Source organism: Uloborus diversus, chromosome 3 (genome assembly GCF_026930045.1).
Source record: "Uloborus diversus isolate 005 chromosome 3, Udiv.v.3.1, whole genome shotgun sequence".
NCBI lineage: Eukaryota > Metazoa > Arthropoda > Arachnida > Araneae > Uloboridae > Uloborus > Uloborus diversus.
In genome coordinates this window covers 18,652,338-18,791,614 of record NC_072733.1, presented here as the reverse complement: position 1 = coordinate 18,791,614, position 139,277 = coordinate 18,652,338, and the positions used below count along the sequence as shown (strand labels likewise).

Here is a 139,277-nt window from a genome sequence, read left to right as displayed (position 1 = left end):
TTCAATTGGGAGATTCAATAAGTTATATCTCCGGAGTACCTACTACGATCTGCATCAAATTTTTTTTTGTAGCATATTTAAATCATTCTCTTGCTATGTAGAAAAAAGTAGAAGGGTGTTTTTTGTTGTTTTGAAATTAAAAAATAAAGTTTGTTTTGCAGAAAATACAAGTTTTCTATTACTTTAAATCCCTTTTAAGTCTAAAAAAGGCCAAAAAACTTTTCAGAGCGATTAATACTGGACTCTCAAAGGATTTGCATCAATAGTTAATCGCTAAAAAGTTGTTTACTTTTGAAAAGTATTGTGCACAAAAATCTCCGTTTCAGACTTCGCAAAAATAAATAAATAAATAACACTTTTGATTGAAAGTGTACTAAATATTTAAAATAATAATTTGAAGAATAGTATAAAAATATTTTTAATGGAATTATTTTGATTTTTTTTTTTTTTTACATTAAAGGATGGAAAAACAAAATTACTGTTGAAAATTTATCTTAGCATAATCTTGTGTTTCGATTACTTTACACCTGACAATGAACTTCCACACTTACAGTAAGTACTCCACAACTCTAGATTTCTCTGAAGAAGATTATTTTTGCTGATTGAAGTATATTTTAAAACCTCTTTGAAACTTGATAGAAATTCTGACTTTTTCATCTTCTGATACAAAGGAAATAGTAAATTTAAAAAAAAGCCGTCCGCACAAGCATGCCTTTCATTTCACATTTTATAATCGACGAAAGCTATGTGTCTATTAACTTTCAAAGCGAAAGAAGAATGATGCATATTGCATGAGTATTGTAAGAGCGGAAGATCATTGTCAGGTGTTCGACAATCCAAACAAATTTGAGCTATGAAAACTTTTCAATAGTAATTATTCTTTTTTTTTCCCATCTATCATTGTCAAAAAAAAAAAAAAAAAGCTAAATAATGCCATTAGAAATTTTTTTATACTATTCTTCGAATTATTATTTTAAATATTTAGTACACTTTCAATCAAAAGTGTTTTTTTATTTATTTATTTATTTTTGCAAAGTCTGAAACGTAGGTTTTTGCACACTTCTTTTCAAAAGTAAACAACTTTTTAGCGATTAACTGTCGATATAAATCCTTTGAGAGTCCAATATTAATTGTTCTGAAAAGGTTTTGGCCTTTTTTAAGCTTAAAAGGGATTTAAAGTAATAGAAAACTTGTATTTTCTGCAAAACAAACTTTTTTTTTTATTTCAAAACAACAAAAAACACCCTTCTACTTTTTTCTACATAACAAGAGAATGATTTAAATATGCTACAAAAAAAAAACTTGATGCATACCGTAGTAGGTACTCCGGAGATATAACTTATTAAACTTATTTAAAAAAACATAAAAACTGACTTTAGATAAAGAGGGGCAACACCCAACTGTTCATAGAATACTTTCTGTCGTTTACTGAAAGAGAAAAATATTAGCTTGAAATTGATACCAAATTCAGATTAATTGGTTGAAAAATCAAGAAATTAGAGATTTTCTGAATTCATGCCAAAATGGCAACTAAAAAAAATGATCAAAAATTGAATTTTTGAAAAAATTCTTCAAAGCGTAATTTTCATTCAAAAAATCTAAAAAAAATAATTTGGCCTTTTCTCATATCTGTTCGTAAATAAATAATGGACAAAATCTGGGACATGACATTAGGCGATTTGACGTGAAATGACCCTGTGACGACTACTAACGACTATTTTGCGATGACACGACACAGTTACAGCAGCCACCAGTACGTATTTTTGAACTTTATGTGACGTTGCTGCAAAATCCAATAGTTATACAGTCACTTGAATGGTGATGAATTTGCGACTTTCAACGCAGTCACAGTGGCTTTCATGGGACCTTTCAATGACGTTGAGGTATTGTGACTTACAAGGGTTGCCACAACGTTGTGAATGCGACTAACTTGGGTGACTGACTTCCGCGTCAGGAAGTTCAACTATCTTGTAACATTTCTACTAGAGATCCTATATACAGAGAGATTGGACAACGGCACGCCGCTATCCGCCATGTTTAGTCCAAGTGTTGTCAGCTCGAAATGCTGCGCTGTGTGATTTTTTAGCTTACCCACTGAATATAGGACGTTAAATCTTTTAAGTAGAGACTTATATTTTTTCTCCTCGTATTTTCATTTAACTAAGTGAGTTCAAAGTCTCGAAATCCGTCGCCAATCGTTTCATATCGCCATAGCGCTTACAAAGAAAAAAATTTTTCTAAAAAATTTGTTCATAAAGATAGAAAACAAAGATATATTTGCGATCTGCACATTTCATTTCATAATATCAAAACTAGCCTCTAATTTTTTCGATACAATGTACAGTGATATTTGGGGCAGAAGATGCATTACGGTCTACGGGCAGTGAGCATCTTTGGACAGAAGATGGCCGCCGCTCTGAAGTCTTCCGATCTCACCGTATTTAGGATCTCTAATTTTTACGACATTGCAGTAAAGCTGCATTGTGACTTACAAGGGCGGTCACCAGTACGTAGATGCGACTAACTTGTGTGACCATCGGGTGAAAGACAGCACATCATTTCTTGTTCCTCGTTTTTTTTTAATCATTACAGCGATAGAACATGTAACAAGAAAGTAGAAACCGAATTCACTTTGATAAGTTTTGGGAGATTCTCCAAAAACCTGACATTTTTCAGTCAAATTTTTTACAAATAAAAATGCTGAAAAATATTATACTTACTCTTTATTAGGAACTTATAAAGGGGAAAATAGAGGGAACTCACTTCAACTATGCTACACCCTCAAAACAGGGGGTTAAATTTTCGCATAGCAAAAGACTGACAAGCAGCACCAGAACAGTTACAAAATGAATCTCTTCATGGGTTATTCAAAATGTAACTATAGTAATAAAGAAATAACTGAAGCCTAAATCAAAAAGTATGGTTATTAAATGATAAAACAAAATTTATGTAAAACCTCCCTTAACCTGCATTCCAATTTCTTCGAGTATAAGTCCCACACAAGTTTTTCCATATTATTCACTCTGAATAGCTTACACTCGGAATAACGGACATTCATTTCAATGCAAAAAAATCGATTGCTACATTAAAACTTTCTTTAAGTTAGCCATGCACAGTATGATAAAATTTACAAAAAGAAAAGTTACCTTCTCATTACCTGCGAATTGTTTTATAGTTCAGGAAATACAAACATAAAAAACAAAAAGGGAATCAGCAATATTAATAACATATATTTTACTTTTAATTTAAAGCAACTGCGAAATTTATAGCAACTTCACTTACCTACTCGAGCAACATTTAGATAAACAAATGTCTAACCAATAAATCTCTTTTGGAACTTTTCATCTGAACAACAACAAAAAAAAAATATTAAATTAATAGAATTATTCCACTGATACACTTTTTATTTATCATTTGCAAAATTTAAATTTCTTTTTTTCAATCAATCTTATTTTCGAACTAATGTAATGGAAATAAATCCTTCCATTCTACGGGAAATACCAATGCTTGAGAAATAATGCTAGGAGAGTGATTGTTTTAGGCCAGGAGTATGATACTTTTTTTAGGACAGGAGTATGACACGTTCCTTAAAATTTGCCTGTTATATAGGCCCAGGATTATATTTAAGGTAAATAAGGTTTTTTTCTATTCTAACCTCTTAATTCAAAAATTTTTCATTTATTTAAAACAGAAATATTGTCCAGGAGAATGACAGCGAAAATGTTTCATATCCTATTCTTGAACTTCAAAATTTTAATGAGAACAGCAGACAAATCATATTAACAAAATAATTAAGGAATCCAACAAAATGGTGATAATAAACAGTTTTATAGAATAGCAGATTAAAAATTCCTTTTTTTATCTACAATAATTGAACTCATTCTTAGGTCAGGAGAATGACATGAAAACCTGGGGACAAAGTTTAAAATGATGTACCTTGATGATTTAAATAATTGAATTTGTTTAAAGAATGTTATTTTACACCTTTAAGTATGCTTAATTTTGCACTACAAATTGAATTTATGGAATGTTGGTATAAAATTTTAAAATAATTTAAGTCCATTTGAAGAATGCATGGGGACATGCCTGAAGTGTGACTTTCTGGTTATTCAAAAATTTTCGTAGAGAAAACTAAATGAGTTATTGTTGTAATAAGAGTAGAATAACATCAGATAAGTTATTTCTAACTATTAAAAAAATGAAAACATTTTCTGGGTTAAACAATTTTTGTGTTATGCTACAGGGACAAAATATTGTTAGGATTTTGGAGAATCAGACTTTTATTTTTGCGACTTTGAGTAGATGGAACGAGGCGTTCTGTATCATTTCGGTTTCACACAAGATCACGGCAGTTGAAGTTGTCTTTCGGCGCGTAGAAATGCCCTGCCATCGGTTCCCATTGTTCATTCTTGCATATTGCAAGAATCTTACAAAAATATGAAAATATTGCTTCATAAAATTGACTACTCACATCAGAATTAGACATATGGGCAGCATTTAAAAGTAATTGCCATTCTCATTGGTATGAAACTTGATTATACAAAACAGTGGGACAGCAGGGCAAAACATGAACATTATATCAAAAGAAATTGCCAGAGCGCAAACAAGTATTGCAGGTGAAAAAAAATATCCAAAATGTTTCTCTAATCAATTTTTTTAAAAAAATTGTCCCACCTTTACACATAAAGTTGGAATTGATGAAGAATTTCGTTAAAGCAATGGATAAAAAAGGGGGTATATTTCAATACTTTCAGAAACAGTTCCCATCACTCACTTACGCAAAAAATTAAGGAGAGTGTTTTTATTGACCCACAAATAAGAAAGCTTATGAAGGAACAAAATTTTGAAGCTAGTTTAAGTTATTTAGGAAAAACAGCATGGATTGATTTTTAAAAATGTGGTAGTCCTAATTATATAAAAAAAGTCCTAATTATAAAAAATTAAAGATGTTCAATGTCATTGAATTTTTTTTTTTTTTTTTTGGCTTGTCACTTAAGTTTTTCAAAATCAAAGATCATTTAAACTTGCATTTTTGAAATTTTAATTTAGGAAACTTTTCGAGGGAAAATTTTCAGGTCTTTTTTTTTCTCTAACGTCATTAAAAATGGCCTACAACACAATTGCGATTTTAGAACTTCCAATTTCGAAATGTTCGAGAAAAGAGCTCCCAAGCCCCTCTTTACCCATCCCTTAACATCACTAAGGATCGTTTAAAGCTGCAATTTTTTAGGTTCAGTTCTGAAAAATACCAATAGAATGTCTTTCAACAACAGTCCATCCTCTAACGAATGTTACCAAAGATGGCTTAATGTAACGCTTATAAGACTTATTTCGATAAACATCTAGGAGAAGAACACAGAACCTCTCCTCTCTCACATAACAAAAAAAGTCTAAAATTGTGGTTTTGGAACTTCTAATATCGAAATGATGGTGAAAATTCTGAAATTTGTGTCTTATTTTAATGTCATAAAAGATAGTTGACAAATAAATTTTTACACCTTAAATTCCCTTCATCTATTTGCACTTTACTCCAGGAATTTTAAACTTTGGCTTTTAATCTTGTGTATATTTTAATATATGGAACCATTATATATCTTAATATGGAGTATCAATATTCTAAAAAAATGATTATACTTGATAAATGGTTGTAGGCATGACTGTAAGGTCAAGCTCGTGACACGTACAAATCATTACTTTAAATAAAAAAACTTTTTTAAAAAATGTTACTTCATGTTATGATATGTAATGGTTTCTCATACTTCAATATAAGGAAATTAAAAGCCAAAGTTTAAATTTCCAGGAACGCAATGCAAATATAAGCATAAAAATGTCTCATTTGTGCAAATGGATAGAGCATTTTAAAACTGTAATTTATGATTGTCATATGAATTTTAAGGACACTCAAAATATAGTGAGAAAACAGTAAAAATTTATTACAACAGACGTTTTTATATTTACATTGTAAACATTTTATTAAAATCAATTTTCTGCACTTAAAAGTTTTTGACAAAATAACAATAAATACATTCCTTATGTAAAAAAACTCATTCACAAAATTTGGAACAAAAACATTTTTGAGAAAATATCCCTATTTTTTTATAGCACATTTTTGATATACACTCTGAAACTTCAAGCCAAATACATTTTTAATGTAAGCCTCTATCACAGCAATGAAGTACAATAATAAATACTTAAAGTAAGACATAATAACAACTAAATAACGACATAGCAAGTTTTGATTCATGAAAAAATATTTTTTTCTAATGACAAAAAGTCCAAAAAAATAAGACAAAAATCACAACTTTCCCATTCTATAGAATAACATTGGTAAGGTTGAAGATGAAATTTAGAAGAAGATTCCATTACATATTACTTAAGAATGATACATAAAAACTTTAATCCTCAAGAGATGTAAATTCATAATAACTTATTGAAATTTAAGTGTAAAATAATAGTGACATTTTAAATTAATTTATTGAATTTGAATAATATCTGCAATAGTTCATATTCTATATAGAACAATCTACCAACACAAATCTTAAAAATTCGAATCCAAATTCAACAAGAATATTATGCTCAATATAAACCTTAATCATAAAAAAAAACTTTAGGCAAAAATCAGTCTGAGATGTGAAATTGGTAAAAAAAAAATCATTAACCATTTTTACGACTCCCAAATAGCGATTTAAAAGCTATGAGGATACAAAATTTTGTTTATAATATTAGAAGTTATGTCACTCATGAAAAAGAAATTCTTGAGACGGAACAGGTCAACTTATTTGTGTTAAAATAAATTTATGTTAAGATTGTTTACATTAGCATATTTAGTAAATGTATCATACAGTATAACCCCGATTTCACAATTGTCATATCAAGGGACTGTAAAAAGTCATCCTTAAATCAAAGATAAACCGAGGAGGATATACATTTAGTGTAGTTAAATCTGGACCAGTGTAATTACTCTTAAAAAAATATATTTTTCTAAAAGTAACCATATTTATCTAGTTCCTGTCATCACATACAATGTACAAACACATTTCAGATTTATATTTAATGCTATTTTAAATCTGCAGGGACAATTTCTTTCTCACAAATGCTTGTCTGTAACAATGGAATTGCCTATATATATTGCTGATGCTTAATGTAAGCATGAGTTAAGTGCATAAATGCAAAAGAAAATAATTATTTTAAAAAATATTAAACATTAGTTGAAAATAAAGCTATCATGTACTTATCATCTTTCCAGGTTTAAAAGGGAAAAAAAGGCTTTTCTACCTTATTTCATTGGTTACTTTTAACATTTGTTATTCAAAAATGGTTCAAGAAAAATAAATGTTTAAGATTAGGCACTTCAAGGGAAATGATTAAGGCAAATGAAAAATACTTTGTTAAAATTCATAGAAGATTCAAAAGCAGTGAATCTATTATAGCAAAAATATGAGATACAATTTTACTTCATGAATTTTCCAGATATCAAAATTTCTTAGAAACAGTATTGCATTCTTAGTTATTCTTTTTGATTCTTCTTTAGAAGTTCTCTCTATTGAGGTAACAGAAAGTCTTAAATTATTCAAAAATCAATTATCTTTATGGGTGACTCATTTTATAAACTATAAATGTAGCTATGTTTTCTTAGTAACTGCTGAATTATCAGTAAATATTTTAATAGCAAAAAGGTTTTGTCATCAATTATAAATAATGAATATAAACATAATTTTCAGAAATTATAATTGAAATTAAAAAAGCATAAAAATATCAGAGTTTTGATCTATTTTTATGAAAGTATCACCTCTAAAGTAAAAATTTATAGAACATTGCATCTCAATCAACTAAATATAATTTATTTATATTCATTAAAAATAAGGCCTTGGGATTTTTACAACTCTTAAAACAAGTATAAAATATACTTCCACAGAATAAAATAGCTTCACAAAACGGAAGACATTTAAGCACATCATTTAGAAAGATTTTCTACAAATCACAGAATTTATAAGGCAGAATATATTATGTACATGTATCATAGTAAAATTATAGCTAAATTTTGACTTTTGATAAATATGGTATGCATACATTTAATTTTCAGGTGCATACATGAGTAAAAGAACATCAAATAATAATGTATATAGTAGATTCCCATTATTTTCAACTGTTTGAGAGCTATTCATTTTTAAAGAAGCATACCTTTATAACAAACACTCATTCGTTTACGAAAAAACAATTTTGTATATAACACTATATAAAATGGCAGAATTCAAATTCTCTACGATCAATTTAATTATTAACTCACACAAATGCACAATAGCTTACAAAACTGAAACACAGACATACAATGTAATGTACAAATTAATCATTATATCAAAAAGAAAAATAAAATATTGGAAATTTTTTACTTCTTTCATAGAAACTAAAATCATGAATTGTAACTTTCAACATTCAAGCTCTCACACACAATTTTAAGTAAAAATAAAAATGATCCACATTCTGGGCTTTTTGGATGCATAAAATATTAAGTATTTATAATAAAGATGTTATTTTTTGAAAAAATAAGTATTATGTTTTAAACTAAACTAAGAGAAATGAAATAAAAAATAATTAAACAAAGTGATTCAGTTTTATGAAATGATGCAAATGGAGGAGAACTTATGCTTATTATGCTGAACAGATAGATGGAAAGAATTGAGTTACCAGGTAACAACTAAATGTAAGTAATTAGAGACAGAAGCGTAATCAACAATATTAGCAGTAAATAGTATTCAAGTATAGATAAAAGCAAAAACTCAACAAAGACAAAAGAAAGGACACTTAAACAGATTTGCACAGCATTAGGCTACATATGCCATGTAAACTACTTTGTAAAGAAGGGGGGGGGGGAATGAGATCATACAAACATAACAACATACCTAACCTTTCTCAAAATATAACTACAAACAAAGAACAATTTCTTAACAAAGAATATCAAGAATTATAAAAATAAATATATGTACAAGAAAGATTAAGCCATATTTTAATGACCAGTAAACAGCATTTCATTCCTTTAAGATATTTATCAATGAAGTTCATGAAATCAATTTTAATACACACCACAAGTAAAATAACAAACAAATGTTAAATTTCTAGCCTAAATTAATCTAAAGGTGCATCACACTGTGCAGTTAAGAGACTTAAGTAATTGTATGATTGAAAAAAGAAATCACAGAATATTCATTGCAATTTTATGTACTAAAATATTTTGAGATATTTTCAAGCGTGAAATGCTATTTCATAGAAAATTGTAAACAAGACATATGTATTGAAATATGAAATATATTGCACATTACAGTGTCTATTCTGATGATAAATACTCAAATCAATAAAAAGAAACTTTTTTTTTCATTCATACTTTGAATAAACACAGTCAAAACTTATAACAAATACCATTTTATGAAAGCAACTGGAATGCTGAGAATATGAAATAGCCTTAAAAACGAAAATTATATGCTATGTAGATATTTATGAATAAAAAAACGTTCAACTTTCTTCCAAACTTTGGAAATATTCTCTAACTAATCAATTGTAAAATGATCCCTAAAATAAACTGATTTCTGAAAAATGTAATCTCTTAATACAAGACATTTATACTACATTTACAGTTCACAGAAAAGTAGCAATATGAATGAAGCAACCAACTTAATTCTGAATTACTTTGGCGATGCTCTAAAAATATATGATCCCTTATGTTATATCAAAGAAATTGGAACACAAAACCTCTTATCAAACTTTCAATTAAAAAAACTAACAGATGTGAAAAACTCGTCTTTCATTTGGAATGTCATCTACATGTAGTCTTCATATTGGAATCTAACAGCCTGCATTCAATAGAAGTGCTTAAAAATGAAAAAAAATTATTATTATTATTATTTCTTGTTAAAGTAACTAATTTTTCTTTTTTTTTTCGACTTAAAAAGAAAAGAGCCATCAAATAAGTTCTATCCCAATAAACTTTTCCTCATTTGTCCAAGTTACCTAACCATTTGAGTTGGAGATGTAGTGAAGTAATTCAACAGATTTATCAACACTTCAATACATGTTTGACAATTAATATCGAACAGATATAGAACAAGTATTATTGGCTAAATTTATGAATCAACAAATCTCTTTCATGAAAAACCATGTACCACTTTTAAAAAAAATGTGGAATGCAGAAAATGTATGTATTAACTTGACAACAGAAGGAGAGAAACTAATAATAATTCAAATACATCTAAGACAAAAAAATTCATTGTAGCTTCATTTTTAAAGTTAAATTTCCTAATCAAAAAGTAAAAATTTTATTAAATTACTATTATAATGCATCCTCAATTTGAAATATTTAAGTAATATTTATGATAATAATATTTGAGATAACTTAAATTACAGTTGAAACACAGTAGCCTTTGATTGTGGTTAGAGACATTTTAGTTTAATGTTACAGACATTTTTCAGTCAGAAAATCAGATTTAACATTAAATTTATTGCTTTTTGTGATCACTGCTTTTTGTAGCAATATAACTTTTTAAGTCACCTCATTCATATCTTGATTGAAAAAGAAGTTTTGTATCGGTTACCAGAGTTAAAGTTACCAGGATTTTTCTGTAGAAAAAGTTCTTGAATTAATTATATGCCAGTATAACCAATTTAATTTTACAAGATTAATGATTACAATAAATGGAAGCAGTTTGTGAGAGCTAGCTGTATAACTAATAGAATGCAAAATCAACATGAAACTTCAGGAAAAAACCCAAATCTTATAAGCAAAAAGTTTATCTTATATATATATATATATATATATATATATATATATATATATATATATATATATGTTCCCTATACAAAAATCACATTTTTTATCAGATTTCAGCCAAATTTGGCAGGGAGGTATTTCTGCACCCAAGGATAATACAGGGCTTTTCAAATGCCGAAAAAATGCTGAGCTGTTTGAATTGGTGAATACCTGAAATAATGTAAAATGGCTCTTTCTATCCAAAATAATGATCCTATCATCAACTTTAGTGTCATTGGTAAGCCTGTAAACAATTACCCTTTTGGAAATTTTCCTCCCTCGGTTTGAAAACTCCAAGGGCAAAAATAAACCAGAAAAAAAGTTACAAACATTTTTATGCAATTTTTAACAGAATATTTATCATCTGCGCAAGCTCAGTATTAATAAGTGTGAAGAAACCACTGAAAAAAAAAAAAAAAACAGTTGAATAAATTATGTGTAGATATTTCTTTCTTGAGTGTGAACTAGTAAAATTTTTGTGATTAAGGGGAAACACCAACATAAGTAAAGCAAATTCTCAAGAAAATATACATAGGCTATTTCAAGGCTACAAGGGAGCCTCTTCATCAGTACAAAAAAATCACAATACAATAAGAAAGTTGTGAGATTTTGTTGTTGTATTGTGCCTTGAGAACTTGTGCTTTATTCAAGTAAGTTTTTCACTTTTATCATATTGTAGCACAAAGCTTATTTGATATTTTTTCATTTAATAAAATTCTTGCTTTTACATTAAGGCTTTTCCTGTAATTGGGGGGGGGGGGGGGGGGATCGCCATCAGAAGAAAAATCGAGGATTTTAGTGGTAATAATGGGGACTTTTACTATTGACTTTACTCTAATCGGGACTCTTAGATATGCCACTAACTTTTTTAAGGATAGTTCAGCTTGATGGACTTAAGTCGTTATTCTAATAGTAATGTTTAGAGTGACTACTGAACTGATTCAAAAGGGAATTTCTTGAAGCTATTGTTCCAATTCTGATGTAGTTGAAAAGAGAAAATGTTGATGTTATTTTTAAAAATATTTTCTCATACTGAAAGGGTTTTGGGAACTTTTTTCCTTATCTTCCAGATAAATGGTTTTAGAGGGATTGTTAATGTAATATGAAAACTAATACTTACTTTAAAATGAATTTTTAGAAACTGATTTTCTTACCATAATGATGAACTTTAGGGAATGTTCTTTTCTTTTTCTGATGGAGAGTGTCAAGGACTATTGTCTGCCTCCTAATGAGGATTTGTAAGGACTATGGTTCTGACTCAAGTAAGAACTTTCTGGGGGACTAATGTCAAGATTGTGGTTCGGGGGGGGGGGGGAGGGGTATTGTTGTTCTGATTCTAATGGTGAGTGATACATTCTGTTGGCAATACTCTGAGATTGTTTCCTTTATTTCATGACCATAAAAGCCTAGTCTTTATTTATTCAGGAGAAAAAGGCATGCCACATGTACTCTCAGTTCATTTTCTTGACAGGGATCGCTGCAACACTAAATATAGCTCATGCAGTGCCGGATGCAATTTGGCAGAATTAGGGTTTTAAGTGAGAAGTTTCTTTATCAGAATAGGAGTTTCGAGAGACTAATGAAGAAATTTAAATAGGCATTTTAAGGGACTTTTGTCATTATTCTAACTGGAAATGCTACACTATTTTTTGCCCTCTATATATCTAATTAGCTATAGCTGATGCCTCTGAAATAGATTAAGGTGTCTAAAAACATGGCATTGTGATTTTAAAAATAAATGCATTAGTTATAAAATCAAGTTTCAGCCTCATTATGAAAGCATCTCAATTGATATAATAATTTAATATACATCTTTTAATTATTATTAAGTTCAAAATTTAACAGAAATAAATGATAATTGCTTATTATTGAAAGAGAAATAGTTATGAATTCATTTAGCTCAACTTTATCAGTTTATTTGATTTGTTTACTCTTGTCAACTGCCAAGTCTTGTCAGATTATCAAAATGTTAAATCCTGATGGCACCACAATAAGGCTACTGTAATAGCAACTTTTAAAGCATTCAAGTTTTCCTTTCAAATAAGAGTAAAGCATAAGATAATAAAAAGTGAAATGTATGAACAGAATACAGTTTAGCTGTGTATACGCATAATTCATCAGCAAAGAACAAATTGGTTCTGACTGCAGAAGTTTATAAATCTCATATCCAGAGTGATTCTTAAATTTAAGTCACAAAAATTATAAATAATATAAATAAATATAAATAAACTCTAAAATGCAATGAAACAAAGAAATAAAAAAGTAAAACAGTATGAAACAAGCTAACTTCTCTCTTATTTTCACAGAAACAAGCAACATTGATGAAACTAAATACAAATATAATTTGAAACACCAATTATAATACATATTGCTAAATTATATTGTGCACATATTTATGCAAATATATTTTAAGTATATTGAATTAACAACACATTTTTAACGAAAACATATCCAAACATACTTCAAAAATGAACTTTGAAATGGGAATCTACTATAAAACACAGATGAATAATTAGCATATTAACAATGAGAATTTCTGTCATTCTATCAGTCAGAAACATTTTAAAAAGAATAATAAATAAATGTGTATGAGCACCAGTTTGTACCAATGCATGCTTGTTTTTGTACTTAGAATGTGACATTAAATGTAGGTTTTCATTTCAAAATACCAGAAACACCATTGTTAAAAGCAATATTTTACTTGCACAGTTACAAATAGTCATCCTTTTCAACTACCAGTATGCCAAAAAAAAAAAAAAACCTGCGAACATAAACCCCACAAAGGTATGAATTCTAAAGGAATAAGAAAAAAACAAACACAGAAATACAAATTGAATGTACCTAAATTATCATTACAGTAACACATTTATTTGTGACAGATGCATTACACATATACATCAATGCACAGACAAAGGAGAGCTAATGAAATTACTTCCTTTTTTTAAAAATCACAAACCGAATCAGTAATGCAAACCTTAAAAAAATCTTTTTGACTGTCACAAATGAATGACTGTCATAAATAATAAAAATAAAATGAAACAAAGAAGGAAAAGACATAAAACAGACATACTGAACGCTTTTAAATTGAAAATTAATGTATGTACGAGAAATATTTCACTTATTAGTAAAAAATACTCATCATTTTAAGACTGCAGTCTACAAGTAGAATCACGCTATCACAGCTAATGCATTTTTTCTTTTATTTTAATGTTTCAATGAATATAATGCACAAGTAATCCATAATTCTGAGAAAAATACTTACAGCTCAAAAAAAAAAGGACATAAAACATTTGTAAAGGATACTGAATGATAATTAGTGCTACCATTTTAGACCAAACTACACAAAATAATTGAAGTGTTGTACCTCTTTAAGAGGTTAAGATAAGACACAACACTCATTTCTTTAAGAAAAAGCATTGATTATTCCATTTAATTCAAGGCCTAAATAGTTCAGTCCTAAGATCCATAAATGTGGTTATAACTTCTGTGCCTAAACATTATCTAAAGTTTATGTCTTTGGGATTCTGATCCTTGCTTCTAGAAAGCTGAAAAACGTAGCTTTAAAAATATACTAATAGGCAGAGAATGAACCTTATTTATTTATTAACTGATTAATTGTGTTAAATGTTTTTTCAAGATGGCTTAAGCTCTCAGAAGCAATATAAGAAAAAGTTTTCATTTATCATAAATCTTAATGTGACACATTTCAACAACAAAATTTGTAGCATTGTATGCTACTAACACACTCAACGAAATCAAATTTTCAATTATTTGAAACCAAAGAGCTGCATATTGACTTACAGGAATTTGAGGTAGCAAATTAAATTTCTCGATACTAAATTACACGCTTTAATATCAACTTCTTAAAAATGTTATTTCCTGTGGCATATGATGCCACATGTATACAAAAGTCATAAAAGGGTATTTAAATTGCTTTTGAACTTCTAGGTCAGAAGAGGGTTACAACTTAAGAAGTGCATTATTTAATCAGGGAGTCACTTTTGTTTCAAAAAAAGGGCATGGGAGTCGGAGGATCTTTTCTAGGGAGGGGCTGTTGCCCGTCCCTGCCACCCTCTGGATACACTCAAGCATCTTTATTTGAGCAATGAACAACCAAAATACAGTGCAATTCAGAGATGAGAGCAGCCAGAGATCAAAAAGGGGGAAAACCAAAAAAAATTCATAAAATAATGTGAAAAAGCGAATACTATCTAAAATTGCATCAAAACAGCCCTGGAAGCCATGATAGTCAAAAATTCAAAACTCGATTTTTCATATTTTTTAGAGAAAATATCTTTTATAGTGAAAAACATTGGAATTTATTGTGTTGAAAATGGGAACGTAAATTTTAAAATAAAATTTGTTTGGAAAGTAAGAAATTACAAAGTGAAAAACCTAAGTTTTCCTTGTGTGGTAGAACATAATTTCCATAGCGAGAATTGAAAACAAAGGAATCACTATTTATATAAATAATTGGTTAATTTTTTTTCTTTCATTGGAACTCAAAGTTTGGTTTTAAAAACTTCCTAATACTATTTCAGGATCATAAGAACAACTTGCAGTTGCTCATTTAATCATGAATTCCAGAAAAATTTGGACAGGCTGTAATGCCTATGACATTTGTGATTCACCATAAGTATTTTGTATGTTTTCTTAAATACATAAAAAAAGGAACCCTGCCAAGTTCCATTAAATTCTGAGACAGGGAGTCTGATCACACTTTTTGATTGACTTCTGCATTTTTTCGAAAATATATTCAAGAAATAAAAATATTTAAATAATGAATAAAATAAGAATATATAAGGTAGCATATGGTAAAAAACCTTCCAACATTAAAAATGATTGGAATATTTGCAGGATGCAAAAAGATTGAAATGTCAAGAAGGATATACAATTTTCCACAATGCGCGCGTTTAAGGTTGTTGGCATATTTTCCAAACATATGTTTTTTGCAGATATTGTGGAGAATGAAGATTCGAGGGGAAAAATAGAAAGAATAAGAAAACCTGGACTGAAAATTTAGAAAAATTGGAATATTAAAAAGAAAGAGAAAAAGAAGATTCAAGAATTTCTTCTCAAAAAGGAAAATAAAAAAGAAGATTCTTCTTAAAAAGAAGATTCAATTCTTTTAAAGAATTGAATCTTCTTTTTAAGAAAAATTGGAGAGTAATGAGGCCTGAAAATGGCAAAAAGAGGAGGAAAGATTTTAAAAGCCAACAGAAAAAGTGGAAATTCTGGCAAAATCTCATCCCTGGCAATTTGATCCAGCAATAAATCTGGTTGTAATCTGAAAAGCAGAAAAAAAGTCATTTTATGATGACTAAAACTGATTTTATATTAAAAACATAAACAAAAAGCTGCAAATATAGCTCCACTTGAGAATCAAATTAAGGTTTCTATTAACACCTTGCCTTTCAATTAGTTGGCTCTCTATTTAACACCTTTTTATTTAAAGATTACTTTTCACGGTCCTGGACACTCCACTATAGTTTCAGAAAAATTCTATTTTTAAAAGCATTTTACTTTAGGAATTTTTTTGTGATCCCTAAAAAGCAGTTTTTTTTTTGAGAATCATCTGTACTTCCTACTGTCTGATTTTGCAGGATACCATATTATTTTTTTATAATCCTACCAAGTATTTAGCTGATGTAGCAAATATTGTTTGATTTTCTGCAATTCTGAGTTTCCTTTTTTTTTTTGCATTTCCTACGCAGAACTACAGAGAGTACTTAGCATTCAGCATCTCTGCACAGGCATTGCACATTTACAGATTGAACACTACACAGTGCTGAAACATTGTACAACATTCAAAAAGGCTAACGCTTGATACAATCAGTTCACACTCAATTTACTTTCAATAAAAACTAATACTGCACTTGCAATGACAGCTTACCCTAAAACTTTCTCTTGCCTAATTGTTTTAGTGCTCAAATAATTCAAAATTAAGTGTATGAAAACTGATTCATTCCTGCACACCAATCAGTACGGTTTTTTCTTTTCTTTCAAGGTGCACAAAAATACTCCTTAATTCCTCAGGGAAGTGAAATTTTATTTGTAAGTGTGAAATATAAAAGAACAATGACGATCGGTTTTATGATCAATTCAAATGAAATAGCAAGGAAGAAAGAAATGTGCACTATTTTCATTTTCAACATTTAGAATTGTTGACTTTTTTTAGGAATAAATAAATTTATAAAAATAGTACAATTGAATTTTTTTTAACTTCAATTTACACCTAAAGCATGAAAATATATCTGACTAAGTTCTTAACGGATATTTCTGATTTTCAATGCATGAATATCCTTACAGAGAAGTTAAAATTGTCTCAGCTGCACATTACACTGTGATAAATAGGAAAAAAAGGAACTAATACAAAAAAGATTCATCTGTCAACAGGTAACAAATGGTACAAGTTAGAAAATTAAACATGTCATTGCTTCTTTTAATAACCTTAGAGAAGATGTTTTCTTAGAAAGTAGCTAGTAGCACAAGAATGAATGAATTGCATTCATATTATATAGGTTAAACATGTAATAACAGACAATGAAAATTGAAAATCGTTTATACTATTTCAAACAAAAAAAACTTTGATCTAAATCAATTGAATAAAAATTTTTAACTTATTTACTCCCTTTACAATTTTTTTAACTTTTCTTTGATCACTTTTAAGCCAAACAAAGTGTGCTTTCTCTCAAACTTCAGTGCAAACTATCAATGAGAGTATTGAAAGCAAACACAAGCTAAAATTTTAAATTAGATATGAAGGCTCAGTTTTTGTTTAAAATCTATAAAATTAAAAGGAGTTTAAAAAATATATATTTTTTACTTTTGAGATGCATCAATTTTAAAGACAAACTAGCAAGTTTAAAAGTCAGACACTATGGCACATTTCTACCGAAGTTTTTCTCCTTTTTTTATTACAATATAACTACAGTGTAGAGCAAGTCGATTCATTCAATATATCAAATCATTCAGTCTACAAAATGATAAATGTGCATAATTCACTACACAAAGGGCAGTTATACATAAAAAAAAAAGGATAGAGGGGGGAAGGGCAAGACTCTGTCATAGATACACGTACAAATACACAAACCTCAGGAAAAAAAGAGTGGGAAAAGTTTCAGAAACAACTATATCGGAACTTTTTCCAGGATATATGTACAAATCCAATATTGCATTGTGACATTAGTGGAAAAAATTTTATTTAAAATTTGAAAACAAGGCTTGATACATTTTAACAACTTGTAGATAAACTGCATGGATTCCATAACAACTGTAATTCATTTCAATAAATGAACAATAAAAAACAATGCTGTTATAAAAACATTCAATTACAAAATATGACAATCAAAATATAATTTAACAGATTGTTTAAGGCACATAAAGTATATGACTCAAAATCTACACCAAAATGAAGATATAAAAACATGATATACAAATGAGTTTGCAATGCATTAATTTGAACAAAAAGCTCTGTTAGTGAACATTTTTTTTTAATGGAAATTTAAAATATTTCATTAATAAATGCATCACCTTGCAACCATACAAGATCTTACAACTTCATTTTCTGAAGAACGTTTTTTATGAACTGAAGATGTAGAGTGTGGTGCCAATTTTGCTCTCAATTTTACTCAGGCAGCAGGGAACACATACTTGGTGACAAGTTTCAGGATGAATGTCAGAGGTCTAGGACTTTACTACCTGGAGTGGAAACATTAGTCAGTCCCCAAGGACTGACATCACACTCACTATATCAAAATTTTTATTTACTATTTTTTTAATTTCCGGCTCACTTTTAGCTCCCTACTTATTTTTCATCAAAATAGAAAAAAAATGTACAGAACTAAGGCCAATTTAAAAAAATTGAACATACTTTAAATAGGATATATGTTCATTAATTTTTGTAGTCAAATTTAGTTTTACATCCATTTGCTCAATGTGTAGGTAATGTAAAAACAAAGTTAACTTTTGATTTCATTTTCAAATTTTTTTTCTAAGTATTAAAATTTTTAAATGCAGTTGAACATTTACTACAGATACATCATACTATGAAAAGCAAACCCATTGGGATTTTTGATTATCAAGTGCTTCTATACATTTCCATCAAACCTAAATGAAACAAATATGAATATATAACACTTGAGGTAACTCATTTTGGCATAGATAAAATAACCTGATTCAGGATCAACCGGAGTGAACTGCATGAAATTCTTTACCATGGATAATCAAGAAGCCAGCATTACACTAACACAAATGAACATGTATAACTGAATGAAAAACAAGAAGTATTGTCTACTACAGTTGGCACTCAAAATTCATGACTTCATGAATAAATGAAATAAAAAATAATGAATGCATTAAAAACAAGTTTTCCTTTGAATGAGTTCTAGAGTTTAAAAAGGCACTTGTAAAAAGGCAACCACTTATTAACCAGAGCAATGCACAAGAATACTGTATTCTACTTCAAACTTGAACACCTAATTCAGGATCCACAGTATATTCAAACCTTTTTTGCACATTTTCTTGATTGCTACTTTTTGCTAAAGGCCTTAAATGAGTATTCTCTTTCCTGGCTTGAAATACATCTTTCGTAGGGTCCGTCGGTAAGTAAGGAACACTCATGTTGACACGCGTGAAGAAGGCCATTTTTTCCCTGTAAAATATTAATGATAATCATAAAATTGTTGTAATTCGCTTAATTAAAGATTTAAATCAGAAATTAGATACCACAATATTTTTATTTTTACTTTTATTTATAATTTCGTAAGGAAACAAATCTTATCTAACCTGAAAGAAGTAATGTCAGGTTGTTTTTTCCGGCTTTTTCGAAGTTTGTAAATTTCTCGAGATGTTTTCTTCAAAAGTTTATCAATTTTCTTTTCTTCAGGGTTAGATTTTACTGCCTAAAATTGAGAAAATATAAGTCAAGGCACACATGTTTTTATTTCTAAATTTTAATTGGAAAATAGTATATACCCTTTCACAAAATCTTGATTCAAACAAAATTATCTTTATTGCTAACAAGGAACTGCTAAACATAGACCTTAAACTCACATACAAACAAAGGAATAAAAAGCACACAGTGCAAATTACGTTTTGAATGCTGTGGAGGTATATTATGAAATGATATATTTTACAATTAAAGTCAACTCTTGATAACTCGAAGTTCCAAGGGACTGGTTAAAACCTTCAAGTTATTGGTAGTTTGAGTTATGGGAAGTTCCCACAGTTTTATCAAGAGTTTGGGACCAAATGAAAACTTTGAGACAAAAGAATATTCAAGTTGCAAGGCTTTGAGTTATCAAAATAAACTATATTTTCCTTGGTTTTTTCTTAGAAAGATTTTTCAAACACCTTGAAAAGAAATGTGTAAATGTAGGATGGAAAATAGTTTTTTCTTAATATTCTTTACATTGCACATTGATTTATTTGAAAAATTTATAATTTTTCTGGTAAAATGTTTTTGTTCTTGAGTTATAGCATTGAGCCATTTGGGTGGGTATTTTAGACTAGAATTTTAGCAAATGACTGAGGTCGAGAGAAATTTTCAGATACTTGCAAAGTAACTCCTTCATTTCGAGTTTTTAAATCCATGGCTTTCCCCAACTTTCCATGATTTCTGCTCGTAACTTTCCATGACTCATGGGATGTAATGTTTCCAGAAAAAAAACATTAATTTTTCACAAGAATATATGAATCAGTATTTTTTGAAAATTCAATTGCAACTATCTGATCAATGCTTTGGACATATGTTTCTAAAAATTCAAACTAAAGTGAAATGCAACTAGCTCAGCTACCATTATAACAAAAAAAAAAGAGAAAGAAAGAAAGAAATGCAACAATGACTATTGATACACAAGAAATAATTACTGTGTTTTAACTTAACTATTTTGCAACTAAGGTCATACAAAATAATAAATCTAAATTTTTTAAAAATATTTCTTGGATTCCAATGAATCATTCAAAACTTTTATGATAGGTAAGAATTTACATGTTTATGATTTTACCTCCAAAAAAATCTGATATGATACACAATAATTTTTTAACCACTGAAAATACTGAAAAATTTTTTAATTGCAAAGTGAATTTTCAAAATGAAAGAAACTTCAAAGATGCAGCAATGATGGGTGAAGAGTAAAACATCTAAACTTGATTTTTCTTTTTTTTTTTTCTTTTGAATTTTTGCAACCAAATATTTTATTTTAAAAATAAATGATGAATCTAAAACTTTTTTTTAAAGCTAGTATTTTTCTAAAAAATCTGTGACAAGCAATAATTTAGTAATTAATAAAATTGAGTTTACAACTGATAAATTAAAAAAAAAAGAAAAAAATATATATACATTAAATTAAAGTGGAGGAATGTGGGGAAAAGTAAAATGGTGAAATATTTATTCTTGCTTTTACCGCCATCTATCAGGTATTTTAACTATGTAGTGACACATGCAGTCAAATTCAGTCACGAAAAAGTTACCTCTGAAAATCAATCAATATGATAATAAAAGTAATTTACAAAAATTGTAAGATTTTGTTCAAAGTCAAAAATTATTTTTGTTATTATTAAATGATTAAGGTCTTGTTATTAATACTTTCAAGTTTCATTGAGATCTACTAATATTCGGTGCAGTATTTATTTGATTAATATTAAGCTTATTTGTGTTTTAAATAATTGATGCAGTTATTCAAGTACATGCGAGACTTACTGGACGGGGCAAAGTGTAATAGCTCATTTTGTTTACTCATTCAGTCCTTTATTAAATCACTTGCATATTTATCTAATAATTTCGTCATTTACATTCCTTCATTTAATATTCCTATATAGTTATTCATTCATTCACTTATTTTCTTTTTCATTCACTTTTTTATTCACTCATTTTCATTCAGTGCCAAACAAACTGGTAGCTAACATAGAATTAGCAATGACCAGACGAGTGACCGAAACAATGGTTCGGTTCAACTTGGTTCGTCAATATTGCAGGCAAGGCAGGTATATTCAGTAAGTTACCGCCCCTCTGTTTGGCACTCTTGGCTTCCTTAAGAGGTTTTCCGCCTCCAGCACAGTTAGTCCTATGCTGGGCTGATGAGTGCTAATAAGCACGAAATTGCAGTCCTCGGCTGGAATTGACTGAGCTGGCGGTGTTTTTCATGTATTTCTGCCTTAGTCCTGGCTATAGGGCGGTAACTTACTGAATATACCTGCCTTGCGTGCAATATTCGAGTTGAACCGAACCATTGCTTCGGTCACTCGTCTGGTCATTGCTAATTCTATGTTAGCAACCAGTTTGTTTGGCACTCTTGGCTTCCTTAAGAGGTTTTCCGCCTCCAGCACAGTTAGTCCTATGCCGGGCTGATGAGTGCTAATAAGCACGAAACTGCAGTCCTCGGCTGGAATTGACTGAGCTGGCGGTGTATTTCATGTAAAAACATTTTATTCAAAAAATTTTCATTTTTCACTTTGCCTCATGAGAAAAAAGTGAACATTTTTCACCTTTTTTGGAGGTACTAAGTTACTGCCAAAAAAAAAAATAATGTTTCAGTGATAGTTTTATTTTAAATATATTGTTCTTTTGTTATGAGCTGTAAATTTTAAAACAAAATTATAATTTGTTCATATTGAAAAAAGTTAGTGATCTTAACCATTTTTCACTTTGCCCTACATTCCTCAACTGAATAATTAATTAACCAGACATTACCAGATAAATTACCACCAAAGCTTGGATAGGCTACAAATATTGTATAAATCCTGAATTTGTGTATTTTGCAACATTTTTGGACTTATAAAAAACTTAACCCTTGAAAATACATAATTTCTGTATATTATTGATATCCTAAATTAATTCTTTAGACTAATTTTATTTTTTAAAATCTTCATTAACATAAGACACTACAAAAAAATTAATGATAATTTTTATGAGTCTCTTGAATCAACACGGATGACTTAAAATTTTTGAGTCGAATGAGAGTGGCAAAATTAGAAGTCTAAAAGTCCTCAGCTACACAATTAGATAAATAAAGAGAGTTAAAAATAATGTTGAACACATAATTCTTCATGTCCAAACAATAGAATCACAAAGTAAAGAAAAACGAACGAGTATTATAGAAACAGATGCAAACGTATTTTGAAATATAAAAAATCGGGACTGACACATAAAAAAGTAAGAAACGGCTAAAAATGCATAAAATTTGCACCTAATCTGTAGAATTTGATAAATAGGCATGTTCTTGAACTAAAAATCCATGACCAGTTTTCAGTTTCCACGATTTTTTGGCATTTTTGGTGAAAATCATGATTTTCCATGATCATTTTTGATCATACAGTAAAACCTGTAAAGTTGACCACTTTTGTAAGTTGACCACCTGTCTATGTTGACCGCTTTTGTCAGAAACGGAATTAGTCCTATCTTGTATAATGAAGGAAAACCTCTATAACTTGACCACCTTTCTAACTTGACCACCTTTCTATCTTGACCACCTGTCTATCTTGACCACTAATGTACCACAAATTTAATTTGGAGTATTGTAAAAAACCCTTTGTAAGTTGACCATTTGGTTTATTTTTTGAAACTTAATTTAGCAAATTATTTTATTTTATTATTATTTTTTACAGTTTTCCAAGAATACCGACCAACCAATTTTACCAACTAAATAAAACAGCAGCATAACTAAACCTCCTTGTAATTGTAAGTTTAACCATAATGAAAAACTACTAAGAACCCTTTCATTCTCTAAACTTGTTTTTCTTTTCTTGTTCTATTTGAGATTACCTTTTGTACTCTCTGTTCAATGAAAACATGTGTCATTAGAAAAATACAAAGTATATTTTTAAAGTTGCAATATTTTGTGGCAACACTGGAATTGTGCTATAGTAAAAGTTACTTGCATTGCAGTGCTTTTGGTGCAAGGGATTAAGAAATAGGACATTTTCATTTTCAACTGCCTTTTGGAACTATGCGAGTCCAGCTTGTTGCTCTTTGTGTTATAGTTTTACATAAAATGGCTTCAAAAAGAAAGTTAGTTGAACTAGAGATTGATAAAAAGTATGAAATATTAAAATTGAAAAGGGAGATATCCAGAGAAAATTAGCTGCCACATATGGAATTTCCAAAACTAGTGTCTAATAAGTGCGCCAAACTTCAATAAGGAGTTATTTTGTTGAAAAGTAGATCATCATGGTTATAAATGTATTAAATGTATGTGAGAAAAAAAAAGCGAAAAATTTGTTATTTTTGATTAGCTAAAAATTTTTAGGAACTATTTATATCAAATAACTTTTTATAAACAATGATTTTTTTTTTCTTTGATTAATTTACTGAACTTTTAAATTTACATGACACATTATTCGTCATTCTGAGAAAATAACCTCTAAAAATACTTGAATAACATTTTAAATTATTGTTTCAAAGAATTGTTAAACAATGAAAGTAAGTTGAACAGAAAGAGTAAGTGTCAATTAGTCAAAAAATGAATACACGGTGCAAGAAATGACAAAAAAAAAAATCATTACCCCCTTTATAAGTTGACCACCTGTCTAAGTTGACCACCAAAGTACTGCACCGCAAGGGGTCAACTTACACAGGTTTCACTGTAGTCGAAATCCATGACTTTCCCCGACTTTCCAGGTACACAGTACCCCTGTACATGGTAGCATGTGCCAATAGAGGCAGGGAGTTGACCACTGCCTTTTGGAGAGACCATAAAGTCCCAACAGCTCATTCAACCTTCAACACACAAGCCAAGAAATATTTTAAATTTTAATTTTATTTAAAAAGCAGCACTTAAAGAGTACTCCTGACATAATTCTCATTTCATAGATGATGGCACGATAAAGATTATAAACAACAAATGATTGTTGAATTCAGTTTAAGAAAAAGAAAATAATATTAAGATATATTATCACTTTGGTGACATTTAATGATCGCTTTGGAAGAATAATTTTCGATTCTTATTAGGGACGCAAAAAAAAAAAAATCACATTTTAACATAGATGCTGTAGATGAAATAGAAGAAAAATGGAAAAAAATATTTTTCACATGTTAAAATGGACAATTTTTTTTTTTTTATTTCTAAAATTATGCTTGACTAATAAAAATAACATTTGCTCATTATTAGATATCCGTTACAATTATCAGCAGTGGGATCCAAAACTGTGTTGGGCAGGTTAGATGGGTGGTGCTCCAGAAATAGACTTAAAAAAAAAGTTTAACTTTATTTTTGTAAAATTCTATAAAAAATTCGGGACATGGCCACAAAAATTGGGGCAGAAACCTAAAATCAACTCCCTCCTACGAATTCACTGCTCCATTTTAATTTTAATGAAATAAATAACAGGAGATAAATATTAAACACACACTTAATAAGTCAATTCTTCTTTCTTTTAACACAGGAATCAATTTTGTCCTATTCAACGAATCGTTAACTCTGAATTAGGAAAAGTGAGGGGCAATTGCCAACCTTGCCCTTCACACAAGTTTGAACTAATAAAAAGTTATATTTCATTTTCAAGCATCATAAAAAATATTTTTCTAAGACATTACCCAAACTTTATAGTAAGTGGACCCCTTTCACAAGCCAATTTTCTGTGTGAGTCCCAGTCAATAGAATGTGTTGATACTTGGAGTTTCTAGTTAATTGAACTTATTAAAGTAACCAGTACTAATAAGAGGGGAACATATTTTTAAAAAGCTCTAGGCAGGAATTTCACAATGCTCAATTTTACTTACAAATTCTGCAGTAAAAAATCAAACTGATCACACAGAAATCAATCGGTAAAACAGGGGTTAAAATTTTAAATTGAACTTTGAATAAATAGGAAGAGAGGTTTTTTTAGCTGGCTCAATTTTACTCTATTAGGTTTAACTTTTGATAGCTGGAGTCGAATATAAGGTTCAGAATCTAATTAAGTTGGTTATGGCAAATGGAAGAAATGCTTTGCTTTTGCAATGAGTGGATGGTGTGCTTTTCTTCTTTTTTTTCAGACAAAGCTAAAATGGGGGTAAGTGTCCTTGACGATAGTTTACAAGATGCAGTCTGAAGTTAATCTATCACATATTCACATTTACATGATGGCAGACTGGGTAGTTTTGCCGAAACGGAAAGCATCTCGATCAACCATACATGTTCTTGCAGCATTGTATCTTGATATGACCGGATGTCGTGCTCAAAGGACAACTCCATAGTTCAAAGGTGAAAATTATGGTTTTCAAATGCAAAAGCAGTATTTAAATACTGGGGCCGTGGTGGCCTGGTTGGTAAGGCATCCGACTCACGACCGGTGGGTCCCGGGTTCGATCCCAGCCGGATCGAAGATCCACCGTTGTGATTAATGGTGACTGGGGGACATTAAATACGCTCGTGGTCACAAAGTCCTCCAAGTGAAACGATACCTCTGGGGGGGCTGGAGCAGGGATTTCTTGGCTTCTGGTCCGGATCAAAAAATCACAGCTGTCTTCGGGGTCCCATCCGACCGATTAAACCACAAACAGTGGTAGGTACGGGTGACCCTGGAGTGTGGAGTATTTAAATACTATTTAATGTCTTTCAGACACTTTTTTTTTAAATGTTTGCTGCAGACCACAGTTTGGGAAGCTATGCTCCAAGGTTTTTTTTGTACGAATGCCATAATTTCCTCAATAATTCAACAAACTTTAAAAGTAATGCAGAATTTTAAAGACTATTTTTACTGCTTTTGTCAAGAAATAAACAGACAACTCACATTGGCATTTTTTTCAAAATAATAGATTTATTATGTTTTTACTTAAATCAAGTATTAGTTTAATGTATAGCCCCTGGTAATGGAGATTTTATAAGTTCAGTTGGTGAGAGCTTTGTGCGAGTCACACAAAAGCCATAGGTTCGATTCCGATGAGCAAAGAAATACCGGTTTTCAATGACATAGATTCCTCCGTAGAATTATGATCCACATTCTCATCAAAACACAGTTTTAACTCCTTAAAAGGTTCTGAACAACATTTAAGTTGTTGTATTAAAATCAGAAACAAAAACAATTATTTTAACATAGTAAATCACAATATCACTCTTTAATTTTTTTTTTTAAATGAAGGCATGTAGCTTAATTTATATTGTTATTTTATCCCCTGTGCAATGTATTAATGTATAGCTTCTCAAGATGGAGGCCCAACAGGAGTTGATGAGAGTATTGTGCTAATAATGCAAAGATCGCTCGTTCAATCACCTCATGGATAGAAAATCATTTTTTAAATACTTTTTTTGCCTTGGATGAATTTTGATCCCAAATTTACAAGAATTTATATTTTAAACTCATAACAGGATTCTGAACCACAATAGCAAAATTGCATTAAATTCAGAAAAGAAAAGGCTTATTTGAGGAGTTACTTTCAAAATGGATTATATCCAGTTTTATATATTTTTGGCAAAACAAAAAAAAACTTTTTACATACAAACACTAACTGTTAGAATTTCGAATTTTTCAATGCTTTGGTAGAATAACAAGTGACTATTGGCATAAGTCTAGGAATTTTTCCACAATTTTATCAGACCTAAGTTGCCAATTTTATTTTGGATATATTCTTTTTTGATGTAAAAAAATGGATATCATCACTTATGCAAAGAAAAAAAAATGCATTTTCTTCAGAAATAAACTTTAAATTTGAAACAAAATTTTCAATATTTTGTAGTACAGTTGGCTCTGTTTAACGACTTTCAAGGGACCACAAAAAATCGTCCTTAAATAGAATGCTTTTAACACTGTAGTGGACCATCTGGGACCGTGAAAAGCTGTCGTTATATAGAGAAAGTCGTTAAACAAAGAGCTAACTGCATGCAGTCGTCCCTCGTTACTTCACGCTTCAATTTTTGCGGCTTCACTACATCGCGGTTTTTTCTGGGTTTCTTTATTTTTTCAAATATAGTAATTAACCTTTTTTATGCTCTTGTGTAATCTTTTTACTTCGAAGAATAACAAAGTATGTCTTTTAAGTAGGGTGAACTCTTTTGAAGGGTTGTGTTATACTAGTTGATGGAGTGGAGGTATAAAATCTCCAAAGAAAGAGAAGGGAATCGCTATCTCATTTTAAGCGTTAAGCACTAACTGAAAAGTATAAATCACTGTATTATTACTAAGGGATAAATATATCTGTAGTGTAGATGGTGTTCAACAATGTACTAGTTTTTTAAGTTGTATACGTAACACCTTTAATGAAGAAAAACGGGTGCACATGTTGTCACTAACTGGCAATTAATTCATCATCAAACAAGTTGAGCTATTTTCATAGATTAATAGTAGTGTGTAAGAGTTACAAGTGGGTGTGCAGTTTATTTCCCAATAATTAACGATGTGATATCTTTAGTGTAGTTAGTGTATTATTTTGTGCAATATATTGAATACTACAAATCTAATGGTGGCTAAGGGTGCTGTTACGTCTAGGGTGCTGTGCTCTATCAAAAACCTATTTAAATAGTCACAAGTAAGTTTTATGTGCTCTAATAAGGAAAATATTCGGTTTATAAATACAGAATCCTACTTTGCGGAAATTCAGTTATCGCGGTAAAGTCTGAAACGAATTAACCGCGATAAACGAGGGTTGACTGTATATATATTTTGTACTCTACTTTATTCCTTCCTACTCACTTTATTCTTTTCATTGAACATTTCAAAAAAAAGGACCTTCGGTGAAATTAAGTAGGAACAATGAAACCACCCAAGCCGATTCAAACAACAATGTTGTAGGTATTAGCAGATCAAAATTTCTCAATTAATCACAATTTAACCATTAATTAATCACAATTTAATAATATCAGTCATTTAATACTAATTTAGTAATCACAATTTGAGGTTGCGCTTGCCAAACTGATAATAGACTTGCACAAGGTGATGCGATTTCTTAATATGGACAGGTATCATGCTTGATTGGAAATGCTCAGCCAGTGCCTCGCTCCACTATTTTACTTGTGAACTACTTTTGAATTAGAAGTGGCAAATTCAAATTTGGATATGTGTCCTTTTGATATGAAAAAGAATGAGTGGATACCAGAAAACAAGGGATAGGTTCCACTTTGCTTTAAAAGACCTGGCGATAAATAAGGGGATAGATATACACTGTTCAAGGTGTACCAATATTTATGCATTTTTTAACAGTAGATATAAAACACCTCGAGCAGAAAGAAATTCATGGGTCGATAGGGTTTATATTAGAGATTCTGAAAACGAAAAAAAAATACGTATTTTTAAAAAGTGGATATAACTCCTCATTTCAGGGTGGTGAATCGCAGTATCATAAATCATCTTTCTTAAGGGTGTTTTTTTTTTTTTTTTGTGGGTAGTTGTTTTCTTAATACTTCATAAAACTACAAAAGTAAGGCATTATGTTTTTTTTATTGCCATCAGCAAAAAATATACAAACAATTCACATTTTGGCTTTTTTTTATTAAAAAATTATAAAAAATCATATTTTCAAATATCTGCCATTGAGCACAAATGCGTTGTGCTGGTCAGCTAGTTTTATTTCAAAACTATTAGTATTGGAACAAATAACTTCAAAAATAAAATATACCATACATCATAGCCGCTCAATTATCTATCCTGGATGGATAGACATCTTCATGATACTTCAAAACTTTCGAAAAACATTACCATGGGATTGGAATGTTATACAAGAATTGAGTCCTATTTTTATTTCTAAAAAAATCATTACTAAACCTTAGAATAGTTTGCCTTAACCTAACCTTAAAACCTTATAGTTTGCTATCTTCCAAGAGAAAGCTTCATGAAAACTTAATCAACACAGCATCAAAATTAAGCACAACGTCAAAATAGATACTTCTTTAGAAGCAGGAAATTGCTTACTTTGGGTTAACTAGAAGGGACAAGTTTACAGCAATCAGCTATGCAGTATGATGCAGTTTATCAGAATGTGATTTGAAATTTTTTTAACAAGGTGCTTTTGAACTATGAAGGCACAATAATTAATTGTATAGGTTAATCTATACAACACTCACTCACTAAAAATCTTATGAATTGCTTTGAAATTCGATAAAGTTGAGACAGGTAAAATAAAAATAGATTTCTGCATTTTTATAGAAACCTTCCATGCTTTTTTTGATTGATAATACTAATGTTCTTTTGTTTGCATTATTTCTTCTAAAATTAGCGAAGTATTCATGGATGGGAATAAAATCAAAGTCAAATCAGTCAGAGGAAGTCAAGTTAGTAACAGAAATTGGGGAAAAAAGATGATTTTGACATTTGGTAAGAATGTTAAAAGATGGGTGAAAAGAAAAGAATCTTCCACCATAAATAGGAGTTCCATTGTGTGCAAAAAGGGAATTTTGATTTAAAAAAAAAAATTCTGTTCACAGAACTACATGAGGACACTATTTAAGACTCAAGAAAACTTACTTCTTTGCTTACTCCTGCCAAAACTTGTTGCAGATTGGCATTTTCAGCAGCCCATTCAGAAATGTCTGTGTCTCCTGTGAATTGAATAGTAGCTATGAAAAATGTGTTTATGCCGTTACAAAGCTAATAATCATTCACAAGAAGTATAACAAAAGCAATAAGCCGATAAAAGATATAACATTGAACAGTGTTAAATATTCAATCAACCTTAAACAAAAACAGGCATTAAAATAATTTGAATTTTTTAAAGGTAAATAAATAAAACAATAATAATAAAGGCATTTTACCTTTCTGTTTTGATTCTTCTAAACGTCTTTTCAATTCTTTAAGTCGATTAATTTCTTCTTGTTGCTGATTTAATCTGCGATGAAACGCTTGCAAATCTAAAGCCAAATCTAAAGATGTTCTTACTGCTCCTGATTTTATGAAGTTATGAATTCTATGCTTTGAACAAGCTACAGGTGGCTAAAATTAAAATATATGAATACAATTAGCAAAGGGTAACCATAGCAACAGAGGGAAAGAAACAACATTAAAGCTTTAAAATTAGAAATAAATTACCTCTTTCCATCTTAAACTTCTTCTTTCCATTGAGTTTCGCTGAAAGGGTCCACCCCTTCGATAAAGAGGCATTGAACTGTCACTATCACTACGGTTGAGCTAAAGAAAAAATCATGAACTATAAATATATTATATACACTAAAATGCAAGGGATATATAACTTGAGAGAATAAGTAACTAGTGTTCCTGATGGCTTACTTCACAAACTAAATAAAAATTGTTAATTATACACTTCTTAAAATCAAGTATGATTGTAAATCTTATGTTTTCACACTCGTGTTTGCCTTCAAACTAGCATGCAGAAACTATGGACACTTTTAGTTGCTGAACTTAAAGACATGTTCTTGTAGGTACATTAGTATCTTAGACCAGCAACCAAAAGTGAACAAAGCTATTTAAAGAAGGAAATTTCTCAGATGAACAAAATCCACTTGAAAAAAGGATTTCTCTTCATTGTATTTTAACAAATTGCTCTGTGAAATGGTTCAAGACTACAAAAAAGGTAGAGAGAGGATGAGTATCTTAAGCTTCAGTTGCATTTGTTAATCAAACAAAAGCAATTTTATACTAAATTAACATTCTCAAGCAGCTCTATTTTTAACGAATTTTATGTATTCCAAAATTTTATTTTAAGAAATAATAAAAGTATTTTATAACATAAAAAAAGTAGTTAGTTTATCCTGCAAAACTTCAGATACAACTGGATTGAAATTCTTGGCAGATGCACTTGGTCAAAACACACACTGAAAAAATAATCAATGAAATTTTACAACTGCATTTAAATCATTTTCTCTTAGCCACAACAGAGTAAAGATATTAATACTGCTTTTATTAGTACATTTCAAGACTTATTTACACTAATAATAACACATGTTGGATGTACCACATCACCTACCCTTAAGTGACAGTAGATATGTTCATGGTGTTAAGGTTCATATCATAGCTTTAAAAAGGGGAAAGAAAATCACATCAGTTAAAGACAAATTTGTGGAAAATGAATGAAAAGTTAACTCAAAATCAGTTTAACTTGCAGATTTACTTTCATATGTTTAAACTTCTGAATATTTTTGACTAGTTAAAACATAAAACTTACTCTGCATATATACTGGTGTTTATTAACAGCTGCACTAGGAGAAAATGTTTGTGATCTTTTAATTGCTGCACTTTTAGAAGTTTCCTCAGGCCTTTTCTTCAATGCTTTTTCAGGTAGGAACACACACTCAGTATTAGTTTCCTTGTCACATAGCTCCACAGTAGCTGCATTTTCTTGTAAAAAACATTCTGTGCCACATTCAATGCAAGTCTAAAATACAGGGTTCATTGATTTAAATCATGATTAAAATCATGATTTAAATCAAGTGATTTTTTTAAAAAAGACCATTGATTTAAATCAATTGATTTGTATCAAATAATATTTTTTTAAAAAAATCATTGATTAAAAGTAGTTGATTTTATTTTTATAAATTAATTTGGCATTTCTAGAAGGTATTGCGCTAAACTTAACTATACTACATTAAACAATCTTAACTTCAAATGGCTAAACTACATAGAACTCTTTTTCCATGTGTGTGTAACAGATTTTCAGACTCTTGCAATTTTGCTTTTACTCCAAAATTACAGTTCAGAAAAAAATAAAAATCTGCAGTTTTTCTTATACACCATGATTAATGTAGGTAAGAAAAGTAATTGTTCAACATACTATTTTATGCTAAAAATGTACATCATGATGGAAACCTTATTTTTAAGGAAAGCATAAAACAAATCACATCTTATGTAAACATTATCATGAATTTATAAATCTTAAAAATTAATTGAAAATTTAGAGAACTTATTCTAATTTTAAAAGTAAGATGAATGGCTTCATTAGTTCAGATTGCTTTATCATCAAGTTTTAACAATTGTCTTCTTCACCACAATTGAATCTATTTCAGGATTTTTGTCAAATCTAAGCTGATAAACACAGAAAACTGCCAAATTTTAAGTTCTTTTTTTTTTAAGGTATGAAATTTATAATTCTAGGAAATAGTGGTACCACTGTTTCCTAGAAGTCTAGTTGAAGGATTGGCAGTTGTAGCTGGGGGGGGGGGAGCACAGCAGTTAGAGTTGAAACTTAGTTGTTGATAATTAAAATTTGTACTCAAGCATTTCTAATTGTCATTGAAAAACTTCTAATTGAAAATTTAGAAAAAAGGGAGAGGGGACTGTGGGGAAAAATTGTAAATAAATAAATTACTATACACAATGCATACACTTTTATGATAAAAATAAACTTTGAGCTATCCCTTTGGAATTTCACTAGAAGAAAATGTTCTTAGAATAAATTCTAAGAACATTTTTTTTTCCAATCTTAAACCTTAAATTTAATTTGAATCATGCATTTGTATTAAAACTCTGGTTAACTTATACTTATTATTAAAAACAGTTAAAGCCATGAAATAAAAATAGCTAAAACAGTTACTTTTTATCCATTGTCTGAAATATATTATGTTTATAAATGTAAAGTAATAATATCTAGAAATTTTTGAAGATTTAAAAGAAGTCCGACTTAAATTTAAGAAAATCAGATTTAAATTTTAAAAATGTGACTTTAAAAAAAATCATAAACTCTGATTAAAATACAAAAATTATAAATGGTCCGAAAATATACTTATAGCAAAAACAAAACACACAAGGAAAGAAACCAAGATCAATTCCAAACTGGACCATACAAATTTACACTTCAGTATCTGTGGCTAAACATAGAATTTCAAAGCACTTAGGTTGCACGCCCTATATGTATAGATTCAAATGCATATCGCTTTTCTTCATGATAATAAAATTGCATAACATCTTTAATAAGCCAAGAAATTGAAGGGAAAAAAAAGCAAAAATACTTTAGGGCTTTGCTAACAAGACTGAAAAAGAGAACATTTATACTAGAACTGCATATTGAAGAGGAAAGATCTGTAAGCTACAAAAAGAAACTAAAAACTTGCCTCAATGAATAAAATGAAAGCAGAGAAAAGAAGTGAGCAACAAATGCATTTTAAAACGCTTCATAACTAATTTCAATTTTGATAGAAGCAATTGTTATGCATGTTGTATGTTGGTGGGGGTGTCTAAAGAAGGGTTTTTGTGTTCACTTATACATTGAAGATCTGAGCTGCTTTAGTATGCCATGAATGAACAAGAGGTGCACACGTTTGTTGTGCAACGCATCATGATTAAATGTCGCACAAAAGGTGGCACCAAACCCTCTGAAATTTTGAGACTGCTTGACGCACGGAACTAAATGTTTGTGAAAGAAACACTGAGCACCCTCAAGTGTATGAGTGGGCAAAATATTTATGGCAGTAAGAAAAGCTGTATAAAATGAACTTGCAGAAAGGAGACTGTGTATAAGCATCACTGTAGAAAACATTGTTGCTACTTGTGACCTTATTAAAGAACAACTAATGCAGGTTATTACTGTCACCTTATCTATGAAGCACAAGCTGCATATTGCAAAAGCAGGTAAACGATACATAACGTCATTTTTGATGAAACTGCAAGGTCCCATACTGCCGCTTTAAAGCAGGAAAACTTGAGAAATTTCATTGGACACCTCTAGAAACCGACCCCTCTGTACAGTCCAGATTTATCGTCCTGTAACTAACAGTTGCTTTAACCACTCAACACAGACCTAGGAGGACAACGATTTGATGATGATGTAAGTGTAGAGGAGTTGTGCCCAAATGCTGCACATATCTCTCTGTTTTCAATCATGACGGCATCAAAAATACAGCAATCTGATATAGAAAATATGTATCAGAGGAAGGATACAATGTAGACAAAAGGATGACTTATGTATATTGTTTTTGGCTGATACAAACAAGTTTTTTTTTAATTCTGGTTTATATTTGATCTACCCTAGTAGTGGTTGGATACGTATTTGAGTTTTTGAAAATGTATATTTGTGCCGATATTTTTATGGATTTAAAGCACCCTGCTTTAATTCCCAAATTAGAAGCCAGTGTGTAATCTTATCTGTATTACTTTAAAAGATCAATTTTTCATGTCTTCAAGGGCAAAATATCTGGATTTTAGTTACAAGGGATTTAAATTCATTGTGTTGAGGATGAAAACATTGTTCATATTATTTTTGTTTCTCAAAAAAAAAAAAAAAAATGTTACCTAAAAGAGGAAAAACTAGCAATTTCATTATTTTATGTGATTGTATGTATCTGTCAGAGCAGTAATAATTATAATGATAACAGAAAATAAGCTTGGGTATCTTTGTTCATTCTTTGTCATATTTTACTTGGCTAGGAGCTATAAATTTTGTTTTAAATTTTCTCAATCAAGTGAAGGTATTTAATGATTCAAATTATCTTTTTTTCTTGATTGCTAGAACATCAAATTAGTCATAAAAACTATATCAATGCTGGTTAATAATCAATGAATCTTCTATAACTAATTTTCGATTACACAGCAAATTGCAGTTCCCTCATCTAATCAAGAAAAATCGTGACATAACCAAAAACTTAACAGGTTGAAAAGATAAAACTTTTTGAGATTCATAAAACATTTTCTGCATGCTTTTTCAAATACATAAGGAGAACTAACAAGCTAGGTTTCATCAAAATCCAAGACTATGAGTGTTAAATCATATTTTCATGAATGATTTGGCCCAACAACTAAAATCGAGTTAATAAATGAATAAATTATTAAAATGAAGAACAAAAGAAGTCAGCTTAAGGCAGCTACATTGCTACACTAACTAACTTCAAAAATAATTGAAACCTTTACAGGATGCAAAAGGATTGAAATCTCAAATGTGGCACGCAATTTTCGGAGAAGCATGCGTTTGGTACTGGAACTTTTCTAAAAAATAGGTTTTTCAGCAGAAATCATGGTGCTTGAAAATCGAGGGGGGGGGGGATAGGAAGTGCAAGTTTTGTGATGTATTCAAGACGTAAAATATTTACAGTTCCCCCCCCCCTCCCCACATCATCTGTGCTTAAGGAAAAATTTATGTGTATAAATGTTGGACATTTTAACTATGCCAGTTTGGAATCTGTTTGATTTTAACTTAAAGCTTTTGACATTTGTAACAACATGAACTTAGTTTAAATTGTAATATTTAAGCGTTTTGATATCGTAACTCCAAAAACCTAAAAACCGTCAATAACGGGGGGGTCTGGAGGTTCTCCCCCAGATTTTTTTAAAAATTGAAGTCCAAAAAAAAAAAAAAACGCAATGGTAGGCCATTTTGGTATAGTTCAGGGAAAAGAGGGGTTCAAAGACTCTCTTAGATCAATTTTTTCAAACTGATAGTCCCAAAATCACAATATTGGGCGACCTCCAAAAATATTAGAGAAAGAGGTGGGGGGGGGGGGCGCTCTGGACTCTCCTCGAAATTGAAGCTTTAAAAACGAAATTGTATTCCATCTTCCATAACGTTTATACGCTTTTTGACTGCATTATCGAAGAGATGGAGTTCAGGAACTCTCCTTCGGCAATATTCCGAAACTGAAGTTCTAAACACGCAAGTTTAGACGATGTTGGATAATGTTAGTTGTAAAAGCGTTCGGGGTTCCTCGCCATTCGGTTTTTACCGATCGTAAACATATTTATTGCAGCAATAAAATCGCTTGGGACATAAGATTTTCACTTTTGCAACATAAATCAGTTATGATCGGAAAGTCTACCCAAGGTAGCCCCAACAAACCAGAAAAGAAGGAAAGGGGGGGGGGGGGGTATGGGCGACTAATTACAATAAACTGGCACCATTCCCGCACACAGTCTTCATTTGAAAAATAATTCTTTATAAGATGGCAGGTGATGAAAATAGCCATAAAAAAACCACTTCAGTGAAGTAGATATATTTTTTAAACCAAGTACACTTCCCAATATTCATTAATTAAAAAAAAGCAATAGGTTAACTGAATGTTCACCCTAGGGAGGACCCCGAATCACATCCCTCTTAAGGTACTCAAATGTAGCCTAAAGTGGCGTTTCAAATATTTCAGCATCGAAAAATTATCGGAAGAGAACTCCCGAACCCCTTCTTATGAATTCACCACAAATACCCTAAATTTGAGTTTTAAAAGGCATCAGTTACTAAATTTTTTTCTAGGAACAGTAAACCCCTTACCTGACTTATGACCGCCTAAAAGTTTTAATACTTTAATTTCGGAAACTTTTGAAAGAACCTTCCTACTCCCTTCGCCCTTAAGTCATCCAAAGAGAGCTCTAAAAATTTCAGAAACGGAAATATTTCGGGCTGGGTGACGGAAGACCCTCCCTCCTCTTTGTGTTTATTAAAGGCACTGTAAGTTTGTGCTTAAGATTTATTTTTCTATTGAAAGAGCAACTCCCTTCCCCACATCGCCAAAGCCAAAGTTTTAAGACTTCAATTTCGGAAATATTCCGAGAAAGACTCCCGATTTCCCTAACTCTTAACTCACTCAAAAATAGCCAAAACAGCCTTTCAATACTTCAGCATGGAGAAATTTTCGGGCGGGAGAGCCCCCCCCCCCCACCCACCCCCGAACTCCTTCCATTAAGTTCACTAAATTTGACTTAAATTTACGGTTCCCTCTTTTCATCACCGAAATTTTAAGAATTTAAGTTCTAAAATTTATTGAGAGAAAGTCTTTGAATTCCTTCTTAAGTCTCTCAAAGATTACTCAAAGCTGAGTTCTGAATGCTTCAGCTTTAAATTTTTTTCAGGGAAGGGGGATCCCAAACACCAAGATGGTCTAAAGTCTAAAGGTTCGCTTTTACAACTCCAGTTTCGGAATTTCGCCAAAAGAGAGCCCCCCCCCCCCCTTGCTAACGACAGCCTAAAAGTTTTAAGACTTCAATTACAAACACTTTTCGGGAGAGGGTCTCAAATTCCCTTTCTCTTAAGAAATTTAAGTGTAGCCTCAAATAGTTTTTAATACATCAGCTACAAAGCATTTTCAGGTTAGAACACCAAAACCATCTCTCATCAATTCACCAAATACTGCCTAAATTAGTGTTTTTAAGATCTCCCCCTCCCCACTTTTACATCATTAAGGATAGTCTAAACATTTTTGACTTTTAAATTTTTAAGAGTTTGCAGAGGAAGAATCCCAAACCACTCCTAGCTTCAGAAATGACTTTGAATTCAGTTTTTCGATATTTTACTATGGAGCCCTTGAGTAGCCCCCCCCCCCCCCCTTAGATTGTCCAAGATACGAACGTTTTAGGACCTCAGTATCGTGGGTTAACTTTTGGACCTTCCCTCTTTGCAAGAGCAGCGTTTTTTTTTCGCAATTTCGTGCTGCTGTTATTTTTTCTCGTTTCCTTTTCTCTCCCCAACCTCCTTCCATATTTCCATTCTAGCGAGTGTTAAATTGAAAGACATTGGAATTTAGTAATTCCTCAAGTCTTTAGAATATTTTACCAGAAACATGTCAAAAATTCAGGAACAGTTGCCCATCGGTGTTTCAAACCAGCTTGAAATTTTCCCCCGATTCCTTCCAGAATTCTCATTTTTATTAAAATCTTTAAAGTCCCTGATAGTTCCCGTTTTGCCTGGTATGTAGACGCCCTTTGCTGTGGTGCAAGCATTTCATCCCGTCAGAAATCACTCTCAATCGGTGATTCAGATTCAACTCTAAGACATTTTTTGCAAAAAAAAAAAACAAAACGAAAGGATGATCACTCCTTCCAAAAGCACGTTGCAAACAAAACAAAAACAAGCCAATGGCGGAAAATCGAGAGAATGTCGATGTAAATTCGTGGTTATGGAACGGTACAGTAATGAAAGCATATTTTTCAAATACTCAATTTTTCTTTTTCAAGTAAAAACTGAAGGAAAGTCATTGAAGTTCTTTCCGTCCCGACCTCTGTCTCGGAAATTTTGTCCAAGACGGAAATCCGTCCTGAGACGGAAGGTCTTGCACCCATGGACTACAGGGACTAAAAAAAAGGAAAATATAGGAATTATAGAAAAGTAGAAATGTTTTTCAGATTTATGGGAAAATATAAGAATGCTACGAGGCCTGTTTGCAAAAGAGCTAAATGATTATTTTCAAATATGAGACACTTTGGATAAAGAGCAAAGCTGTAAAACATTTTATCACATTTATAAAAACGTCACGCCTAACTTTTTGACCATATAACTGAACTGTTATTATATGAAAGGCTCAATAAAAATTTCACAACAGACAATTTTTATAAAGAAAAGTATTTCTGGAAAAATATTTTCCAAACTTTCTAAATAAATAAATAAATAAATAAAATACACGGAATCACATTTGAAATAATTTATTTTTTTATAGCACTGAATGTTACAAAATGCACACAATGTTTCATTGAAACTTACCAGATCTTTTAATGCAGCTCCAATGTCACGAAGATCATACACCTCGTCATCCTCATCATCATCTGCTTCACTATCCAGATCATCACCAACTGCCCCACATTCACCTATTTCTGGGCCTAAGATTTAAAACATTTTGACAGGGCTTAATTTGTAACAAAAAACAAAAGTACCAAAGTTCTATACTCTTCACGACACATAATTTTGGTGTACATAACATGAATTCTCACAAACAAAAAGTACATGAGCTGGTTTTTTGTGAGTTCCCATAGAAATTTTAAAACACAGTGGACAAAATTATAAGACAAAAACCGTTTTCCCCACATACAGTGGTCATCATAATTAGCAGACACTAATGTTCTAAAAGAAAATCATCTAACATGATTATTTGATATTTGCTGAAGTCGCCATTGTTTTTATTGCATGAAAGATACGATTCAACATCGAGTCTATCAATTGTAACAAAATATCGCTAGACAGTTCTTCCTAAGAACATTTTAAAAACATTTTTTAGGTCTTCGACACATATAATATGCCTCCCATATCAGTAAACCGCATGAGCTAAGACCCCCCAAAAAGTTTTTGATGGGATTTAAATTTGGGGAGCGAGAAGGCCAAAGGAGAACATTGGTACTTTGCTCTGAAAGCCACCTTTTCGTTTTGTGAGACGGATGAATCGGACATTAACTTGAAGCGTTTTGGCTGGTTATCGTGCTGGAAAGTGTAGTTTTCACCAGTGAAGATTCTTACACTTTTCGGAAATTATTCTTAAATGCACAAAAACAATATCCTTTTTCCCTTGAGCCAAAAAACCAGCTCAAACCATTACTGAGCCACCACCCATTTGGCGACTCATTAGTACATGAAGAGACTTCCATAAATCATGCCAGTAATATTGAAACCCATCAAGACCATCCAGGTTAAACTTTTTTCATGAGAAAATAACAGAGTACCATTTAGAGGTCCAGGCCATACTTTGTGTAGCGAAGTTAAACAGTCCATTTTGTGCCAGTTTAGAAGCGGTAATTTTTTCTTCAATTTTTTTATATTTTACATAGAAAGCATTATGCAACACCCTGCAAATTGTTCTCCTTGAACAATTTAGTTTCAAAGTATTTTTAATGCCTGTAGTGGTCATCTTATTTAGTGAAGCGAGCGAAAGCATACGGCATCTGTTTCTTGAGGAAAAGCAAGGATTACGTCCAGATCTTTTAATCATTGATCCATTAATTAATCTTTTCAAAACATTTCTAGAAGCACATCTAGAGCTTTTAATATTTTTTGAAACATTACTAATTGAAAAAAGCACCCGTTCCATTTCATCTCTAAATTTTGCGAATTTCACTTTCTTTTAATTCTGTATCTCGTGGCATGTTTGTAAATGCGTGAAGTTGCGTATCGTCACAGCTTTAGTTAACTGCTGACGTCATAACAGCATGCAGAAAATTTGCATATTGTACATTATATTTGAAAAAAGCAGGTATTTTAATTAAAATATTAGGATTTCTTAAATTTTGTCCATATTTTTTTTATTTTTTTATTAAGCTCTATAAAAGTATCATTTCTCTCTATAAAAGTATCATTTCTGTGAAATAATTACGCGTGAAAAAAGAATAAATTTCTGTTTCTGATATATTTGAAAAACATTTTTAGGCTCTGACTCTTTTCTTTCACTCTTTGTCAAATTAGATAGGAGTCTTATGATTATATTTCCACCACTGTACATATATATATATATATTATATGATTAAATGTCTAATGCATAAAACAAATTTTAAACTGCGTTTAGTTATTCTTTTTGTGTGTGTGTTTCCATGTGTTAATATAGCTGCATAATACTGAAAATTAATAGCTCAGTTGCGTTAGATTAGAGTCGTTGTTTTTGTTTTATTGATTTATTATGCAGAGTTTTTAGTTGGATAACTTCATTCAAACTATTAAACTTTTGTTGTGCATAACAATTGGCTTTTAAGGAATTATTTTATTGAAAACCATTTAAAAAAAAAAAAGAAATGCACTTTTTTAAAAATAGCTCTTTAAAAATGGGTTCTATCTTATATTTTAGGAATATAATTTTAAAATACTTTTTTCTGAAATAAGTTCATGCATTTTTATAGTGGTGGTATTTATTAATTCATACACTTTTACTTATATTGCATCAAACAAACTCACTATCAAGTTATGAAAATGCATTTCTGTTGCCTATAATCCATCAAATAAAAACAGAATTTAAATTTTTTTAATCGTGGGTTTTTCCAGCCATGATTGACATGATACTGCAAACGCACTTGTTTTTGCAAGGCAATCATTACCATGAAAAATTAAGTCTAGCAATCTTTTTCAACTTAATAAAGATTAAAAACTTCCGGTACCGTTCACATAAAATTCACAAAATCACAGATATGTTCATTTTCTCGAAACTTGCGATTCGGAAAAATGAGTGCTTTTACAGTACTAAAGTTCTCTTCAATGCTTTTAAACATTTATAGCTTTATATATTAAAATAACATACAGAAATACAATATTACACAATGATTTTTTTAAATCATATATATTTGTAACGTGTTGTTTTAAAATAGTTTTTTTTTAAGTATTTTTATATGCAGCTCGAAATTTAGTTTTTGACGAAAGAGTAGAACGAGCACTGAAAGCGATAAGTGCGACAATATAACATCTTGCTCATTTTGGTCTCACCCATAACATCAAAATGGCAGACGATAGGTTGGCCTGTCTTCTATAGAGGCTTTAGTCTGGCTTAACAACAATGTTCTGAGGTTTTACTTACAGGAAACTTTCAAACAAACAATATTAGAAGCATAATAAGCAAACACATACTTTCACTTTTCCAAAAACATGTAGGAAATGTAATTTTTTATAGCTCTTCATGTAAAATATGTTGATGAAGAATGTTCATCATATAACCACTCATCAAGAAAAAAAGTGCAAAATTGCAAAACAAGAATTGAAGACACTTAATTTAAGTGTTACAAGGAGTCCCTTTTTAGATGCAAGAAGATGAGAGCTTGTAAATGGTATACATAACTTTGCTTCCATAATATAACATCTTTTTACACTGAAAACACAGGCTCAATGTAATCCCAAAACACGTCTGCAATATTTATTGCTTGCTATCTTGTGCCTTTGACACTTGTTCTTTTTATTTTTTGATGATTTCTTGGCTGGTGCTAGAATTTGTTTGAAACTGTCTGGTAAAATATATATTTTGTAACACTTAAACTAGCAAGTTTAAACAAAGCATAAAAAAAATAATTAAAAAAAACACCATCATATCGTGATGTATCGCAACATCGAGATGCAAGGTTGGCGTTGCATCACAATGCAGAAATTCCTACATCACCCAGCCCTAATTCATTGCTAGGTTCTCACTCAGAGGGGAAAACACTAGGTGTATAACTTTCAGTCATAAAAAGAAGCTGTCAGTTGTGCTCTAAGTTACGCCACATGTGTGAACATTTTTGTACAGAAAGAAAAGGAAGGATTATGCTAGAAGAAAATGACCACAAATCAGTTTTTGGATTAATGTACAGGTGAAAACAATGTAGGAGTTGAGCTCTTGTGAGCTCCCATGCAAATTAAGCTGTGTTAAGTAGACATTGGGAGTTAGTAAGTTTTGTATGGAACAATTATACAGGTGACAGCTTTTTTAATGATATGGAGGTTGAAAAGACAGAAATAGAAAATTCTAACAAAAAGGAGGAAAAAGAATAAAATGGGACTAATATTAGCAATTGTAAGGTTACAAAAATAACAACATGGGTATAAACATTGGTTAGCAGGGAAGAAAGATAATCAAATTTCTCTCCCAAAGCAACAAAAATAATTTTTAAAAAATGTAGTAGAAAATTTGTTAAGATGGAGTAAAAAAATGTGTGAAAGAAAATTATTAAGTCATGATAAAACCACTAATTGTGCCAACAACATTTTACAGATGTCTTTAAAACTCTTCAAAGGTATTGTTACAATTTGATGATTAAATGTGTATGTGTACAAAAGGACATTACGGGTTACGAAAATAGTTGGCTCTCTGTTTAACCGTTTAACCGCCGAACTATTGACGGATGATCAAATTTGAGTAATTTTTTGCAATTATGTCTATTTATGTCTAGTAAATACAGAAATAAAATAAAATTTCCAGAAACAAAATTTTTACTATGATTTTCAGTGTGTTCCATTTTTGGAACATTGGCGTTTTGCATGAAGTTTTTTTTTTCAGAGAATTTTTAAACTAAGAGATTTTGAATGCGGTTTTTATCTTAGCATACTTTATTGCGGAAAAAATAATATTTTAAATTGCATTTGTGTACATATCAGAATTCAGAAAATCCAATACTGAAATATCTAATGCCCATCATATGAAAGGAAGCGTTGCTGGTGAAGTCGTTTGTCGCAATGGAAACATTTCTTAGTCGTATTTTTTTGCACACCGCGCAACGTCCTTGGGATGCAGATACAATATAATGTCCGTCAGACATTCTTGACCGTTTATGTAAATGACAACGAGGCCCTGGAGGACTTTCCACTCGTACTTTTTTTCTAAGGAGGTGAGTTATTTCTCTTCGGAACTCTAAATGCTTCATCTTGACTTCGTGTAAATCATAATGAAGTAACCAACTAGCTACAACTGAAATATTCAGCGCATTACTAAAAAGATTCCACCACCACTTTTTACTCCTCAAATGAGGTCTGTAGCTCCCTAAATGTTTATCCAAGACGTCCACACCCCCCATTCCTTCATTGTATCTCTTGATAAGATGAGGTTGTGGCACATCTATCTTGCATTTCTGCGCATTTGAGTAACATTTTACAGATGCAAGTGGCTCATGTGTATAACAATTAGATGCTACTGTAACCACTGCATTATCTTTCCAGCTGCACATGTACACTGATCCATCAGATCGATAGTCAAAATTTCCGCGATCTTCTTTAGAAAGGGCTTTTTTGGATTTCCGTGGACAATGGCCAGTTCGGTTTTCACGAATTGTTCCTGTTGCTCGTACACTTTTTTTTTTTGATAGCTGAGAAATTAAGTCATATGATGTAAAAAAGTTATCAAAGTATACTTCATGCTTAGACGTGTCAGTCAAAACTGATAATAGATCATTTACAACTCTGGATCCTAATTGCACATCAGGGGATCCTTCTTTTTTGCCTGAATAAATCTCCATGGAATATGGGTATCCACTTGAAGAGCACAGCATCCAAATTTTGAAGCCGAATCTTATTGGTTTTCATCTAATAAACATTTTACATGAATGCCGACCGTAGTAGGGAACCATAGATTCATCTATGCTTAATTTTTCATGAAATACACCAAATTGTTGAGGGTTTTTACACAATTCTTCGTAAATAAGGAAAACTTTTCTTAGTTTGTCATTTTGTTTTAATTCATGGTTGTCCATCAAATGAAAGTTGTTTTTTATTTTTCGAAAACAATTTTGAGGCATAACTGTTAGTACAATTGGCACAGATGTATCTTCTGCACTGCTCCAATACATATCTTCAGAAGGAACAGAATGGTACCCACTCAATAGCAACAAACCAAAAAATTGTAGGATTTCATCTCTGTCAACATCTATTCTTCCTCAGTGATATTGCCTAGTTCATCAGGGGGTAATTCGCATATATCTACATCTGACAAATCCGAATCTGACAATGTCTCTAAATAAGCCACAGCTTGTTCTACAGTAAGAAATCTTGTAGACATTTTTTAACATTTATGAACAGTTGGTATACGTCAAACAGAATTTCGTTTCGCCCGAAAACAAAGCTAGCGAATTATTGAACTGCATTTAAAATATGAAGAATAAAACTCTCACTAATATTATTTTTTATTATTACGTGACAATGCAGCTGTCCGAGCAGGTGTGGATTCGGAGCCATATAGTCCGTCAAACAGAAGACTGTTATTATTTTCTTTGCTAACGAAACGAAACGTCATATCCTTTCAAAATATAAACTTACTTGGTTTTGCCAACATCTACATCAGAGTACATTCAAAATGAGAAAAAAAAGAAACATATATTACGAAAAATGAAATTTCCCCTTGGAAATCGAACGATTTACTTCTTGGAAATTTGACTCCCTAAAAGCGCCAATGTTCCAAAATTGGAACATGCTATTTTGAAGGGGTACACCTTTCGGAAATATAATTGTACATATCTACAAGCATTTTAAAATCATACATTGAAGTATTTTTCACAACTATAATAAATATCATCACATTTTCTGAAAAAACCAATTTTTGGTAAATTTTATAAGAAAAAGTTGCAAAAAGCTAAAAAAACACTCATCTTTGAAAAATCGCAATAAATAATTGAAAACATATAAACAATCAAGCAGGAAATCAAAAAATACTTTGAAATAAGACTAAACTGTGTTAAAAAAAAACTTGTTTATTTTAACGTTATTTCTTGGGAAAATTTTCACTTAAATATGATGTTCCATTTTTGGAACATTGGCGGGTAAACGGTTAACGATTTTCTCTGTCTAAAGATGGCTTTTCGTGGTCTCGAATGCTTTACTGTAGCTTTAGAAGCAGTCTATTTAAGGACGCATTCTACTTAAGGACGATTTTCTGTGGTCCCTTGAAAGTTGTTAAATAGAGTCAACGGTATTTAAAATGAAAGTTTGAATCGGTGATTTTGTGCAAAATTGGGGATATCTATATATATATATATACAGTAGGCTCTCTGTTTAACGACTTTCAAGGGACCACAAAAAATCGTCCTTAAGTAGAAAGCGTCCTTAAATACAATGCTTTCAACACTATAGGGGACCATCTGGAACCGTGAAAAGCCATCAATAAATAGAGAAAGTCGTTAAATAGAGCATCGTTAAACAGAGAGCCAACTGTATATATATATATAGGGAGGAAGGGATAGATTGAAGAATTCAAGGTTGACTGGTGATCGTTATTTAGTTGACTGTATTTAAATTTATGCCCTGAAATGAAAAGGAGTTTACACTACTACCAGGCTATTTCTAATCAGAGTTTCATTTAATTATTTATTTTCTAAAAGTTGAATACACACAAACTCACCTTGATTTCTGGTCAAAGTAGAAGTCTGTGATGATATAATGGTAGATTCATCACTACTTTCTTCTTTGAATACAAAAGCTTTGTTTAGATGCTCAGCTATTTCACTTCTATCATCATTTTCCTTTCTCTGAATGAAAAACAATATTTTTTTTAACTGGAAATAATACTTTTATTCATATAATTTATCATCACAACTCATTTTAAATGACTCAAAAAATTTATGTTTAAATGAACTTAAAACTTTTTATAGCAGATATAAAATACATACATTTTGAAACACATTGGAATACATGGAGAAACACAGCAAATGCCATAACCTGCTATTTAAATAATTTATTCATATGTTATTTTTTTCTCCAAAATTTAGTTCTCAAGAAAATCTAAACTTTACTGAGCATGTTTGAGACATTTAAATGCTTAGAAATATTTAAAATAATTGAACTTCAAAAGATTTATGATTGAACAAATGAACTAATTTCACCAGTGAAGCATTCAAGTAAATGGAAACACCTTTTGTTAAAAATTTTAAACTAAAGAATAAAACAAATTTGGCAAGTACTGAGTTATTTATACTTAATATAATTAAAACTCTTTGTACAGCCTCTCATTACGAATTTTAACAGAAAGGTGATATTTATCTAAAAAAAATTCATCAACAACAAGAAACATTTTAATGCCCATAAAAAGTTAACTAAAAAAAACTACTATTTCAGCAGATGTGAATATTATGCAATACATTTAAATCCACATTTTGTTTGTCAGTTAGCAAATTTTAGTTGCCTAAATTGAAGTTTAGAATCTAAATCTGAAAAGGAATATGATTTTCTTTAAAAAAGGCATTTAAAAAAGCATTTGTCTTTAAAGCTTTTATTGCAATCAACCTTCATAGTAAAATATTAAAGGAAGACAATTTCCTATTTAAATATACAATTTATTACCAATGAATACAAATTATGAGTTTGAATGTTATTCATAAAAAGGGATAAATATTATATACTTGAAACTAAGCTACTTTAAATGAACTTTTCCTCTAATAAATATTTACCATTTGTCAACTGATATTTACAATCTTGGTTTGAAATGAAATAAAGATCAACATTTTAAACAATTTAAAATCAATTTGTAGATGTAACAAATTGCAACTTTTGGCCTGCATTGAATTTAAATATGAGAGAAGTTCAAGCCATGGTAAAACTTTTAGAGACAATTTTAGGAGAAATGGGCTATAGATGTTAAGAGAGCTGGTCATTCTAACAAATGTCCATACTGGCATCATTGAAAAACTTAGTCAGGATTTAAATAACTAGTATTAGTAAAAGCAGCTAAAAATTATTGTGCAATTCATTAAATACTGTTTGTAGGAATGACTACATATTTTAGGAAGCTTAATAATTAAACCTTTTTAAACTATCAAGATACAGTTGGCTCACTGTTTAACGACTTTCAAGGGACCACAAGAAATCTCCCTTAAGTAGAAACCATCCTTAAATAGACACACTATAGATTATTACTATAAATAGATTAACAGTATATAGTGGACCATCTGGGACCGTGAAAAGCCGTCATTAAATAGAGAAAGTTGTTAAGTAGAGCGTCGTTAAACAGAGAGCTAACTGTATTTTGGATTCTTTCTTGTCTCTCCAAAATATTTTTTTTTTTTTTTGAAAAGCTCCATTTTTATAATTACTTTTATTTCTGGAAAAAAGAGCACTTATGTTAATGTGGATAATGCTTGCAAAATTTGATATAATCAAGTCTAATGATTTCAAAGTATGCATGTTATTATCGTAGGTTCTATCTACTGAACAGATGCAGACTCCTTTCCTGTCTTGACTTTGCATTCATTATAAAACCTCTAAACCAAAAACGTAGTTTAAGTCCCTCACTCAAACAGGAGTAAAAGAAAACAATTTTCTGATAAGAGAAAAAAGTGGTCACTAGAGAATTTTCTCACCACTCCTACTGTTTTTTTAAAATTACATATATAGCAGAAATTCGTGCAATGAAAAAAGGGGCTTTAACAGAAACAGTTGTTACACAGGTGACCACTTATAGAAGTTTTACTGTATTAGCATGTTTGAGAGTTTGATCACTTCAGTATACCAAAACAGAGTAATAAAATAACTGATTAACAGTTTAACACAACTATCTAATTAATAAATATTTTTAATAGAATTTCAAGAATTTGTATATCATTATCCTAACATACTATACAAAGTATTTCCAAAGTAGTTGCAAATAGTTTATGAAAACATCATGCCTTAATTATGTACAACTATGCTTAAAAATATGAAACTAAAATAATTAAAAACAAAAAGTATAAATACTTGTTTCAAGCCTCATGAATGCATGAAAAAAGTTTAACACTAATTCCTGTCATTAATAAAGAGGAAAAAAGTACTAAGAGTATAAAGAGAACAATTTGAGCCTAGCATTGATTTAGGATGCAGGCAACATCAGAGCAGAAAATATATATACAAGCAATGAAGAAACAAACAGAAAACTTCAGAATTGGAAACTATATGATAATTGATTTCACTGATTCTTATTATACATCACTACCAAAAAATACATTATGCAAAGAGATATTCATTGAGAAATACAATATTCAACTTTTATTACAAAACAAAATTGAAAAAAAAAAAAAAACTATGGTAAAATTTGATCTAAATTTGTTGGAAGATATCCAAGACAACAAATTTTGAAATAATGCATGACATTGCTTTATGCAAAATTTGCAGAATTTTCAGGGTTTTTATTTTTTTATTTTTTTTTATTTTTCCATTTTTGAAAAACATGCATGGATGACAATGGTATATCACGGAAGTTTTTCAAATACTCCGGTTAATAGGACCACATTGGTACGGGACCATTTTGGTCCTAGTAACCGGCTGATCTGATTAACAGAACCTGTGTAGCTTGACAGAACATTCTATACAAAAAAACACTTAAACGCCATTTTTGATTATTGTTAGCCCACATGTATGGCGTGCATACAAAGAAGAAAAATTGCAATTTACATATTTTTTTCAGTTAAAAATAAATTAAAATAAAGTGAAGAATCTCTTTACACTCGTTCAACAATGTGTTTAACCGATATGGTATTTGTTACGTTTGTACTTTGTATGGCAGGCATGCAAAGAAGAAAAATTACTGTTTACGAAATTTTTTCAGTTCAAAATGAATTGAAGTAAGGGGACAAATTTCTTTACTCGTTCAACAATGTGTTTAAACCGATAGGGTTTCAGTTACATTCCTACCAGTCAGTACGATTCAATTCAACTCAAAGTACCTAAAAAGATGAAAGTGAAAAAAATAAATGCTAAAAAATATTAATCAGCCATTAAAACCTCCAATGAAATGAAAATTACTTATTTACCAACTATTTTTTTCTTTCTTTTTTTTGAAAAAAATTACACATTATTGCTTGTGCTAACTGAACTGAAGAAATCCGAAATTGCAGATTTCTTTAGTCCCTGCTAGAACAGTGCTGCCATGCAATGGGAGTTTTGTTAACCTTTTTTTTTCCTATTGATATTGCTGGGTTTAATTGAAAATTACATGGAACCAATATTAATTTTTACTACACTATGAAATTCTTCGACCCACTAGAAACTCACTTCAAGAGGACGATTTCTAGATTTTTTCACTATTTGTTTTCATGTTCCTTGGTCCGATTAAGCAGATTTTTGGTCTCTATAAGTGAATAATATTAGGCTTGTGTAAGGGGGAATTTGTTCGTTAAGATTTGGTCCGAAGAAGCAACTGGTCCTATTAACAGGTGGTCCAATGAGGCTGATTCCACTGTTCAATTATTTTAGTTTTCATTAGAATAGCTACACTTAGCAACTGAAGCTTTAAAAAAATAAATATAGATACCTCATTTTAAAAATGATTTGTGCTTTGCTGTACATCGTCTCCTCAGAGCAACACTAAGACACCTAATCCCAGACATAACACTAAGATATCCTACTGTTGCTCTGATGCGTTGACATGTTTTAAGAAAGCTATTAAGGAAAAAACACCCAAAAGCCATTCTGAGATAAGTATCTGAAGCATGTTTGATGATTCAATTATTTCTGCAACTGGGCGATTTTGCATAGAATATTAAGATTATGAAAATAGCTAGTTTTGTTTGTCAGTATCAGTCCAGAAATCATAAAAAATAGTTTTCAACAAAAGAAAACTTGCAAAGGGATGTGGAGCTAAAACAAATAGTTAAAATAAATTATTTTTCAAAATGAGAAAACAAATTTTTTTTTCATATAATCAAAAAATTTACCTTGTAAAAAAAAAATGAAAAAAACATAACTTATTTAAAAACAGAACTTGTAATGAAATGTTGTTTTTTATTTTTGGCAGTAAATTTGTACCTTCAAGTATAAGTGGAGAAATTATCATTCTTATTCCACTATGGGGCAAAGTAATAGGGAAAACATATGTCAAATAGAATTAAAAGAAAACCTCTTAGCTTAGAGAAAACCTAATAATTTTTGAATGAACTAAAAAAAGATTAATGAACAAGAAAATTAATTAGAGGATGAATAACTAATGAATGATTAAGTCCATAAATTTATGAATGAAATACACTTTCTCTTTGCCTTCTACATACTTGGAAAAATTATACTACACACTTAACAGCAAAACATCTGCCTAACATTGAATAAGTAAGTACTGTACTAAAATCAGTAGATCTCAAATAGTACTTAAAATGTTAATATTAAGAACATTGTTTTGTAGAACAAAAGTTTTTTTTTTTTTTTTTTTGACTTACCTCAAAATATTGAAATAATAGCATCAAATTTTGAAAATGGCTTGAATGGTAATTTACTTTGCTTCTGAGGTAAAAGCTTACCAACTAGAATCAACTACATGTTTAATTGTACTTATAATATAGCCAGATAAGTGACGACGTGAACAGTGAAATATTTCCCATTTTCAATTTGCCTCTACATTCACATGCTTCACGGAAAGACAAAAATGAAAACAAAGTGAACGAGCGATAAACAAAAATACCAAAAAAAACTCAAATTGTTTCTCAGCAGAAAATCTGAAATGAGAAAAAAAAAAACAATTTCCCGAAATAGATCTTTAAACATCTCTCATATGCAACAGTTGAGCTAGAAGGAAACTTGGTAACATTTTCGCCTGTATGCCAAGTACAGGTGTCTGTCCAGAATTTTTCACAGGGTCCGTTTTTTGTGAAAAATCAAATAATTTTGTGAAAAATCAAATAATTTTGTGAAAAATCAAATACTTTTGTGAAAAATCAAATAATGTTGCCAAAAAAAAAATTTTTTTTTTTTTTTTTTTTTTTTGCAAAAACGAAAGTTTCGACTCTTGAGATGGTGGAAACTGCATCATTGACACTTAAAGTTGAGTGTTTTCCCTCTTTTCTGTTGAGAATATCATTCTTTAGTACTTTTCTAGTATTTGGGGTGGGGGAGGCATCGCTCACTGGGAGATGGGCACCCCTCAAGTATCAATATTTATCTACCATTCTACATCATGTTAAATTATACTAGAAATGTTATTTGTATAGTATTTAAAACAACTGTAAGGAAAAAAAATTCAGTCAGGGGTTCAGCATTTAAATTTTTAACGCAAGACACTGTTTAAGAGCACAGAGTTTCGTTTAAAACTTATAAATTCCGTGATTTTTACAAAAATAAAAAAAAAATATTTTATTTGTTTACTTCTTAACTAAGCGTACTAAACATCGAAAATGCGAAAAATCAGATTCCCATAGCGGATGCAAAGAGATTGCAATCCTCAAAGTGAAGGCATCAAAAGTATAAAAACGGCTTGTAAAATAAGTATTTTGGATAAAATTATTTTAGAATTGCATTTTAGAGCCCTATGATAAACATATCATTAATATCTGGACACAGTTGAAGCAAAAATAATAATAATAAATAATTAAAATAAAAAATAAACGATCGATTCAGCATTTTAATTATCGACTCATAAAAGAAAATGGAATTCCGCTTTAAAAACCTGAAATAAGCTTTGTTACAAAAATAAAGAACCCCTTTCATTTATTTGCATCCAAATAAAGCGAAGTTAGCTAGAAAAAAGAATGAAATATGATTTTCATATCGAATGTAAAAAGATTTCGTTTTTCAAAATGTAGGCATCTATAGAAAAAAAACGGTAGATAAAAGAGTTTATTTTCAGTTAATTATCCTTTTTAGAAATGAAAAATCAAACCCATATAACTTTCTCCCAAAATAACAGTTTAACATCGCACCACCAGACGCTAAGTGGCGATAAACAGTTAAACATCGCACCGCTAGACGCTGATGCTAAGTGGTGATTAGTTTGAATTTGGTAACCCTATGTGAAGCGATCACATCCCCCCCCCTACTACCCTTTGCAGTTCTAAGTTCATTTCGCTGTATATTATTGATTATTAAATCTGAGTGGGGAGAAAAGTGCTTACTACGCCTATTCGGAGAATGTTGACGCTTTTTCAAAGAAGTTTACAACAACACCGCTGCATAAAACAAACAAGCAAAATTATAAACCAAACTGACTTTCAGCTGTTAATTTCTTTCAAAGAAACCAAAAGGCATTATATTTATTTGGCCGTAGTAATTATTTATGGCTTGCAGGAGCATCACAAGAGTGCCGATTTTTTTTTTTTTTCTTTTGCGAAATTAGCTGATTTTGTATAAGTTTATTCCTCTAATTTAACTTTAAAAGAGGTTCCAACCATTATCGTTTTTATACAGGAAATATGCTGTATTATTTTAATTTGAGATTTGCTCTTTCAATAAACAATTTGTGAAAGATCTGTTTTTGTTTATCAGAATTTTGTGAAGGGTCCGTTTTGGTTGATCGGGATTTTGTGAAAGGTCCGTTTTGGTTGATTGGATTTTTGTGAAAGGTCCGTTTTGGTTGATCGGATTTTTGTGAAGGGTCCGTTAACGGACCCAAATTTGCTCTGGCCAGACCCCTGAAGTACCACCATTTACTTAAATTTATTTATTCTTTTTTTAGTTTATTTAGTTACAAAGAAATGAATAAACATGTTTCTCATGGTATAGTGACCAGATAATTGAAAATTCTATACTAAGAAGTGCTTCCAGAGTGGGACAAATTAAATATATGGAATTTAGCAAAACTCTTATATTTATAAAAATTTTAAGAACACATGAAACAAAATATTCTTTTAAAACTGACAAAGTAACTTTCTGTGTATATCACCATATTTAATGCATTCTAATATCATTGATAATTAGAAAAATAGTAAATAGATGGAGATACTTTTGAGGATAGGCAAAATATCTAACTCTCTAGATCTTAAATTCAGAAAATCAATAAAGTAACTTTTTAAAAATTATTACACAAATTTAATACATTAAACACGATCCAAGGTGAATTTTAAAAGGCTAGTTTAGGTGACCTTTAGGAGGTTTTTAAGACCTCAAACACAAATCAATGCCAAATATTTTCTTTATTTAATTGAAGTAATATTAAGTAACGTCCATAATTTATGTATAATTTAATTTGAATCAGCAACTACTCTCCTCCCCTCTCATCTCCATATGATTCCACTAGGTGTAAATATAAAGATTTGATAAAATAGCAATTTATTGAAAAGAATATTTTACTACATATTGTATAAAGAAATAGATGGAAGAGAAATGAAAGTGAATCTACTTCAGGCAGTGGTTGGAAAAACTACATTTCTTTTGTAGCGAACTACAACTACAACTACTTTGGCACAAATGTAGTTAACTACAACTACAACTACTTTTTTCAAAATGTAGCAACTACAAACTACTTTTGAAATGTAGTCGCTACTTCGCTACTTTTAAAAAAATAAATAATAACATACACACCATTTGAGGATTGAATGAAAAATTTAAAAAAATGTTCAGAATATATATTGGCTCATTTGAACATGGAATGTTGCAATAAGTTTTTTATTCTTTCTTTCCTTTACTGAAACGATTCGTCAATCCAAACATTTTTTACCATTTGCATGAATATTCCCTACAAGAAAGGATTAAGAAGTGGAAGGAATTCAACCTTCAAAATTTTTAATCCTTTCCTGACAGTAAGTAGCATTTGACGCCCGCCTGCGGCAGGCGCGCCATCTGAATGAAGTCATTCAAGAACTGTAACTCGGCTACTTGAAATTGAGATAAATCCAGTCATAATTTGATTTAAATTTTACATAGACATACATATACATGAAAGTGATTTAGATGATGAAAAGCATCTTTTAAACAAAATAGGAACTTTAATTTTCATTATATGAGTTAATTTTAAAGGAACTTATATTTCGTAGGGATTAACTGCTTTTGAGCTTCAAGCTAGGGTTCCGGACCTGGACACCATCTCATTGAGTTTTAATATGTTAATATATCAATGCTCGATCAGTGAAAAAGAAAAAAAAAGGAAAAATATCCCAAACGGTGCTACTAATTACCTGAAACATGAAACATAACTAAAAATACTTACTTTACTTCAATGTGCAATTTTTAACAACAGTGGACTCTGGCTACAACGCAATTCGACTAACGCGAAATGTCTATATAGCGAGTTTTACTCGAGAAACGCATTTTGCAGCTGACGCGAATTCCTCACCCGCAACACGAAAATTTTCGGAGCGGAAGCGCAGGGCTTATATCACCTTGTTTCTCGGGTACTAAATATTAGTTTCGTGAATGGAATTTCCCTTTAGCATCACTGAAAGCCAAAATTTCCCGCACCGTACTTGTCGAAACATCAGATTGTTAACATACAAATCGCCGCTCAGCATTTTTTTCTTTCTAAATATGAAGTTGGTGAAATATAATTTCGCATACGCGAGCTGTTTATCTAAAGTTTGAAACGCATCCCTCGCGTAAGTTGAGGTTCGACTGCATGTCAGACTTGCCAACCTTATGAAAAGAAAAAACGGTAGATCCAGTCAAAGCTTTAAGGGAGAAAAAGGGAGATTTTAAACGATGCTATAATAAGTAAAAAACACTGTTATAACAAGTATTTATTTAATTTTTTCATGAAAGAGAATTCACTCGTATAATCACTTTTTTTGTTTGTAGATATTTCTTTTTTTCAGACATCGCTAAAGATAAATGTTAAACTGCAACGCACGCTGTAGATCAAGATGACAACACGCGGCGCAGTTAGCATGCATTTGAAAACTGAACGATACCGCGAAAACGGCAACGGCGCATGCGTGAGATAGAAGTGGAAGTGCGAACCTAGAGTTAAACCAAAATACCATCTCCGGAAGCATTTCGGTCGACACTCCGAACGCACCCATCGGATGTTTGCCGCTCACCTTGCGTTCGATGAACCTCACCGGTCGATCGGTAAGTAACCGGTTACTAACCGCAGCGTTCTATGGTCAACCGGTTAACGCATCCGTTACCATTCTAAGCAGTTGATTGGAGCACGTGATCATTAGCTGTCACGTGATTAACTAACCGGTCGTGCTCGTCGAACGTGAGCTTACTGAGCCGTGCGGGTTTGCTCTGCTAGCCACGCCATCTATTAGGGCTGTGAGTAACTATTTTAAGGAAGAAAATTAAGTTAAATTTAAAAAAAAAAACCCGAAAAAATAAAAAAACGGGAGAAATGGATACTCAAACGTACAACCGGGAGAATGGAGTAAAAAATGGAACTCTAACGTGAAAAACGGGAGAGTTGGCAGGTCTGGCATGTGCAAATGACATTGATACCGAAAGCTTTTTGCTTAACGGGTAAAGTTTTCATGAAACGAAAAAAATTCGTTTCTTTCTTTCTAAGCCATGCTCTATCCAAGGCGAATATTGGGAAAATGAGAAAGTTTCTATGCCAAACAAATTAATGGCGTCAAACAGATACAACGTATGGCGTCAAAATAATATGTCAGAGGTCAGCTCGTATTTTTCAGTCTTACGAATCTGATAGGTGCTAGTTTTACTTGCGTAACACTTGCACTAGTCAGATTCGTTTACAAATGCGTTTTTTTTTTTTTTTTGAAACTTTATTCGAAAGTAGTTTCCAGAAATCGCTACAAACTGCTTTTTTTTGTAGCGAACTACTCGCTACTCCACTTTTTTTTAAAAAGTAGTGCGCTACACTACAAACTACTAAAAAATGTAGCTACTGCAGTAGCGTCGCTACTTGTAGCGCGCTACTTCCAACCACTGACTTCAGGTTAAAAGCTCACACATAAAGCAAAAACTGAAAAAATAATGAACTAGAAGGTGAAACAGGAAGACGTGTTATGCAATGATACATACCTTCTTTTTACCAGGAAGCTAAATCGATTCAGTGAAATCCAGTTACAACGTTGCAACAAATGCCAATACAACAAAGTATACATTCCAGCGAAATACATTTTGAGTCCCAACTTAATTGACATTACATTGACTGAATTCTATTACAACAAAATTATCGTTAAAAGGAATCAAATTTGTAGTCCTTGAAATTTGTTGTAACGGGATTTCTCTGTTTTGCAAAAAATGATGATAAAAAACTTATATTTAATCAAAACACAGATATTTGAACCTATTTTTAAAGATTGAACTTACTTTGAGTGTTTTTTCTTGTGCTTGATCTAATTGCATAAAGCGAAAACTTAGCACATTATACCACTTAGTAATTGTGCTATCTGGAGAAAAATCTGCTAAGCTAACCTGAGAACTTCCCTAAAAATTGAAAGAAAAAATTATTATTTAATCAGCCTTAACTTATTATTGTTGGAAGAGATTTATCGAAAAACCAAGTGCAAGTAAAATAAAGTAATAAACTTTGACAAAAGTAACAAGTAAAAAAATCAAAAAATAAGCTAAGTAAAGTAGTCTATTTAACGAAGACCCAAACAAGCAATCAAATCCATTTAATAGAGAGCATTGTTAAAAAGAGATTTACATTTTATGACATTTTAAAAACATAAAAGCACTATAGATCATGTAAGCATGATAAAGTTACTTTTATAAATGCATTATATCAATTTAGAATAACTTTTAAATAAAAACAAATAGAAAAAGAAATAATCTTTTTAATATTTAGTTTAAAAAGTTAAATTTATTTCTACTTTTCAAATAAATTTTGGCATTTAATTTAAAACACAGTGTATATGAAAGTATTTATTACTTTTCACAGCTATGCACATCTTAAAAACTTTTTCCGGCATCTTTTTTTGGTACTGCAATTTCCTTTGAAATGTTTCAGAGGATTTTAACGTATCTTCACCAGAAGGTTTGTTGACTTAAGCAAAATTATTGTTTAAATCTTCCTTAGTACCACAGTCCATTTGGGAACTGTTTTTTATATTGCATACTCTACATTTCCAATTTATTTGGGGTTTCTATTATTTTGCACACTGTCGCGATTTTCCCCTTTCCCCTCAAATATATCCATATTCCTTTAATTTTATTCAGAACAGGATCATTCTCCTCATAGTTCTATATACTTGCAAAGTTTTTACTACTTAGAATGAATCCACCCTTGGCAAAACTGTAACAAAGGGCATCTGCTATCTGTCCCACAAAAATATGTTGTTTTTGAAATTTTGGATATGCTATATCATAAGTTTATTTTTCACCTCTTGATGCAACATACATAGCAATTTTGATGTACATTTAGGTGACAAATTGCAAACACTCATGTTTTTGTTTTTTTAGATTTTTGTTGATTTCTTTCAGATCATGGATGAGAGCTGTCAGAGAGCAAAAAGGAGGAAATAAAAAAAAGGTATAATCATGGGCATAAGATGATATTCAAAACTGCATCAAAATAGCTCCTGGAAGCAATGATATTCAAAAATTCAGCAAAAAAGGGCTGACTTATTAGTTTTAAGGAAATACATTTTTTTTCCATATTAATTATGTTTGAAATAATTGGGTAGCAATTAATACATGGCATATATTGTTCTTAAAGCTTTGCATTCATTTCTCAAATTTCAGTTATGAAAAAAGATCAGAAAAATGGGAGTAGCTGTATTTAGAAAATTTTAAAGAATTCTGTTATAAATTTTTTAGCATGCATTATTGGAGTGGGAGGCAAATTGAATGAAAGGACTTAGATCTCTTTTCGTCAAGATGTTTAATTATGGTTTTGTTATTGTTGCTTTTCATTTGATACTAACATTCCATTTTGAACAAATTTGCTGCATTGAACTATTTTTTGCAAGTTTGTTTATTTTTATATAAATTTAAACAAATTTGCTGCATTGCACCATTTCTTGCAATTTTTTTTTCTTTTTAAAATTTAAATTTTGAAAGAGAGGAGGCAATTTCTAATCCCTGAGTCCTCAAATAAAGGGTTGAGGGAGCTTAATCTTGGCTGCATCACTCAATAATATCAATTTTCCATATTTCCTAGTTTCTAATTAAAAATATCTGGATTTATAGTGCTAAAAATGAGAACGTCAATTTTAAAATTAGGTTTGTTTGTAAAGAAAAAAAATTACAGCGGAGTTAAAAAAAGGTTTTCTTATGTGGTAAAACATACCTTTCATAGCAAGAATTAAAAATAAATACATACATACATACATAAATATGTGTAACTTAAGAATGACTAAAATCAAACTCACAAAATTTAATGAATTTACATAAAAACAAAAAAATTAATTTATTTATTCAGGCCTAGGAGTGACATTTGACAAAAACAATGTAAGAAATTAAATTAATTTTTCGAAAAAATATAGGAATTTCTCAAAAGAAAGTTAGGATTATTTTTAAAAAATATTAAAAACTCCCCAAACTAAAAAGCACAGAAAATACAGGGCAGAGTCCAAAATTGATAGTCCTAGGTATGTTCCAATCTAGGATTTTTTCCAACACTTGAAACTTTACATTTTTACTTCATTCCCTTTTTAATTTCTACAAGGTGAAAAGAGACTGCCGAGACATATAGGTGTGAGCCATAGATCGAGATGACTTCTCACATCACTCAAAAAATATATGCAATACATGGCTCAGAAGCATCAGTGAATTAAAGCACTCTGCTATAATTCTCAAATAAGGACTCAGTGTGTAATCTTGGCTATATTACTTTGAAAAAAATAGCAATTTGATTTTTTTATGTGGTAGAACATATGTTAGTGCAACAATAAAGATAAAAGTAAGAGTAATAAGCTTCAGTACTTTTTTTCATTCTTAGTGATATTTTACAAAGTTGATAGCTCTAAATTTAGTTTAAAATTTTCTTCACCAAGTGAATGTATTTAATGGTTTAATCTATTTTTTCTTGATTCCTAACACATCAAATTACATTTACGAAAACTACATTAATGCTCTTCCCTATAGCCAGGGCTAAGGCAGAAATCCACCGCCAGCACTGTCAATTCCAGCCGAGGACTGCAGTTTCGTGCTTATTAGCACTCATCAGCCAAACCATTGCTTTGGTCACTCGTTTGGTCAGTACTAATTCTGTATTAGCTACCAGTTTGTTTGGCACTCTTGGCTTCCTTAAGAGGTTTTCCGCCTCCAGCTCAGTCGCTTTCCTATGCCAGCTGATTAGTGCTAATAAGCAGGAAACTGCAGTCCTCGGCTTTAATTGACTGAGCTGGAGGTGTATTTCATGTATCAATGCTAGCTTGTAATTAATGAATTTTTTGTAATTAGTTTTTCATAACAGAACAAATTGCAATCCCCCCATCCAATCATGAGAAACCTTGACATCCCAAAAACTTTAACTAATTGATTAAACTGAAGCTAATTGAAAAGCCTAAACTATTTGAGATTCATCAAAAATCTTCTGCTTGCTTTCTTAAGTGCATAAGAGGAACAAACAAAATAAGTTTCGTCAAAATCCAAGACTATGAGCGTTAAATCCTATTTTCTTGGATGAGTAAACCTAACAACTAAAATCATTATTGAAATAAAGAACAAAATAAGTAAACTTAAAGTAGCTACGTTACTATACCAATCAACTTCAAAAATAACTGAAAACATATCAGGATACAAAAGGATTGAAATCTCAAACAATATGTGCAATTTTTGGCAAAGCACGTCTTAGGAGCTGGCATGTTCTCAAAAATTCATTTTTCAGCGGAAATCACAGTGTTTGAAAATCGAGGTTGGAAAAATAGGCAATGCAAAAAAAGGAGAGAATACAAAGGAAAATATACAGGACTAAAAGGAAAACAGGAATGTTTTTCAGATTCACACAAAAATATATGAACACTGCGAGGCCTGTTCACTTATTTTGCGATTTAAAAAAAAAACTTATCTATGAAGTATGAAGTGAAAAGGGGGGGGGGGCGCTTGAAACCAGCGCGAGCACCGAGACCACAGGTCTATTGTACTATCCCCGCTTAGACTACTAAAGGAGCCCAGTAACAGAAATAAATCTCAGCAGTTGCCTAACCGAAATTCTAGGCAGTTCCCAGGGATCTACATAGTGATATCCCAAGTGCTCAAATCTTTGTGTAGAGTAGAAGTCACATTCACATAGCACATCAATTGAGCTTTCATCAGCCATATGACATCCTCTACACGAAGGGTTGTCGGTAACACCCATCAGATTAAGGTGCCTATTAAGAGAGCAGTGTCCAGTTAGTAACCCAACAGACTTCTTGATCTCATTCCTGCTCAAGTTAAGCAGTTCCTTGGACCTGTGCCAGGGAGGCTGCTGGTTCAGAGTCTTGGCCTGTCTTTGAGACTCGGACTGAAGTCACAGGCCATATGATTCATTCATAAGAAGGTTCTTTGCAGTAGTCCTTACTGCATTGTAGGGCAGGCAGAGGACAGGCTCGGGTCCCATAAACGGTACATTGGAGTCCTGCTTAGCTAACTGATCTGCCAATTCGTTACCTACAATGTCACGGTGACCAGGAACCCAGTAAAGGGAAACCCTATTACTGCCAGCTAGTCTTACCAGTGCATTATGGCACTCCCAAAAGCTTATCTAACGTGGCATACATTGAAATAACATCCAACTGTCAAAAATATTGAACACATATACTCAAAAGCATGAAATCTCAAACCTGCATAGTAATTTTGTGCGAAATAAGTATTTCAATTATGGCATACTTCCAAAAAGTAAAATGTTCCATCAACTGTCAAAATATAGAATTAAAAAAAAATTAATCTGATGTAGTATAATCTCAAAATTACTTCCAACTAACCAAAATGTTTAATAAGATGCAAAAGGAATGAAATTCCACACCATATGCTTTCAATGTTGGCACGTTTACAGAAAAGTAGGTGAGTTATTAATTATTATAATGAAAGTATTCCAAAGTTTACAATGTGAATGGAAATGATTGAGAAGGTAACATTCAGGACTGTGAAAATCGAAATTGGGCAATCAGGATGGGAAAAAAGGAAATGAAACAAAAACAAAGGAAGAAAATAAGTACTTGAAAAACAAGGAAAACAAGGAGAATTGCCACCTCTGAAAGTCGGAAGTAAAATTTATTTGATTGGAAAAGTGAGAATACGATATGTCTTGAATGACTCATAGATGAAGATTATGTAAACATTACACTTTAAAAAGCAGGAGTTTTGAAGGAGTTAACACCAAAATGTCGGAATGGGAAGGGCCCTTCAAACTCCCCGATTGCCCAATTTCAATTTTCACTGTTCTGAATGTTACCTTCTCAACCATTTCCATTCACAATGTAAACTTTGAAATCCTTTCATTAAAATAATAACTCACCTACTTTTCCTGTAAATGTGCCAACATTGAAAGCATATGCTGCAGAATTTCATTCCATTCCTAAATTAATATTGGAGTAGTTTTGAAGGAGCATACGAATCCTGTATCACTGTATATGCAAGTTCCCAGCATTCAGGAGATTCAACTTGATTCTTGTTCAGAAGCTTTCTTGTTACACAGATATTTTGTTAATTACCTTCTATTGTATTAAAAATGTTTGTAACGAGAATACTGAAGCAGGTTTGTAATTTGCTGTTATGTTAAAAAATATATATATATATATAAAAAATATATAAACGTTTGAAAAAACTGTAAGCATATTTAGCGCCATAATTTTTTATCAGGCAGATGCAGAACATAACATGTTTGATACCCAGTATCTGGCAAAAGGACTATATGATGCAACACTAATTTTTATTTAAATTAGAAAAATAATATACTCAAGAAATTTTTGTAGTGTTAATCGAAAATAAATTATAATTAAATTATGAAACTAAAGACACTTACCAAACATTCTTCCTCTGCATTATTGTTAACAGACCAAATATTAACTTGAAGCGTTTTGGTACACAGTTTCACAATTGGCACAGAGAAACGGAAATTTTCACCAATTGCAGGTTTGTTTAAATTTTCAAATATGCTAGTTGTGAAGGTGTTTAGATCATCACAAGATATAGGGAGAAGGGCAACTTTAATGCATCTAAAAAAAAAAAAAAAAAAAAAAAAAAAAACACAGATTAAGAAAACTTAGAAATTTAGCAGATTCATAAACCATCAATATTTTCCTTAAAACCTTCTGTAGTTTTTAATTTTAGAATTCATTAATACATATTTAAGGTGGCTAAAATTCTTTCTAGAAATTCCCCGAGCTAACCAGCTTTTTTCCTCAGAAAAAAAACTTTCACAATGCTTTCTCAACAGGATCAAATGCTTTACAAAAATTCATTAAAATAAGTCATGTCTCATTTTTATGAGGCAGTAAAAAAAGAATTGCAGGACTTAAAATTGGATTCTTGGCATGATCGTGTCTCCTTCAAAATTTTAACTTTTATTTTTGCACTTTTAAAACTGAAAATTCAAAAAATAAACATTGAAATTAAGAACTAAATTTATAGTATGTTCTAAGTTCAGTGGTACTAAAATGGAAAGTTAATTTTCATAATATGCTTGGTGATACGGATGCCTGACCGTAAAGAGGAACAAAAAATTAAAAACTACATTAAAAACAGTAAAAGTACTACTCTAGAGTCTATAGCTAAATGCTTCAAAAGAGAAAATTACAAACTCTGTTTAGAAAGCAAGATAATTGCACATTTCAGAACATACAAATGCTTCTAATAAAAAAGGCAGAGCAACACAAGGAAAAATTATTTAATGCAAATAATTTAATTTTCAAAAAAAAAAATCAATGATTGATAACACAACCTTAATTCATGTTTATAATGTTTGCAAAAATATCTGAAACTTCAAACACCATTGTATTTCTGCATTTTTGTGGAAGAAGTTCTGAGATTTTGATGATTTTCATATGAATTATTATCATCAACAATAACAAATAGCCAGACTTCTACGTTGTTGATTATCCTCCAGCTTAGGGTTTTCCAATCCCATGCCAAACCCAATCGCACAGGATTTGGGATTGTGAAGAGCCATCTCGGATAAAAGAAAGCCTCAGATTGACTTCATCCTTCTAAAAGTTAAATTATAATGTCAAATAGAAAAGTTGTGCTTTTTCAGAAAGACTTCTTTCGTTACTTGAATTAGTAGTTTTCTGAAATTTTGTACACCCGTTGATAGAGAACTGCTAAGTCACATACCAATAAGCAACTATCGTTTAGTATGCAGAAGTTTGCCATAAAAAAGTTCTATTTGTCTGATAGTTCAGTAAAAATAGGAGTCGGACCCAAATATCCAAAAAAAAAAGTTGAAACTAGACGCAAATTGTTAATCACCCTCCCAATAAGAACAAGTAAAAAGTCCCACCCCATTCATTGTGCATTGGGTTTCGGAATGGGGGGGCATCTAAAAATTGCTATTTTGAGTATTTTTTCGGAATTTTTAAAGTGCATTTCAAGTGGGAATATCGTGTCATACTAGATTTAAAAGCATTAAATTAAAGGTGTTTCCATCCCCCCCCCCAAGAAGGATGACACAACCCACCAATGCTACAGAGCCCCCCCCCCCTCTCCCTATAAAACGAAACAGTACCCACGAACCACCCCTCCCTACATTTCAAGTGGAAATACTATTTTGTGCTAAGTTAAAGTGAGAAATCAAGTGTGTGCATCCTCCAAGAGCAATGGCGCACCTCCTCCCAAAGCTTTAGCATCCCCTCACCTCCATTTCAAAAAGAAGTATTATTTCATGAAAAATTTAAAATGCATTAAATCTGGATTATTCACTCCACAAGAACAGTGGCTCAGCTCCCAAAACAAAATAATGCACTTAAAGATTACCCCCCCCCTGGTGGCACATTTGATTAAATGGTCAGAAAAATTACGCTGAACTGTTTTTCCCCCCTTATACTATATTGTTTTCTGCAGTATTTAAAATCAAAATTTTTAGCTTATGGTGTATATATATACAAGCATGCCTCAAATACGTCATCAGATTGAGATTAACTCTCGTCGGAACAGGAGTTTTCAAATGATATCTCCTTAACAAAAAGTCTTCGTTATCACAATCTTTTTTGGTATCTAGATCATCGGCAAAATCGTTATTGCTGCAGCTATGTCAAACACAGTTTGTGCATATAATTGAGCACTTCAGTCCACTTTCAGACTTTTCAAACATTCACTATATCCAATTAACACTTAGCAAGCACACGACATGAGGCACAGAAAGTCTTTTAGAGCAGAAAGCTTGGCTGTTGTAATAGGACGCAGATGATATTTCTGTGGTGCTTTCTCCTTCTTTGTACCCATCAAAAATGACACTAGCTTTCCCATACTTACAAGTGAAATAAACACTGCATTGCTGGAATATTTCCTTGTAGCTTGTAGATCATTACCGAAAAAAAAAACATGATGTAGAAGGTATCTTTGATCTATAACATATATGACACCAGCGGTTTGTTTTGAGAAGGCATTTTTTTTATGTGTAAAATAACTGGAACTTAGCTTTGCCATTGTTTATGGTTACTTCTAGTAGGTAACACTTTCATGTAAGAATCAAAAAAAAAAAAAAAAAAAAATTCGAAATCAAAAAAGTATTGCGCTCAAAAGTTATTTTCCGGAGAATGACCCATATGCATAAAGATACTTACAATTTTTCTTTTTTTCTTATGTTTTTTTTTTTTCCAATTATTCCTTATACTTTATAGACATCCTGTGGACTAGAAGGGCGAGTTTTAAAATTTTGCATAAATTTGAATTCAAAATCAATTGTCAAGCTTACGTTATTTTGAAGGTAAAGACAATATCCTCATATATATAATAGCCAATGATCGAGTAACGCTCCTGACGTCATCAGCAATGAAACTCACACCATGGCATGATAATTTGATAATATGTTTTGGTAATGCTTAAAATGCAAGGACAGGCTTTATTGTGACAAGACTGACCTGGAGTCGGTAACTTAACTGTTTTACTGGTAAAACTCATTTTAGGAGAATGTCAACAATGAAAGCTATCTATCGGAGGTTAGGGTTAATCCACTGGAGTTAGGGTCAAAATTTCAACTATCAAAATATCACCAAACAGGCAATTGCTTTGTTCAAATGCAGAAGCAATTTTCACCCGTCATATCTTGACGGGCGATTTTCTAGTTTAATAATAAATACAACAGTTAGAAATCAATCAAAATATTTTAATTATTTCACATGAGAAATTGAATGATTACTACATATGAAAACATCTATTATAAAATTGCATAATGAAAAACAAAAAAGATAAGAAAAAATACATACACTTTGTATTGATTAGGTACAGATAATGCAGCTAAATTGCGAGCTCTTTCAATCCCAACATGAAGCAACCCATCCTCTAATGAATACCTATACATTTTGTGTTAAAAACTAGTTAGATCATAAATATAACTAATGAATCACAGAATTGAAACATTATATAAAAAAAGGATACTAAATTTTATTCATTTGATAGACTTTTACTGTCTCACCACCTAAACTTTTCATGGTTGTCAAGAAACTTTTAAATGGAAAAAAAATGAATTTTAAATGATGCAAGATTCCTGCCTTTATGGACAAATCTCATGTTTTCCCTCCACAAAACAATCATTTTTACAATTACACATAAGTAACATTGCATGGCAAAAAAAAAAAAAAAAAACCTTCAAATTGCTTACCTGATATAATTCCTGCTGATTTTTATGTGAAATGACCCCCTGAATCCAGACCCTACCCCAGGCTTGGGCGGGAAGTGCCCAACTTGCCCTTTTACAGTAAAACGACTCCCTGATTGCCTTTTTGTTAATGAACTGGCAGCCTTTTGAGTTAAGATTCTGACAAGGAAAAGGAAGGGAGCCAGTGTCCCTTCCCCTTGTTTTCCTATGACGTCTTTCTTCTAAGTAAAAATAATGGATAGCCTTCCTCCTCCCAACATGGATTGCCATTGAGCTGACTATGAGAAATGCATGCCTTCCATTATTAGTTATTACAAGGGATAAAAAGTGGCCTGGGCATTGGGGAGAATAAACAATGCTCTTCCATGGATCTTTCACTTAGGGAACAATAATGAATGAACACCTGGTTTTGTTCTGATAAGCCACTGATAAATCCCCAGAATCACTTTTTAACTCCTTGCCTCAGGGTTTGCATCCCCTTTTATTCAATAATGGGGGGCTGTTTACATTAGTTTCTAGCATTGATACTGCCAAAGAATACTGGCTCTCATCTTTCCTCCTTATTACTTCATGACAAGGGAAGTGTTTCTTTGTACACTCAAAATGTGTTTTAGGATAATTTTAACTCTTCTCTTTCAGCAGGATAAACCTTAAGTTTGTCCTTTGCATTTTATAACCTTTAATACTGCTTTTACATTTTGCGTTAGAATTAAGCAGGTAAAGTGGAGCATCACAAATCCGCCAACATCTAAAATCTCCTTCGATTTTTTTCCCGATTTATTTATTTATTTTTGTCGAAGCAATTTTTTTTTTTTTTTTAATTTTATTTCAGTCTACAATAATAAAAATTGTAATTATTTGCGGTCATTCATTAATTATATAAGGATGATTTTAGCAATTTTTACCCCCCCCCAACACAATGTAAGGGTACATAGAATTTTTCAACCCCCCCCCCCTCCATTGTCTTATGTAATATTCAATTTTGATTTTCAAATAATTAAATGTTATTTAAAAAGTATCAGTTACACTAAAACTACTAGTTTGACGTAAAAAAAAAAAAAAAAAATTCAAATATATCATATAATGGGATACTAATTTAAAATAAAACATGCCACACATAGTGTTTCTTTTATTATATTTTTCACTATTCATTCTCTGTAAAACAAGTAAAAAAAAGCTCATCCTAATGCGTTTTTTACCTTCCAGATGCAAATGAAATATGAGCCCTGCCAAACCACTTGACTGCGTGATTTCTGATATGAAATATTGACTTGGAAAATATTACATAAGAATCGGTTTGACTTACTCCCCCCAAAAGTAAGGGTACGTATGGATTTTTAAAAACCCCCTTCCCTCGGGATCCTTACAAAATTAATGAATGGTCCCTTTGCCAACACAGTAGTATTTGCACATAATTTGTGAATTATAAGTTTTATTATTATGCATTATACATATGCCGAACTTTTTTTTGTTCCAAATATACTACATTTGTATTTTTGCTGAATATACTTAACATTGTGTACTACTGAAGAAATATAAAGAAATTGCAAAAACAGAAAGCAGGTGATAAAGATAGCTGCAGATTTACAGCAAATTGCTAATATTTTGCATGACACGTGCCAACACAGAAACACAAAAATAAGCCGAAAACACAAAGAATTTAGCATGTAAAAGCCAAATGTGGTTAATTTTGGACATTTCAATTGAAAAGATATGACTTAATAATAAATGCCAAAAAGTTTCAAATTGGAGCTGTTTATTGGGTTTTTTTCTTTATGTTGGTGGTTAATTGCAAGAGCAATTATTACTTTTGGATTTTAATGTCTTTTAAGCTAAAGCTAGTTACAGTTGAAAGAACTAGTGAATCATAATTTTTTTTTAATGATTATAAACTATTCAATTGTCCACGAATATTTTGAAGTTTTCATTGTTGCAACAGTAAGACATCCAATCCCAGGAATAACAGTAACATATATCCCACTAATGCTTTGAGGCAATTACATATCTTTTAGTTTCAAAAAAACTACCCTTAACTCAAAAAAATGCCTTAAAAAACAGCAACCTGCCCTTTTTAAACCCTGGGTGAAGCACTGCTGAATCTAAATATGACCACCGGTTTCCCCTTACATGTCCCACTTTTTGGAAATGCCTCCCCCCCCCCACACACACCACACATTTTTTTTTTTCAGTTTTTTAGTTTTATAGTCATTATTTTAGTTTGGAAGGGAAGGGTGCATTATTTTAGTCATTAACACTCTTATGAAGTGCTTGAGAGGTGCAAATTCCAAATGCATGAACATTTTGAATAAGATGGGAGACTCATGGGGGTATTCCTCCTTAAATATTTAAAAACTCATCAAAACCACTCCTTTATCCTAGGGGTTGTTTTACAATTTTTTCACTTATTTTTCAGCAAAAAAACCAGTGTATATGGCTCCCTCCTATGAGCCCAAGGTCCGAAAAAAAATTTTACATGGTGAAATTTTTTTAAAAAAATATTGGAAGCATTGCATTTTGTATAGTTAATAGTCAGAGTTGCGTCTCAGATCTTCAGCAAAGAACCTGCCACATTACTCAACTTACATTCCCAGACATAATTATGTTTAAAAATGAACTTAAATATGCTTATAAAGTAGCATTAATATATAGATTTATACTTCTAGGGATGCATCGGCTCCATTGTTTGTCACTTCTTGATATAGCAAAAATAATGGGGGCAGAGTGCATCCCCAAAAATATAGATATTCATTTATGCTATACTATAAGCATACTTAAGATCATTTTAATCCTAATTATATCTGTGAATTAATGTTGAATAATAAGGGAAGGTTATTTACCTGAACAAACCCTGTCAAACCTGAAAAAAATAGGGGGGGGGCACTATTTCTAAAAAGTTGGATGTGTAGGGGAGAAAAGGTGGTCATATTTGGATTCAGGATGTCACTTTACATAAGAATCATCAAGCATAATGGCAGAAGTGTTTTAAAGTTTTTTTTTTTTTTTCGCAGTGTAATTAGTTTATAAATATCTTTATGAAGAAACTAACAGGAAAAAATAATTTATTATTTCCAGCAATTGGTTTGTAATTAACTGAAAGTTTTAATTTAAAAAACAACCATAACAACAAATTATTTACCTCAGTTTTATTTGAACTTGTGCAGTTTCCAAGTTCAATTCACTTAGACCAAAACGGTCTTCAGCAGACCTGAAAATGAAAGACCCAAAATTAATATCCGAATTGCACAACCAATATCTTAATTTCAAATCCCATTGCATAATATAGAAACCAATTCCTTTTTTTTTTTTTTTTTTGAAGCACAATAATACTGCTGGTACTATATCACTTCTACTATCTCTCAGCAGCACAAGTTTAAGAAAAATAACTTCAAGAATGCAATGATATTATTATGATTTGGAATACATTTTCAGAATCTCATAAAAATGCATTAAATACAAATCATTATAACACTTAAAATGAAATTGTGCAGTTTGAAAATTATGAATTGTACACCACTTATAAGCACTAGATACAGCAAGTAATGATACAAAACATAATTATTATTTGAGAAGTTTCAGTCCATAAAACAAATAAATTAGGCTACATTTTATATGACCACAAAGCAACATTTAAAATTATCAATGCTAATCAATGTAGTACAGTTTAACCTCCAAAATCTAGACATTTTTCCAATCCTAGTTTTATAAACTTTGACTATGCTGCATCCAATGTCCATATTTTTTTATGAAATGCAGATAAACTCTTAACTGAATGCAAAATAAATAAATCTACACATTTTTCAGAAATTTAATTAATCGTTGACAATATAAGGGAAGTTGTTCGTGCCAATGAGGAATCGCTGATCGTCCACAAACTGACTGACAGTGAAATTTTGAAAGGTGAAGAAAATGGAACTGATGAAACATTTGACCTGAAAATTATTTTTAAAACAATTACACTCTTAATTATACAAGAACAAGTGATCCTAAAAGAATATGAGCCTTTTTCCCCGTACACTATTATCTCCCACAGTTAAAAATATGGAATATCCACTTCCGATCTCTCAGCTTAGACTGTCACGGAGAATTGTGTAGCAGGAATCCATAAAGAAATATAGTAGCAAAAATGAATTAATCACAAGTTGTGAAATGCAATCTTAAATAATTTCATTAAATTTCATTTTCATTCCTTTCAAGCTGCTTATTTTTAACTTTTATGTATTTATTTATTTTTTCAATTATATGTTTTCAACATGGTAAGCAAAAAAAAAAGTTCAAGTAACTTTAGGGAATCAGGAGAAAAAATTCCTGAAATTGAAAATTCCCTGATATCTGTATTTTATTAATGTCCTAAATGCCCTTAATTCATTAGAACAATTTTATCTTCTAAAATGTTCATTAACTTAAGACACTGCTGAAAATTAATAATAATTTTTATGAGTCTCTTGAATCAACTCGGATGCAAGTGACTTAAAATTTTTGAGTTGAATGAGAGTAGCAAAATAAGAAATATAGTAGTCCCTAATTACACAATTAGACATATGAAGAGGTTAGAAATAATACTAAGCACAAAATCATAAATGTCCAAATGGTAGAATAATGTCATTAAGAAAAACGAGCGAGTATTATAGATGTGGATGCAATCGGATTTTGAAATGTGGAAAAATCAGGACTGACGGGCAAAAGTGTAAGAAACGGCTAATATGCACAAATTTTGCACTTAATTTGTAAAATTCAATAAATATGTATGTTCTTGAACCCGAAATCTATGATCAGATGTCAGTTTTCATGACTTTTGAGCATTTTTTGATGAAAATCATGACTTTCCATGACCATTTTTGATCATAGTTGAAACCCATGATTTTTGCCAACTTTCCATATGAGCAGACACCCTTATCTTACTGTAAATATTGAGGTTCAATACATTGTTGTTGAGAAAAAATCAGATGAATCATGGCAGCGTATAATCCGCACCTCATTAACTGTCCACTTTTTTAACAGATAATTCGCGGATTATATACAGGAAAATATGGTATAAAATAAAACGTTAAACCTTCTAACATCCCAAATTTCATACAGATATGCACTTAAAATATTCAAAAATTAAAGTGATTGGAATTTAAAAAGCAAAACACAATAAAATATGAACGGTCCAATATTTAAGTACATAAAACAGCTGCCAACATTGTAAAATAAAAATTTGGTAGACTTTCAAGCAAATGGGTTTGCCAGCAGAAAAATTGAATGTATAATGGATTTTCAGAATTAAATGGATTTTTTACACTGAAATGGGGATTTATCAAACTAAGTATGCATAAAAAGTATGTATACTTAAAATTCAGGATATATGTCTAGGGTTTCAGATTATTTACAATGTTTTTACTATTTCGTTGTTAATTTCATTGTTTACTAAGGGGAATTTGATATTTTTTCCTTTTTTGGAACTTTAATTACATGAAAATTCTCTTCTTGGAGAATTTCTTGACTTTTGATTAAATTCAAGAAAATTCTACCACTTTATTCTTGTTCATAAGCCTTCTAAATGAGGAGAAGGTATGGAAATACCAGACTCTCCCAAACAAAACAGCAGTTGGCATCTATTTACATAGTACTCAAAAATGCATACCTTTTGTTCGATGCTTCAAACACTCCACTGTCACCAGCAACTGATTCATCACTGACAGCAGCAGAAACACTACGGTTGTTTGAGCTAGTAAATGTACAAGTCTGCAACTCATCACTCCCCAGCTCACAAATAGGACTTAATGGAGGGTTGCAATGCAAATCGTTTGAAGATTCTCCTACATTCCTTAAGTTTACATTTTGTTCTCCACAAAGGAATCCTCCACTTTGACGAAGAAACTTTTGATCACTAAACATACTTTGCTCAGTTCGTAAAGCATCTACTGCAGAAGGAGCAAACTTCAGATCAGTTAGCTGATCGTCTATGCTCATGGGTAATTGTCTTTGCAATCTTTCCAAATGAGTTTGCTCATAACTAGGAGGTGGTCCGTATTCATAAGGTGAAACAGGTGGTGAGATGGAAGACAAAGAAGAACGTGGAGACAGTGATGGAACACTATGTGCTACTGAAATCGGAACATTAGAATCTTCTGAATTTCCACTTGCTATGGCAGGAGAACTTCCTTGAATTAAATGTCCAATGCGTTTATGCAAGTCCTGTAAAGAAGGATCTGCTGAACACTGAGGCAGACCATAAATATCAGTAAAACTTAAGCTACTTAATGAGCCTTTGCTGCTTGCTGATAAAGAACCGGTGCTCAACGAACCCAGTGAGCTGCTAGATGACACAGATAAAGTACTAGCTGATAAACTGAAAAGAAAAAAAAGTATATGTCAACTATCATTCCAGAACTATTAACATGTTTCGTATTTCTAAAAGCATCAAAAGATTTAAATCAACTGAAAAACAAACTGAGAAAAATTAATGAGAAAAAAGATATTTTAAATTTTCCTACATTCAACCAGGGTTGTTTGGTTTAAACCACATTGGTTTAAACTGTGGTTTAAACCGACTGGTTTTTCTTTAAATGGTTTTTTTGAAAATTTTCATTCTTTTCCCTCAAATATATTCATAAATTTTACATATTATTGTAAAGAGTAAAATCTAATTAATGCAAAGTAACTAGCAAAGCTTTATAGATTAATTACAGATTTAATAAATTTAGAAACTTATATTTTTTAAGGTAATTCAAGTTTGCTAAATAGTTTTTATTTTTTATTATTATTTTTTTATTTTCTTAAGTCTATGCAGCTTTTCTATAAGGTACATAAATATAGAAGGCAGAACAACTAAATTAAACTAAAATTATATGGAAAAAAATCCAAGTAGCTCTTTTATAATTTTTAATTATCATTATTTTTCAGACTTTTGCATTTCAAAATAGTCCAAAAACTAAATTTCAACCAAAATGCAATATACCACTTAATTTTCTTGATTACTAAAGATTTATTGAAATAGATTATTTACCATTGACGCAATGCATAGTGTAAAAATATCTTAACACTAGAATATTTAAATGACAATACAAAAAAAATAACAGAAGAAGTCCGAGAACACTTAGAGTAGGCATAAAATTGCTCTTATACCTGCATACTTTTTGCACCCCGATACACAATGCAGTCAGAGCAAGAAAAGAAAATTTATAAAATTTTGAAAACAGAAAACATTTATGTAACGCTGTGCTCTTATAAAAAATATTTAATGCCAAATTTTCACCTTTCAAAGAACTTTTTTTATCCCAATGTAACAAAAGAAGTCTCATGTATGAATGGTGGAAGAATCAGTAAACATTAATTTTTACGAGTCTTCATTATTAAAATATGTTAACAAAGTATTTTCATTTAAGTTTATACTGAGGCTTTTAATTAAATGATTTTTTTTCTTTGATAAAAAAAATAGTATTACTAAATGCATTAAACCTTGAAAAATAAAGTCTAGAATGGAAAAAATTATGATTTTCTTAAAACCTACTAGTCCTGTTTCTATAGTTGTTGTCACTGATACATTAGGTAAATAAATTACATGATTTGTAACTTTTTTAAAGCTTTAAACAAAATATGCATTGTTTAAGAATGCGTGATTTTAATTTTACTTCTATTTTTTATTTATAGTAGATAACTATGATTATGAGGAAATTAATTTGCAAGAATTTATGCTTGGTTATTTGTAATTAATAATGTTTGAACTATTACACTAAATTATTTCTTTGATTATTAATACCAAGACCAATTTATGTATTGTATTTTTTATAATAGTAAAGATTTTCAAATAATATTCACTTATAGAAATCTGTTCGTATGAGTAAATGAAATTACAAGATTTTACTCTTAATTATTTAATTAATTAAAAAGAAATTAAGTACAAATATGAATATTAAACATTCCTTAACAATTAATTCATGAAATCTTCATGTTTCCTAAAATAAAATTGTTTTTCTTACAAATCATGGTAAAAACCAAATAAACCCGGTTTAAATCAAAAAAAAATTTTTTTTTGGTTTTTCTCCAAAAAAAAAACCTGTTTTTATACCAACCCTGCATTCAACGTAAATCAAGAGAAAAGAAATTTTAATTAACATTTTGTGGGAAAACTAGTGTAACTTTTTTACATAGTGAATTTAGCATCATTTGCACAAAAATTAATTTAATTTTTGACATTCATAAATAGGCATGGGTCCCGCTGATGACTCATGAAAACTGGGTCCCAAGGACTCATGTTTTTTTTTAAAAAGTGGGTCCATTTTTTAATTTTTTTTTTTTTTTTTTTTTTTTTTTTTTTGGATTCCAAGTTGTCCGTATTAAGAGAGAATATATTGTCCCTATTCAAGTGAGCAATTTCTTAATAAATATATATATATATTATATACTGTTTTAAAGAAAGCAGATTTTTTTTGTTTGTTTGTTAGCTTTTATTGAATAGGCTCCAAAACTACTAGACCAATTTTAACCATTTTTTTCGCTAAAAAAAGCTACATTATCAGGAACAGCTTATAATTTATTTCTAAAAAACTTATCCTTAAAAAAGTTATTTCATGTTTTATGTGATTTTTAGCAGCTTGTAGTACTTTTTACCCAACAGACCTTGAACCAATTGGGCCAGGAAAATATTTTTTTCTACTAGAATGCAGCAAATTTAATTTTAAGCATGATGAAAAAAAAATGTTTTTGCAGATAGAGTGATTTTTTTTTTTTTTTTTGAAAAACCTTTATTTTGCATTTTTTCATGGCTTTAATTTTTTGCTTAGCTCATGTTGTGAAATTCATAAAGGCCTCTTTTCCAAAATTTAAATATGTACTAGTAAAAAACATTTCACCCTATTCAGAAAAAAAAAAATTCAAAAATATACAATAGTTTTTTTTTTCTTTTTTTTTTTTTTACAATAGTTTTACTGCAGAGCACGGCACGATTTTTAAGCACGGTCAAAGTTTTGCGATCTTCAATTAACGATGACATTGTCTAACTGCAGTGCTTAATTTTTTTTTCATTCGTGGATTTTATTCGCCCCCCCCCCCCTCCAAACATTTTGCTGTGCTTATTTAATGTTACACATTTGTGTGCATTTTGTTCAATAAAAGCAGTCAGTTTTTTTGTCTTTTGCAGACAACGGGGAACAATTTTTTAAAATGCTATTTTAATTAAATTAATAAAGCTCGCAGCATGATCGTTGTTTTTGTTAGGGATTGACAGTTAAGTTGAAATAAATAGAATAGATAGCTTGTATAGGTACATTTTAAGTGCACAAAAAAAAAAATTTTCAAATTAATACTTATATACATAGAAAAGATAAAAGATTGGTAATTACCATCAAAGACAGATATGCATAGATTGTACAGATAGATAGATAAATACAGAGGTCCATATAGGTAGATGGTCAGTAAGAGATATAGAGGCCCATCATTTAAGGAACTTCAACAGAGGTCAATGCCCCCCCCCCCCACACATACACACGACTTTGCAAAAATGTATTCACACAAAAGTGAAAGTGCTTTTTGTCATTTTCCAACAAAATGTGCATTGAGAGTACACCTTTTGCCCCCCCCCCCCCATCCTTAGGAAAAATTCCAAATAGAGATAGATATATAAATTAATCTTGATATGGATAGATGCAGATTGATTAATACCGTCGCTCAATTTGCTTAATACCACCGCAGGAGGTGGCAATTTTGGCGTGAAAAGGTGAATGACAAGTAAACCAAACAGTCGCCGGAAACGGCTACTTGCATAGAAAGGCAAATGGCATTAAAAAGCGAACCAGCTGGTTGACGCAGGCGGTTAGTATATTATATAGAAAAGAGTTTAAAAAGACCGAGTTGGATGGTGATGTTGTACTTGGTAACTTTTGGAAATTGGTTCAGGTTTCATACTCTATTTGGATGAAAAAATTCCATGACTTTTCCAAAACTTTTCCATGATTTCATAAAAAATTTCAAGACATAGTTACGCATCTGATTTAATATCAAACTTGTCAATTTTCGGAAATGGGCATTAGCAAAACTTTGCCTTTTCCTCATCGAAGCACTTATGTTTGATTGAAAAAATATCAGAGTACACTGCAAAAATGATTCATATTTGTCTTTATCATAGATATTTAAGGAAAGTAAAAATGTAGTGAATGCAATATACTGATGTTTAAATGTCTAATAAATATTTAATAAATGGGGCAGAATGATAACGAAAGGTTGAATGAGTCATTACTAAGTTTCAACAAAATTTCTTCAAAAAGTATTGCCTTTTTTTGTCAATAAGCCATCTAATCATTCATGCAACTTGACAGTATATTTGACCCCGTTCTTCAGTAAATTCATTTTTCTATACCAGATATTTATTATTATTCCTCTGGTATACATCCTCTGGTTCTAACGTACTTATTTATGCTTTTTCAAATGCATATCAGTTAATATGTTTTGGAAGTTCCATAACAGTTTTGGATTTCCGACATAGAACAAACAGCAGGTATCATGGATCAGTTTAATGGGCTGTATTTTGGGCACCATTGTTTTAGAGGATTAGAATTTCACAATTTACATTCTATCGCCTCACTAAATATATTGACTTTCTAAAAACTTCAACAAATTAAGATAAATTCCGACAAATTTAATAATAATTTTTTTACAGATGGTTGAAACAAACCTGGATGCAATTGTATTTCTCTTTGCGTGAGAGTGGCAAAATGAAGAACGTGCAAGTCCACAACTACAGAATATACAATATAAGAAGTATAATCATGTTAAATTCAAAATCAGTGATGTCCAAGCTTTAAAATCAAAGTCAGAGGGCTAGTACAGAAGCAGATGCAATGGGATTTTAAAATTCAGATTTCATTTTTGGACTGCTCAATTTTCCAGTTTTAGTAACATTTATATGCAATACTTTTAAATCACTCAAAATTTTAAGTGCTCTTTTAGCTATACTGTCAGTTTCTCATTGCCCAAGACATTTTTCACGACTCTAAATGAATGTCCATGAGTTTTAATGAAAATATTTACTTTCTATGACTTTTCTAGGTCTGAAATTTGTTTATTCTTTTTCCATGACTTTCCAGGATTTCCATAACTCATACGAATCTTGTGAATATCAGTTAAAATTTTTCTTGCACACCACTATCTTATCGGGTTAAAAACTTGTTCACATTGAAATTTAAAAAACAAAAAAATAAGAACAACATAAAAAGATGAGTACAAAGAGTTAATAAGCTAATATATTTAACATTTAAATTAACTGATATGATCACCAAAATTCTAAGACAGTTTTCAAATAATGAAGAAAATGCAGACTTAAAAAATCCAACATTTCCTGACTTTTGCAAATTGTATCATCTAACTCCCTAATATTGATAATTCATTGTCATTCAAAATGCCTTTAATCAATTTTTAGAAAAAAAAGAGAATGATTTATCTTGAGTCAAATTCTAATGGAGCTAGATTGAAATTCTCCGAAAGGGAAAAAGGACAATCATGCAAGCCTTTTGCTATGGAACATGAGATGAGAAAAGTTAAAATAATAGTAAACACAAAATATTCACAAGGTAGACTCATTTAAAAAAAAAAAACATGGGAGAATTTCACAGAGGCGGACTCAGATTTTGAAATGCATAAAAAATTGGGAAATACATGCAAAAAAGTACTGAACTATGTAAATTTTACACTTAGCCCATAAACATTGGGAAGTACACAATGTTTTAGCTTAATGCTATGATTTTAAAAATCTGGAATTTCTCTGATTATAATCTGTGTGTGTGATTACAATTATTTTTTAAAAAATCTCGACACAAAAAACAGAAAAGGTTGAAAACACCGGATAATTTAAGATTTGGAACTACTACTTTTATTGTTAACTAAAATGAAAAGAACACATAATGCAGAAAGCATGAAGAGATGTCAATTGGCACCTATCTAGCCTATGAAGACGAAGGAATTTCCTAAGTAGAAGAATGAAAATAGGTGGGACTCTCCCTTCGGGACAGGAATAGTACTTGGAAATTCCCCCACATCTCCAGGAAGTTACCATATAAAACTCCTACCAGTGGCACAGCTATTGAAAAATAGAAAAATACAGAGGGATGGCTAATAAACCTTCAATAAAACCTCTAGTTGTAATCCTTTCAGGAGAAAAATCTGCAATGGTTGGACTTTCAGGAACTTTGAAAAAAAAAAAAAATCTGGAGGGGAAATAGCACATTCTTAGGGTTTGAAAAATTGGGTCCTCTTTAGGTATCCCATGTCAATTACATGCTATAGCGTGTCAGCGGGACCCTTGCATAGGTCAATTAATGTTTCCCCTTCTTATTTTTGCAAAGCTATAAAGAAAGATTTTCTATTGTAATATTTGACTTTTTAAAACAAATTATAATTTAAACCTTTTTTTAACATAAAACAAAATATATTCAATTTGTATAATTACATAGCTATGTATAAATGCTAAGACAGACCTCTTTAACTGAGACTCCAAAGTCATTGTAACTCGCATTGAATCTCTCAGCTGTAATAACAACATATTTTTCTGTTCATGTAGTTTTAATCTAAAATGGAAAATAGATATATTGTCAAAGAACTACCTTTTTTTTCAGAAATATGCGTTTGTACTTTAAGTTAAAAAAATAGTTTTAAAATAATTAACAAGAAAAAGAAACAGCAACTACAATTTCATTTTATTAAAATCTTTTGCTTGATTCAAAATTTTATATTATATCACCAAATTAATCTATGCTTTTATTTAATTTTGCTTTAACTCACTTATTAATCTATGCTTTTGCAATATAATAGCTGCGGTAAATGTTTTTGACAGAACTAATTTTCAGAAAAAATTTAGCAGACCAAATCAACTGCTAAATGCATTACTGATAGGAAAACTTTTGAACTTTCATTTTATTTCCAAAACGTAAGAACAATATGACCTTGATTTAACAATTGTCAAGGGACTGGGAAAAGCTATCATTAAATCGAGGAGCATAGACATTCAATGCATTCAAATCCGTATCAGTGAAATATATAGTTAAATTGAGGAAATCGCTAAATTGAAGTACTGTATTATAAGCTTCTGTAACAAGCAAGGTTTCAAATTTCTTTTAAACATGGCCTCTTTTTAGACAATAGACTTCTGGTCACAGTACTTAGTTTGTTTGAGCCCTTCTTTCTGTCAATTTAATCCTAGTCTTAATATAAATTTAATGATATGAAACAGACTTAAATATTTTTAGTTGACTTCTTAAGAAACTCCATTTTCAAGTACTTTTTAAATGGCTGTTGATATGACGTAGGTAAAAAAGAGGATAAATAAATGTTTATTTTATAAACTAAGAAATAACTTGAATACTAAGGATTTCTAAAGTATCAGAAACATAAAAGAAAAGCATTTTTATGAGTTAACAAACCTTAAATTGAAGTACCACTATATTTAATTTTGGAATTTCCAATAAAACTGACTTTACCATGAGACATTTAGACAATTTTCCACCATAAATTGCTCCATGGAGCTATCTCGAAATATACAGATTCATTTAACTAAATAAAAAGCTTTTATGAAATGCTAAGTCACACAAAAGTGAAGGTCTAAGAGGGCGTTCTTAATTGACACATAAAACTAAACACAGGAGAAAGAGAAATCTGAATTTAAGAACAAAAATAATACATAAGGAATTACAGAATGGTGGTAGCACACTATAACAGTTTTGAGTACTTTACAAGATATCATGCACCTGCATAACCTGCATGCCTACAGATGAATTTCAATAACCTAAATTCGCAAAGCTTAAAATATTAAGCACAAAAGATTTTTTTTTCCTTCTTACCTATCTGCAATAGCTCTATTTGACATCTCCATAGCATTTCCCAACTCTTGCTCAAGCTTGCATATCTCTGTTTCAATAGAAACAATCTCAGCCTCACTTCGACCTTTTGTGTTGATACTGCGTAATTCTCGCAGGAGTTGTTCTTTTTCTTGAATGAGAAGCAGCCTAGCCATGCAAGCAAAGAAAATAACATGCAAAAATTTGCAAGGAAGCAAAGCTAATTTTGAGAATCAAATATATTCAGTATTCATGCTAAGATCAGAAACATAAAAGTAAACTAAACATTTATAAACATAGATACACTTACATGCAAACTAATTGGAAAGAAACTTTTACTTTAAAACATAAACAAAAAATTAAAACTCTTTTGGCATGTACAGTAATAGTGAGAGAAATAGGTGCATATTACAAAAGATATGATATAAATCACATGCTAACCATTTTACTTTTACTGAAAATTATTTATGAATATAATTTAAAATGTCTCAGAAACCCCAATATGCCTTTTCTTGAAATTACCTTGAAATCAACCACTGACATGGAGAAAAACAGTAAACAGAGTCATTGTGAAAATTTGATGCTTCCTAGTCTTAACCATTAAAAGTTTTTTTTTTCTTTCCAATTTAAATGACTAAAATAATTCACACTGGCCATTCATATGTTAAAAACCTTATGTTCACTTTTATACGTTTCTTAAATGCTACATTATAGAAACACTGAATATTGGTGTTTTGCTGTAATTTTATAATTGTCACGTGATTCTTAGCACCTGCTTACATATGGTTTACACTTCTGATTATCTCCTCAATACAGGAGTGATAGTGGACTCCAGTAAAATTTTCTGAAGACAGTGAAATTTTCGAAAGTTTGAGAATGTTTGTTACAAAACTTTTTACTCAGCAGTGCCTATAAAAAAATATTAATAAAATTTTAAAAAAATCCCTAATGTAATTCATTTCATTAATTGAAGGGAAATAGAATCAATTAGATCATATTTTACTCAAAAAGCATCCTTTAAGAGAGTGAAAAAGATTTAAAACTTCATATAGACCAATAGACTGCCGTACAAAGGTAAAGCGCAGTATCAAGGTTGCCACAGGAAAACTTAAATAAAAAAGTAGCAAAAGTAGCCTAAAATTTTCAAAAAGTTGCAAAAACAGTAGCCAGACAAATTTAGAAGGTTGCAAAAAACTAATACTCATATCATGAGATTATTGAAGCAATAAATTGTGCAGTTGAAAAGGATACTGTTGTACATTCTAGTGACCTAGTTAAGGAAATTCTTAAATAGGTCATTTCCCTCAATACGCTCAATTTTACTTAATGTTTTCCAAAAAACAAAGGGTTTTTTTTCCAAAACAATAGGTTCTTTTGGGGGGAAAACAGGATTTTTGGAGTACACAAATAAAATCAGAGACACCCTGGGAAAAACTGCAAAAACAAACACAGAGAATAGATTATCCAATCATTTAAGCTGTTCCTTGTTTGACGTTTAAAAGCAATGGAGTGGATGGGTCCAAAATAAAAGGCAAATGAATTTTTCTTTTAAACAAAAAGAATGTAAAATAGAAATGATTAAACTAATAACAATAACAATAGTAATAATAATTATAGGTTTCAAACAAATAGGGTGGAAAACCCTCATGTATTTGAGAACGAAAACTTGCTTTTGAAAAAATGTCTCCAAAAATGTAGCCCTAGTGAAAATACACTATATGACCAAAAGTATTGGGGCACTTTCAAAAATTCACATTTTTAAGGATTTCTCAAGAAATATGAGACCAATTGCTTTGTGATGTTTGCCACATAAAAGGTATGCTCCAGCTGTCATTTTCCAAAAAAAATCATATCCTCCTTGTGTTTCGGGAATCAGTAACAAATTGAGAAAAACAGAAATTTTTTTTATCATCATTCATCATAAATAACCGAGAATAAGCTGTAAGTTTCAGAAATAAGTTTGCTTACTATGTCCAATTATATTACTACTTTTGAGAAAGTATCACTGGTATTCAAAGATATAAGCATTTCTTTTAAACCTACAAATTTTATTTGAAGGTTTTTGGCTCATAACAAGCAAAGTTTTTCCATCAAAAGACAACTTGATAGTAGACAAAAGAAATATAATACTAAAATTTGAAATTAAACAATTTAAAATTTGAAAAAAGTATGGACATTTAAAACAATTTTTCACTGTGCATGTACGAATGATAGCAATTTATGACTTTCATAATCTTAAATTCAACTAAATTCCCTAACTCATAATAAAATTCCACTTCAATATCTTAAAAATTCAGAAAGTTATCAGCTATGAAATGAGCCAAATTTTAAAAAAGTATGTAAAATAATTGTACATAGTAATCTTAACTAGTTTCTAAAATTTATAGCTTTATGACGAGTAATGATCAAAAAACATTTTTGCTTTCCTCAATTTGTTACTGATCCCCAAAAAGCAAGGGCGATATATTTTTATTGTAAAATGACAGCTGGAGCATATCTTTTATGTGACAAAAGTTACAGAGCAATTGGTCTCTTATTTCTTGAGAAATCCTTGAAAATGTTAATTTTGGATACTTACTTTTTTTTGTCCAAATACTTTTGGTCAAATACAGTGCGGCACAGAGGTTTAAGCACAATCGAAATCTTTTGATAAAAACACCGAATAGCTTTGAAATTTTTACTGTTTTTAAACAATCAGCTTACAAATTCATGTTTTGAATTTGCAAACAATTTGTAGAAATTAAAATAAGACTTCATAAAAAATGAAAATCATTCACATTTAAGAAAGCATTAAAGTCTTTTAGCAGTCTATGGTGTTACCATTGCATCTGATAAGCTCGAATACACGATTTTCCATTGTTAGCACGAAGTTATGGAAGGTTTCGGGACAGTCTGTACATGGGCACCCACATACAAAATTTTAAGGGGGGGGGGACTCAGATATTTTCTTCATGGTTTAGCAAAATATTTTCCCTATGGAAACCGATTTCAGTACAGATTAGAGTTATTACAATTTGACATTTTTAATAACTTATTTATTAATCTCTGGAGAAGAAACGTTTTTTCATTTTTGCAAAGAAAACAGTACTAAAAGCAAGGGAGTTCTAATTTCTAAGGGGGGACTTGGGTCCCCACTGTCCCCCCTCCCATATGACCGCCCAAGGGTCTATACTAGGCTTCCCCGATTGCTGATTTGAACTACACTGCATCCCATTCTGGTACATGTCACCTGAGAGAATTCTCCAGATGTTTCCCATCTGATTGAGATCTGTGATGAGTGCTGGCCAGCTCATTGAACTGATATTTTGAGATGCAAGCCATCAGAATTTTTGAAGTGAAACTTTTTATGTGAAGGCTTTGAAATTCTGATAAGCAATATTTTTGTCTGACGGAAATGATGTAGTTTTTTAATGATTGAAAAAAACAATGTAAAATAATAGTAACTATAAAGTTAAAATACTTATGATTTTTAATTGCTGCCAAAAATAATGGAAAATAATAGTAATTATAAAGTTAGTTTTGTTAATAAAGAATCAATTTCAAGGCTAAACTAATTAAACAAGCGTATATGTTGAGCATTTAAACTTTTCAAATAATGCAAATTTTCAAATATTTCTTTGATCAAAGTCAATTCATCAATTTAAACGCATAATCCACAGTTTAAGTTCAGCCTTGAAATTAGTTTGCTAACTTTTTATTAACAAAACTAACTTTATAACTACTATTATTTTTTATTGTTTTTGGCAACAATTAAACAGTGGATTTCAAATATTATTTAGTTTTCTTATTGTTTAAAACCTAGTTCCTTCATTAAAATATAATATTTTGTTGTGATTATGTCTAAGTCTGCCGAAGAAAAAACAAGAGCCTGGTATAAGAGAAAATGTGAGTTTGAAGTGAGAGTTCAGAATGTAAAAAAAAAAGTCTTCTATCCTGTGTTTAAAGGGCATGCATTTTTTTTTTTTTAATTTTGTAAGTTAAGTGCTAGAACATCTTAACACATGAAGAAGCTACGCAAAATTCTTTTTTTTCTTCTTTTATCTTTTTTTTTTAGAAATTCTGAAACAACAGCTCTTAGAAAATGCTATCATGAAATATCAGAAACATTGTGCTTCTAAGAAATAAATAAGTACCTTTATGCAAAGAAGTAACAGGAAATAAACAACGTTTTGCAGCAAATATACAGATTACTGCAGACACGTGTTTCAGGATTCCAAGGAACCCATTTTTAAATCCAAAATAATGAGTCTTTTGGGATGCAGCAAAACACTTGTCTGCAGTAATCTGAATATTTGTGCAACAAAGCCTTGGTTATTTCCTGTTACTTATTATGCTTTCTAGCTCATCAGAAAAATATTTTTACCTCATAATGAACATATATAACCACATAATAATAACCCTATCATAACAGAGATTTTCTTTAGTAGAACACAGAAAGATTAGACCATTGCATTTTAAAAAGCAAAACCAGCTGAATTTTTGTTAAAAATTATATTTTTAACTGTGTTTATTATAACTATAGTTTTGCCAGGGCTCGAAAATTATATTGCCCAACATGCCTGGGGCATGTAAAAATTCTGATCGAACATGAATCTTTTACCCTTACATTCCCAGCTGGGCATGTAATTATTACAATTTTCAAATTAAGTATTTTTAATTTTAATGACTTACTATGTACTATTTATTTAAACTTTTTTATGTTGTATATTGAAATAATTCTTGATTCAGATATAAAGCTGTGAAATTAATTTTTTGTGTGATTAATACTAGACACCAAACTCAAATATTTTTATTATTATACAATTTAAAAAAAACTTGGTCATGTAAAAGTTTATTTGGGCATGTATCTTTTAGACAAACATGCCCGGTAGGACATGTAAAGTTTTTAAGATTTTCCTAGTCCTGAGTTTTTCTAATAAATGTGATTCCAATAATTAGAAGTTTCTAAACTTTTATCTTTGATGTGTTATAATAAGTAGTATAATAAAATACATTTTTAAAATATAAAAATGATTGTTCTGGACTAATTCCTTCAGTGAGTATGAGCTCACCAAAGTTATATGCATATAAATTAACAGGAGGCATTATTCTTAGTTAATTCATGTTTTTCACTTGAATGAAATATTTTTAGATAATGAAAATGAATATTATTTTTTTTTTCCGCTTGAGTAGTGAATAGAACTGAGCAAAAATATCAAAGTAACTACCTGTCCTTATCAGATTCTGTCTGCCCAGGTGACATTCTTTCTTCAAGATCTGCTAAGTCCTGCTGAATCCTATGTACTTCCTTACGAGCTTCATCATATTGTAATCTCATTCGAGCCATCTCTGCCAATCTTGCTCCAATCGGAACAAACTACAAAATCAAAAATATCCGAGTTTCATATGAAACAAAACAAGACAACACAATACTAAATTTTGCATATGAATGTATTACCTTAATTCCAGTGGCTTAATTAATGGCTGGGAAATTATTTTCCTTAATTTTCCACCCATTATTAGCAAAAATATGTTTTTTTAAATAATTTTCTTAAATTTAAAATTAGTTACTTTTAAAACATTAGAAAAGCTTTCATTGCCAATTGAGTTTTTGAGATGAAAATAGTCATATTTGAAAAGAAAATTTTTAATTATATGTGAAATTCTCTCTACAGCAACTAATTCATTCAAAAAAAAAAGGAAGACATCTTACTTCGCCTGATAAATCAGTCTGTGAAGCAGTACTAAATTTCTCCAAGGGTATATTCAAAGTTGAAACATCTGGTGATGAGGGTTGTAAACGTGCTAAGTCATCTTTCAGTCTGGATAAGCTCTGGTAAAAAAGGAGGAAAAAATATAGGTAAAATAAGAGAGCTTTAAATGGATGTTTCACTTGCTAAATCGATTAACTCCATAAAACAAAAAGTCGAGAAAAGTGATGAAAATAGTGTTATCCATAGGAGTGAATAGGCCCTCGTGTTACATTTTCTGCCATCACATGGTCAGAAATGTACTGAACCAAAATTTTAACATAAATTCACATGCTAAGCATTGATAAAGCACTATTAAAGCAGAAATGAGGATTTTTTTTAAAGTGAAGTTAATCAATTTGGCAATTGAGGCATCCAAATACCAAATCCCAAAACTTCCCAGAACAAATTTTTAATGTGACATGGAATTAAAATCAAATTGTTTTTTTTTTTTTTTTGATAAGCCACAATTTTAGTAACAATTGGAATTAATCCATATTGTGTTATTTTTCAGATATTTCAGAAGTAGTTTAGATTAAATGACAATATATATATATATATATATATATATATATATATATATATATATGTAATATGAAAAATCCTTTGCTAGGCCTTTTCCATATTAAGTTCTGTTCACTTATATGTCAGCGCGTATGAGTCACTGACATTATTTATTACACACTTAAATGCTTCTCATACCATATATGGCTATGTTCTGGGCTCAGATGAGATTCCCCTTAAAGTACCTACCAGACACTTTTTTTCCCTCCAGACTTAAGCCAGCCTCTGTCTGCGGTGCAAAGCCCAATAATATTTCGTTATTGCAATCTGCTCCTCCTATATAGATCACGTGTGATCACATGATCGAGGGATAATTATCTGTAATCTTTTAATGATATTCCCTGTATAAAATCGTGGCACAACTAAACAAGTTGGTTAGTTCAGAGAAGTTCCCGCTGTTATAGTCTATGTAAAAATAAAGATGTGATTTGTGAATGTAGCTCTGTCCTCTTCCTACGTGGTAGATTATCACGCCACAACACTGCAACTTGCGAAAATCATGATTCGTAATAAGAACCGAGCGGCGGTTCTTACATATATATATATATATATTTCTTACCTGCATAAGTTCAGCCTTTTCCTTTTCACCACTGTTCAAAGACTTTTGAATGTTACGTAATTCTTCCATGATTGCTTGAGCCTCAGCTAAAGTGTAACTTGTAGTCTGCCCTGAAAATTGCTGATCAACCCTACACACACAAAAAGAAAAAAAAATATCACTCGGGGTTTGTACACACTTCTTTAAAATATAATCAAGGACTTGTAATGAGTAAAAAACATCAAAAATATGCGCTATAACTAGAATTAATAACAAATTGGCTAACACATTTGAAAATACTATGTTTTTTTTTTTTTTTTGTATTCAACCTATTAGAGGAACCAGAATGTAAAAGATGCGTCAAAAATATAACAAAAATTCCTAAAAATGTAATGTGTTGTAATTTTGGGTAGATAAGCCACGGCTTATTGTTTTAAAGTTGAAATTTAACATCTGCGGGGTATCTGCTAGGGTCGCGGAATTTTCCCCCACCCTCCTTTCTTAGGATTTCTCATGTTCATCAAAATAAGCGGCAATTTTTGAATTCATTAAAAAATGCTAAATGAGCTCACAAATTGCACCATGAAACAGGTTTCTTATAGAACTTAATTTCTCATCCCTTTAAACCTGCGTTAGTTTGCGCCGATTCAACTGCTGTTCTGTCCAATGTTGCCAGATTCGTGATGGTACCATACGTTTTACAAGGCTGAAAAATGGAGGAATTGCTAACTTGTTTGAGTTACATTTTAAAATAAATCAATGATGATAAATTTAGAAAAAATCAATTGCTAAAAATGAAACAATTTTTCGATGTGCTACTAAAAATAACATGATGATTTGAAAACTTCTCATCCAACCAAATGTATGTATCTGGCAACACTAGTTTTTTTGCATAACCATATCCGTTCCAGATCTTATTAGTTTTTTTACATGAAGTTCACTCCATTTCTATCTATCAACAAGTGCAGTTGCTTGTTATAGTTTTGTTCTTACTAATGATTGTATCCATACATATAATAGAGAGAGATATTATATAGAGAGGAGGAGCGCCATGTTTTGATACGCTCTTGGGGTGGCTTATCTGATCAACTTTTGCTTTTAGTTAGTAAATTATTGCACATGCAGCATATACGATAAGGCAGCTTATCCACACCAAATTACAGTAATAAAATGATAGGGGAGAAATCTAATACTAGAGACCAGATTAAATATCTTTTAATACCAAACTTTTTCCCCCTTGATTTTACACCCAAGGAATTTATTTCAATTTCTTTTTCCTTAGTTCATATGATTGAATAAACAAGTTAATGTCCTTTGATTTTTCAGGCTCATCTGCCAAATGATTTGATTTTGCAGTTGTTTCTATTATGTCCTATTAGAAAAACTTTTTTTTTAAATTACTTAATCTAATGCTTAGCATTTCACTTGTTTTCACTCTTTTAATTTGATTTTTTATTTTCTAAATACTAGATGTATTTTGCTCTAAAGGATGTAGCAGCTGTCCTCAATTTTTGGTAGTTCCTATATCATTAATTGGAATAGAAAGTTTAATAAATACATTAACAATATGCTGGGAAAAGTAGGAAGCATATTTTAAATTTTCTACTTCTATCAATTATTTAAAAAAAATTAAAACGGTAAGCTTTGGTGATATATGTTATAATCACTTCCAATTGTCCAAAATATTAGAATATTAACAAGTTGCAAAATAATTGAAATCTGAAACACAGAAAGCAATTTTCTGCGACTTAACGTGTCACATGTTGGCATGCTCCCAAAATATAGATTGTTTCATTAACTATATTAAAATAAAAAATAAAGTAAACTAATCTTTGGTAATAGGCGTCAAAATAATTTCTAACAGCACAGAATATTAAAATATTTACAAGATGCACAAGGATTGAAATCCCAAACAAGAGAAGCTATTTCTAGCCACGTACGGTTTCATGTCTGCTAAAAGAAAATTATTTCCTTAACAGGGTGGCAACAGGAACTGTGAAAAAAAGTTCCCTGACTTTTCCCTGATTAAGTTCACCAAATTTCCCTGATTTACGTTACCGATGATAATGGTTTTCTTTCTTTGCTCTACTTGAAATGTATGTTTGTATAAAATGCAGTATTTTAAACGTTTTTAAGTTGTGTAAAGTTGTTGAACTAAAGATATATTTTTAAAAGATGCAACTTTTTTTAAAAAATGATTTAAAAATAACATATCAAGTCATTTTTTTTGGGAAAAAAACTTACAAAACAGTATATTAAGTTTTTCTACATGGAAAGATTATAGAAAAATACTTTACTTCCAGAAACCACTTAGCATAAGAATTTTAAGAAACTATTAAAATTACTCTTAAAAACATATGTGTATTTATGATAGAACTAAAAAGTAATTATTTTGAACTAAGTTTTCAAACAGTATAATAATTGTTGCAAGAAGAACAAGTAATAGTGAAAGAATAGAAGTAATGTAGTTATTCTTATATAACTAATTGACATATTTTTGCAAAACAGATGAAACCATTTGACATCCATTCATAGGGAGCTTTTCTCTAATCAAGAACATAGGTTTTAATGAATGAATACAGCATTTTAACAATAAAAAATAAAGATATTTACTTAAGTACACAAATTAACTCTATTTCAAATGATTTCAGTATGTAACGAAAAAAATCTTAAATTGCTTTTGTAACAAACAACTTTGAAATGCAAGAAAAAAAAAAGAAAATAAAAGCATTTAGTTAATTTTAAAATATATAAAAGAAGAATACAACTTGGTTATAAAATTAAAGAATCACTTAAGTCTGAAGAAAAGGAAACCTTTATAATCTGCGGTAACAACAAATAGTATAACGGCAAAAAACAAAAGTTTTTTTTTTATTGAAAGTTTAATTTAAGAAATTAAATTAAAAACGCGAAGAAGTAATAACTTTTAAGCTTTTATGGTATTAATTCAAAAACCGAAGATTTCTTCTTGAAATCATGATTACAGTACCCTAATTACTTCGAGACAATGGAATAAAGGCAAAGGAGCTAAGGCATTAATGAAGGCTTCCTCTTTGCCTGTATGGTAGTTTATTTTACGTAGCATTGAAAGCATGAAAGGAAATTCCAAGCTAGGTAAATAAACAACCTAACAGACACAGAAGCAATCTTAGGAAGTTCATCCTGTGTTTAATAAGTAAGATTCAATACTTTGACGTTGAGGAAAAAAGATGCACAAATATGTGGCAGTGTATAATCGCATCTCATTAATTTTACCTTTTTTTTAAACAGATAATTGGCGGAAAATGTGTAGAGAATTAGAGTACTTAATTTTTTAAAGCAAAAAATTTTTTTTTTCTTCATAAAATCCATTTTCCCTGATTTTTTTGTTATATTTTCAAAATTCCCGGATATTTCCCTGACTTTTCCCTGATTAATAAAGTTCCCTGACTTTTCCCTGATCTCCCCGATTTCCCTGATCTGTTGCCACCCTGCTTAACTATACTGAAACACAAAATAAAATAGGCAAATTTTTGGTAAGATACGTTAAAAAACTTTCAGCTGCCCAAAATATTAAAAAATATTTACAAGATGCAAAAAGGATTGAAATCTCAAACATGAGAAGCAATATTTTTCAAACATGAGTTCATTGTTGGATGATTCCTGAAAATTATGTAATTTATTAATTTTGTATTAAAATAAAGCATAAAATAAGTTGATTTATCATAGTATACTTCAAATTAATTTCCAATAGTCAAAAATATTAAAATATTTATAAGATGTATATGGATTGAAATTTTAAAGAGAAGATTTGTGAAGGAACCTGCATGTGAAGGCATATGGTACTTATGTGAAGAAAACTGCATTGACGAAATGCTTTTTTGTTTTAATTAAGCATAATTCAATGAATTTCTAAAGAACTTAAGCCCTACATTAGCTTTTAAAACTTTTTTGATCATTTAGCATGAATGCTACAATTGACCATTACGACCAAAAAAACCAAGACAACATTTTTATGTGATCAGTACGAAAATGTAGGATGAACAATGCAGGAACAGGTTTGTACCTTCTGATGCAGAAGCGATTGGCTATTGCAGTTCAGTTTTCTAATTGATTCTTATGATCGATCAATTCGTCATGGATTGGCACCTGCACTAATGGATATGGATACCTAGAATGCGAGCCAAGATGGTGTTACATTCGCCCCCTTTCCCCATTCTGCAAGAGTTCCCCGAAAAAGGTGTGGGATTAAAACTGACGATAAGCAGAAAGAGAACACTTGCAACCACTTGATTTTCCCCTACCAAATATAAGCTTGCTTTTCAGCATGGGAGGTAGCTAAGGCAAGATACCGCAGTTTTCCCTTTACAGATGGAGTGTGTCACAAGTGTTCTATCAGAAAAACAAAAATCTGACTTTTTGAAATAATGGCAGAGTAAAAATAAGGACTTAGAACTTTTCTGCAATGAGGCATTAAAATAAGGACTTGTAAGCACCTTGTAAGACTAAATATGAAATTAAGGACTTGTAAGGATGCATACAAATCCTGTTACTTACTAAAAATACCCGGAAAACATACATTAGGGTGTTAATAAAAGTTATGAATGTATATAAGGGTGTCCCAAAAAAATCGAAAGTTGATTTTTCAAGTGACACACTTTCTGATATTTTTCCTTTTGTGTCAAAACAATTGCAAAAAAAGTTTCATATAATTTGAACAACAGAAACCTGTGCGGATTTGCACCTGAAAGTGTGAACCCGTGTTGTGTACTAGGTCAAACTGAAAAAAAAAAACATTTTTTTTTTTGGAAGTTCAAATTTTCATGCTGATAAAATGTTGCCTCTATAGCCCCACGTGTACCAGAAAAATATTTATCTAAATTTTAAAATATTTAGGTGTCCAGCAACAGGCCTAAAACTTATAATTTTCTTCAAAAAATAGAATTTCTCTATCTTTTTAAAAATTACACATAAATTTGTATAAATTATCAAGTTCAAAAATTAGGAGCCAACTAATTTTCAGATCAACATCTGCAAATGAATAATGAAAAAATAATATATTTAAAATCAAAAATTCAAGGTAAGCTTGAAAAAATCCACATAAGAGGCTTAAATATTACAGGAGAGTAAACACTTTGATTTAACCCTAATTACCTACTTAATTGTTTATATATTTCAGCTTGATAATTTCTTAAAATTGACCTTACATTTTTTAAAAATATGTATAGAAAAAAGTCTTTTTTTTTTTTTGAAGAAAATTACAAATCTTAGGATTTGTGTGAGACACCTAAATGTTTTTTAATTTGAATAAATGTTTTTGCGGTACATGTGGGGCATAGGGGCTACGTTTCATCAAGAGTTTCTAAAAAAAGTTTTTTTTTTTCGATTCGGCCCAGTATGTAAGTGCTGATTCACACTTCCATACTCAAGTCAGCATGGGTTGCCGTTGTTCAAATTCTATAAAACTTTTTTTTTAATTGTTTTATCATAAAAGGAAAAAAATTAGAGGATGTGCAGCTTGAAAAATCGACTTTCGATTTTTTTGGGACACCCTAATATACATTCCCAACTTTTATTTAGTACTGAAAAAAAAAATTATTTTAAACATAGTTGTTTGTATATGACTTTAAGAAAGGACTCAAGAATAAAATGAAGTAAATGTTAAATTGCATTCATTTTAATTGCATGTTAAATTTCTGATATATTTTGAACAATTAAAAAATTTTTGATTGTATGAAGATTTGTGAATTAAAATTTAAGATCAATTTGATGAATCATATATAATAAATGACACTACACATTAAAAATCCTGCTAAAAATATTTTAGTAGAAAATTATCCTTCATAAAAAAAAATGTTAGGTGGCCATTTCGAGCTTTCAGTTTTTAATCAACTTTCAATTTTAATAGTTTCGTACATTCAGACAAAATCTAAAAATTCAAGGCCTGGTGTTTAACAGCAGTAAATGGAGCCATGAATAAGACTGTATGATATATTGTATAAGGTCTGGTCGGGTAAAGTGGTCATCATTGGTTTTCAACTTTGAGGTGGAAAATAAAAACAATAAATTCTTTAAACACTTTAACTTTTTTTTGTTGTTTTTTTTACATTGCATTATTAAAGAACATGGTACATTGAATTTCAGGGAAAAAAATATTGATTTAAGTAGTTTTATAACAATTTTGTTTCCCTGTGTATTTATGACTCATTTCCCCCTTGGGGTGGGGGACAGTTATCATAGCATGGGGTAAACTGGTCATAGTTAAAAATAGATGCAAATAATCCTAATATTTGTATATTTGGATTATTTCATAGTTACAAGTATATACACGAATATATGCAGGTATACAAGAGTATATACGTGTCATGTAAATATGAGAAACACATTGATATATGAGTAGATACATGTATACATGAGAGACACGCATGCACATGCCTAGTCAAGTATATACTATGTGTATACACCAGTATATAAGCATGTATACTTGATTACCTACAGCAGTGTATACGTGTCTACATGAGTATATATGCCTCAGTATACATGCACTTGTATCTTGAGTATATACGTGCATACCCGAATATATACATATATAGTTGATATATATATGCATATGTAAGTGCACATACATACATATACGGGTATACACGAGTTAATTTGTGGATACATCCAGTGTGTTTGTAAAGGTCTACTCAAGTATATACAGATGGAAGCAGGAGTATTATACGTATGTTTACATGTAAACATGATTATATACCTGTATAGATGTATATATGTACATTTACATGTATGCACCTGTATATGTATGTATACACGAGTATATCCGCTAATATTCATGTAAGCTTACAGAGTGAATCCAAGCTCTTGGGTAAAAATCTAAGAGGTGTGAGAGTGGAGGATAAGAAGCAAAGAATCATAAGGATCATAAACTTATGGTTGCTAATGCGCTACATGCACACAAAGCCAGAAATTGATGGATGCAGAACAGGTCACAAACTCGCTACACAAAGATGATTTTACCCAACATTTTTGTTTTTAAGAAATATTTAGAGCAGTTGTTAAAAGTTACTGCCTGTAGTAGCTCTAATTCATGCATTGCAACAAAGATGCAGCAACTGATGAAAGTTTTTCAAAAGTGTTGTTATTGCAACTGAGAGTGCTTTGTGATTGCAACACATGTGTTACAGCAGCAGGCCACAAATTTTATCAATTGCTTTAAAACCAAAAATGTTGTGTAAAATTATCTTTGTGTAGTAAATTTGTGACCTGTTTTGCATCCATCAGTTTCTGGCTTTGAATGCATGTAGCGCGTCAGCGTAGTGTTTGTGATCATATGTTTCTTACCATTCTTGCTTCTTATCCTCCCCTCTAACACATTTTAATAATTTACCCAAGAGTTTGAACTCACTCTGTATACATGTATATCATATGCTAGTATATAAGTGTCTAATCGAGTACGTACGCGTATATACGTGTCTACCTGAGTTTATAAGTGTTTGTATATATATGAGTATTAGCGGGTATATACGTATATAGTCGACTGTATATATGTATCGATAAAAAATTCTTGTAGATACCCATATAGGTGTTTATTGGTGCATTTATGGGAATATGTATATATATGTGGCTACAAGACTATATGCATATGCATACGCATAGACTTATATATTTAACCTTGTTTGCTGTAAAGACAATACATATTAAGTGAAATTGAAGTGTAATTTATATTTACCTTATACTTAAAGATTAAGTGACTTTAGAAGAACAATATTTGTTAAGTCTAATATTATGACCACTTTACCCCATCTTATTTATATTGTTCTAAAAAATTATCCAAAATAGATTCAAATAACTACTAATGAGCAAGAGTTCTTGAGACATGTAGGAAGCTTCCTGCGCAGTCAATGTGTTCATTATTCTAACAAACAAAATTTCCCAAGAAAGCTAAAAGAGGTGTTTAGATTTTAAAATTTTTCATATTCACACAAAATAATTTTTTTACCAAATAAATTTTGCCAGTTGTAAAATTTTGTACTCAAAATGTAGTTTCTAACTGCCCTACCCTAAAATAAAATTTTCACAATCTTTGGAACATTTATCTCTAAGCTGTAGCTATTTATTTAACGTATAACCACTTTCCCCCACCTGACCCTAAACAAGACAAATTTTATGGTTGATGCAAATATAAAAATGCTCTTCATAAAAAAATGTATAAAATATAACACACAAGAAAACAGCAATTGCTGGGAGGTACGTACTGAGACAAAGCTTCAAGCCCTTGTTCTTTATAGTACATTTCTGTTCGTATTTGTTCCAGTTCTCTCTTTAACCTTGCAACTCGGTCTTTTGCCAAAGCAACATCGGCTTTCAATAGATCAGGATCAAATTTTGTAGTACAACTACTTGTTGATGAAGCAGCAGATCCTGAAGAGCATAGACTAACATTTGAAGGACAAGAGTTTAAACCTTGAAGAGCAGCAGTTAAATGATGATATTCATCTTGAGCAAGTGAAAGTCGTTGTTGTTTGATGTCAAATATTTCTTTTTTAGCCTGAAATTGTTTCATAAGAAATAAATACCACTTTTGCACCCTTGAGATTATACAATATATAATAAATACTAATAATATACATAATAAAACAATTCTTTCCATGGATTTTAAGTAACAAATTGCAAAAATTTAAACATACTGCCAAATCTTCTTGTGCAGTAAGAAGGTAATCTTTTAGCATTGCTTCTTGGAGTTGTCTCCACTGTTGTCGAGGATCTTCAATCTGGTTTGATTCTAAAAAAATCAGATAAGTGTTTACCTTGTAACATAAATTTTCCCTCCAGATTTTAGGAAAAAATCAAATAAAAAAAATAATAAAGAGACAACATCATTTTTCCAGAAAATTAACTTTTAAGTAAAACAAACTTAATGGAGAAAGTCAAACAAATGACAGTTCAATTGCATAAGAAAGTAAGGTGTGAACACTTTTCAATATCTCACAATATTCCACACACTTCTCCTTTTTTTAATTTTTTTTTTTTTTTTTGCAATATTTTATTAAATACTAAGCTTTTCTTCTTTAACTTTCATGTAAATGATGTCAACTAAAATCAAACAAGTCTATACTTTCAGTACACTCAAACCTGTTTTTGTGCGGCAGATAGACCCCATAAAAAAATTGAAAAAAAAAATTGTTTGTTTTAAACATAACTTTGTTTGTTTTATAAATAATTTCATCAATTGAGTCCCAATCTGATTGAAATTTTCATATACCGCACAAAAACAGGTTTGAGTGTACTATAAATGAAAAATTTTTGCTGAAAACGTAATAATGTTACGTTTGAAACATCACACCATAAAACTTCTGACTAGAACAAATTCATTACAATTTTTTACAATACAGTTTATTCCAGTTAATTGGACCACATTGGGACAGGATAATTTTGGTCCTAATAACTGGCTGGTTCGATTACCCAAACAGGAACCAATGTAGCATGACTGAACGTGCTATACACAAAACATTTAAATGTTACTAAAATTCTGTGAGGCCCATGAGTATGGTGAGCAAAAAATACAAAGAAGAAATATTGCTGTTTATAAAATTGTTTCGTTGAAATATAAATTAATATAAAGCAAAGAATCCTTTTACACTTGTTTAACAACATGTTCAGACCAATACAGTTCTAATAACATTCCTTCAAGGCAGTATCAATTCAATTGAATACCCAAAAGTAGCTAAAAATGTGAGATTGAAAAAATAAGTTCTAAAAAGTACTATACAGCTATTAAAATTTCCAGTGAAATGTAAGTTACATATTTTACTACTTTTTTTTTTTTTTTGAAAAAAATTATATATTATTTTATTGTACATGCTAACTGAACTGAATAAATTTGAAACTTCACTGAATTTTTTTGACCTCTAAAATTGCCACCATGCAGAGAGTTTTCTTTTCTGTCCCTGTAAATAGTGCTGAATTTAATTTAAAAGCACATGAGTCATAATTTATTTTTATTGCACAAACTTTTTAATTTGTTGACCCACTTAAAATTTGATTCATGTGGGAAATTCCTAGGTTTTTTTTTCCCTCTCCTTTTCCTTGGTTTGATTAAACAGGGTCCCAATAAGCGAATAATATTAGGCTTGTGTAATGAGATTTGTTTCTGTTCTTAAATATTTGGTCTGAATTAGCAGCTGTTCCTATTGATCTGGGGTCCAAAGAAGCGGTTCCCACTGTACATAAATATTATTTTTTAAGACATCACTCTTAACAATATACTTCCTTTTTTTTTTTTGAGTAAAATGATTATTTTAAGCATATTTTGCAAATTTAATATCTTCTTTACATACTAATTATTTCCCACTTTAAAACTGTTCTTATGCTTTACAAATGAAAAAGAAAGAGCAACATCAACTGTCTGAATGGATGCTTAATAGCATTTCTTACGATTCATATGATCAATGTAATATACTCCAATCTGGTCATCAAAACATTCTTCCCAACCAAATGGAAGTTCATCTCCAACACAATCTGCGAAGGTCTGTGGCTTTGTATACCTGAAACAAGAAATACATCTGATTATATTTTGGTGCTAATAAAAATATTCTTGAAGTAATTTTTACAGTGGCTGAAATGACAACTTTTCAAGAAAACGTTATCTTTTTAATAATAAATTAATTGAAAATTAACAAACCCAGAACCCCTAAATGGTTTACCTTCAAACTTGGAGGTAAGCCATTTAGGAGTGTGAATGTTCATGTCATGGCACAGAGGCAGGACCGAATTTAGCTTCATGCCGCCCCTAGGCAGATTTGAAATCTGCCGTCCCCTCCACTTAAGTGATTTATCCAAGGTCAATTTAAATACTGAAAAGCACTTATTTTCACGAGGCTTTAATTTTTACGAGCCCGTCGTAATAGAGAAAATTTAAGACTCGCGAAATGTTTCAAATTCATATATTATAATCAAAAAACACGAAATCACCAATAGCTTTATTTTCGTGAAAATATATATGTGTATGTACTCTTTTTACACTTCTTATAGTCATGTAATGCATGCACCCCATGTTCTTTTTTTTAAATATTGCAAGTATTTTGATTGCTATTACAATTTGCAATCACAAACTTTTCAAGCAATATGTAAGGCATGTTGAATCTTGATGAGGCTTTAAATCTACACAAGACTTAGAGTTTTTTTTATTCTTTTTAGTTTGTTTCAAAAACATGATGATTTCAAAAACTATTTTTTACAATTATATTCTGCCTTTTAGTGTCTGAAATTTTGCATTTGATTTTAAACACTTTTATAAGACTGATAATGGCATTTAAATTGAACAAAACAGAATTTAGTTCATTTTCTCATTTACAAAGTAACCGCACAAAATTAACTAAGCAATAGAAAAAACACCGTAATTTCAAAATCATTCGGTTCATTTACTTTTTTTTCAATATTCAAATACATATGTTAAAATTATGGAATTGTGGCATTTCAAAGCGTCATCTTTCATAAATAAACAATACATATTAAAATTTTTAAAAAATTTTGATTCGTTCTACAAATAAGTGGTTTTACAAATAAATAGATAAAACAGTATTTAAGCTTTCCCGAAAGGAAAGGTTTTAACTAACCTACTGAGCGGAAGTAATAATCATAAATTACTTTCCAATTCTTTAAACATTCAAGTAATGTTTTATGATGAACACTCCTAAGGGTATAAAGGAATTTAATGCTCTTTTTAAACGCAAAAGGAGATAATGGTCACTCAGCCCTTCCAGTGCTGCACATAGTTTTTTTTAAGAGAAACCAGATGTTATGTCTCTTTTACCTGAGGCTCTCTTCTTGATGTGCTCCCTTTGAGTTTGGGGAAAGAAATTCTTCGAAGGTATAGATCAAAGTGCATGTTTTCTATAGAAGATGTACTCTGTCCCTACCGCAAGCTAAAACTGAAACTGATTACCTATTACCGGATGACTGTCACACCGCATTTTCTGTGGTTTCGACAATAACAGTCAAGTCTGTTGACAAGTTAGGATCAGTTAGGTAGCTGTTTTGGGGAAAATTGAAAAAGAACTGATGTATTATTTTCAAGAATAATAATTTAAAAAATTAAGATTGAAGCAAAATTTGCCACCCCTAAAAAATTTGCCGCCCGAGGCAGTTGCGTACTCTGCTTATTGGTAAATTGGGCTCTTTGTGTAGTTCGGCTGCAACAAGAGCCCGAAGTTACTGTTTGAGTCCAGAAAAGCAGTGGTTTTTCCTTCGATATTAAACTTTCATTACCCTTTTCTTGATTTGCATTGCCATATGTGTCAATTAAATGCATTCAAAATACCCCCCTCCCCCCTCATTGTACTGAGAAGAAACGTTGAACGTCTTTGGAGGGTAGGTATTGTCCCAAAGTTTCAAATTCCATTAAAGACGACAATTCAATTCTGGAGTCCTGTAAAACAGTGTAGCTTAGACGGCAAAAACTTGAAGGTCATGTATTTGGATAAACTTTTGGATTTAGGTCAATTTGTACTAGATATGAGCCAAGGTAAAATAGTTTGAGTATACAGGGTTTGTATAAAAAGTAACCGAACTGAGCTTAGAAAACATATTTATTGGCAAAATTTCAATACTTTTTCTCTAGAAATCTTCGGTCCCCAAGGAAGTCGATAACCGTTTGGTACCGGATTTTCCAGTCCCTGAACGCCCCCTGGAAGTCGGCAACCTGTAAAGCTTCTAGAGCCCTCGTCCTAGCGAGTTGAACAGCTTCCAGAATCCCGAACCGCATCCGCTTTAGTACTCTCTTGACCTAAGGGAATAGGAAGAAGTCCGGTGGTGCCGTATCCGACACAATATGCTCCTTTTGCTCGTCCGTCAGGTGTTTTGCACCAGCTTTGCATAGATCTTCCTCATGCCCAGATCGTTCTTAACAATGTCGTGAATGGTCATCTTATCAATCCCGACCTCTTCTGCGATTGCTGGGATGCTCAGACAATGGTCAGTGCTCAACACATCACGCACTTTTTGCACATTTGGGTCTGTGTGACTGGTTGATGGACGTCCGGCGAGCTGTTTGTCGTGGACGTCATCTCGGCCCTCTCGGAAATTCTTATGCCACTGAAAGACGAGTTCTGGATAAAGCTTCCTCACTGTAAACCTTATTGATCATTTGAAGAGTTTCTGTAGGCGTTTTCTTGAATTTGACACAAAATTTGATGTTAACACTGGTGTTCCCGCTAGGCCGTTTTTGATGGGCGCAGCGCCCTGCCCTTTTCCATATCAGCAGAATGCGCCCTGCCCTTCTTTTAGATCGCGAAATGCGCCCCGCCCTTTTCAAAAATAAGAAATTGCACCCTGTGTTTTTAAAAAGATGCCTCAACCATCGTTCCGACCTGCCGCAATATCGGGGCAATTTTATTTGTCCAGCGATCGTCTGCAAAAACGCTCATGTCTTATCCTTGTTCCCAGATTTTCACCCTGAAAACGGCCCCATAAACAAAAGGGGAAGCAAATACCTAGGCAAAGAGGGGATGAGATTCTCAGAATTCAAACAGGCTTATCAGTAGGAAACAAAGGCATGTTCTTCCTTCTACTGAGGGTGGGTATTTAAAAGGTTGTGGGAAGGAGTAGGGTCCTCTGGGAAGGGAGAGATCTTTGTTTCATTCCTTCCCATCCTTGATCTTCTGAGAATCAACAATGAGAGGTAATAGGGCATTTTCCTAACATTTCAGCCCTTTGTGTCCGTTTTTCGCTTGCACGTGGAAATTAGGCTTAGCCTATTTTAGCGCATTGCTAGTGATTGTGTAGCAATCTTTTCACATCTGTTTCTGGAAAGTTAACTTTCTGATTGTTTCCTAAGAAGAACATAGTACACAGCTTACTGAGCTAAAATGCAAGGGTATTTTTTTAATATCTTAGATTTTTAACCCTCATCCCCAGCCCCCCCCCCCCCCCCAAAACCGTTTGAAATGGAAAAATATCGCATTGACTGGGCGTTCATTCAATTCTTTCCTTTTTGCTAAGAATTTTTATTATCTTTTTATATGTGTTGTGTGTGTGTGTGTGTGATTCATATAACAGATTATTTAAAACACTTATTGACACAATAAAAAGCATACTTTTGACATACTTGTGCTTTTTTCTAACTAAAATGATCTTGCACTGTTTCTTTTTCCTTTATAAATATTATACAATTGATTTTTAAAAAAATCACAAAATTAAAATGCTGATATATTAAATTTTCACAAAAATTGTCTGAGATAAAAATCTTAGCTTGGCCCAAGCTGCTTATGTATTGCATTTAGGAGCGCATACATCTGCCAACACATTTGTGTTATGAATTTGAACAACTCCAAGACTAGGAAATAGAGCTCAAATAAAGTCTTTTTAGTTTTGCAACTTGCTACCACTGCATTTTGAAGCACTGCACACAGTATTTTAAGTTAATTATTCTATTTGAAGTGTAGTATATTTAAAAAAGGAGAATTTACACTCATCACGATTTTGATGTCTACTAAAATACTCAATGGCACAGTGCACATTACTAGGCAGTTTCTTTGGTAGAAAGGGGAGATCAGTAATTAAACACTGTTCTTATATTGAAATTCAAAGGGTTTTGAAATGCCTAGAATTTTTTTTTACTCTTATAGGTAGTTAAAATTATGGCCTGAAAAGTGTTGAAAAACACCCAAAGCCAAGTTTCAGTTTTTGCCAAATGTTCCTATGAAATATGGAAAATGTGCTTAGCTTAGTTGGCATTTGTGTGTGGGGGGGGGGGGTGAGCTAACCCTATTCTGCAGACAAGTGCGTTTTCTGGATGAAATCATATTTAATACTAAAGTCAGTGGTGACGGCGATCGAGGGGGGGGGGGATCATGGTGCAGACTAGACTGTTTGAATTTTTGCAAGGTGTTTTAAGTGTTATTTCTCCTCTTCATTTTTGGGGGGGGGGGGGCGCTCAGTACTTTTTGAGTGGTGCATCATTGGTCTTTGGGGGGGGGGGGACACCGCATTAAAATAGTGCCCTTTTATTAAAAAAGTGCCCCTTTCAAAGGCCAGCACCCTGCCCTTTTTTTTCCTAGAGTGAACACTAGTTAACACGTTGCTTGATGGTACGCTCCATTTTCACTCCAACGAGATCACTAAACACGCACTGCTCTCTCGCATGATGCTAACCCTCCAAGCGTTTGGAGGCAACTGACTCGTTTCCGCTCCCCTTCCCTCGATCCCCCAGCACAACTAGAGCACCAACAACCGGTTTACAAATGTTTCATCTGGGTGTCACAAACACAGTCCAGTTACTTTTTATATTAACCCTGTATAGGTTTTAGTTTGGCTGCAAGAAGAGTTGCTGCAACTCTGCTAGTTTGGCCTCGGAACTGCAATAGCGTTTTCTATGGGACTCAAAATTTTGGCACAGTATATGCTTTCCTAACATTTGTCGCGTCTCTTGTTAGTACAACGTAGCGGCGGTGGAATTTATTCTATACTGTGAATGCATTCAGTTGAGTGATACTGTCATGCAATATCAAGAAAAGAGTAAAAGAAGGTTAATTTTAAAGGAAAAATCATTGCATTCTGGAACTTAACTAGAAACTGTGGACCCCCATTATGGCCGAACTAGGATCTATGCAGTCAAATCGCTTTCCTTGGGCTCATATCCAGTGGGAATTAACCTAAATTCAGAGCTTCGTCCAGATCTGTGACTCTCAAGGTCGTGCCGTTTGGTAGTAAGAGTAATATGTCTGAGGAGTGGGTGGGCATAGTTAGGCTTGCCAGATCTCTGAAATGTTCAACTGAGACACCAGAATGCCCCCCTTCCCCATCACTTAGAGATATTCTATATAATACACACCCTTGGCTGATTTTTAAATTGTTTTAGAGAGTAGTTCATTCTCTTTGCTATGAATAAATGTTACGACATAACACCACATTATCCGGCATGCCGCAAAATTCAAAGGGTCACCAGATTTTCAAAAACACCTGCCTGGTCCTTTTCGGCATGCTGGAAAAATCGAGGTTAGGAAAAAATTAACACTAAAAACATATATGTTCAGCTTAAAAATTTATATAAGTTCTATACATATCTTATTAGTATTAATAAACAGTAAATTATGCAAAAACATACATGTCATTTGTTGTTTTAACAAGAAAAATATTGTTTAACCCTTAGCAGGGGAGGTGCGGTCTCACTGACCGCTTAAAAGTTCATCCAATCATCCCTGCTTCATTTTCAGTCCTATTGAATGATTTTTTCCCCTAATAGCTTTTTGTTTTGTGACCTTGAACACCTCCCTTGCTTATCAGTATCTTTAGGAAAGTGCGTCTGGTTAAAATTTCATTGCATTCTTTAGAAGTGGTCTGTGAGACTGCACCTCCCCTTCAGTGATACTATTTTCGTCAGTAGCACACACAGCTCTTAACGTTCGAACCGCGGATATAGGTTCATCTATCTTATCTGTGTTATGCGGAAGAGATGCCAAAATATTCTAGATAAGTTTGAGAGTTGTTTGAAATGTTCACAAACGTTATGCAATGATGTTCTAGGGACAATGAAGGCTGAATTATTCCTCGAAATACAACGCAAAATACTAATAGTTAAAGGGTTGTCAAAATTTTCCCGCAACATGATATACAGTCTTGCATAATATAGACGAACGTGCGAACGGCGTTCGCAGAAAATTTTTGGGTTCGCAGAAATTTTTTTTTCACTTTTTCACAACTAACATTAATAATAATAATTTAAAAAAAAAAAAGAATTTTTTTTAAAAAACCCACATTTTATTTCTGTTTCTTCCAAATCTGCAAAATTAATCTAAAAAACAATAACAAAACAAATCTTTCTTCTTGAAATCGCGATTATGGTACGCTAATTACTTAAAAGACAAAGGAGTAAACGGTTGCAAGTCAAGTCGAGATCGCTCCTACTATGACTGTATAGTTTTTTTATTTTACACAGCCTGGATTACGTAAGAGGAAAATTCAAGTACATAAAATAAACAACTTTACCAGACTACGGAAGGATCTTTCCCGCTGTATACTGAGTTCCAATGCGTTGGCGTAGAGAGAGAGGGGGGGGAGCACTAATTTAAAACTTTTTTAACAGATAATATGCAGAAAATACGGTACTTATTTTTGCAGAAATACTTAATTTCAAACAAATAAGTAGTTTTGTTGATTTGTGTACAAAATCAAATATCTTCATAAAATTTTCAAGTAAAAAGCAGGTATATATATATATATATATATATATATATATATATATATATATATAGCTCATGTTTTATCAGATCTACATGAACTTTTTCACTGTAAAATGAAAATAATAATAATGATCATGTGATTGATATTGAGCAAAAAATAATAGTTTAAGCAGTTTTCTTCAGTTAGTGAAAAGTAAGCATAAACTATATGCTGTTGCAAAATAAATAAATAAAACTGCCCCCCCCCTCTTTTAGATTTTTGTATAAATAAAGCGTGAATGAGGCAAAATAGTTATTTGCAGAAAATTTTCCAGTTGGGATTTGTGTTCGCAGAAAGCTTTTCATTTTACTGCATATATTAAAGAATTAAAATGAAATCATTAATAGATTCATTTTTTATTACGAGTAGTTAGTTATTTACTGCAGCATATGGTTTTTTCGAAAAATCTTAAGACGAGAGCAAAATTTCCTCGGAAAAGGTACATTTTGATTCAAAATTAAAAACTATTTTTACCCCATGCTGATAAAAGTTCAAAGAACATCTGAGAGAAATTACAGGAACGTATCTCAATTATACGATTTTTAAAAAAATTGTAAATAGAGCAGTCTCGTCCCCTGTTACATCCTACTTTTTCCCCTCCCCTGTTATGGGTTAATAACGAATTATTTTATAAAAATTAAATTAAAATTAAGTAAGCAAACATTTGAGCAGTAAGTTACTGCCCCTAAGCCAGTGCTAAAGAATTTACCATAGCTATTCAATAAATAAAAATTAAACTTACCTCTCTAAAAGAAACCTAAAATAATTTATTCTAAAAAATTATGAACAAATTGCAGTAACGATGATTGCTTTTGAATTGATTACTTTATTGGCATATAATTAAATCCATTAATAACGACCTACCATAAATAACAACCACACATGCAATACACAATTTTTTTGAAAGAAGGTTTTTTTTGGGCATTTAATTATTTTTTCCTTACAGTGGTTTGCTTTCTGATTGGAACTGAATGGGGAAATTTACTTTTGTTTTGCTGCAAAATAATCCTCAAGTTTTCCCGCATGCAGGATAATATGGGGTAATACAATATTAACCCTAGCGTCAATGATCAAAATTTTCCCTTACTCTCAATAACCGGGTACCCATGTTGAATTTCGAAGATTTAGAGCAAGAAAATATTTTTTTCTGACACCTCTTCTATTTAATTGAAACGTTTTCTTCCACCCTCATCTTGGGAAATGTGTGCAGCTTGTTTTTACCAAAAAAAATGAAATGGCTTATTGTTTTTCCAACGTTTTATATTTACGTTACGTGCTAAATGGTCCTTTAGAAAAAAATGTTTCTCCAGTTTTTTTTGTAATACTGGATGTATTAGATCTTACGCTTGGGTATTTCATAATGATTTCATTTATATATATATATATACAAGTGACATTTATATATACATACAAGTGATGTTCAACTTACGGCCCGCGGACCACATGGAGCCCGCGAAGCTCATACATGTGGCCCGCATCGAAAAATATTATCTGTAATTTTATCCTCACTGTCATTTGCTCAACCTTTGCCGTCATGCCGTCTCGCATTCGTAGGTATACTCAAAAAAAAAAAGATAGATCTATATTCTAACTGGAATATTATTGTCTACATATCGAGAGATACGAAATTCCTAATTCGGTGTCACTGACGTTGTAACAATACGTTTGTACATCAACAAAAAGAAAAAAAGACGTAATATTGTTTTCCACTTCACATCATAACAAAAGCAACTCTGGAGCAACCAAAAGTCGCAACTACTTTGTTTTATAACAAAACAAAACTTGATGTTGACGCGATTGATCAAATGTTTCGATAATTTCGAAGCATTTGATGATAAACAACGGGTGCAATACCCTCTGAAATATAAAAATATATTAATCCATATTATGAGTATACTTCATTTTATTTAAAATCTTAAATATATCTGTAAATGTAATTGGAATAAAAGTCAATAATGCAAGACGTAAGTTCTTTGAGTAAGTTTTTTGAGACGTAAGATCTGCAGTGTGACTGGTATGTAATATGCAATGTTTTCAAGTGTTTATTAATTTTTATTTTCATACAGAGTGGAAAAAGTTTCGGGCATGGGAAGTGAGTCCAATACTTTGGTTTTACAAAAAGAAAATAAGTGAAAAAACTGAAAAACAAACCTTTATCAAAAAAAACCATTGGTAAGGATTTTTCAGATTTTTTTTTTTTTTGGGGGGGGGGGGGCCTTGAGTGTCCCAACTTGCCACAAATATTCATGCTTTTGAACTATACACTGATCTAATCCTTCAGAAGAATAATAATGGTGAATACAATGCGGTTTTTCCTATCAAATATAAATAATTGCTATGTAACTGCCGAAAACAAAATAAAATTAGAGGCGCTATATCAAAGGAGGGGAGTGATGGGGGAAAATAGTGTTATATTTGGATTTAAGGGCTCATTTTACATGAGAATCATCAAAAATGGTGTCAGAAGCATTTTGAAAGGATATTTTTTGATGTGCAGTGTAATGGGTACCCGGTTATTGAATATAGGTATAAAAATTTTAAATGCTATAAAACTCCCCCCAAAAATTCTTCTGAAAACACGGTTACAATTTTTTTTTTTGTTCACATTCATGTAAATAACAAGGATTAAAATTACTTTTAAATAAAAAAAAACGCCTTCAAAAAATACCCAGGAACTAAAAAGCAAAAAATAACTGATTACACTTACATTCTATTTCCTACCCAAACATAGAAATGAAATTTATTTTACAATTCCAGTATAAAAATCAACTAAACTAAATACTGAATTATAAAATAAACACTGATTTAAATTACTATACAATGAATTATTTTTAATACCTAACTAATTATATACGATCTCTTAATTTTTAATAACCTTTTGAAGTCGGAGCCTCCTATAAACAACTACCATAACGTAACTGACAACCCATCGAATCCTGAATTAAACACTAATTTAACTATACGTGAAATTAGTCTTTAAAACTAAACCTACTCAGTTACGTTAGGTAGTAGTTTATCCATATATGCATGAACGCCGGGCCTGATTACTGAATAGGCCAATTCTCCGCTATTTAACTGCCCCCAAATAGCAAAAACTGTTATAGTCAGTGGCTAAAATTGTTTTAGCCAAGGCTGGTTTGTAATGCTTGAAAACAGGGGGCCCCAAAAAATTCTTTGGTCTTGGAGCCCCTTGATGTCTTAGTCGGGCTCTGCATGAACGTAGCCTAGATTCCCGTTAGGGAGGGTCAAGCATAGGCAAAACAAGATAGTGGTTTTCAGTTGCCTCTCTGCTTCTCAACCTCCATTACGGACCTCGGAAATTGCTTCAAATTATAATACCCTTCTCCCCCTAAAGAAACATTTTATGCTATTTTTGGTTGGATGAGGGCAGAAAATGGGGTTATGTGGATCTCCTCGGAAATGTTTTGAAATTGAAGTCCTAAAATTGCAATTTCAAATTATCTTTGGTGACATTTGGAAAGAGCTTGGGGGTCAGAGGTACTCTTCTAGGGAAGGGCTAATGCATTGATTGCTTTTGATAAACATAGAAGGTATTATTCTTATCGTCAAATAATTTCCTCAGTCAAAATATTATGAATATGTTTAATTAAATTATTAATGAATTGAAAAGTTACTTTTGAGCTAATATTATACTAATTATCTCTAAAAAAAATATTTAAAGATGAAAGCAAATGTCTCACAATACATTTTCAGTTTGTCCCTCTCAAATACTTTTAAAGTAATGAAAATTGCACTTGCTATGAAACATATTGAAGAGAATTTAACTGCATACAAAATACATAAATCTCCCAATTAATACAATATGTGAACTGATTAAAATATTTAACACTTTTTTATATGAAGAAGTGAAATACTAACTAGAGATGTAAAACAAGTATTAAAAATATAAATAAAATTCCGGCAGTGATTCAGCATTTAACTTTTTGATAGTTGACACTAATGAATTTTTGTTTGAATATTTTCAATTCAATAACCCTGATAAAAATATATAATTTGTTTGCCTCTAAACAAAGTATAGTAAACATCAAAAATGAGAAACATCTTATTCCCATAGCTGATGTAAAAAGATTGCGATTTTGAAGGTGTTAAAAGTAAAAAACGCTTATTAAAGAATTTATTTAAGAAAAACTATTTTAGAATTGCAATTTAAAGATCTATGATAAATGTGTTAATTAGTATTGATGAAATTGAAGCAAAAATAAAATTGAACCAGTGACTAAATCATTAATAAAACATTTAGTAAAAAACACCGGGTTTCAGGAACTAATACTCGAAAAAATTAAGCTTAATTTAATTCATGAAAATACCAAAATTGAATCCTATGTTACAATTTACTCCTTTCCATCTACTACTAATTTTACATTCCCAATGCATTCAATTAGGAATGCATAAAAACAATATTTTTTGACTGTTTACAAAGCAGTTTACAGCAATAGACAAAAGTTGTTTGCTTAATTAAACATCAAGTTCACAAAACCCATATAATATTCTCCCAAATTAAAGTTAAAACATCTTACTATAACACCAAAAATGTTGCCAAGTTGGCAAAAAGTTCGGAATATTTTCCTATTAAGTTGATAGGCCAGACACTAAACGGTGGATAATTTAAAAATTGATTACCAAGTGGATAATTTAAAAATTGATTTCCAAGTGGATGATTTAAAAATTGAGAAATCAAGCGATCACATTTTTTCTAGCTGTCTATTTAGAGTTCAAAGATCAAACCAAATTTGTACCAGCCTCATTTCAAATTTTTTTGTTTTAATCATGGGGGAGGGGGGGACTGATTGAAGGTGCTAGTGATTGTATTTTCAGAGCAATCTGTAGCAACAACACTGTTGTGAAGGAGCCATTTTGAAGGAGTGGAGGAGGAGTCATTTCACTTGGACTGAGATAAAACAAACAAGCACAATTACAAAAACAAAACAACTGATATTAGTTCAAGTTAATTTCTATTTATAGAAACAAATGGGGGCGGCTCGTCGCTATGGGCAGGGTGGGCCCGGCCCACCCAAAAAAATTGTAATTAATAAAATACATTATGAACAAAAATATCGTTTTATGTTTTAGTTAAAAAAGCAAAAAGTAAGGCGAACAACAGATTTCAAACATCTAGCCCCTTCCCCCTCCCCGCATATCTCTAAACATAACCAGAAAGTGCTTAAATCCCATTAATTTTAGCGCTTGCACAGCTTTGAGAGCTGCGGGCATCGCTACTGCGAGCTCGCTCAAAACTGCCCCCGAAACTAAGAGCCACACCTCCGCCCTTAGCCATTCGCAATGACTGAATCAGAAAGCAAAAAACGGCAGGTGATAACACCCGAAGGAATTCATTGCAACTACTCAAGGAAGGGCAAATTTCGCCGAGCCCGAACGAAATCGTAGTTGTCTAATACCACAAGAGCAGTAGCGGTTTGGAGGGAAGAGTGGAGGTCAGCGGAGAAGAGTAGCAACGTCGCTCAATAGAATAACATGTAAAAGGGCAGAGAATCAGCTGCCCCCTGCCCATGTGTCAGGGAAAACCTTTGATCATACCGTTCCGCTTTTTTTTTTTTTTTTACAGCTATATATATATATATATATATATATATATATATATATATATATATATATGAGGCATGGAGATTGCCGGTTTCATGAGATTCCGTGCATTTGTGTTACAATGGATACAAAATTATTTATTTGTTTTTGGGGTTAGAGATGCTTATTCTCAAAATTTCTGTGTAAGGACATTCTTTTCGAATAGCAGAGCAGCCCGGTGTCTGACCGCACCATCAAAAAAAAAAGGCTGGTCCTCAGATTTTTTGGTCGTCCTAGCAAAAAATAAAAAAAACTTTACAATACCTAATGATAATATTATTGAACACTTAATCTTTTACCACAGTTTTGAGATTAATTTTCATAATTTTCTATGATTTCTCAGCAACTTCTTGTTTTAACATTTAAATATTTGTATAGCAGTTATTTAATAGAGTTTTATTTATATATTTACTTATTCATTTATTATTATTATCACTTTGTAAAAAAAAGAAAGGGGGGGACTTCAGCCGTTCGTAAATTTTTTTTTACTAGTTTTTAACAGTTCGCGAACATTTGATTTTTTTACAAGTTTAAAAAAAAAACACAGGTTCACATGAATTTTTTTTTAAAAAGCTTTTGCAGGTCCGAATGTCAAAAAAAGTCGAGAGACACTAGAAATTACATTGCTGTTTTTCATCTGATCGCAGTTCTATTGGTATGTACCTTAGCTTTTTTTCTATCATATAGGTATAATTATGCCATTAATTAAAATATTTAAGATCCTTTCAAGCTATTGTGCCCATAACTAGTCGATTAAATATTTTGTTAAGGGTACATGCGACTGTAATTAATTTTTCAGCCACTCTTATTCAAAATTATTATTTAATAATGATGATAAAACAAAAGTTAAATCCGAAAGTCGATAAGTCAAAAATGCAGCAATAGAAATATTCTGTTCATTTCTTTTATATTATTTACTTATTTTTGTTGTAGTTTAGACATACCTTTTAGAAGCGATTTGTCAGTTATCCATGTTTTAATTTTAAGGTTGCTTGAATTGTTAAGTCCAGATGCTTATACTGTAATTAAAGTATTTTTTAAAATATTGTTGAATACCTTTTTATGCCTGTCCTGAAAATAATTTAATTCACCTAGCAAGACCATTTTTGCGGGTGTGTTTTTAGTGGTAAGGAACGCAAATATTTTTCAATTTCGATGCCTTTTGTTTTGTTTTCTTTTTTCATTCTTACATGAAAGTGTTACCTTCTAGAAGTAACCAGAAATAATGGCCCAGCAAAGTTTCAATTATTTTACTCATAAATAAAATAAATAAAAAATGCCTTGTTCAAGGAAATAAAAAAAAAAGAAGAAACTTTTAATATTTAAAAATTGAGGTCAATTTAATATCAAAGTAGTAATTTTGTTAGTTATGCAAATAATCAGCTGTTTTAATGATAGTGGGAACATAATATTAAGCTCTCTTAATTAAAGTACGGCTTAATTAGTAGTTTCAAATGTATGTTAAAAAATGGTATTTAGTAGATTTGAGGATATACTGGCAATTTATAATTTTGGTAGAATGCCTATTATTGATGTATTCCCCCCCCCCCTCCATCAGTTATTTTCACCTCAGAAATAATGACATTGATATGGTCTGTCACAGAGGTGGGGGTCTTTCCATTAATATAAATCTAATTGATACATTTTTCATGGGAAATTATTTTTCCTTCGTTGCTACAATCCGCACATGTTAAGCATATGAAAACAAGTTCACTTCTTTTTTTACATAAATTTACATCCTTGAAATTCAAGTTCACGGAGGTGAGAAGTCAGAATAACCATACCAAGTTTTTGAATTAAAATCTATCTTTTTGTTTTTCGACAAAAATCTCACAACTTCAACTATGGCTGAAAATAAACAAGGGGACTCCCTTGTATCATGGAAAATAAAATTTGATATCATTACTGCCACGTGTTAGTGAGGAATGGCATTTTGTGTTTAGGTAACAGAGATGACCCCTTGTCCTAATAAAATGAACTAAAAATCAATATTAAAAAATTAAATATACTTAAACAATTGGTATTTGAGAAACTTGTGAAAGGAACAATAAATAAATAAGTATATACTTTTAATTAAACACGTTATTAAGCAACAAAAACAGTCACACAAGGTGTGTGACATGCCATGGAGGTGAGAATTCACATGCTATGAACCAAAAATTTTCTAAAATAAAAAATGTTATTAAAAAATTGTTGGCAGATTTAAATAGATATATTTTTGATGAAATTAAAAACTATTGTTAAATGAATTGTTCCCTAAAGTTTTTACTGTAAAAGCCATGTGACAGAAAAGTTACACTTTTTGAAGAATGACTCATAAACATAACTGCGGGCCCACCTACTAAATTAAGGCACGAGCCGCCACTGGAAACAAACTAAGTAAGAAGAGCTATATTAGCAGTATTTAATGATTTATTGTTTGTGCAGGCATTACAGTCTTAGTCTAATGTATTAGTCTATTAAGAAATTTTCTGAAAATTTATTTGTTTTATTTTTTTCAAATGTTTCATGTATATTTTCCATTTTTGAAAGGGGCAGCTTGCTCCTTTCTGGATTCACCCTTGAATCATGCTTAAATATCTTTATGCTGGCACAATAAATAACATGTTCTAGCCACAAGACACTAACAATAGATCTAGAAATGTGCTTAGGATTTTAGCAGCCCCCCGCAAGTTATAATTTATGAATTTTTGAATTTCTTTACAATCTGGGAGAAGGGAACAAGTGACTTAACTAATTACTCTTTTTATTACAATGAGTTTTCATGACTTAAAAGCGGCAATCTTGTATGTTGAGAGTTTTTTTTTTTTTTTTTTTCTTCTTTTTTTTCAGAAAGCATGTGAATTTGATTAAAAAACGTTCCAACCACATTAAAAACTTTCACAACCAGATTAGATAACATTGAATAAAACAATGTTTTATTTTCGAATTCCTTCAAAAATTTCAGAAAACAGGTTTGATTGTATTACATCATTTGACATTAAAATTGATTCTATTAATGCAATAGTTCATTTAGTATGGAAGAATTACGTAATTAATACCAAAAACGATCCTGAAATGATCGGATTAAATGGATGGTCAAAAGTTTAAAATAAAAATGTACTTCGCCAATTTTCTCTGCTATTAAAACCCCCGTTTGCTGCATTACTCAAATTCTAGAATATTTTTTAACAATAATAATAAACCAAAATACACACAATGCAAAAACGTAAACACAATTCTAAAATATTATAAAATAACATTTGATGAGGATCTCAATTTAAAAAATGCAATACATACTAATGAAAAGTTTTTAAATAAAAATAATAACAATATGTAAATTTACATTTAAAATGCTTAAAATATTACATGCAAAACATACAATAAAAAAAAATGATCGAAAGTAGAGTTGATAATAAGTAATCACCACCCCTGCTAAAATTGTTTATTTACTTTGACAATACTATAAAAAAGTTTTCCCATAAAAGTTATTCTATTAACATAATAACACGTATAGAATGAACTTTTGTACAGTATTTATAACTAACGACACTTATTAAATGATATCACATCAAGGTTTTAACAAAAAATGGTTTATGTTTTAGATACCAAACGGGAAGTTCCGAAAATATTAAAACCGAAAAGAATTATCTACTAAAATTGAAGCACATATTAACAAACAGATCGATACAATTATAACAAAATCAATCAACAATAACACCCCAACAGCAAACAACTGCTTTGTTTACAAAAAAAAAAAATAATAACGAAAAAGCCGTCATTTCAAGGGAAAATATATGCAAGAATTTTGCAGCTGTCACACGGAGAGGTCAAGTGAGATATAATCATTGAACCTCACATATCTGAACAAATTAAAGTGTCACAACACTGAACAAGAATGTTTGATAAGAAAAGTGCGGAAATTAATAACAATCCATCATTAATAAATTACTCCCCCTCTAGAAGATTAGTAATCATTATTTAATATGCGGCTATATCCTGGTGTCATATGAAAAAATCCGAATCATTAGAATCATCAACACTTGACTTTCAGCGGATCAACTGATAAATATCATGTCAGAAGCGAAATTTATGATCGGATCAAAAAACTAAATTTGCATTTTATGATTGTAAACGAAGGAAGAGGCCCATCAAGGCGCACATTCCAAGCATAGGCTTATCATTGACTTACCTGTCGCGAGGATCGATCCATGTTGTTTTCTTGTTAATATGGTCGATGAAATATATTTTACCGTCGAAATCGCGGCCAACATCCCATCCGTCCGGCAGAGGAATTTCTCCATTTCGTCTCTTCGGCATATTTTTCACAAATAAATCCAAAATTGGATCAGATCCTTACTCCTCGACAGCAGCTACTACGCTAAAAGACTCCATCTTGAATTCCTCATTAACATAGGAATTACACGTCCAATGACGTCATTATACAACCATCTGACTTTTTGCTGGAGACCATCTTTTCAGCCAATATTCTATTCAGAGTCACAACTGACTACAACTGTATTTATGTCGAGGACTGCATACTATGTGCCTTGCCTCCATTATTTTATATACCGATAGATGGCAGCACCATCACCGGATCGAACAGTTAATGAGAATTTAGAACTAGTCCAGGTGCTAATAGCTACCTGGTGCTAGCACCCCCAGAGGTATCGTTTCACTTGGAGGACATTGAGACCACGAGCATATTTAACGTCGCCCAGTCCCCTTTAATGACGACGGTGGGTCTTCGACCATCGAGGTTCGAACTCAGGACCATCCTTTCAGCCAATAAAGCGTCAGTGCCGGTGGCTATATCGGAGCCAATAACAGTTAAGAATTAAGAGAAAGGAATGCTGTACTTTCGGAGCTATAAATGTGAAACGTAGAACTTTTTCCTCCATGGTTCGTAACTATTTGCCGTCTAAATGAAAAAGATAATCAAATTGTTTCTATTTTGCTATCCTAGCCATTGAAAATTGATTTTTCTTTGGAATATACCCAAACAATTCCTATTAAACCCTATTAAACAACATATTGTTTCCATATTGGAGTTTTTGTCCCAGTTCTGCTCCTGTGTGCTTAGAACGCAGTCCCATTTTGCAAATGAAGAAAGTGAACTTCTCCATACTTCTTCCTCCCAGAACCGGATGGCGGGTTTATGTCCAGCCCTATACAGGCCTGGATTTATGTACAAGCTAAGGCCCCCCAACTCCCGGAAATTAGCCTGATTTGTTCAAAAAAAAAAAGCAATTCAAAAAGTAAATTTTATTTTCTAGTGCTTGAAAACCTTGAAATTTTGGAAAAGTGTGGCTACAAACCACAAATGGGAGGGCGTAAGGAGAAGGAATGCCAATATATGTCAAATTCAGCTTCCTGCTACATTCTGTGCCACAAATATGTAGAAACCATGGTTCTCACGTTTCTGGAACATATGAGACAGTGATAAGCAAGTGGATGTAAGCGGCAAAATTGAAAATTTGGAGGTAACCAGTACAAATGGTAGGTGAACCTCTCCTCTGTCTTGGGGCAAGAGCCTACTCGTAGGCCTGTGCTGTCATACAGCATGATTTAGAAAAACTTTTCAATGAAAGCCTACCTAGGACCTTATGTTTAAACACGTTTTACTCAAAACTTGAAAATGTCCAGTTATATCCCTTTGCTTCTCACTGCCCCATATTAAATTTTTGTTACTCGCATGTTTCATATCTTGCTATTTATGTAATTCCGAATGTAGTATATGGAAATTCTTTTATTATTGCATGCTTTTACCTTACTTCTGCACATTACTAATCTGTTTAGTGCGAAAAAAAACGAGCTGATGTGTGCATCACATGACTTCCTTTTCTACCAATTTAATATTATTTCCCCATTATTGGCAATTTTAATGTGATTTAATAGTTTACTCTCTTAATATCACCAACAGTGGCCAAATTGAAACCGGATTTTTAAAAATAATCCCCAAATTTGTTGCCGAGCTGGTGATAAAACTTGGCGACCAAAAGACTAGCGATATATCGCCAAGTGTCCGCCAAATTAAGACACCATTTGAGTTTTCATCGAATTTAACAATGATTTCCCCCAAAAAAAGGGGTAAAAGCCCCTTTAGAAATACCCGAATGCAACCAAAAGGGGAGGTGCACAACTAGACCCCACTAGGAGTCTACGTACCAAATTTCAACTTTCTAGGACACACCGTTCTTGAGTTATAAGCAAGGGCGGATACAAGGGGGGGCGATCGCCCCCCCCCCCCCCTTGAGCCAAGAGATAAATAACCGGGCACCTGCCGAAATTAACCAAAAAAAAAACTAAAAAATATCTGCAAAACAAAATATTCTTCAGAGGCAAAAGAACATTATTTCTTGCCAAGCCAAGCCAAGCCATGCAATAGCTAACAGGCGGAGGGGGAGAACCCCCTTTTACCTGACTTCGTTGTGAGATTGTTGGAGTAGGAGAGGTATGCATAGCATGCAATAATTGATGAAGTAAAAAAAAAAAAAGGACGTCGTCAGGGCCACACATAACAAAAAATAAAAAGGACAAAAATTTGTAATAGAAAATGGGAATGGAGAAAAACTGGAAATGATCCAGTGAAGTGGAATTATTTCTTGCCTTTATAGGGATAAGAATTTATAACATTTTGTTCTTCTTTGTTGGGATTGAATTTTGGCTTGAAAATATGATGAAACAGAAACCTCAAGATCTTCACCGAGAAAGAAAAAGTCTAACGGGCAAAAATGCAAATCATAAAGGGGATAGGGGGAAACATAACCTTCGCAATCAGACGTTCAGAGCCGCCGATTTTTTGATGACGCCAGTCATTCTGTCTGTAGAGCCTCACTCTAGGAAACGGGGAAATGTTCAGTCATTGTCTCTCTTGAATACTGGTTACATCTAACTTCCAAAAGTTGACTATAAGTCCAAAAGAAAACAAATCAATTTATTAGGATTTTTCAAGAAAGAAGACGAAGATAAAACCCATGAAATTGGTGAGCTACCAGATGTTGTTAGACAAGGTACATTTATGTATTTTGTATTTTCTTATCGTTTTTTTCTTTTTCTGATTCGACAAGTTTTTGGTCTGTATGTGAGTGTGAATGCATAGATATTTTTAACGCCTCATTAACACATTCATTAAAAATCGAAAAGACGGCTCAAAAAATATTGTGAACTGTAATTGACGGTATGTGTTTTAAGCCTTTGAAAACCTTGTTGAAGCCTTTGAAAACACAAAACCTAAGTTCCGCGGGATGATAATATTTATCAAAAATTTATTAAATTAGAAAAAATTATTAAATTAGGTCAGTTTTATGTTTTCTCTATGTATTAAAAAAAAAGTAAGGTCAAAGAAATAATGAAAGGAAGTCTGTGGCGGGCTTGCGTCCTGGAGACCCCATAGCACCTACAACCTTGAAATTTTGTATAAAATTACTTCGAGCCCCCTCCCCCCATTGTTTGCACCTGGGGTATTATGTTTTAAACTTCGAATTAGATTTTTTGTAATTTTAAGGCAGAAATATCACATTCATTGCCTATTACCGGGATGAAAGATTTCCCATACCCCCTAGCATTCGATGTCGTTGGAAAGACATTTTTTTTTTTCTGAATCAGATTCAGCTTGTTCCAATATTATCAATGAATTAAAACAACTCAATCAATTTTTATCACATTTGTATTTGTTTATACATAGCTACATAAAAAAGCTACATATATATATATATATATATATATATATATATATATATATATATATATATATATATATATATATATATATATATATATATATATATATATATATATATATATATATATATATATATATATATATATATATATATATATATATATATGGGGTAAATAATAAAAATCTATCGCCCCCCCCCTTGAGAAGTTTCTGGATCCGCCCTTGGTTATGAGACATACATATGTACATACAGACGTCACGAGAAAACTCATTGTAATTAATTCGGGAATCGTCAAAATGGATATTTCGGGCGTCTATACGTTCTTATAGTTATACAGGGCGGTTATAAAATAACGTGAGGTGTTTAGAGCCCTCTTGGAAGTGAAGTATTGGACGAAACACTGCCAAATTTCATGGGCGTACATATCAGACCATGGGATTTCAATTTCTACAATTAAAAAAAAGTACCAAAAGTCACCAGCAGGGGGGATTTTGGCGCTCCAAAACTGTATTACTTGCGAACACTGAAGAATTTCTATTCCTATTCAGAGTCACAACTGACTACAACTGTATTTTATGTCGAGGACTGCATACTAAGTGCTTTGCCTCCATTATTTTATATACCGATAGATGGCAGCACCAGCAACGGATCGAACAGTTAATGAGAATTTAGAACTAGTCCAGGAGCTAATAGCTACCTAGTACTAGCACCCCCAGAGGTATCGTTTCACTTGGAGGACATTGAGACCACGAGCATATTTAACGTCGCCCAGTCCCCTTTAATGACGACGGTGGGTCTTCGACCAGCGAGGTTCGAACCCAGGACCTTCCGGCCCCGAATCCGACACTCTACCGATCGGGCTACCACGGCCCTACTGAAGAATTAAATGCCAGAAAAGGCAGCACATATCAAGTTTTTCGCTACAAATAATTGTTGCTTACAAATGAGGTTCAATAAAACCAAAAAGAAATTTCAATTTGTAACTAGAGAAGAATTTTGCCAAAAGTCGTCAGGAAGAAATTTCGGCGCTTCAGCAAGGATTTCTTTCGGAATAATATTCATGTAAGATATTGCACCACCCCATGTTGAGCTTTAAATAGTGAGTGTACGTGGCAACATTTCTTTGATAGCAGTTTTATTAGTCATGCATTTCCTACGGTATAGAGACCGTGGTCACCCAATGTTTTACCTTGTGAGGCGCTTAGCTAGGGATGTATCACTAAATCAACATCACAATGTTTTGTTTTTTTACTCTTCAGTTCTAACTTGTCTCAGGAAATTTTTCTCGTTGAAGCACGAGCACGAAATACTGGATAGTGACATGCATGAGGACCATTATCACTGGCGCTGACATAGAAAGACGAGCAGAGAGAGGACAATCTCGTTGGAGAGGATTATAAATCACAAAGATCGACAAGCAGGCAGGGGCGGACAGGGGATTCCCCCAAGAGGACGCCGTTTCGTTCTGTAAAATAGAAAGCACGTCTTTTCTTTTTTGTGGGGGGGGGGGGGCATATAGCAGGACAATGTAAGAGGGGCGGCAAATTTGATGCCTGCCCCTGGCGGCAGAAACCTACGCTACTCCGCTGTGTATCTGCGATATGTTTCCGATGTCTCAACTTTCAAAACTAGAAAAATGTTACAGGTAGGCGAAATTAACCTCCCCCCCCCCATAGAAGTGCGGAAAATATTGTGCATTGCATGCAGTACCTGGAAAATCTAGATAATCTTGATAATCGTCATATTGAATCTTACTTGTTGGTAAAAATCATATTTTGCGAATAAAATTGATGCACATTTTATCAGTTAGCATTTAATCCTTCAATAGTCACAGTAATACACCTTTTCAGCGCCGAAATTTCCCCTGGTGGCGATTTTTGGTACTATTTTTTTTATTTCAGAAATCGAAATCCCATGGTCCACTGTGTGCCGCCCATGAAATTCGGCAATGTTTCGTGCAATATTTCACATGCTAGAGGGCTCTGAACACCTCACGTTATTCTATAACCCCCTGTATATGCACATGTTGTCGGGTCGAAAAAATAACTCAGTATTCATTCGGGGGTGAGCAAAATGGAAATTAAGGCCGATTTTTGAATGAATTTTTTTTCGCAACAATACTTCCTTTTTTGTAAAAGGAAGTAAAAACACTACCTCTATTCCTTTTTGTTTTCTGCCCCACTTCCAACAGAAGAAAAGTTGTTGTCATGAGAAATCTATAGTTTCTTTTTTCTTTCAAATTTAAAACAGCTGTTTCTTACAAAGTTAGACCAGGACTGTGAAAATTTACAATCAAGTGCTAAAACATCAGAGACTATAAAGTACAAATGAAGCGCGTTAAATAATTTTAATTGTTCTAGAATCCCTGAAAATAATTAGATAAGTCTTCGAAAATCCTAATCAAAGTAGGATTCAATTTTATTTCTTATCAAGTGTATTTTTGTAGTTCTAATTACATCTTATTAGGCTTCAAAATGAGAATTTTATATCTATTTTTCAAAATTTCTTCCAGGCGAGAAACCCCCGGACCCCCAACAATTGAGGGTAATCTATACTCCACTTAAAGAGGAGTCCTTGGTCACTCTCTTGATACCATTTCCCCTCTTAAAGTCAATCCAGAAAAGAACATCAGGGAAAACACACGTTAAAAAACGATAAAAAAATAAATGTACTATTGCAGTATATGTCAGACGATGGAGACAAACATAGTAAAGGGGACAAAAAAATAAAAATTGTGTTTTACATTACCGAGAGAAACGTTGTTCAAACTTCATAAGGGGCTTCATACCTGAAATAGCTTAGGGCCCCTTAAGCCTAAATCCGGTATACTCCAAACTCTACAATTCCCCTATTGTTGACCGCGCCATAGGGGTAGGAGGTTGGGGTGAAGGAAACTGAGTCTCTCTTCTTTTGTGTCAGAAGTAGATAAGCGAGAAAATTAATGCTGGGGAGGTCTGGTGACTTAACTTGAATTCTCCTAACGTAGCAGGCTTGCTTTCCAATCTAAACCACGTGTATTTTAGGTAACCGTATTTCGTACTTTACCTATTTTTCAAAATGGCGACTCTTGCCGTTTCGTAACAGGTTTTTTTCTCTTGTAGGAAATATCAGGTCTAAAAATCTTTGATGATAATAATAGTGAATATCTTTCTCTTTTTTTTTTTGAAATTGACTTAAAATAACACCAAAGACACAAATCTTATTTGAATGAAGCATTTTTGTTTGCTAAAGAAATAATCTATAGAGCGGCAGCACACAAAGTCGAATTCAAAGGAACGTATTATCGTGATTCGTCTAATAATTCTTCTTTGATGGAATAAAAACAAATGTGTGGAGACGTGACTAGAAAAGTCATTTCTATCCAGGAATAGTAGACTTTGCGAAATAGTATCTTTATTTTTCAGCTTATAAAAATGGAAAATGAAATAAATAATTAATAGAAATTGGCAAACCCACAATAATTATAAAAACAGCATATACTTTTAAAATGCTAAAAACAAATCAGCAACTGCTTTGAAATTCGCAAAGAAGTAGTTTCTGAATTCTTCCGTAACACTTATATGTTTTAAGCTATGATTATCTAATTTACATAATATTTTATAGTTGTACTATAAATTAATTTATAAAAACTCAAATAAAGTGTGGATTTATTTAATAACCTTGTCCTTGTGTTTTAATCATCATGAAAATTTTCTTAACTAAAACCGCTCATTTTACAGCGTCTCGGTGAAATTATACAAATACAAATCTGACGACCAGCAACAGGCTCTTGGCTCAGCTAGGCTGGTCCTAGTCAATTTATTTGTCATCAGTGAAGATCAATGGCTCTCTTAAAGCTATCCACCCCTTTGCTCATTACCACCTCTTCCGGTAAGCAGTTCCAAGTGCCCGCAACCCTACTAAAGTAGTAGTCCCCCCCCCCCTCATTCACCCGAACACTATCGCACCCCCCCCCCCCCCCTTTGCTCCGCTCAGAAGTGGAATAGCGTCCTAGATCTTCTCTTTGATCAAAATGAGGGAAGAATCTTTATTATTTTCCAACGAGATTATGTTAGGATTAGGGGAGGAGAGGGAGTTCGGGGGACGATGTACAGGAAATTTTTCGATAATAAAGTTCCAGAAATACAATTGTAGGCCATCTTTGAAGATGTTAAGATAGGGAATAGATTCGAAACTCGCCGTAGAAGATTTTCGAAATTGAAGTCCTTAATACGCAGTTGTAGGTCCGAAGGCCCAAGGGGCCAGGACTCCTTCCAAAATCCGGAGGGGAATGAAAAACATAAGCAAAACAGAATTATTCGTTTGGCATTTGTTCACAAACAATTTTCTAGAGTTTAGCTCCAACAAAAGCGCACAGGTTTGAGGGTGAAAAAAAAAAAAAAAAATGGAGGCGCACACGTTTGAAGACGCAAAAAAAGTAAAATAAAATATTATGTAAAAAAAAAAAAGACTCGAGAGAGGCGGGGGGTGGAGAAAACAAGGCGCACACAATCGAGGGTGCAAAAGAAAAACCAAAGGAGCTCAGGTTTAAGGATCCAAAAAAAAAAAAAAAAGACGAAGTCGCACAGGTTTTAAGAAACGAAAAAATAAACCAAGGCGCACAGATTTAAGGGTGCAAAATGAAACAAGGCGCACAGGTTAGGGGGCGCAAAAAAGAAAGAAAAACAAAATCTGCACAGGTTCGAGGGCGCAAAAGAAAAAAAAAAGAAAAGAAAGAAAAAAAAAACGAAGGCGCTGAGATTTGAGAGCGCAAGAAAAAAACGAAGTCGGACAGGCTTGGAAGCGCAAAAAAGGCAAAAGCGGCGCTCAGAATCAAGGGCGGGATGTCCTTGTCCGTCCCTGAGTCCATTGAGTCTTAAACAAGTTATAAAGTTTCCTTTCGCCTCCATCTTTTCTTATTTTACCACTTGTAACTCCTTTTTGTCAAAGTATTCTCTCCCCCTCCCCTTTTATTTCACTACTATATTTTATTTACACGATTTCTCACGCAGGGCCTAAAAAACCTGAAGAAGCACTTTGTCGACTTGATTATCGTTCCAATTCAAATTAACTTGGCTGTCTGGATCACAAAGACTGACCCCCTCTGCAGGGGGCGGACTGGGTTCCACGAGAGGGCTCCAAACTTGGGGCGCAATCAACTCCTGGGCCCAAAGGGAACAAGAAACCTGCCCCCCTCCCCGAAGGCGCACATCTGCCCCCCTCCCCGAAGTCGCACATGTTTGAGGGCGCATCAAAAAAAAAAAAAAAAAAAAAAAAAAAAAAACGAATGCGCAAACGTTTAATGGTGCAAAAAAAAAAAAAAAAAAAAAAAAAAATTGAATTTTGACCTCTTGAATTCAAATCCCACTGTTTTTCGCAATCACGAGTGTGTGTGTGTATGTAGGCGTGTGTGTTTATGTGTGTGGGGGGGGTATGTGTGTTTGTGTGCAGGGGTATGTGTATGTGTGTAGGCATGTGTGTTTGTGTCTGTGTGCAGGTATGAGTGTGTGGGTAGTTGAGTGTAGGTGTGTTTGTGTGTGTAGGTATCTGTATGTATGTGTAGGTATCTGTATGTATGTGTAGGTATCTGTATGTATGTGTACGTGTCTGTATGTATGCGTGTGTGTATGTGTTTGAGTGTGTGTATGTGTTTGTGCGTGTAGGTGTATGTATGTGTGTGTTGTGTATATATGTTTGTGTGTGTGTACGTGCGTGTATGCATGCGTGTAAGTGTAGGATATAGACGCAACCTGGAGACGGTTTTCGCTAGAGGAGCAGCATCGTGAGGCTGCCAGTCGACGGTGGTGCTGCAGAGGGTGCTAGTAGGAAAATAAAATCATAGGATCGCCAAAAACAGTCAAATGAAAGCAATCAGCACTCGTAATTGCTCAAAAAAAAAAAAAAAAAAAAAAAAAAAACGGATTTGCACAGGTTCAAGGCCGTAAAAAATGGGAAAAAAAAACGAAGTCGCACAGGTTTGAGCCTTAGAGCAGGAATTAAAATAGAGAGAGGAAGTCCAAACATTGGCTCAGCAAAAAGAAAAGGCAAAGAGCTCAAATCATGCGACTCAACAACGATGAATGGTTGACGCGTTTTGACTGAAACTAGCGAATAAAACCTGATTTTTTCCAAGGTTTTTCTTTAAACTCTATCACTTGACTTGGGGTCTTTCCTTCACGAATGAAAGTCTTCTCTCTCTCTCTGCATTTTATCTCTTCTCAAGAGTTTGAATGTGAGAAAAAAAAGCTCACAAGTTTAAGGGCGTATAAAAAATTAAAAAAAAAATTAACTTGAATTCTGAAATTTTGAATTTAAATTATGTTTTTCGCAATCACGAGTTGTGACAGGACCCTGCTCATTGGGGGTATTTTTCCTAGAAACAGCTCCTGTCCCCTCCAAGCATACTCCTCCTCCTGGGCGATTACGTGTGTATAGTTGTGTGTGTATGTGCAGGCTTGTGTGTGTGTGTGTGTGCAAGCATGTGTGTGTGTGTGTGTGCATGTGTAGACTTGTGTGTGCGCGTAGACCTGTGTGTGTGCGCGTAGACCTGTGTGTATGCACGCAAGCGTGTGTGTATGCACGCAAGCGTGTGTGTATGAGCGTGTGCGTGTGTAGGACATGAACGCCACCGACCAGGAGAAGCGAATTCCGGGAGGCAGTGCTCGGAGCCGCGCCTGCAGAGGACGATGGGATTGAAAAAGGAACCAAATATCAAAGACGGCCAAATGAGAACAATAAGCAATCGTGATTGCTCAAAAAAAAAAAAAGAGAGAGAGAGAGAGAGAAGCAGACGGTTCGAGAACACAAATTAAAAAAATATATAATAGAATTAAAAAAAAAGGCCTAAGGCGCTTAAAAAAAACGAAGGTGCTCAATCAAGAGTGCAAAGGTACGAGGGTGTAAAAAATGAAAAGAGAGAAAGGAAAAAAAAACAAAGTCGCACAGGTTTGAAGGCGCCAAAAAAAAAAAAAAAAAAAAAAAGCGAAGGCGCTCGTAGGGCGTTTGAGGGCGCAAGACAGATAGGCCGGCGGGTCATTTCGCCACTGCCAGGACTGGGTACCCAAGAGGGCCAAAACCTTGTAGCGTACTCATTTGAAGGCGGAAAAAGAAAAGAAGACGAAGGCGTAGTTTTTCAGAGAAGAACGAAAAAAAAAAAGAAAAAAAAAACGAAAGCCTATTGTTACAAATCCTGTAAATAGTAATTATTGTAGTAACGTAACCTGTAAATAGTTTCCCGTAATGAATATACAACCCCTTTTTCATATGGCTAAAATATACGACCCCTATTCCCTTTTTGTTCATTGATAAAATTTGATAACGGTCAACGCATTTCGAGAAGCGTGTGGAATATTTGAGAAAATTCTTTTCGGTGTATTAAAGCCGTTAGCGATGGATAAACAGTTAGTTTCGATTCAGATTTCGAACTGAGTGTGTGTATTAGCTCTGTTTATAGCGAGGCATTTCGCTGTGTTGTTTTCGTATTTGGAAGTAAATACGTGTGTAAACGTTGAGTTTACGGTGTTGCGTGATAATTGCTTAATTGCTGATGAATAATTTTGCAGTTGTTGACGATCTTTCCTGTACATAGTGTAAATAAATTTCCTGTGCTTTTATCAAGAACTGTGTCTTCATTTCAAGAAAGTGGAAGTCGCACCGAATCCGTAACAATTTGGCGCCCAACGTGGGGCTACTTCAGGACTTTCTTGCAGTAAGTGTGACTTTGGACATTTTTTCATAAAGACTTTTTAAATTTGGACTTTATTTTTATGGTGATTACTCGCGCAATGGATGAACAATTAAAACAACTTCTTGATGCAATCAACTCTGTTAAAAATGAATTGGCGGCTAATCAAGACCAATTAAAAAGTGATTTGACTGCAAGTTTTACTGCAAATCAAGAACAATTAAAAAATGATATGGCGGCTAATCAAGAACAATTAAAAAATGATATGGCGGCTAATCAAGAACAATTAAAAAATGATATGGCGGCTAATCAAGAACAATTAAAAAGTGATCTGACTGCAAGTATGTTGGCAAATCAAGACCAGTTAAAAAGCGATTTAACGGTGCTGAAAAAGGACTTAGCGTCTAACCAAGAGGAAATTAAAAACGACCTTATTTCGGTAAAGACTGTGATGGAAAATAAATTTAATGACATAGAGCATCGAGTTGATGCTATTGAAGAAAAATTTGATACCGTTGAAAGCCGATTCAATGCTGTAGAAAATAAATTAGAAGAAGAAGATAGAAAATTTCATCAACTTAAAGAAAATATCTTTAAAGACCTGGAAAGGAGATTGGCGACCGCGGAAAGCAGCTCTGTACAGTTTGGCGCTCCCACATCAGTTGCTCGACCGTCCATTAAACTTGCCACATATGATGGGAAAACTTCGTGGCAGGTTTACAAAACTCAATTCATGATAGTGGCGGAAGCGAACGGATGGGACTCTGCTACCAAGGCCTGCCACCTTGCAGCATCCCTGAGAGGTGACGCAGCGGACATTCTTCAGACCCTTCCGGACAGCCAGCGCCTGGATTTCGCCGCCCTCACATCTGCGTTGGAGCTTCGCTTCGGTGAGAAGTGCCAGAAAGATTTCAGCCGACTCCAGTTGAAGTCCCGTTTCCAGAAAACCGGGGAAACCCTGCAAGAGCTAGCGGCGGACGTCGAGAGACTGTCTCATCTTGCTTTTTGCGACTGTCCTCCGGATGTTCGAGACAACCTGGCACTCAACTACTACATCGACGGGGTTCGAGATCCGGAAATCCAGAAAGCTCTACGGATGGCGGATGTCAAAGACCTGAGTTCTGCTGTTGTGTATGCGATGAAGTTGGAGGCCGCCCGGCAAGCAACCCGCAAGGATCGCCATTCAATCCGCGGCGTGAAAACTGATGAGCCTGATCCGGTTTCGTCACGCGTTGCTGAACTGGAAAAGCAAATAAAAGAAATTGCAGGAATCCTCAAAAGGACTTCGGCTCCCAAGTACCAAAATGGACAATCACTTAAGTGCTGGAAATGTGGCGGCGAGGGTCACTTACGAAGAAACTGTGAAGCTCGCCAAGAAACCAGAGGGAAGAGCACCTCTCCCTCCCAGGTCCAGGAAAACTAAGCCATGGCAATCTCGCGGGGCGGAGGTCGCCAAATTGGAATGAGCCCCATCTTAAAGTTTTCCAGATTTCATCGACGAGTGGCGGCAGTAATGGACTGTTTGTTTACGCATATGTAAACGGGTTTCCCTGCGAACTGATTATTGACACTGGAGCCAATGTTACAATCATTAGAACAGAAGTGGCTCGTCAATTTGGACTCAACATTCTATGGACGCCGCCCTGCGTTACCCTCCAAACTGTGACAGGTGACAAGATCGAGATTGAAGGTAAAGTAAACTTAGAAATTGTGTTTGGAAATGCCACTTACCATCATACGGCATTCGTTGCTGCTATCACAGACCCCTTCATTCTCGGATTGGACTTTTTAAAGAAGTATGACTTCAACCTCGACTTCAAGACAAATGAGCTGCACTCGATGAGAGAAGACATAGCCGTTTTCCCCGCAGAAAGTGATGTAAAATCCGCTCATCAAATAATAGCCCAAACAGATTTATCGATTCCCTCAAGGTCAGAATCATTAATACCTGGCTCCATTGAAGAAAGCAATAGTTTTCGATTTGGACTCATTGAATCCCCCAACCTAAACAATAATCTAAAAGGAGTAATGATAGCATCTACGCTTGTGGACCTTTCTAAAGATGTAATTCCTGTAAGAGTCGCCAACGTGAGTGAAAGGCCAAGGAATATTCGGAAAGGTGAAGTGTTAGCAACTTGTACTCCAGTAAACTGCATCATTAGAAGAATCAATTCCCCCGAGACTGTGTCTTCTGAGTCCTTGACATCGAAGTTACTTGGGAGTGCGCCATTATCGAAAGATCAAAGAACTGCTGCGGAACAATTGGTGGAGGACTTCAAGCATCTGTTTTCATCTACATCGGAGGATGTGGGCAGGACGAATTTAACGCAGCATAGGATCTACACTGGAGAACACCTCCCTATTAAACAGCATCCAAGACGACTACCGTTCGCCAAGAAGGAAGAGGTTGAGACCCTCCTGAAGGAGATGAAGGAGAACGATGTAATCGAACCCTCATCCAGTCCTTGGGCGTCTCCCATCGTCTTGGTCCGAAAGAAAGATGGCTCCACCAGATTTTGTGTCGATTACCGGCGGCTGAATGAAATCACCAAGAAAGACAGTTACCCTCTTCCACGGATAGACGACACCTTGGACACTCTTTCCGGACACAAGTGGTTTTCGACCCTGGACTTGAAGAGCGGCTACTGGCAGGTTGAGATACACCCTGATGACCGAGAGAAGACAGCGTTTACAACTGGACAAGGCTTATGGCAGTTTAAAGTGATGCCCTTCGGCCTCTGCAATGCACCAGCTACGTTCGAGCGTCTTATGGAGACAGTGTTAAGAGGACTCTCCTACGAATCCTGTCTGGTCTACTTAGACGATATCATCATCGTGGGACGCAGTTTCGAAGAACATCTGGCAAATCTTAGGAAGGTGCTGCAAAGGCTTAAGGAAGCTAATCTGAAGTTAAGCCCGTCCAAATGTAATTTGTTCCGCCGGGAAGTGAACTACCTTGGTCACATCATCTCTTCTGAAGGTGTACAAACCGATCCAGAAAAGGTATCTGCGGTCAGGAGTTGGAGTCGTCCCGAAAACATCCATCAGCTGCGAAGTTTCCTGGGGCTCTGCACGTACTACAGGAAGTTTGTAATGGGTTTTTCCAACATTGCACGACCTTTGCATAAGCTGACGGAGAGCAAGCAAAAGTTTGAATGGTCCAAAGAATGCGAAGATGCATTTCTACGACTGAAGGAGGCTTTAACATCAACGCCTATCCTCGCCTATCCTCAGCCTGAAAAATCCTTCATCCTGGACACTGATGCGAGCAACGAGGGCATCGGAGCTGTTTTATCCCAAGAAATTGACGGAAATGAACATGTCATTGCTTATTGGAGCAAATGCTTATCAAAGTCGGAGCGAAATTACTGCGTCACCAGAAAGGAGTTACTGGCCATAGTGAAAGCTGTAGAACACTTCCATCATTACCTCTACGGCCGAAAATTTCTGCTTCGGACAGATCATGCCTCATTAACTTGGCTTTTGAACTTCAAAAAGCCGGAAGGTCAGATAGCCAGATGGATACAGCGGCTCCAGGAATATGACATGGAGATCAAGCATCGAAAAGGGTTATCTCACGGTAATGCTGACGCTTTATCCAGGAGACCCTGTCCTGAGAACTGCCACTATTGTTCCCGAATCGAGAAACAGTATGGAACGACTAGCCCTACCGCCTATCAGGTGACAGTGACTCCAATATCATCAGAACCTGATCCATGGAGTGACGACCAAGTTCGAAAAGATCAACTTGAAGACCCCGACATTAAACCAATTTTAGAGTTCATGGAAAGTGACAGTCGACGCCCTAGCTGGCAGGACGTTTCCATCTTCAGTCCTGCAACAAAAAGATACTGGGCTTTATGGAACTCACTCCATTTACGGAACGGCGTGCTACACCGGAAATGGGAATCTGACGACGGCAAAACATCTAGGTGGCAGTTACTACTTCCCCGATCAAGGATTTCAGATGTTCTGAAAGAAATACATAGTAGTGCGACTGGAGGACATTTTGGTGTCTTGAAAACCCTCAATAAAGTTCGGGAGCGCTTCTTCTGGAGCAAGGCGAAGGATGACGTGGAGAAGTGGTGCCATTCTTGTGACGCCTGTGCTGCTCGTAAAGGACCGAAGAAGAGAAGCAGAGGGAAGCTACATCTGTACAACGTTGGAGCTCCTTTCGAACGAATTGGGATCGACATCCTGGGTCCTCTTCCAAGAACTGCTGATGGGAACAAATACATTCTTGTTTCCATCGACTACTTCACCAAATGGCCGGAAGCATATCCCATTCCAGATCAAGAGGCTACCACCGTAGCAGAGACTCTAGTCCAACACTGGATCTCGAGATATGGAACACCTTTGCAGATTCATTCCGATCAAGGGAGGAATTTCATCTCTGCTGTGTTTAAGGGCCTATGTCAAATTCTCGGAATTGAGAAAACTAGGACAACACCACTACACCCACAATCGGACGGCATGGTGGAGAGATTTAACCGCACAATCCTGAACAATCTCTCACTTATGGTATCCAGAAATCAACAGGATTGGGACAAGAAGCTACCTTTGTTCCTGCTGGCCTACCGCAGTGCTGTCCACGAGACTACCGGATTTGCCCCATCTCAGATGCTCTTCGGACGAGAGCTTCGGCTACCTTGTGATCTCGTCTTCGGTCGTCCTCCGGATGCGCCTGCATCGCCTGAGGAGTACATCCAGGATCTCCAGGCCCGGTTGGAAGACGTTCATAACTTCGCACGAGAGCGAATCAACATCGCGGCGGAGAAGATGAAGACCCGATACGACACAAGGTCTACTGGACATGAATTCAACGAAGGCGACAAGGTTTGGTTATGGAATCCCATCCGACGGAAAGGTCTGTCACCCAAATTGCAGTCGCATTGGGATGGACCCTACAAAGTCCTTAACCGACTAAATGACGTCGTAGTGAGGATCCAGAAATCACCTAATGCAAAACCTAGGGTTGTACATTATGATCGGTTAGCCCCATACTATGGCCATAGTTCATGAGTATTACGTAAACAACCATGGTTGATAACATAAAAGTTGTAGATAAATTTTTGCTTTTAATGTTTAGTAATATTTCTTGTTATTGTTGTATTTTCTGTATCTGTTAGTTATTAATTAATGTGTATATTTGTGAACATGTGATAGAAGTTTGGCACCCTTTCTGGGGATTGTACTGCCCGGGACGTGCAGTCCTTAGGAAGGGGGCAATGTTACAAATCCTGTAAATAGTAATTATTGTAGTAACGTAACCTGTAAATAGTTTCCCGTAATGAATATACAACCCCTTTTTCATATGGCTAAAATATACGACCCCTATTCCCTTTTTGTTCATTGATAAAATTTGATAACGGTCAACGCATTTCGAGAAGCGTGTGGAATATTTGAGAAAATTCTTTTCGGTGTATTAAAGCCGTTAGCGATGGATAAACAGTTAGTTTCGATTCAGATTTCGAACTGAGTGTGTGTATTAGCTCTGTTTATAGCGAGGCATTTCGCTGTGTTGTTTTCGTATTTGGAAGTAAATACGTGTGTAAACGTTGAGTTTACGGTGTTGCGTGATAATTGCTTAATTGCTGATGAATAATTTTGCAGTTGTTGACGATCTTTCCTGTACATAGTGTAAATAAATTTCCTGTGCTTTTATCAAGAACTGTGTCTTCATTTCAAGAAAGTGGAAGTCGCACCGAATCCGTAACACTATAGATTCTAGAGGAAAGAAAGACAGAAAAAAAATGAAGGCCCGCACGTTCAAGGGCACAAATAAAAAAAAATAAAATAAAACCGCACAGGTTTCAAAGCGAAAAAAAATATTAAAAAAAGAGGGCGCACAGGTTTCAGGGGGGGGGGGAATGAAGGCGAATATGTTTGAGGGCGAAAAAAAAAAGATGCACTTGAAGAAGGGGGCCGATGGGCCGTGGATCGGTAATTCAGTCAGCCCCCTGATTGCACTTACTAGTGGGTGGAGGTAGATCTATCTTGATATCAGGGTACTACACACACATAAACATGTATAAAATATGTCCCCCCCCCTTACCTTATGACAAACTGAGAAAAAAGCGTTAAAAAGCTTCGCTATTTTTAAATTAAATAAAACTTCGCAAAACAAAATATTTCCTATTTTTTAAAATTAATTCATCTATCTTTTCATGTATTTTCCCAGTGATTGGCATTGGCAATTTTAAATTCATCTTTGATGTTGCAAATTTTACCAATTAAATCGACGTCACGCACCAGAATGAATCATACATTTTCTGTTCTGTTAGGGTTTTTTGTAGGTCAGTCAGCAGTTTTTTTTTTTTTTTTTTGCAACTTTGCCCCTTTTGTTTTAAAGGGAGTTAAAATGTCATTTCTGATTCTTCGAGTAGTTGTTCAGTGTTCACTCTCAAGAGTTAAACACAATCAGTTATATTTTCTCATTAGCGTAACTCGTAGTTTTGTCGAGTAGGAGAGTTAGCATTAAGTATAGAATTTTGATAATTGACTCTGTACTGTCGAACTGTAGGGCGTATCGAGCTCAAAATGGAATGGGGACAGAACCGTTATTCAAGTGTTAAGGGGGTCTATTCCTTCTCCTCAGATTCTAGAAATCATGAAACTATGCATTATGTTGTTTTCCCTATAAAAAGTTTAGTGTATATAAAGGCAGTTGCTCCCCCCCCCCTCTGGATACGTCTATGCCTGAACTTTTGCCCGTTGTCATCGTTTTAGTTATCTCAAGATACAGCATTATAACATAGAAACTCGCCTATAGCCCTCTGTACTTTCATACCAATGTATAAAATTTGCAACTTGAAATTTGATTGAAATATATTTGAGCCTAAATGTAAAAAGTTAAACAGCCACATTTTTCACCTCGAGAACGACTTTTAATGGTTTAAATAAAATTCAAGGTGTATTGCAAAGAAAAAAATTAAAAACTGCTTTCAGTATCTTTCATATGTTATGAAAAATTCGAATTTGGTCAAAACAACGTGTTCGAAACTCCTTCAAGAGTAATGAATGCGATTTCGAAACAAATAAAAATGGTAGAGAACAACACATTTATAAAAAAAAAAAAAACTTCATGAAGTTATACGAGTAGACCAAACACCTAAGAGTTTATATTCAGTAAATTACCGCCCATTATCCAGGGCTAAAGCAAAAATACGTGAAATACACCGTCAGCTCAATTATTTCCAGCCGAGGACTGCAGTTTCGTGATTATTAGCACTCATCAGCCCGGCATAGGAAAGTACTCCAGCTCAGCACTTTCCTATGCCGGGTTGATGAGTGCTAATAAGCACGAAACTGCAGTCCTCGGCTGGAAATGACTGAGCTGGCGGGGTATTTCACTTAAGAGTTTATTACTCATGGCCCACACAAGTTGAAAAATTTGAATGAGAAAATTTTACTGTTTCATTGGTAATGATCCATGACTCGAATAACGTATTAAACTTATTTTCAATTATTTGGGAAGCCATTGACACAAGTTTGCTCTCACACCCTCTTTCATCCTTTCTTCTTTGTTTAGTTTCGCTCAAGGGCAAATCTCCAATTTCTTCTCTTATTATTTTTCTTTTTTTGTTCTATACGAATGGATTTACAAAATGAAAAAATAATATAGAAAACTTTAAAGATGTTTTCGCTGTTTTTAGAGAAAATAGAGTTTCTTACTAGCCTATAATCAATTCAAGCTAACGTAGATGGGGATGAACTGTTAGAATTCGAACTTTGAAGGTGATGAAGGATTTTTTTAAGGGGGGGGGGGACTTTGAGATAAGGAGTATATTGACAATGCAGAAAAAGCCAATTTTACTTGTGCTTCAGGCAATTACTACATTAAATTTAGGGAAGAACTAAACATAATTTTGTTTGGAGATTCGGTTGTATACTTTAAATGGCACTCATTGGGTTTTTTCATCGCGTAGTTGAATGAATTATTTAGTCATTAAATGAAAGTTTGTATTTGAAAGAGCAATTCATCAGCATGGAAAACCTGCACAGAGCTGAACGTACACTCAGTTCTCCCGTGACCTAACACAGAAGAATGAGGCGAGCAAAATAACCAAGTCAAATCAAGAAAATTATTGCACCCGACTTTCTGAAAAAGAAAGGCCTGAGAAAATTCTTTGGGGAAAAATCTAAGAATTTTTAGAAAAAAAAATATATTAATAATTCATTAATTTAATGTAAGAAATAATAAATTAATTAAAAATATGTACTGAGATAGTAATATTAATTTTATCCCTTTGGGAGGCGCAGTTTTCTGATCTGAGTACTAACTCGATAACTGTTTAGCTACACTGTTAAAACTACAGGTTGCATTCGGCACCTTTCAGGGGTGAAACGCTTGTTCACCAGCGGCACCTAATACGGAGCCGAAATTGCACCTCTAACTAGGGTGAAAAACAGGCACCTTTTAAAAAATAGGCAGCCGGGGTGAAAAGAATGAACCTTCGGAGAGAGAAATGGCACCCTTACTGTAGATCCCCCCCCTCCCCCGTATTGTGTGCGTTTTTGAATACAGTTCTGTATTTTTCTTTCTTTAATAGTTTTGTTTTGATTCATGATAGTCTACGTTTTGCACACTTTTCACATTGCATGAATTCAGTATTGGAAATGATTAAAACTTGTAATTACAGCATTTGACCATATTTCAGAGTTTTCAACATAGTTAAGAAGTGCTTATTGCTTTAATTCATCTGATCGTTCTCTACATCAGTGTTTCTCAACCTCTTTTGACCCACGGGTCGGTAAAAACAAATGAAAAACATTGCGGACCTGTGAAATTTTTATCCTTTTCTTAAAAATAAATAAAATAAATAATAATAATTATAATAACTCTCGGGGCGGTAAAAAAACTTGTGAAAAAATTCTGCGTACTGATGAGTTTTTTTTTTACAAAGTAATATTAAAAATGAATAAAACAATAAATATCTACAGACTTTATTTGGTATCAAAGAGTTGTCACAAATATATTTAAAGTTAAAGACGAGTAATTATTTGAATAATCATAGTTAAGTTAATGATCATTTGTGAGAAATAACCGCACCGAAAGTAAAGTGTAGGTGTACTTATGAATTATTTACATGAACAGCCAAAAATATTCTGGGATATTAAAGTTACGGAAAAACAAAATCGTTTCTCAAACGTTCAAAATTTCAATCAAAATAACAATAAAATAAAATGCGCATAAAATTTTTCGACAGTTAAAAATTTAAAGAAATTCCTAACACTATCGAATAACCGCTAACAGGAAATGATTCAAACACTTGAACGAAAAAGCAAAAGAAAAAGATAGACGGAGAGAGATTTCTTTTTTATTTTTTGCGCTCGCTACACGAAGCACAAGAATCATTTTTATTTAGGTTTTCACTTGTTGATTATTGAAAATATCATTGCGGTTACTATTTCGGTGATTAAATGTTGCTTATCGAGTACTCAAGAAAATAATGATAGATACATTTAGTAGCGTTTTGAATGATGGAATTTTCACGACAGTAACGGTAACCTGAAAATAAACAACCAACGGTACTACGGTATCGTAACGGACTAACGGTAACTGAAAAGCATTAAACGTACTTTTAACTATGTTTGAAAGCCCTAAAAGCTACAAAGTGATCAAAAGCTGTACTTACTTGTTATTTTAAAGAATTATCCTACAAAAGTTGAGATTTAATCCAATAGTGTACTTCATTCAATGTGAAAGACGTAGAAGCCACGCGTAGTGCAACCTATCATCATTCGTCCGCCATATTGAAGTGGTTGAATGGTGAATGTATGCCGGAAGCGCATGCGCCAGCAAGTCATTTAGCGATTGCTTGCTGTTTTGGCACCCCTGTCTACGACTGTCTGCTACTTTCGCACCTCTGCTTTACTTCCTGGCCAGTATGGCACCCTTGGTCACCATGCTTTCACCTTAGGGGGAATATATTCACTCGTCTGGAACCTCTGGTTATAACAGTGTAGTTTTGAATGAATTAAAAAATTCGCTGAACAAAATATTTGTGGAAAAAATATTCCAACTCGCTTCTGTTTACCGTTTCACAAAATGAAGTATTTTAAGGAAAACATTTTTTTCTAAAATAAATATTTGCATTAATCACTGAGTTGTCGTATTTTCTGTGTTTGCTAAAGAATAAAAAAAGTGAGCATTTGGGACTTTGGGAGGGGGGGGGGAATCTTTATAGTAGTTCTAAAGGGGCGTTTTGTTTATTTTTATTTTTACTTTAGCGAGGAGTGGTTTAAAAGCTAAAACCGGCACTAGCCTGCAACAGACCAAATTGTATCCGCTATAAGTAATTGAAGGGCTTGCAGCAACAAAGAGTTAACTCCATTTTTTCCTCGTTTGGTTCAACAAGGAGTTATCTCCGGTTGATAGTTCTCGAGTTATTCACTAGAATGTGTTACCTGCTTCATTCGCTTGAGACTATTCTTTGGCGTTGACTCCAGCAGATTTCCTAACAATAAAAAAATGAAGTTAACTCTTTGTTGCTGCTAACCCTTCAATAGGGAAGTTGCAACTTAATAAATGTTCATATTTTGACTATTGGATATTGTTAATTGACCCTCAAAACTAAAAACTTCACCATCGCCGAATTTTATAACACCGTGATTGATTTTTAATGAATTTTTAAAAATCCACGCGCAAAAGTGCGCTCTTCTGAAACGTCACGAGCTTACGTCACAGGGCACTAATGGGCAGCCTTCCGCCGAAGATCCCTTGTTTTCGCTACGGACATTTTGAGCGTGCTGATATTTTTATTTTTTTAGAAATTAAATAATCCTTTTGAACACACTATGGAGGCCGGATTCGTTAAAGCACAATCTAATAATCTTCATCAAGTAACATCAATGATGGTATTCGAATATTTCCGAGAGGATGAGAGGTTTAATGTTCCAGAAACGCGAGGAGTTAAATGCGAAGAGATAAGCCTTACGTTTCGTCTTCGAAACCAACTGCACGTCCTTCGGCTTCTCCCGCGGTGGAAGAGCGCATGACGTCACTTCCTGTGCCATTTGATGCCACAATCGCTTGAACTTTAAAAATTAATTAAAAAAAAACTACTTATCGTATCGCAAAAATTTTTTCACCTATGATGTTCATACATGTTACTCTATCATATAAAAATAAGATTGAAAAATCGAAAACTTCCCTATTGTATCCGCTATATGACTCTCCGTTCTAAAAAAAAATTTCGCGTCATCGCGTCACGACCCTTTTCTTAACAATTAAGCCGTGTGTACACACGTACATGTGATATGGATTACATAAAATCTGCTATCTGATCGAGAATATCTAAGCTATAACCAGCGGCGGACCTTCTTTTTTTCTTTTGGGTGTACGAATCTGTGCGCTTCCTACGTGCGGCGTTTATAAGAGTCATGGTTTGCGCCAGGGGCGAACTGGGTCCCTTAATAGGGCGGTAACAAACCCGGTTGGTGCGAGTCGGGAGCGCACAGGTTCGCACTGTCAAAAATGAAACGCTCAATTTTGACGATTCGGCAATCCTCGAGCACTATTTCGTTATTTTCGACGATCCTTTCGTCACCGAATCACGTGATATTTGACGAAACCCAGAAATCTCAAATTTTTGACGAAATTATTTCGTCCCAATTTCGTCATATTGCAGTGCATTCTGGGAATTTTTGTTTCAGTCTTGTACTTGCTTGTTAAATTATCTTACGGAAATTATCCTACAGGATTCATAAAAAAGGTTAGTATTTATTGAAATTTGTATGTGCAATGTGCCTTCTTTTATGTATTCTTACATTTTTGTTTAGTGTTGTGTTTATTGTTGTATTTAAAACACATTAAAATTGAAAACGAACGGTTCGATTAGGTTTAGAATTCTGTGTGTTGTTAACTTTGAGTCACCTCCACGTTAGGCTTAGCTAGCGTAATTTTTTTCATTTGAAAAAGAGAATATTGGTTTGTTGACATTTATTTCCAAAAACGTACTTCCTTTATTTCGTTAAAAAAATTACAAACATGACTAAAGAATTTGTACGAATTTAAACTTACAAAAAAAAAACACTCCACCGTAGCTAAACTAACACAGATGATATACAGCGCTTTTATAAATGGCATAGAACTTTGAAGCTTTTAATTTCAACGTGGAATATATTACATGGTTATGTGTTTTCATTCTTCTCCATGAATTTTACAAAAATAATTCTGTTAAACGAAGTGTATTTTTTAGTTTAATAGTTCAAATTTGTTTCATTCCGCATTTTTATTTTCTTAAAAAAATACTATGTACCAATCCCCCAGTAAGTATTGATATTTTTTCTTCTTCCACTCTACATTTAATGTTTTTTTTCAATATAATAATTTATACAGTAGTTCCCAAAAGTGTTCGCAAACTTATCATTTTCAATGAAATATTGCTATACCCATTAGTAAAAATTAATATTTTGGAATGGGTAAACAATATTACAATACTTCATGAAATATTTAAGTAGCAAAATAAAATTGATTTTGAAGAAATTAATAAGAACTTTATAACACAAAAGTGTTCGTAGAAAATATTTTAAAATAATTGTTTAGCAATCTTTGAATAAAATCGATGAAACTCGAGGAAAAAAAAAGCGCTTGATGCAATAAAAAATAAATGCAAACCGTTTATATCAGCTTTTGGATCCGAAATGATACCGTCTTTTATTTTGTTAAGCTCGTAGACAAGACTTTTAAATGCTTATCCCATGTTGTTTATATAATCTCTTTCCCTGCAGCAGATGTTTCTAGCAATAAGTGCTTATGTTCATTATTTGTGGAGCCTTTTTTTTTTACTTGCATAAAACATGAAGTAAAGTAAATATCAATTTAATACAAATCATTTTAAGATAGAGAAAATATTAATTTCCATAAAGAAATCTATCTTTGTGCTTGATATTTCAGCAGAATATTTTCAATATTTTTTAAAAAATTTCCGCAAATTAAAATAAATTATTGAAAGTAGAGTTTTAATGTTTAACCTCGATTTAAAAAGAAAAGATAGTATAGCAGCATGTTTGAAAATTGTAATAACAATAATATGCATTTTTTGTTTATTTTCCCACTTCATACACTAAATTTATAGGTTTTTCTATGTCAATTTGTGTTACATGATTTGTCATAATTATGAATTTTTCCATTATACATAGTTTCTACAGCTAAAATAAATGCAGCATTAATTTTATTGCCATATTTGCCGCCTGAAGGTATTGTCAACAAAAACTGAGAAATCCCGGTCTACATTAAATCAGACTAAGAAGCATTTTATAGATGAACTTCCAATAAATCCAAATTTTTTGTTGGAGCTGTGATTTTGCTGGATACAAAGTAAAATGTCTGAAAATTTAACCGAACTTCAATTGAAAAATTGAAAGGATAATGAAAATATATGAAAAATTAAAAGGATAATGAAAATATATGATAAGAAGTAACAAGCTTTGCTTGTTTGCACCACACCGGTCCCTATTTTCATTATAAATCTTTGGAAAAAAAAATCCATTGATATTAGTCAATTAGTTCTCAAGACACAAACAAACAAGGAAATGCACTTTGTTATTGGGTTTCCCCTATCTTTGGCAGCTCTTCTCCCTTGGCGTTTTTTTTTATTTACTGCGTGAAAATTGCATATTTTAAAAATCAAATATGCTTAGTTAAAAGGTGATACTCCCTTCGTCTCCGTCCCAAACTAGTAAGTAGAGCTACGTTTGAATATTTTTGTACTAGTGATTGATTCTGATGATTTTATGATTTTGTTCGAATATTTTTTAAAGATTTCAAGGTACTATACTATCAATTAAAAACTTTACTTGGCAAGCATTCCCTCTTAAAATCATTACCAGCTGAGTTAAAAAAATCCGAAGTACACACGCCCTTAAGCTACGCCCCATTTTGTAAGTACTCTACCCCCAGTATAGCAGAAAAATCAGTTTCTTTTTCCTACTAAATCCCTATCCATCAGCTAGAAGGTAGCTTTATGTAATTACTAGTTAACTTATGAAATGGAGCGTGGCTTCGAGTGTTGGAGCCCTGGGTTTTTGACTCGAATTTGATAATGGTTTAAGGAGGTAAAGCTCGGTAAGTAAATGTTGTTTATTGATAACATAGCACAATAAAATCTCTGAAAAAAGTGCAAATAAAATCATAATCACCAGTACTACTTAATTCATAAGTACTTTATTGGAACTAATTTGAGTAGGGGGAGAGAGTACTTCAGAAAACATTCGTGAAGAAAACGGAACACGAAAATCGAAAAAAAAAAAAAAGAAAAACGGTGTATTTTGGCTATCGGTTAAAATAAAAAATAAATTTAAAAAAAAAATCACAGATCAACAATTTTCGCACTTGATTTTTTTATAGCTCAAAAAAATGAAAATTCACGACTTGATGTGCAAAAGAATTAACTCGTTTAATGGCTAAATAATGCTGATTCTCGATAAATTGAAGAAACTCTAATTCTAGAATATTATTCAGAAATTAATTTCAGAAACTAACTGAGAGTCTAT

The 139,277-nt window shown here is 32.4% G+C and overlaps 1 protein-coding gene across 1 annotated transcript; it reads right to left on the bottom strand.

Moving 5' to 3' along the window:
- Nucleotides 1-19,261: 19,261 nt before the first annotated feature.
- LOC129219446 (protein kibra-like) lies at nt 19,262-113,834 on the bottom strand. Its single transcript, XM_054853841.1, has 22 exons — nt 113,623-113,834; nt 97,068-97,177; nt 95,321-95,415; nt 94,889-95,181; nt 86,676-86,805; nt 85,516-85,635; nt 85,031-85,179; nt 79,827-79,991; nt 78,468-78,557; nt 71,642-72,349; nt 69,155-69,223; nt 65,627-65,713; nt 62,227-62,419; nt 56,643-56,759; nt 46,108-46,234; nt 39,051-39,166; nt 31,827-32,036; nt 30,734-30,832; nt 30,460-30,637; nt 30,169-30,246; nt 19,586-19,697; nt 19,262-19,451 (listed from the first exon to the last, which is right to left on the bottom strand). The coding sequence occupies exons 1-22, from the start codon at nt 113,748-113,750 to the stop codon at nt 19,262-19,264; spliced, it is 3,564 nt and encodes a 1,187-aa protein (XP_054709816.1). The 5' UTR covers nt 113,751-113,834.
- Nucleotides 113,835-139,277: the final 25,443 nt, after the last annotated feature.

Bases quoted from the DNA above. Each gene is read 5' to 3' on its own strand.
- LOC129219446 (XM_054853841.1), bottom strand. From the start codon at position 113,750: ATGCCGAAGAGACGAAATGGAGAAATTCCTCTGCCGGACGGATGGGAT. The intron at 86,806-94,888 runs GTACGTACCTCC...TTGTGTGTGTAG, and splicing joins GGGCTTGAAGCTTTGTCTCA to GGTTGATCAGCAATTTTCAG. The intron at 30,247-30,459 runs GTAAAATGCCTT...TTCAATTCACAG, and splicing joins AGAAGAATCAAAACAGAAAG to GAGACACAGACATTTCTGAA.